Below are 144,179 nucleotides of genomic sequence, written 5' to 3'. Positions count from 1 at the left end.
CTCAGTACAGGGCCAAGAAACACCAAAGGTAAGCAAGTACGAGTACCTTGGAAGATGGGTAAATTAGGGATATAGATATATGGAAGTATAGAAAAAAACATGGGCAGCAAAGGCAAAGAGAAATATGCTGCAAAAATGAAGCGCAGAGCATTATGGGAAAACAATGGGTACGAAGAGCTTCGAGGTCTGTGAAAAGGAGTAATGGTTCCAGGGCATAAATTTGGGAAGTGAGTGGTGTGTATGAAGTCAAAGGTGCAATCAGGATTCGATGTAAATCAAGGGAGTGTGGGACACCTCGCATTGGTCACTCACAGGGAGACGATGAATGAGGCTGTAAAGAGGGATATAGGATGGACAGGCTTCGAAGTAAGGGAAGCTCAAAGCAAAACGAGATTTGAACAGAGGCTTAAGAAAATGAGCGCGAGTAGATGGACAGGGAAAGTCTTCAGGTATTTGTAAACGAAGAGCGTGGACACAAAGTAGAGAAAAAGAACTGTTGTATATAAGAAAGAAGATGAGGATTAGTGAGTGGAATCATGGAATTAAGAGGTTGATGTTAAGGCATCGGATGCAGCGTTCCTGTATGTTCTAAATACAACATATTGCCGACGAGATTTCAACCCGTGCAAGAACAACGTTCCTGCTGATTTCTGCTCATCATCACAATGAGCGTTCCGGGTATACAACCACCACCTCCTTTCCTGCATTCGACTGGTCATGCGGCTGTCCCATGGGGCCAGTGAAAGCAGGCCTTTCAGACGTACATGGTGGCTTCTGGAGCGTCAGATGTTTCAGCCGAACGCCGGAAAGTGATCCTGCTCACGTATCTTAGATTGAAGGGGTAGTGAATTTTCTTCACATTGAAGCCCGCGGACTTGCAGTATGGCTGTGTTACCGCTACTCTTCCCAGCTCTTCGGGTACAGGTGACGTCTGCTCGACAAACGATGCGTATGACTCTACATTTGCCGTGCTTTTGGACCAATTCGAGCGTTTAGCCAATGTCATCGTGGCTCGACAACACTTCAGTCGCCATGCTCAGCATGCGGGTGAGACAGTGGAAAAAAACGTCACATTGCGAATTCTCATCGCTGACTGCAATTTCACAAGTCTCGCTGATGACATGTTATGTGACCAGCCCTTCTCGAAGACTACAAATCATCAGTCACGTGAGCGTTTACTTTTTGAAGGCTCCTCATTGGCGCTTTCACGAGATTTCACAATCACTAAACAGTACGAACAAGCCGTTAGCCAAGCTAAAGAATTTCGCAACGACGCTTCAGTTCACCACGTTAAAAAGGCGAAAAGCTTTTCTCTGTCTCCAGAACGAAGAAATAAATGTATACGTTGGGCTGAGTGCAAAGCGAAGGGATACCCTGTACAGGGAACCGCAAACTTTCGAGCTTGTTATCGTTGTGGGGCGGCTGATCACATTGCAAATACTCTTGCATGTAAGGCTCGTCGCCGTAGATGTCGTCGCTGCAAGAAGATTAGGCGCTTAGACGTCATGTGCATGTCTTCTGAATACGCTGGGGAAGTTCGACAAGTTGATGACGATGACGACACTAGCTCACAATTTAGCGGCAAGACAGTTTGTGTTGTGAAGGGATACAAGCATGGCATTTACGTGTCCATCGCAGTTGAAGTTCACACTACCTTGTTTCTAGTTGATACGGGATCTCCTGTCACTATTTTGGCTGAAAAACTGTATTATCAGGTTTTTGCAAGCAATCGCCTTTTAAGACCGAGCTTAGTGCAGCTTTTCGACTACTCCAAGTTAAAGATAAGAGTTGGAGCATGCTTTGCCGCTTCAAGTGCATTTCAAGAGAAAACGGTTTGTATTCTTCTGTATGCTGTATGTGTAGGCACCACAGTATTGGAATTAGACGCCATTGCGGCACTACAGATGAATATTGAAGGTAAATCACTTCAGTACCTTGCATTGACCTCCAGCACTCTTACATTGCCAGCTGAGTTACGTTCAGAGTATGAACACCTCTTTGACAAACAGCTCGGATTTGCCAAAGGATTCAAACACAAAGTTAAAGTTCGTGAGTTCATTACACCCATTGCCAACAAATTACGACGGCTGCCGTTTACCCTACGTGAGCAGGTGTCGGCTGAGCTGCAGAAACTTGAAGCTCAAGACATGATCAAGCGCATTGGTGCCTCTCAGTGGGTTTCTCCTATAGTGATTGTGCGGAAAAACAATGGGTCAATACGAATGTGGGTTGATCTGCGAGAACCTAATAAATCTATAATTGTTGATAGATTTCCGATACTACAGAGAGACGAGCTTTTGCACAGCTTAGCTGACGCTAAGCGATTCTCGCAGCTGGATTTAGCGTCTGCTTACCATCAACTTGAAAGATCCTGAAAGTTGTGACCTGACTACTTTCATTACGCACGACGGGCTTTTTCGCTTCAAAAGAGTATGCTTCGGCTTGGCTTCAGCGCCGTCGGCGTTTTAGAAAATGATGCATCTAATACTGACAGGGTGCAAAGGTGTACTTTTTTACATAGACGACATTATCGTCTACGCACGTTTTCGAGAAGATCATCTTGCAAACCTTCGCAACGCAACGACTTTCTAAAGCAGGCCTGACACTAAATCAGAAGTGCATTTTCTACGTCATGAAACTGGCGTTCCTGACACACGTTGCAAAGGACTCTTTCCGTTCGCGTCATCTATCCAAGCAATGAAAGATGCTCCGGCGCCTTCAAACATATATGAACTTCGTTCCCTGATTAGCCTTTCGAAATTTTACGCCAAGTTCGTTCTCCATTTTTCGGATGTTGTGGAACATCTACGGGCATTGCTTCGAGGCAACGAACGAGTTGCTTGGACGTCAGCTGCCGAATAGAGTTTCGCCCGTTTAAAATCGCTGCCGACAACTTGCAAGGTTTTACATTTCTTTGACCCGAACCTTCCCGTCATCCACGCGACCGATGCCTCTGGATATGGTCTAGGCACTGTGCTACAGCAAGACAGCAAGGAAATTCCACAGACGGTTGCCTTTGCCTCCAGGAACTTGAACCCACAAGAACGGAAATATTCTGCAGGTGAACGCAAAGCCTAAGCAAGCGTTCTTGTGAACATTGGCCCATGTAACTTTGAGGTCCTCTTTTCGTTCTGCGAACTGAACTAGTGCCCTTGTTACCTTGTTGTCTACTAAAGGTGTTGTACATCGGCCATTGCGCATTTAACTTTGGTCAGCGTGAATGCTGTGCTATAACTACACTGTAGAGTACCGCAAAGGAAGTGATAATGTGGTGACTGATGCACTCTCTCGACTGCCTTCACCCTGAAAAACCGGTTTGGTCACTGACGATCAGTTTCTTTGCCTGTTTTCTACAATGTTAACCCTGGCAGAATCACAAACAGTGAGTGCATTGACAAGATAATCTCAAAAGTCATGGACCTCGTTTTGTCATCTTAGCTTGAAAAAAAAATCTTTGGAAGCGTAGCTAATGCCATATTTCTATGTGCGTGCAGAGCTATTCATTATGCACGACTTGCTTTACCGTGGTGAAAGCATAGTAGTTCCAGTAGCCTTATTCGTCGCTTGATGGAAGTTGCACATGAATGGCGTCCGGGGATCACTCATACGAAAATTGGACTGCGAGAGTTGTACTGGTGGCCTCGAATGAATGATGAATGACCATGTAGAAAAAAATGGTTAAAACTTGTCTTTTTTGCCAGTCATGTGACAAATCTGCATGGCCTACTGCAGCCTGTATGCAGGCAGTAACTTTCCCTGACAAGCCTTGCGAGAAAATTGTTATTGATATTATTGGCCCTTTTGAGCAAGCTCCCATCAATTGCCATTATGCGCTTGCGCTTACTGATTATCACAGCAAATGGCCAGAATTTTTTTTCGAGACAAGTTTCTAAAGCGATGGTCAAGAAATTTCTGTTACAAGTGTTTGCTCGTTATGGCTACCCGAATGAAATAGTGTCGGATCACGCACCACAGTTCAGCTTAGCTGAATTTGAGGAGTTCATTCAGGAACATGGCATACGCAATTGCTTTTTCTATTTACCACCCGCAAGCAAACGGCCTTGTAGAAAGGTTCAACAGAGTCCTCAAGTCTGTTTTCCAGATGGTTGTGTACGAGCGGTGTGATATCCATGCCACCGTGACGGACTATTTGGGCGTCTATACCGCTGCACACCTCACGCCACAACGGCTGCTGCACCCGCCGTTCTCCTGCACGTACAACTGCCACGAACTCACTTAAGCAATGTGGGATTACCGGATTCTTCCTCTCACGGAAATCCAACAGAGTCGATGAAACCGCTGCGTCGGCGTCTCTAACGAAAACAAGCTTCTTCCAAACTTTACACTGACCACCGTTGTGTAGCCCGGACCAGAAACTTTGCCGTCGGCGACTACCTCCGTGTGAGAAAGCCGTCTGTTCACGGGAAAATATCCTCGCACTTTTCGGAACCGGAGAAAATCACTGAGCAACGAGGGCATTTCTTTTGGAAGATGTTCGCGTATAGAACTCTTCCAAATTTCAAGCAGTACACCCAGAAGCCGCGGGGAAGCTGACAAGCAGTCGGCCTGCAATTCTAAATTGGAATCTGCACTCATCAGACGAGCCTTTTCAAGGTAGCACACTTGCGAGCGAATAATACGCGACTGTCCAACTGCGCCAGGGCAAGAGACAGCAGCCCAAACCAACGAACCACCTTCATTGCAGTCCGAGGCATCTTCACTGCAGTCGGAACCGTCTTTAATGCAGAACAAAATGCCCGGCCAGCCATCGCGGAAGAGCCGACGAGTGCAAAAAACTCCACGGAAGCTTAGAGACTATATGCTACGCAAGCGATAACTTTTTTATAGCAGCCAGGGAAATGTTGTATATAGGAAACTAGATGAGGATGAGTGCGTGCGATCATGAAATAAAGGGGATGACGTTAAGGCATTGGATGCATCGTTCCCTTATGTTCTAAATACAACAAGAACTGGGAGGCTCACCAGCAAATATACGACTGCCAATGTGGGCGATATGGCAATAAGGAGCATTAAGCGAAAAGTCAGACAGGCGGAGAGGAATTATTGAATGATAGTGACGGAAAAAAAGCCGGTTCTCAGTAGCTACCAAAAAGGCAAGAACGATGTAAAATGGTAGAAGTTTTAAAATAATTCAAGGGGAAGCGTTTTACTGTTCTAAGCGAGGTTGGGTTGCCTTAGAACGCATAGTCATAAAGTGAGATTCAGTGAAGAAAAAGAACAATGTATGCACATGCTGTGGCGGAGTTAAGGAAACGATAGAACATGTTCTGATTGAATGCGGCAATATCCACCCAGGTGTACGTGTGGGTTTAAGCCTACATGAGGCTTTGGGTTTTAGGGACAAACATGGGAATCTGAACACATCCGCGATAGAAGCAAGTAAGAGATGGTTAGAGTATGGGGGGCCGAAGAGTAGACATAAATTACAAAAATAGTGGGGAAATGAGGTCATTCTCCACAAAGAGGCAAAGAGAGGAATCATAAAGTTATTTTTTAAATGAGCATCAATTTAATTAAAGTAGATAGGGCATTGGGTCAACAATAAAAAAATCTTCTTTTCTTTTTTCTTCTTGTGAGCCATCTGCTACACATGTCACCACCTTGTTATAAAGGGGACGCTCATAAAAAGCATTCATTATGGCTGCATTTTTGATTGTGGCGAAAATGCTGTAGGCCCATGTGCTCACATTTGGGTGCACGTTAAATTACCCCAGGTGGTCTAAATTTCCGGAGCCCTCCACTATGGCGTCTCTCATAATCATATGGTGGTTTTGGAACGTTAAACTCCACATATCAATCAGAATGTATCCATTCATTGAAAGGCTGCCATGCTGCTGGCGAAGCTTGCATGTGGCGAGAAAACAAATTATTTGGTGCTTTTACAGAACTTCGCACTCATTTGGGAATGTCAGGCAAAATGTGTGCGAGAGGCAAAGTCTATGCTTGGTTGTATATGTTCTCAAATGTGCTTTCTTTCTTTTAGGGGCGAAGCTCTTTAATACCTCACGATATCCGGCGTCTCCTGTCTGTCCGTAACACGTCTTCATCTGTTTGACATTTCTGAATCATTTTCCATGTAACCTTTACTTATCAGCAACAGAGGGCGCTGTTGGTAACCGTTTTGCATGTAACCTTCAACTTATAAGCAACAGAGGGCGCTGTGGTTAATTGTAGATGTGATGGTGCTGCTGTCAGCGCTATATATATATATATATATATATATATATATATATATATATATATATATATATATATATATATATATATATTTATATAACAAACGTTTCTAGACCTAGTCTAGAAACGTTGTATATAACCACGTCCTATACGACACATTCTCTTCTCTCATATGGAAGAAAACGAACGCAGGAAAGCGCGACGTGCTAAGTATCAGCGTCGCCGTCGACGGGAAGCTACCGCGGAGACAAAAGAGAAGGAAGTGGATGCAAAGCGGCGACGGCGACAACGAAGTTCTACACCACAGACTAGGGCTAAGGAAGCAAAGGCTAAGCGGGAAAAACGCCAAGTTGACGCGCTGTTGAGACAACTTGAAGCGGATGCAAGGCGGCAATACCGAAAGGAAAATCTACACCAGAGACGATAGCTAATGAAGCTGTGATTATGAAGTCAAAACGTAACCCGGAACTTGGAACTTCATAGCAGCTATAAAGAAGAATCACCGCTATATCACAATCGGTCTCAGCACTAGCTCGTTGAATATATATATATATATATATATATATATATATATATATATATATATATATATATATATATATATATATATATATATATATATATATATATATATATATGTATCACAACCACAATCAGTCTAAGTACTATCTCAACTTTAATCACAATAATCACCCCCGAAAGCTTCGCCCCATAATTATCTTCAAGCAGCTTGAAATGCAGTGATTTTTTTTTTGCTGTAGATTTACGCCGAACTTATAAATGTGATGCCTCTGCAAGAGATTCGCATGTGCTGTGAACTTAGAATACCAAAAAAAATTCGGGCTGCATAGTGTAGGGGGAGCTGGTGAAGAGGAAAAAAAATGACTGCCCGATCCACAAGCGAAGTCAGAATACTGCCGTGCTCTACACCCATGGGTTACACTCGGTCGATTAAATGGCTTTATTTTTCTTTCCTTGCGTTAATTTAGCACTGCTTTTCATCGTAACTCTATATCAGGAAATCTCGCAGACGCGATAATGTAATAAAAATGGGGCAGTGGTCACAGTGTGAACGGTCATCCATTCGCGTTGTGAGTTAGTGGTGTTCTGTGGATATGTAGGGCGATGTAAAAAGGAACATCGAGATCTCTTGCTTGTTCAAGAACAACGCGGTACGTGTTCAGAGTTTGGTGTGACTGGTATAAAACACTGCGCGTCACTTAGCAGTGACAATTAACACTTTTTTTTCTTTCTTCACTAGCTTACCATAATGAGTACGTAGTTTCAGAATGACGCCGCTCTGCCGCATGTGCGATCCTTTGATTTGAATGCAGCCGAGAGTACAGTAATGGACCCGATACTGATAGTGGTGTTGTGCTACCAAAACAATCAAAATACCGACTAAGAAAAAAAGAGGCGATGACAACTCGGGCACTTTCTCTGCGAAAGACGCAGGCGTAAATGTAGGACGCATAATTAAAGCCTTCAACAGTACTGCAGCAAAATTACTTATACATATTGTTTCAATAATATGACCAGGGTACTCATTTATTAGAAGCATATCTGTGCTTCATTTGACTACCCTATAAATATCCGTATGCGATAAAATACGACAATGATGTGTCCCAATAGGTGGGCATCATGATTCATTGACGATAATTAGCCCAGTTTTCCCCAATGCACGTCTAAAGAAAGGAAGAATGCTAGAATGCCTCTATATTTCTCTACACGAGGTATTTACCACAGGGATAAAACGAACCGTAATTGAAACAAAGTAATACAGCCACAAGCAAGTTCATCGCTTCTTAAAATGATATATATCAGAACATTTTCGCCGTTGCTGCACTTTGGTTAGTATATTGAACCAAAATCCTGGCGGTGATTCCTGCTCGTACGCAAAAAAAAAAAAAAACACATGCACTCTGGAATCCCGTGCGCTCTGCTTTTGGCCATGGTCTCCTCCAACGCCGGAATTTGCGCCTTCTTGCGGTAGGTAGGTAGGTAGGTAGTGAACTTTATTCACTCAGTTGACAGGAGAGAGTTGGACACGGCTTTAAGGGCCGGCCCCTTACAAAATCTAGGAGGAGTCCCTAGTCCGGGACCCCTGTGGCTTCTGCTGCAGCACGCGCTCGGGCCACTAGGGCACGCTGGTCCTCTAGGGTCGAGCAACCGAGCAGGGCAGCCTCCCAGCTCTCTCGGGTAGGGAGGGAAGGGGAAGAAAGTGGCGGGACCGCCAGATTTGAGGGGCATGCCCACACCATATGGAAAGTATCCGCGAACGAATGGTCACAGTGCGGGCATTCCCCAGAGAATGCCGTATTGAAATGTTTGAGTATCGCCGGGCACAATATTGTATTGGTATAGAGACGGAGGAGCCAGCGCTCGTCCTTCTTGGGCAGGCCCGATGCTGGGGGTGGGAAGCGGAGCCTGTTCGATTTGTACATAGCGGTGATTTCTCTGAAAGAGGTAGCCGGATTGGGTTCTGGAACATCAGGCGATGTAGGGCGAGGCAGGTCCCGGTAATTAAGCGCGCGGGCCGAGGCATCTGCAGCCTCGTTTTCAACTAGCCCCGTATGAGCAGGAGTCCAGATGACGGTGCGTGGATTTGTGTGATCTAGATAATAGCATCGCTTAAGGATTTCGGCGGCGCGATCATTGATGCAACCCCGTGTGAGATTTTGGCACGCCCTCCGCGAATCGGTAATAATTATCCGAGATGCGGGGTCCGCTGCGGCGAGGGCTATGGCGACCTCCTCCGCGTGTGTGATGTCCGGTGCTCGAAAGGTGAGCCCTTGAATAGGTACGTTTTGGTGAACCACAGCGGCCGTGTACCACCCGCCGTGGTGGGGGCCGGATGCGTCCGTGTAGAAAACTCCCGGGCGTGAGCCATACCGTTGCTGTAGGGTTGTAGCCCGCGCTGTACGCCGCCCATCGTGAGTCCCATTTGTCATGTTTTGGGGCAGAGGCGGAATGATCAGTGCACCGCGCCAATCCTCGGGGATCGCGGTATGCTCTTCCACCTTGTGGGTGTTGGAAATGTGGAGGCGGTGTAGGAGGTTGTTCCCATCCTGAGACCTACTAAGGCGCAGGTACTGGTTATTGAGATGAGCCTCTTTAAGTTCCCCATACGTGTTTGTCATGCCCAGGTCTGCGAGACGTTGGTTCGACGTTGAGATGGGGAGGTCTACGGCACGTTTGTAAATTTTGCGGAGTATACAGTCTAGTGTATTCTCGTCGCATTTACGCAGACGCAGGTAAGGTGTCGAATAAAGGATCCGACTGGTCACGAAAGCGTTGGCGAGGCGCAGAGCAGCACGGCTCTTAAGACCTCCTCGCTTGTTCAAAACCCGGCGGATCATGCGGCCCACCCGATCCCCCACAGTGCGTAGTTTGCGCAGAGTCGTGTCAATTTTGCGGTGTTTGTGTATGAAGAGTCCCAGGACTCTGATTTCGTCGCGTTCCGGAATGGCCCTGTTACACAAGGTCAGTTCAATTTGTGTCGTGTTGTTCGGTTTGGGGCGAAGATGCACGTATTCCGATTTGGTGGGTGAGCATTCGAGACCGCATCCGCGGGCGTAGCTGTCAACTATCGACGCGGCATGTTGCAGGCATGTCTCGATGCTACCAAGGGAACCCTGAGTTGCCCATAGCGTGATGTCGTCGGCGTACAGAGCGTGCTGCACGCCTGGGACATCGTTTAGCAATGAGGGAAGGTGAGCCATGGCAAGATTGAACAGAAGAGGAGAGAGGACTGCTCCCTGTGGTGTTCCGCGCGTACCGAGGGTGTACGGTCCATGCTCCTTGTCTTGAATACGCAGGTATGTCTGCCGTTCTATGAGGAATTGGCGGACGTACCTAAAAGCATTATGCCCACAGTTTGTTTGTGATAGGTTGGTAAGGATGATGTCATGGGTAACGTTATCGAAAGCTCCCTTGAGATCTAAGGCGAGGACTACCTTGTCGTCACTGGGATGTTCGACCGGTTCGAGAACGTCACGATGGAGTTGCAGGAGGATGTCCTGAGCAGAGCGATGTGGGCGGAAGCCGTACATAGTGTCTGCAAAAGTGTGTCGGGCCTCTCAGTATTCAGAGAGCCTGTCCCGGACCATGGCTTCCATAAGTTTCCTTACGCATTAGGTTAGGGAAATTGGTCTGAGATTGTCGATGTTTACAGATTTGCCTGATTTAGGGATGAAAGTTACTAAGGCCGTTTTCCAATCGAGCGGTAGGGGTTCGCGCCCCTCCCAGATCTGATTGAAGTAGTCGAGGAGGTGAATGTACGCCGAGTCAGGGAGGTTGGCTAGGAGCCGAACCGTCACTCGATCCTGACCTGGCGCTGTGCCTCGTTTCATTTTGAACAGGGCCGCCTTCAGATGGTAGAGCTGAAAGCAACGATCCAACTCGGCGTTTTCCGTGCCTGCATATGAATACGCCGGTCCAATGGGGTCCTGTTGGCTACAGAGATATTTGTCTCTGAGAGCCTGTGCCAATTTTTCCGCGTCACCCGCATAGGCGTGAAGTGCGCGCTGAAGGTGTTTCTGTGTGTCTGTGCGTGTTTGGCTAGGCTCGATAAGAGCCCTAAAGAGACGCCAGGTGTTGTGGCTTGACATCTGTGTGGCGGCAGTGTTGCAGCGCTCTACCCAGTTTGAGTCGGCGAGCTGGGCCGCGTACTCGTCGGCCTCTAGAGTGAGAGCCGCTATGCGGATTTTGAGCTGTCGGTTGTGTTTCTGTCGGCGCCATCGGCGCACTAGGCTGTGCCGAGCCTCCCAGAGATGTAGGAGGTGGTTGTTTACTGCCGGCGTGGCCTCTGAAAGTTGAACCGTCTGCTCGATTTTGTGGAGTGAGTTTACGAGATGTTGGGACCAAGTGTAGCATCCTTGGTGAGCTATGGGGGTCGGATTGGAGTATACCAAGCGAAATTTGGTCCAGTCTGGAAGTTTCGCTTGGTGGTGGGGACGAGTAAGGGGGTGTGTCCGGATTGTGGTAATGACAATGCAGTGGTCACTACCGAGGGTTTCCTCGGTATTGAGCCAATCTGCGTGTTTGATGTTTTTGGTGAGTGTGAGATCGGGACATGTGTCTCGGGTAACAGAGTTTCCAATGCGGGTTGGGTGTGTGGGGTCCGTCAGGATGGTTAGGCCCATGGTGGAAATGAGTTCCGCCAATTTTCGACCACGTCGTTCCTTCCGACGATAACCCCAGTGAGGGCTGGGGGCATTGAAATCGCCTACCATGACTAGTGGTTCTTTGCCTGCCATCATGTGAGCTTTGCTAAAGATGTCGGCGTATGTTATGTTGGGCAGTTTGGGTGAACTGTAGATGTTAAGAATGTGTATGGATGGGTCCTACTTCCTAAGAGAGAGTAGAGTCACCATAGCATACGAGTAAGCCGGGTTGCATTCGAGATCCACCAAACTGGCGGTGTAATCTCGATGCACGCAAAGTGCCGTTTGCGCGTCCCTTTGATACACGGTATAGTTTGTAAGGGCGGCGTGTTCGCCCGGTTTCTGTAGGGCCACTACCGCGGGTAATTGGGGATAGGTTTCTAAGTGGAGCCGGAGAGCTGCCCGCTTAGTGCGAGCCCGAAATCCCCGGCAGTTCCATTGGAGGATTGTGAAAGGGTCTGAATTAACGCGGGCACGGCGCGATCTAGAGGCGTTGCCCGCCATCATGGGTATTAGAATTTTGGGTAGCCTCCAGGAGACCAGAGAGATCCAGAGGTGCTCCACCGCTCGGTCCGGGGCTTGCTGCTGATGTTACAGTCAATATGGTAGGCTGCCTGTCAGCCTCAGCCCTTTGGGGAAGTGGCCGGGGCGTCTGAGGTTGATTAACCCGCTTAAGTTTTGGGGTGGGACGACGGGTGCTGAAGCGAGTTGGGGCAGCTGGGCCACTATCATGCCCGGGATTCTGGCGAATACGGTTTGGAGGGTGGCAGCCAAGCGATCCTCGATAGTAGTTACTATGGAGGCCACCTGGCCCTCCAGGCTATTTAGACGCGCCTCAATCGGAGCGAGGAGTGCCGTGGTGTCCCTTTGTTCCGAGGGGGCACTATCCATCGCTTCCGGCGCCTGCCCGGAAGGTGTCGAGTTAGATGGAGGTGGGCGGTTTGCGAGTGCCTCCATTGCACGGGTCAACGAGGCCACTTGGGCCCGGAGCTGTTTAATTTCGAGTTGTTCCCGTGTGGGGGCGGAAGAGGTTTGAGGTTTGGGTGGGTTCGAGGGGGTTCCAGATGGGGAGGCTGCCCCACCCGAGTCGCTCACCTCGGGTCCTTGTCGGACGCGAGCGGCCCTTGGGCAGCAGGCTGGATTCTGGGTGACGGCGGGTGCGGTGTAGGGGAGGCAGGTGGGCCCTGGCTCGAGGTGGACCTCGCGGCGGGAGGTCCGGCTGGGGTGGGGTGGGGTCTCGCTTGGAGGGCCCGGGAGCCCCCGCGCCAGGATGCGGGGGTGGAGGAGAAGGTTTGGTGGCAGGAGGCTGGGCCCCCTGCGGTGAAGTCCCGGTGGTCGGCCTGCTTGGCTTCCGTGTTCGCCGGCGTTTGCCTTTCTTGGAGCCGGTTTGGTTCTTAGGTAGAAGAGTGGATGGTTTTGGTGGTGGTGCCCTGTAACGTTCCTTACAGCACCGGTCCCCGGTGACGTGGCGTCCGGCGCATAAAGCACACTTCGGCGTGCATTCGTGAGGTGCGCGAGCACCATCTATGAGTCGCACTGTGTTGCCACAGGTACCACAGAGGTCCGGTTTAGGGCCAGGGCAAGCGTCGGGTCGATGCCCAACTGAGCCGCACTGGTTGCAGGCTGGTACAGTTTTTCTGTATGGCTGCACCGGGATCAGCAGGGCGTCATAGGTGACGTACCTGGGCTTCACCTTTCCTGCAAAAGTGAGCCGCACCTTGTTGGAGGTGCCCAAACGCCAGATGTGCAGTATTTCGCCTTCCGGCCAGTAGAAGCATTGGCGAAGTTCGGCTTCAGAGTCAGAGCTGCGCACTGTCACCACTCCGTAGCAGGAGTCCTGGGTGTCCGCGCGGAGATACCCGAACAGGGGCACCGGTCCGACGGATGAAGGAACTGTCAGTTCACCAATGAGTTTGTCCGCAATAAGTGGATGTGGGGTGTAGGCCAGGATGAGGTTTTGGTCCTGCACCATCACGACTGTGACCAGCTGGTTCGCGTTCGCTCCGAAGTGGGCGATGAGCGCGCTGCCGGCTCCGTTCTCGGGGAAAACGGCGGTGAGGGAGAGTTGTGTCCGTGCTTTCAGAACAACAACAAAATCAGTTTCCTTCGGCTTCGGCAGGGGCCGAGGCTGCCACGAGGGCCGCCTCCTCCCCTGTTGCGGGCCCGCGGAGCGCGGCGCAGGCGGCGGAAGTGTGGAGGAGGAGCGGTCTGCCTCGTCGACAGCCGTGGTCGGGGAGGCCGCATTGACGGACGCCGCCACTGCCGCGTCGCTCGCTCGCTCGCGTCTTGCCACCGCGGCAGCAAGCGCGGTGCTCTTAAATGTTTGGGGCAGCTCCGGCCTGCTGTCCGAGGTAGAGATGATAGTCCACATCATGCTGTGGGGGTCGTATCCGGTGTAGGTGTCCGCCACGGTGACGGTCGTGGTGTGGGACCGATCGCCCATTTAGCCGGGGGGCGCCATAGCCAGTAGGCCGAGCGGGGCCGCCTCCGGCGTCCAGATGTAAGTCGCCCGTGAAAGTTGTGAGGTGGGTTCACTTGTCGAAATGGGGTGTCCAGATGAACCGGATCACGTTCCGGTGACGGTGGAGAGGTTTTCTTGAGGGTCCGAAGAGGTGGTCAGGGGTTCCGATCGAAAAACAATGGAGCCGAAACGCTGCAGGTCCTAATCAGTTGCGCGCTCGCAGCGCCCTCCTTCTTGCGGTAGCCGGGTGCGCGAGGCGATACTCGTTCGTTTTGCTGGGGAGCGCTCCAGTTAGGACAGTCGGAGGGAACACGCCACGCACTCGCCTTCTCGGAGGCCATGCCCCCTCCCCCCTCCCCGCTAACGACTAGTGGTGGCACCCGTTTAGTGCACTGCTGTGTGAGTGGGTGCGCCTGCGTTCAATTCGCGCACTCCGCCAGCGCGGGGAGCTGTCAGTAGGGAGTTTTAGTGCTGGGTACGCATTCTCTTGGGGCGATGCGGGCTTGGGAGCGCGCGGCATTGCGTGCCCAAACAATACCCAACCAGAATGCCTTTTAGTTGGCGCCATGGTGGCACGCACGCAAACGCAAGCCACACGAAGTTCAAACGTGCTCGCATAGCCATAGCGTCTTGTCGCGTAAATATTATTTAGGTCTTTTTATGATCTAAAATGTTAAATTAAACATACATAGTGAGCAGTACACTTTTTTATTGTGTACAGTGATCTGGTATACGCAAAAAAGTGAAATACAAGGTTACTGTAACGACAGTGTCAACATCTTGTGACACTTCGTGCAACCGCAGTCATGAACATGTTAGCTTACGCGCAATGTTTTTGAGGTGAAAGTGAACAAAAAGGTTACTCATTTGTAGTATTGTCGCTGCGCAGCTTTTGCACCAAATGTACAATGCACAATGTTTCTGCAATAACAAAGTTGTGGTTGTCTGTTTCACTATGGCCGCGCTAGATGGCGCCACCTATTAGGCTGGTCGGGGGCTGGCATATGTCTTTTAGTTTCTATGGTCCAGGCCATTCTAGCTTTGGAAATCTGGCTGAAACCGTGTAATCGCTATAAGTGCTCGCACTTTGGCTTATTTTAACTCGAGGGCTAGAGTATCCGCAGTGCGGAAACCGTGAGTTCTTGCGAAGGTGGACCGCGCGGACGCATGGCCCCATCGCCCCAGCGATCTTGCGACGCATCTGTTTGGGGTTTCGTGCATGCGCAATACTGCCGCCCCAACGTCCTGCGTACGCAAGCCGCTTGGGTACCCAGCACTAAAACTCCCTAGTAGGGAGTTTTTGTGCTGGGTACGCATTCTCTTGGGGCGATGCGGGCTTGGGAGCGCGCGGCGTTGCGTGCCCAACCCATACCCAACCGGAATGCCTTTTAGGTGGCGCCACGGTGGCACGCACGCAAACGCAAGCCGCACGAAGGTCACACTAAGGCCCCTGTATTTTTCAAAGGTAGCGCAAACCGTTGTACAAAAAGCGGAGGAGAATTTCCTCCCCGCCCTCTACGTCTCTCCTCACTCCGGCGCGCGTTTCTGCTACCCTATTGGACCAGGCGCGACATGTGACCAATGAACCCTGTTGACCCCTCGTCAGGTTCGGCTCCGCCGGGCACGACGCCATGAGTGAGCGCACTGCATCTCGCTCCCACGTGTGTTGCCTTTAGCAAGGCGGCCTCGGATGCAGCGCAATGCCGACCTGCTGTGCCGTTGGCTGCTCCAGCAGCATTGCAAAAGGCGACAAGCTTTTTGTGGTTCCACGAGGGAAAAATAATGAGGAGCAGAGAGCGGTATGGCTGCATCGCATCGGAAGGAGAAACTTCGATTGTCACCGAGGGAGGCTTCGCGAGGTAAGCACTCACTACAGAACTTCTTCGCGTAGACACGCCTCCGGAAGGCTTTCAGATAAAGCTCATCCTTGGTTCAGGTTCATGTTAAACAAAAGCAACTTGAAGTTTCTGTCGACGCTTTCTCGCACGATTTCAACCACGATGACAGCTCGATCGTTTTTAGCTTGCTCGAATATTCGAATACGGCCACAACATAATTACTGTTGAATGTTTGGCGTTCGCGATTTGCTTTCTAAATGAAACCATTTGCAGCGGAAGCAATTATGCTTCTCCAGAGATGAACCACGTCTTTGATCGTTTTTCCTTTTTTTTTCGCTCGAACTTTGATTGTATACCTGTAGGCAAAATTTCGGCGTTCATTGTTTTATTGTGGTTTATTGTGTTCTCAGTTTGTATTCTTTCATATTTATCTCACTTTTGCGCACTTCCATGACCGAATTTTGTGCATGCGTGTACAGCCAATATAAGAGAGTGTATGGTAAATATAATGTTGTATAGTTGTTTATTTGTGAAATGCATAGATACTTTCGTTCAAATTTCGAACATACTTGCGAAGTTGTACACTTTCGATTAACAAAGAGAAAGGCACCTACTAAATGCAAGAAAATCATCTGGCTTTTGTGGCTGTTTGCACTTTTAACGTAAGAAGCAAAATATTTTGCTTCGGCAATATCACATCAGCCAAACTGCAAAAATGCGATAGAGGATGTCGGTATTTTTCAGAAACACTTCACGATGGATCAGTATGAGCCAGCAATTCTGGCACAAACTGGGATCAAGAAACTCAAGCCAAATGCGGTTCCTTCTATATTTGCTCATCGGCCTTTTTCGAAAGAGCGCAAGGCATTCCGCAAAAGGGGGAATGAAACGGTTCCTGGTGAGGCCCCTTTGTAGTTTCTATTCCTGTCTTGTGTTGTGAATGGGATTATGTTTTGGGGTTTATATGACAATACAGTGTGTTTGGATCGCTGGCAAATAGCATAGTTGTTGCATTTATCTTTATGACCTTTGAACCTGATTAATTTGGCATCCAATTCTGTCTTACTGTGGCAGCAAACATCCCCACCCCTACACTGTACTTGCTCAACTCTTGCTTACAGCTGTATCCTTGGATGAGCCAGAAACGTCAGTGGGGAGGGCCCCGGACGCTGAACCAGTGGGCAGTTTATTTTGTGAGTTGACTGCGCTGTGATGACAAACGTTCGCGCCTTTAGACTGTGTACTTACGCAATTCATGCTTACAGCTGCCTCCTTGGACAACACAGCAACGTCAATAGACCGTGACCCTGAACCAGTGGGCAGCCCATTTTGTGAGTTAACTGCACTGTGATGGCAAATGTTCACACCTCTAGCCTCTGTATTTACAATTCATGTTTACAGCTGCCTCCTGGGACCAGCCAGGAACGTCCACAAGGATGACCCCTCAACCAGTGGGCGGCTCATTTTGTGAGTTGATACCACTACGATGATAACTGCTGTCACCTCTAGAGTCTCTACATACACTCTGTATTTACACAATTCATGCTTACACCTGCGTCCTGGGACCAGCCAGGAACGTCCACAAGGATGACCCCTCAACCAATGGGCGGCTCATTTTTTAAGTTGATACCGCTACGACGACAACTGTTGTCACCTCTAGAGTTTCTACTTACACTCTGTACTTACACAAACCATGTTTACAGCTGCCGCATCGGATGACACAAACAGAATGGAGGCAAGCCAACATTTAGAAGCACCCCTTGAGCCTTCAGTGGAAGAAGCACTAACCCCCGAATGCAGAGATGTTACTTGACTCGTACTTGACTCGTTCTTGACTCAAGACAGTCTTGCCGGTCACCATAAATCGTTCTCGAACTTGCGGATGACTTGAAGGCGACTTGGCTCGGTCGAAGTCAGGACAAGTTTCAAGTCAGCTGCGGGGCTAGCTTGAAACCGACTTCACGCGTTATTCCAACATGGCCACCTCTCGAATGGACGTCGCGTGAAAGGTGGCCGCTTTTGAGTTTGCTTGCCTCGCCATAAGCGTAGCATTTTTTGAGGCGCACTGCCTGCCGAAGATTCTTGGAACCGCTTTACGTGACCAAGGAAATCCGATGGAGTTGTACGACGAGCAACAATTGCGCGCTAGGTACAGATTCATGAAGAACGCCGTGGGGCAGCTGCTCGTTATGTTGCCGCTCCGTGAAAGTGGGGACAACCGAAGACAGCCCGTGCATCCAGTGTTTTTACAGCGCTGGCACATTCCAACCAGCCACCATTTCGTCCGCATTCTGTAGTCGACAGTGTGCTGTGCAATGGAAAAAGTTACGCTACTCATCGCAAAGCACCTGTACGCGATGCTGGTGCACTTTCCGCAGCCGGCGGACTGTTATGAAGTGGCTGAGTTCTCTGGCGTTACAGGTTGTGTCGACTACACACACGTGCGTATCAATAGCCCCGGTGTCGACAACGCCGAAGTGTTCCGTAACCGCAAAGGCTATTTCTGTTTTTCTATAACACGACGACATTTTCCGTCTCGGTAAAAAAAAAATGACTCGGTGCTGTGTCCGTGTGCCTCGTCTATTCTTTCGTCCCGTCTAGGGCACTGTTTCTCGCTCAGATAGCATCGCTTGTAGCACAATGCTACGTAAAATTACACACACATAAAAAAGAGGTGCCACTGTCACGGTTTTTTTTTATTCGCGTCACCATCATGCAGCAATACATTGCTGCACTCCGCGGGAAAGAATTCTGCTGAGGGCAATGTCCTGACCCCCGCTTTTTCTCTTGTTTACCAAGCTCAACAAAAGGATACGAAGCACATTTGTTCCCAGAACTTGTTTTTTTTTCATAATAACTGCAACCTAGCCCATTGCAGGCATGCACACCGGCGAACAGAAAGGCAAATACCGTGAAAATCGCGTCACCTCGTGAGCCAGGTCAGCAAAAATACATGCCATGGCGTTCGATTGAGAAAAAAAAAACGACGAAAGAACCCAACGCGATGCTTGTTTCGCCTCCAAACAAGCAACCGTGGAGAAACGCACCACATTTGGGTGGCCACTAAAACCAGCGGGCAACGAACGCTTTACAGAAGCAACACTGCGTATCGCTGTGGTGGCAGGCACCACGTGCCGCTCGTTAGCCGTAAAATGGCAAGAATATGCTTGTGGCCCTTCGTTTTTATAGTTATTTTAAAACGTACGGTCTTTTTTTGATGTAATGCATGCCTTACGCGAACAACTTCATTATTACCCTCGTTAGCATGTTTCTGCTTTGAAGCTCGTTCTTCACTTGACCAAGCAAGACAGCCTGAGCATCTATGAAACGCGAAGGCTGAGTTGGGCGTTTTGAAGTCCGCTGCTTGCTTCGCGCCGACTTGCTCAAGTTAAGTTGAAGTCGCGAGCCAAGTAACATCTCTGCATTCGGGGGTAAGGATGCGAATAAAAGAACTGGAGCTGCAGCTACAAGCTAAGGAGCAGCAGCTATCTTGTGAAGCAGGCCCCAGATTAAATCGACGATGAGTACTGCAAAGGCAGATTGCGATAGGGCGGCATTTGGTACATTTGGTTCCCCTCAAAACGCGAGATGATAGCTAAGGCACTGGCCGATCGCACACTGTTGTTCTTACACAGTATTCGCGAGCACCGTTGTGCATTTACGCCAAGAAGTGGCACGTTTTAAGCAAGCACTTCAACGTAAGGCCCCTAGGGGCCTTATTTCAATGCGCCGCGCGACAAAACGAAACCGTCCGGCGGCGCGCTCCGCGTGAGTCGCTCCTTCATGGCGGCTGAGAGTGGCGGGCGAGGAGGAAACGGCGCGGGGAAGGGAGCTTGCGCTCCCTTTGAAAAATACAGGGGCCTTAGGTCACACGTGCTCGCAGCGTCATAGCGTCTTGTCGAGTAACTATTATTTAATTATTTTCATGATTTAAAATGTAAAATTAAACATACATAGTGATCAGGACACTTTTTTTATTGTGTACAGTATCCTGGTATACGCAAAAAAGAGAAAAATACAAGGTTACTATAACGACAGTGTCGACATCTTGTGACACTTCGTGTAACCACAGTCATGAACTTGTTAGCTTACGCGTAATGTTTTTGAGATGAAAACAAATAAAAACGTTACTCATTTGTAATATTGTCCCTGCGCAGTTTTTGCATCAGATGTACAATGCACAATGTTTCTGCAATAACAATGTTGTGGTTGTCTGTTTCAATATGGCCGTGCTAGATGGCGCCACCTATTCAGCTGATTGGGGCTGGCATATATTTAGTTTCTACGTTCCAGGCCATTCTAGCTTTGGTAATTTGGCTGAAACCGTGTAGTCGCTATAAGTGCTCTCACTTTGGCTTATTTTAATTCGACGGCTAGAGTATCCGCAGTGCGGATACTGTGAGTTCTTGCGAAGGTGGACCTTACGAGGTGGCCGATCCATGCTGTCCGAAATTTCGCGCCTTTGTGTTATGCTAGTTGTATAGTGGCTAGCCACTATAATATTTGCGCTCAAAGCTTAAATGTCAAAGTGGTGGCTCTTGCCAGCATCGGCTTTGCTCGCCGTGAAGGTAACATGATGCGCCAGCATGTGCGCCGGGGCAGCTTATCTCCGCTAGGAGGCCAGTGGTGGCAGCGTTGTTTATGGGCGTACAGACGCATCGCCCTAGGGTGCCTGAATGGTTTCCCTCGCCCGCCGCTCCGTACAGGGTGGGGACAACCGCGTCGTCTGCTAGAGCGTCCGCCATTACATATCTCACCCCAACGAAACACACTGCCTGCGCGCGCGTATGAGGAGAGTTTGAGAAGAGTTTAGTGCGAGAAATGGTATTTCGCGCTATAAAAAAGCAGTCTGAATATGTGCGTCTGTCATTGGAGACTGTTTGCAGGATAAATCTACATTAATTCATGAAGCGCACGCCTTTTCCTGTTACCTAAACTCACCGCACTCCTCAGTGGCTGTGCAGCGTGCCAGCCACTCAGTAGTGCTCGCATTGTACGCGTTGAACTTACTTCATCCTGCTTTTTCCCCCGCCTTGCGTGCCCTCGCAGCTCTGAATAATCTTGCGGGAATGAGATTCAGATTTGTTACACAGCTATTTTTCTGTTATAGCTGGTTGAGATAGTGAAACAGCGTAAACATCAATTGAATCTCTCGTTTTTATGTGACCACTGAGAAAAAAATCTTACTAAGTTATTGGAAAATACAAGATGAAATGCAGTAATAACGATTTTGATGCCCTATACCTGTTCAGTTTTTCTACTTTCCATAGATATATGTAAGCGAGCAATCTAATTATCCGAGAAGTATCACTCTCGTATTCTGCCTCTGTGACGCTGTGTCGGTATTGCTTCGACCGCAATAATATTAACTTACCATAAACATTCTCCAAAGATCACAACCTTAGTCAGCTTAAAGATCACAACGCTGTTTTTATCTAAGAATGTGATATTGTATAACAAATAAGAAAAATGTCTATGAACTTAAGGAGGAGGATGAAGAAAGGACAGGGAGGTTAGCCAGTTCACAATGAACTCAAAATATTTTAATCAAACAATAAGTGTTCTGAAAGAAAAAATAATAAAATTTATAAGTGACTGGTCCAGTTCGGCTGGTCACGGAAGGCTTACCCCAGCGCACGTCTTGCTTCCGTGTTCATTGACGCCGTTTGAACTAACGTGGCGCAAATGCACGCGAAGCCTCAGTCTTGCATAATTCGCAATAAGGAGTTTTGCTACGGCGTCACTGTGCTCGGAGCAAGTCTTTACGCAAGGGCGCACCATCTCGTTCAAATAATCGGTCACGGCCTTCAACGGGGACCTTAAGCGCAGCAAGCCCTCACTCCAACTTATGATGCCCCTGAAATGCTCTTCACACGACTTGAGTGTCAGCAAAACATCCTTGCTGGGATATGTGAGGTTGCCACCTTCACTCCTGTACTCCTTCAGAATAGTCAGAGTTGCGTGCTCGCTTTCAGTTGAGCCTAACAAGGCAGAATTACAATGCCCGCATCCCGCTACAACACTCAGCATACCTTTTAAAAGGAAGCCGCCGATGTAGAAAAGGATGTTGCATTCGTTTTCTTGAAGTTCTTCAATGAACAAAATTTCCGAGTCATCAATGACATCAGCTTCCACCTCCCCGTGCTCTTGTTTGCCTTTTGCAAGCATGTCGGCGAGGTACTTAGCATCGTCGACTTCGTAGCTTGACGTTCCGGGTGCATGAAGGAACTGACTCACGCACACAAGCTTCAGGGCACACTTTAAGTCATATGCGTTAGGAACAGGCTTCCTGATGCGCACCACCGAAAACAAATTTTCGAGGCAGTCTTGCAAGATTCTGCTCGTGAGGAAGAATTCGTATCCTTCACTGCGCAAGAGAATGTCTTGGAGACGAAGAACGACTTTTGTTGTTATTAGTAAACCTGCTTGCGAAGGCTTCCACTGTGCCTTGCTTCCCATCTTCATTCCTTGAAAAACTTCGAGGGCCGAGTTCAGTAGCTCAATTGATTCGTGGTACCTCCGCATGTCTCGAAGGCTGAGAGCAACTGATGGGTGGCGGGAAGACATTAGCGTGTACCAGTTGAATACTAATTCTAGAAACCAAGCTGTTGTCTCTGCCTCCGGCTCTATCGCGTCCTCTTTAATTAGGTACCGAATCGCTGCAGGAGCTTCCCTGAAGAAGCGGACAGCAACTCCCACTTTCATTTTTGTGAAATGGCCTCGCGAAATGTGTAACTCTGAGAGCCTCGGGGCGACTTTCAGCTCTCGTTCAGCATCATACTTAATTACACTGCGCACATGGTCCACGTTCACTTCTTTTGATGGCAGATTGTGCTGGCATACTGTTGCATCACTCAGAAAGAATACTTCCGATGAAAGCAACTGTGACTTGACATTCTTCAGCACGTGTGCAGCATCTGCTGTGAAAAACAATTCTTTGTCTTCCAGACAGGGGTGAGGCACTGAACATACAGTAATGGAATTCCTGTGGCTGGAGAATCCGAGCTCGCGCCACATAGCCCGATTAGAAGCCCCCATGTCGCAAGTGACGACACGGATTCTTAAAGAGATTTCCGCGCAGAGCTGCACTATCTTCATGACGTAGTCCTTGAGGATACTACCCTCTACATGACTTCCGGTGAAGTGGTAGGCAATCACTTGCTTCCATCTCGTATTCAGGCCTCCTACCATGAACACTAGTGCGTGATGTGCAGGTTCGTCTGGATTTTCTGGCATAGTTTGCCCCCCCAACACCACATCCTCAGCGCGATCGAGCTCGTACCCGCGAGCAATCTCCATTTCATCCAAGAACAAAGCACAGTCTTTTTCAATGTCTTGCATGTTCTCTGCTTTGATTTTGAGAACATCGATGACTTCCGTCAAAATTCCGGGAAGAAACTTGAGGCCCTGAAGGCGACGTGCAAGGGTTTTTCCGGATGGCAAGGGGTAGCCCAGATTTCTTAGTGTCTGGTAACCAGTTTTTCCACAGGAAAACTTAATCTGAAGCGCCTGCTTGATTGTTTCTGCAGACCAAGTGCTTCCCTTATTACTCTGGCGCCCAAGAGCCTGCAGCTGGTCATCATTGAGGAATTTCAAACGCTGTCCGAATAATTCCATTTTGGTTTCCAATTTTTTCACCTGTTTTTTTAGTGCTTGAATGGTTGAGGTGGCTTTCCGATGGACTTGATGTAGCTGAGTGTATTTTCTGCCCATATCGGAGAGCTGCTTATTTAACTGCTTGTTTTCACGTGCCCCGTCAGGTGCATCGGCCGAGATCACAACTTCTTCCCTTTCCATAATGTGCGGTACTGAATCAGGCGTCTGAGAATTGCAGCTTTGCGGTTGCTGTGCGCCAAGACTGTCTGTGCGTGAATTTAAATTCGCCTGTGCACTTGTGAGTGGCGTACAATTAATGGCCGTAGAGTTGTCACCGCGTGTTTCTTGGCATGCATCAGGCAACACAGCAGGTCCTGCCCTGTCCTTTGGCGCCTTCCTTTGTGGAGGCAAGCCTGCAGTGCAAAAAAGGACAGTCACAAGCTGCAAGTATTACAAGGTAGCCAGCTCTAATCACAGGCCTGTACTGGATTTTAGCAGTATTATAGGTTGCAGACATATGCCTTTTCTCAGGTCGCAGGCACGTACCCCGACTTTCTTAATATCCTCAAACGAGGAATTCCACGGATCATCCTAATTTTTGAAACTAAATCATTTTAGCCTTGTACTGTTGCCACCTGTTAGGTTCATACAGAATCTTTGACGCACAGTGAAACAGTAACTTACCCCTGAAAGGGAACACCGTTGGCACAGCGTTCGGCTTCAGTTTTATCCACTGGTCAGCTCGGTGCTGCTCGAAATGGCTTGCTTCAAAATGTGCCTGTAAGTCCGTTATGAACCATGAATTTTAGCTTAGCTTAGCCTAGACAGAATTACTAGAAAGACACAGTATACCACACAACTTTTATTGAATTTCGTGATTTGCAATAAACGAATGAAAAACACTTTTCTGTAAATACGCAATTTAATAACAAGCAGCCTATTTTGTTTATACATATAGTGACTAAAAACTGGTACAAACTTCAAATACTGCGGCTGCGCCACACGTTTCCATAGCTGCACTTTTAGAGATCGCAAAAAAAGAGAGAAAAACTGCAACTTAGACGTGAAGCGTTTACAGCACCGACAAAGTGACCCACAGACACGTATACACATTTAAAAAAACAAGTTTCAAAGTTCTCGACGAGAAAAGAACACATGTCGGGATACTCACACTGCATACACACGAGGACTTCGTAGGCTGCCACTTGTCTCGCTTAATCTTCACCATCCATAGCAGCCTTCTTTTGGGCTCTGTCGGAAAATGGTAGAGTTTCCAACCATTTCTGGAGTTGTTCGTGCACATGGGCACGCAGCACCCAGTCATTTCCCTAAAAAAGTATATGACAGAGCGGCCACAGCTCCTTCTTTGCTCCCGTCGCTATGCGAAGTGAGATCTGCAATGGCGGCGGCCGTCAGGAAAAACCGGTCGCGGCGGCGAGCACCCCGTCAAACAATGTCCCCACCCTGCAAGGAGCGGCGGGCGAGGGAAACCATTCAGGCACCCTACATCGCCCCAGCGATCTTGCGACGCATCTGCTTGGGGCTTCGCGCATGCGTAATACCGCCGCCCCAACGTCCTGCGTACGCAAGCCGCTTGGGTACCCAGCACTAAAACTCCCTAGTAAGTAGGCCGAACAGCGTGGGGCCAACTTTTGTCTTTTCCATATTCCCGTACAGTTCTTTACAAAATGCTTTATTGTATAAGAACTACTCGACTGCTCTCAGAGTACTCGGATTTCACAATACAAAAAAAAACACTTTGTGACATACACCGCGCCATCTGCGACAACCCAAAAATATAATGGCAGATCCCACGTACCTTGGCAATTAATGGTACGTGAAGCGTGCAGATGAAAGACGACTGTGCTGTAATTTTGATTGCGATAGCAATTATACGAACACTCTCGGCTGCATTTGGACGCCGGCGTCGACGGGGGCGTAGGCGTCCATGTCATGCACCATACTTGTACACATATCTATGTATTTGAAAACGCAAGATAGAAAAAATCCAGAAAAACAGACTTCGGTGTGCGGAATCTAACGTGGGACCTCAGCATTGTGATTGCAAGGCGTTAGCCACTGAGCCACCGAGAAATAGTCCACTCAACGTTCAAACGGCAAGCTATTTAAAACTACCACTTACCGCTGTTGGCGGGTATCTTGGGGGGGGGGGGGGGGACTATCGTGTTTTCAGCATTATGAGCAAGATGGCGCAATGAGCGCGCGGCGGCTGTCATCTCTCACGCGCTGTTCAGACACAGCGAAGTAACAACTGAAACGCTTCTTCCGTGCGTGACCTTCCACTTTGTTGCTATAGCGTTCGTTGCTTTGCCTCTGCCGCAAAGCTGTGACTGTTTTTTTTATTTAGGGAAATAGAAGTCACGCTAAAGGTATGCACAAATGCACGCAAAGACATAAATGAAAGATACGCATATGTTTTATTTGACCAGTTGCTTATACAGTTGCGTAACGATACAAACAGTAACATTGATATTAGCAACACCAGAAGAGGTAACCAGGCACGAAGCACTGGTGAAAGCGAGAATGTTAGCATGTTATACTCGGCGACAGCTTTTCTTGACAGCACTGTGGAAGCTATAGAGCCAAACCGCCTGCATGCGCGCGCGCCAGGAAATAGTATCTATTTTATTTTCTGATTCTAATGGCTACTTGGCCCGAATAAATAAAACTTTCTTCATTATAAGGATAGAACAAGTATGGGACGCTGTTCATAGAAAAGAACTTATCGTGCGCCCTAGTTTTTTTCTTTTTTATTTCTTGGACGGCACCACGTTTTCTGCACGCCGGCTGCGTCTGCTGCTTGCTCTTGCAGCGGCGAGCACAGCATCGGCCGTGGAAAAGCTGCTCATCGTTGAGACGCGCCGTCTTTTATACATCACGCATCGAACTTTCCAGTCTTATCACTGGTGGCCGCGCGAGCTCTGAAATAAGCTCCACTGTTCGCGTCTTGCGCGCAATCTTAACAACAATCTACAACAATTGTGAGGCTTCTCGAACACTGAGGTGCAGTCTGCGCCGATCATTGCTGACAGCCTTTGAGGGCGTAAACTGAATACAGCAAAACTGAAACAAGACAGGCCCGTGGCCGGATCGTGCCGCAACCGGCCTTCCATTTCGCCTGTACCAGGGCTCAATACCGTTAACGTTAACATTCGATCACGTGTGGCGCGTACCCGTATATACTGGGCTGAACACGGAACCTAAAATTCACTGTTATAAAGGCTGAATAATGCTGGGAAAACGTTCTGAACAACGAAAACATTTTTATATGGTACCAGTACATAAACAGCACAGTAACTAGCTGCATGTATTTATTTATTTATTTTATTTATTTATAAATACTGCAATGCCTGATAGGGATTTTAGCAGGTGGGTTACAGTGCATATAGAAAGGATACATGGTTTACAACAACTGTACAATTCAACACAGATGAAAAGGCTCTTCTTCTCGGGTATAAAAAGTTGTTACAAATAATACAACAACAACAGAGGATTGGTATACAATGCTAATTAAGGTGGGACTCAAACAAACTTAGAGAAGGCTGTAGAACTTGTGAATTCTGAAGTTTATTACAATCGGAAATAGTTCTGGGAAAAAAGGAATACTTATAACAGTTAGTACGTGTGCGATGGGAGGTGACTGTTGGTGTCTTTGTCTGGTCGCGTACCCAGCTGAAAATGAAATCACATCTGAAAAATCTATTTTATAATGCCCCTTGATTATTTGACAGAAACACTTCAGTTGCGTTAAAAGGTTCCTGTGTGCAAATGACGGTAACACATGGACGACTGGTTTTGATGAGAGTATGCACTCTCATCAAACTTTAACTCTGACGTTCCCATTTTGCATGCATACATTTTGCTGCAATAAACACACTAGCGCAGCGATCAAGGGAAAACCAAAACTGGAACCGAAATCGGGTGCAAGCTGCCGGACTGCTGGCGTAATAACACAAATGTACGGAGGCCCCGCCTCCGTAGCCTTCGCTCCAATGTCAAGAAAAGCTGTCGCCGAGTATAGCCCTCGACACTGCCATATAAATCACCTTCAGCGCATTGCGTTTAACTACAAATAATATTAACCTAACGTGACAGCTTGATCGTACATATATATTGTTTATAAAACTTGGTAGCCACCATTGAATCCACAGTTCACGCTTCACGAACATTACGGTCTGTTTGAAAAGCAGTAGCCAGGTCTGGCGTGGCTCTGTGATATACTTGTTTACCATACAGAATGCCGAGGTCGGATTCCTGCAGGGACCCTGACATTTGTTCTTTGAATATGTCGGGTAAACGCTGCAAATGCCAGCTTTTCTTAAAGCTCACGCATTAAAATTCCCCAGGTCTGTTCTCGCCATTCCTGGGTAGATATAAACGTTGAAACACTTGTTGCCCATACCCGCCTAAATACTTCGAGTATGTGCCACAAGTCTGACAGGAATGGCTACATGGTGTACGTGACAGGATTGCAATAATATTTATGTCATGATCAGCAAGTCAACTTTGTCAAACCATCTTACCCCCTATACTAATTTTGGTTTGCTCCGACTTAAGGGGATCAACGCGGGAACTCCCAGGCGCAGGCGGCAAGACACTGTAAGTGCTTGCAGTGCGCATTGAAGTCCATATTAAAAACCATTGACAGTAACCACCAGAGCTATTTGAAACAATTGCTTTGTTATTGAGAGTAAGAAATATCACAGAAGACGCAAAACATTTACCTCATTACCCTTGGCCTGCATTTCACTAGGATTCGAGTGATGTGAGGTGTCAAACATAGACTGCCAAGAAGCCAATCAACAATTCGACACTAGAGAAGCGTGATACTGAATACCTTGTTGCGCTCGGAATCCGAAGCTGAAATTGTGAAAAAAAATATAAAACTGAGATTTGAAGCCACAGCATCAATTTCAATTATATAAACATTGATATTTAAATTGAATCGAAACGGCAATTTCTTTCACGACACCCTTTACGTAAACTGGAAATATCGTTCGATGCTGTCACTCTCAAAACGTCTTACACACACGTCAGTCTTCTGTCTGCTTTTTCAATCCTACTTTCACATTCGGTTAGCCGAGCTAGGTAAATCGGTGGGGCGAACAAAAACACCTTTTTCTCGTTCAACCGATAGCTGCTTCAACACAACGGCACAAAATACGTCCTTTCTTTGCATGGCCGCTTAACCCTTAAAGTCTCAAGGTATGGCTGCCTTGACGTCCAGACATGGGAGACCTGAGCCCGGGCCACTAATTTACCGCACAATAAAGATTTACCACCTCAACCACCAACACCACCACCACCACCGATAATAGCTGTCCCATACTGTCTTTTCACGTGGGGAGCTAAGGCAGCAACAGGAGCTTCACGCGTTCGTGCACGCACTCGACACGCACCACCGCTTGTGGTTTAGAGCCCTTAGGGCCTAAACGCGGTACGGCCGCACGCCCGGTTCCGCTCGGTTTTTTCTGTGCGGTGGTGGTAGTAGTGATTAGAAGGAAGAAAAAAAAGGCACCTAATTTCGGTCTGCCTTCAGGCGACACGGCGCAGTGCCTTATAGGGGTGGGGGGAAGGAGGGATAAAAAGAAAAGAAGGAAAATAGACGAAGAAGAAGACAGGCAAGCGATGGAAAAAGAAGGAGATAGGAAAGTGGGGATCCGGTCGAAGCAGTCCAAGGGCGGGGCGCCACAATGCGAGAGCTGCACGGCGTCAGGAGACCGCGGAGGGCGAACCAGTCGGCGGGAGCTACGCTGGCGTCGGAGATCGCGAGGGCACAACCGTCCAGCTTGAAATTCTGCGAGCGAATCTCTGTGCAGGCCTGGTTTTCAACCGGTTCAGAAGCGGCGACAGCTTTGGGAGAAGAGGAGCCCGCAAGCGCTCTAGGTTGCTGATTGGAAAAAAAAAAAAACGGTGGCCCATGACGTCATCACGCAAGTCGGAGCACGACCTCCTCTATAGATTGTCGTGAGCCGGAGCAACACCTCCTAAAAATTCTTTTAGGAGGTGTTGGTCGGAGACGGTCGTGAAACATGGCGCTAGGCTGAAGCGACGAAGAGAGTGGCAAGGCCTAGTCGGTAGCCGCAAGAAAGAAGCTTGCTTGGGCGTTATTGCAATTACCACTAGAGTTCATGAGCATCCGCGCATATTTTCATCGAAAGGCAGCACGCCGGCGCAACCTTCCTGCTCTCGTCACTGGCTGCGATCGCCGATGGAACCCGACGGAGAGTTGTGTTTACGCGAGGTTCGGAGACCGACAATTTCGTGTGTTTCGTGCCATCGTTCGCTTTGACTTGGAAACCAGAACGTCAACATCTGCAGGTGTCATCTTCGGATGACACATACTTGTCGTCAAAAGTGTTCAATCGCTGCAAGCAGCGTTTGTGATTTGTATGTGCGCCGTGTTCGTGGTTCGTTCGTGAGAAGTACTGGGTGATGACACAATATGCGGTGATAAACTTTATCGCCGTCATTCGACATGTTCTGCGGTATGTTCGCTGCTTTGCCGTGGGCAATATGATGTGGTGACCGCGTTGTGTCCGAAGTGCTCGATCGTGTTTCCAGTTGACAAATTTGCTCACGAGATACCGGTCGGGGTATGAGCTTGCGATATTCTGTCAATATTCTGTTCTTGTCGGTGCCTATATGTGTGGGTTTTTAGTACAGGCACTTGGGAGAGCAGATGACTAGTGAACCCATTTGGCGAGGACTGTAAAGTTGATTTTGATGTTTTACATATCTTTGTGTTCTGGTAGAAAGCTATGTGTGAGTAATAATCCAATCAAGTCACTCGAATAGCTGGGCTATTACCCTTATTTTGAGAACAGGATCAGGGGCGTTCGGATGATCACATTTATAGAGGAGCCCAATCTAGACAATCGTTTCATGGAAGCTTTATACTTTCATTAGGTTCTGATTGTCAAATAACACAGCATTCGAATTTGTACAGTATAATCGAAGCCTTTGTCGGACAAATCTGAGCTCAGTAAAGCAGCATGCATATCATCCTTGACATTATGAACAAAAGGCATAGCATGTTTATTACATACTCTAAAAGGATCTTGTGGATTATTCTCCTCGTGTTTTATAACACCAACGTGAAATAATATTATTATGAACACTATGGCCGGGAATACAGAAGTGCATGGCAAATAGCTTCGAACACGCTGTTGCTTGGTCATGGCAGCAGCTGATGGAAACACTGGAAAGGGTGTAAAATCGGAGACTTAGTTCGTCGATGAATGAGTTTTCTGGACGGATAGACCTGGAGCGATCGAGTAGCGAGTCTCAACACTGCCATTCATTCCAGTGAAAAGGCGCAAAGATCCTCGTGCCACGCTTCATCCCTCGTTTTTCTGTTTTTTAGCGTGCGCTACGTTCTCTGTTTTTAACAAAGAGCATCATCGTTCTACTAAGCCTTGCCACTGTCGCCTTGCTAGTGCTGATACGAAACAGAAGCTGATTGTATCACTAGCTGCTTGTGAATTTAATGTGATAATGAAGCATAGTGCGGCGACAGCCATTCCTATCCACTCGTGTTCTCTCTCACACTGCTCACAATAATACACTGGTGCTCTTGCTCTCAGCACCCACACCAATGCAGGCAGCATCGCAAGAATCAAAACTTTCCTCGTGCTTAGCAGCACAACACTTGGCCTGCTAAGCTACCCAGACACCCATGTTACAATAATGAGTAGAGTTGTCGAAGAGTCGGATACAGCAAACAATTATTTTAGATCTTTATTAATGAGTCACTGAACATTCCAGCACTACTTAGGTGTTTGGTTATTTACTGCGCTATTTACATCATGCTCGTAATTGGTATCACCCTTTTTCCAACGACACTTCTTGCCGGAAGTAATAAAAAAATACTGATTTATTTTATTTCCTAATTTGATTCCACGTGTCTTTATACAACAAGCAAATTTTTTTGTGAATGTGCAGAGGATTGATTACACTTCATTGCACCACAGAAAGTGCTTTAAAATCTCCAGCCATCAGTGCAGAAGATGTCAAACTAAAATTTTAAGAATAATGTGCAGGGACAAGCGAGCCAGTGAATAAAGCCTGTGGTGGTTTGTTTACATCTACCACCACCAACTACAATTTAAAGAATATTGTGTAGGGAAAAGCGAGCCAGTGAATAAAGCCTGTGGGGGTTTGTTTGCATCTACCAGCATTCACTGTTGGTAGACGTTAAAAAGCTGTGATAATTTTATACATAAAATTTAGAAAAAAAAGCTACTCTGTGAAGTTAGAGTCACACTCTCAGCAGAAGTGAAATTCCTCATTTCACAACGCTCAGGCAAGCATGCGTTTTGTTAATCCTATTTTTATAAACAGAGCTGTATCTTTTTTATTTCGAAGTTGCCATATTTCATTCCTATCCTTATCAAAATGCACACTTATAGTGTATTTCTGTTGCACGCTTTGAGCGTTTTCCCACGTACTATCTGCTTGAAAAGTTAATTAGTTACCTGTGTGGTTCAAGTGCATCTTTTGGTGACGCACTAAGGGGCTGAATTTGTGTGAGCTGACAGGTGTGTACACTACTTGTAGGAGTGTTTTAATTTGAATTTTGGGTACCTTCATTTTTGATATGTTGACGTCAGTTTGAACTGGACGATAAGCATGGGTATGGTTCTTGTGTTCAGAATAGAACATTTCGCACATTAAAGAATCATAAGTTCTTAGTTCTTGCTGGTACGTAATTGTGTGGGTTTACAGTACAGGCATTGGTGAGAGCAGATGACTAGTGAACAATTATTTGGCGAGAGCTGTGAAGTTGATATTAATGTTTTTATATGCTTGTGTTCCTTTAGAAAGCTATGCGTTTGTAAGAATTCAAATAGGTCATTCGAACAGCTGGACTGCTATTCTTATGTTGAATTGAATCAGGTGTGTTCGGATGATCAGTCATAAAGAGCCCAATCTAGACAGTCATTTAATGGAAATTTTGTACTTTTATTAGGTACTGTTTGTAAATAATTCAGTAGCCGAACTCGTAAAATATAATTGAAGCCTTTGTTGCACAACTGTGAGCCCCGTGAACTAACATATCATCTGGGACATTATGTACAAAAGCCATAGTACGTTTATAATGCACTGTAAAGGGATATTGTGGATTATTCTCCTTGTGCTCTTTAACATTAACCTAAACATTAACCCAAAATAAGTACTATAGTGAGCACTATGGCAGGGAATGCGGAATGCGTGGCAGATAGCCTCAAACACACTGTTGCGTGGTTCACTGCAGAAGCTGATGGAAACACTGAAAAAGGTGTAGAATACGAAGACTTCGTTCGTAGGTGAACGGGTTTTTGGCACAAATACGCCTAGAGAGATCGAGCAGTGCGTCTCAACGCTGCCATTTATTCCAGTGAAAAAGCGCCAAGATCCTTGTGCCACGCGCCATCTTAGTTTTTCTGTTCATCTAGCACGCGCTAAGTTCTCTGTTTTTAACAAAGGGCACCATGGTTCTATTAAGCGTTGCCACTGCCAACTTGCTAGTGTTGTTTGTATCACTAGCTGCGTGTGAATTTATTGTGATAATAAAGCATAGTGCAACAAAAGCCATTTCTCTGTTCATCCACTCGTGTTCTCTCATACTGCTCACAACAGTACACTGGTGCTCTTGCTCTCTGCCCCCGTTGAAATGCAGCCACCATCACCAGTTATCAAACCGGTTTCCTTATGCTTAGCAGCACAACAATTTGCCTCCTAAGCTACCATGACACCAACATTACAGTGATGAGTACAGTTGTCAAGAGTCAGATATAGCAAACAATTATTCTAGGTTTTCATTATTGAGTCACTGCACACTCCAGGACTACTTATGTGATTGGTTATGTACCGTGCTAATATTACCATGCTTGTAATCACTATCGCCCCTTTTCACCCACACTTTTTGCCAGAAGGGATACAAAAATACTGAATTTTTTCTTATTTCAATATTTGATTCCACATGTATTTATACAACAAGCAAAATGTTTTTTGTGAATATGCAGAAGATTGATTTCACTGCAGAACAGAAAGTGCCACGAAGGCTCCAGCCTTCAGTGCAGAACATGTCCAGCTGAAATTTTAAATAATAATGCGCAGGGACAAGCGAGCCAGTTAATAAAGCTTGGTGGGGGGAGGGGGTCGTTTACATCCAGTAGCATCCACTGCTAGTAAAGGTTAAAAAGCAATGATATTCTTAATCGTAAAGTTTAGAAAAAAACGGTATTCTATGTAGTTGGAGCCTCACTCTTAGCAAAAGTGAAATTCGTCATTGCACAAAGCTCTGGCAAACATGCATTTGCTTTTTCTAAACAGAGCTGCAGCTATATTGAATTTACAGTTGCCAGAATCTAGTCATATCTCTATCAAAATGTATGTTTTGAGCATATTTTAAAATTTTTAGTGCACTGTTTGTTCAAACCACGAAAAAACTGGGATAACTTAATTAGAGTACTTAAATGCGGCGTCCTAAGCACTTCTTTAGGTGTGAATGAGGCCTACTTGCTTTCCGTAGAAGAAGTATAACTGTGTCGATCAGCTCAGGTCGTCTTTGTTAGGGTGAGTGTTGAAATGATGGACACGATTTAAGAATGTTGCAATACATGAACGTGTGGCTTGCTACGAGGGAAAAAGTGCAACAGTAAGGTTATAACGGAAGACGATAACAGTAAAAACAGAGAATAAATACATGCGTTGCTATCTCTTTGAAAATATATTGCCCAAGTGCTACAAGCAATGTGACACTGTGAATGCATGCAATCATATGAATTAATAAAGCAGGTGGAAAGTGACGCCCCATAGTCCGTCAGCACACACGGTAATTTTTAAGCTGTAATACATGAAAGACTTCCAGCCATGTGCAGTGCCACTAGAATTGCATCATGCCATAAGGCTGAATTTCATAGCTTATTGCACCAAATTGTTGGAGTAAATTTAAGGGACCTAAAGTATCACTGCAGAAGCTTCTCTGTAAGCTCATGTCGGTGTTCCTGCGCTCACATAGTGCCCTGTTAATGACTGCTAAGTTCACTTGTGATCAAATTTCTCAATATTCTTTGTTCTGAAGACAGATTTTCATCACATTACTTTCTGTATAACAGGATGCAAATAAATTTGACTGAATTTGCTTCATGCCCACTCCCACTTGAGAGTACTCGCTCACATTCATACTCCTGTCTACTTACTCACTCTCCACGCACTCATACTGACCCGTGTCTTTCAAACGAGTGTAACTGAGCATACTGACCACTTAGTATACCAAGCTATGCTCTGAAAAAACAAGTTCTATTTTAGACAACAGCTCCAGCAGCCTGAAGTGCCAATATGATGCATAGTCATGTATTTTTTTTGTGAGACTCATTTTGAAGTTTCAGTGCAATCAAAAGAGGCCGATAACTTCATGCTCCCGGACTTGTATCTTTCTACTAGAGTTGTTAACTAAAAGAAAAAGTGATAGCTTTTGTTGCTGTTCGCCACGTTAAACCAAAAAACCCAGCTGACCAACGTTTAGCCAAATTTGTTGTGCTTTCATGCTGTGAATCAATAGAAAAACTGCTGATTGAAGTTGTGCAAGCTACATATCACTCATATTTTGTTTACCCTGAACTATCTGCAGTTAATGCCATGGAAGAATATGTTTGTATTTTGTGAGCATCCACTACCGTAATCAACAATGTGTCTGTGCATATTTTTTGTTTGTTAGCATTTGGAGGCTACATGTTTGTGCTTGTTTTGTTTTTTTCAAAATGGTCAAGTAACGTTCAGACCATTCATTATGTTACACAAGCAATATGTTTGTATTTGTAAGGCTGAGATTGTAGGCACTGCTACACTTTGTGCAGTCCATATGTTATTGTTGCTGGAACCCTCTTTCTTCAATACCCTCAGGCGAAATGCAGGCAATGAATTAAAGAATAAGTTAGTAAATACTACTGCGTCAGCAATGTGGCTTCATAACATGCACTTTATTGCATTTCTACTAATTCAGTAAAGTACTCGCAGATAGTTGTGCTAGTTTGGCTGACAAAGCAGGATTGAGTGCACTTAATGGGGGAGGGGGGAGAATGTAAGTGAGGTATAGCCAATGGAAACTGATCTCCAAAATGGATTCAGCACGATACTCAGTGAAACACCCCAGGGGCCCGCCATCTTAATGCGACTATGTTACTCTTCAATGCCTTAGGCATGATAAAGTAGAACCACACACAAGCCACCTGATCTAGGAGCAAGAATCTATGTGGATCTCATCCCATGTCACATGAACTCGTACGTTTACACAAAATAGCAACAAGCCTGAACAGTTCCCTGCGCAGAAGCCAGTACTATGCAAACACCTTCTTAACTGATACAGTTAGGGAGACAATAACTCCAACCACTAGTGCACGCAGTGTCTGGCCAGAGTCGTCTTGCGATCATTTAACAAGAGACCCAACATATGGCTATGGGAGACGTGGCTTTGGAATCTGTAATTGGAAACCAATTGGCAACCGTTAAGCTGCAATAGCCAACGGGGCCCTGCAAAAGGTGCCGATGCATGGCTAAACTCAATAACTTTTTTCGGGCAGTGTTTATGTGTTGAACGGCTAACTTTAGACACAGGTAGTTGATGTGAAGCCGTGTAAATACTTTAGTGCAACCCAGAAAGTTAAAGCATGAAGAAGCTGTGGAGAGTGTCAGAACCCGCACAACTCTTCCTTTGCCCTGGCTCCTTCCATAGTAACCGAGCAGTCTTTCTTTCAATAATGTTGTTTTTCATTTTCTTACATGTAGTCCCGAACCGCAGAGGATAAGTTATATTGACTGAATATTCATAGATGGATCTGAAGGAAAACTATATTTAATTGGTGACACAGCCAATCCTCATATCATTTTAAATTTCACGATTAGTGTGTCATATAGAGTTGCGAAATTTGTTTATCGACACCTAGTAAGTCAGTTGCTGTTTACTTTTCACTGAATCAAGTGCATTAATTAAAAACAGAAGATCAGGTAAAAGCTTGCACCAACCAATACAGGTGCAATACAGGGATATGTACAAGCAAAAGCAAATAACTATACTAGCAGAAGGCGAAGTATTTTGTGAGGTAACTATACAAGCAAAATATCAATCATCAATATGTACATTTGTACAAAAGATAGAATCACCAAATATAGTGTTGCTATGGTATGCATACAAACATCAAGGGAAGACATATTGACATCGTAGTTTTATGCTTGGTGAAAATGTGATACCAAAATAAAAATTGGAATAACATGTATAATTGTAAAAACCATCAAATAAAGAGGTATTTGTTGAATGTGTAGACTTCAATTCTTCATTGTTCATATGCATTCATAGTGGCTGGACTTGATGATTCAGTTGGATGTGATGACCGATAGATTATTTTATTCAGACACAGTTAGTGTTCAAGTGATGGTTCGTTGTGGCATTCAAGTATGCATTGCTCTTCATGAAATCATTCGGTTGCTGCTGCCTTCTTCTTGCAAAATTTCCCGTTTCACTAATGCAGGATTATAAAAACCAGCAAAATGTAAACTAAGGAAAGGTACAGGGGACCTATATTGTACCGTTGTAAATGTATAATTGTGATATGTATGTGCATAAAGCGAAGTGGATGGAAAGACAACTTGCCCCCAACAGTGATTGAACCTGCCACCTTTGGATAATGCGGGCAATGCTATACAACTGGAGTTACAGTAGAGCATGAAGTGCATCATTTGAAGGTTGCAGGTTTGGTGCTTGTCGGTGGAACTTGCCTTTCGTCCTTTGTTGTTATGTACATCTACATCACAATGGCTACGATACACTTAAAACAATACAGTTACCTATCCCCATACCTTTATCGGCTTACTTATCTTCTGGTTTCCATTAAGGTTCAGTTCAACAGAAAACGAGTCCTTTGAATTTCCTTCTTTTAATGATTACATAGTTGGCTTGTGTAAAAATCAATAAAATGGGCAATTCGTCATCTCCCTTGGTGTTTTCAGCTCACATTTAGTATCGCATCGATTGACATCTGTTACAATGAACACTTTGCGAAGAGCTATGTACATGTGGGTTGGTAATAAACATGAACAGTAAAGCGTGCTGTTTTCATCACACTTTAACCTTGGTGTCAAAGAATTGTTGCTAGTATGGCTCTTGATTGGATCATGGATGACTCTAACTGCTTTTCATTACCATTCAGGCTATAACTGCTTGAAAAATAAATGGGACACACTTGAGAATGTAGATGTTATGTTGTTCATTTTTATTTCCATATTCACTGTACACTGTAATACGATTGTTGTCTTTTCTTGTGTCATTTGGGGTGAATATTTCTAGGTAAAGGGAAGATTGAAACAATGTCTGTGTGCATTGTAGGAATATTTGCCTTTATGCTGCCTCACGCTGTGTACTTTTCGTTATGTTAAGTATAATGTCACGTGCGTCCTGCGAGAAAGACGAAGGCGACAGTGCATACGTGGTTTGCACGCTTTTATGTAGAACGCAACAACAAGAACGACGAGGAACTCTCTGGCGCGTGGTAAATAAAAAGACGGATCCGCTGCTGCTTTCTTAGCTTCTTAACATACGACCTCTGTCTTCACGTCGCGACAATATGAAATGTGTGCCTGCCGACTGGTCTGTGTATGAGTCGTAATATTGCACACTCTGCAATTATCTCCCTTCACATTCCCAGTTTGGTAGGATGAGGAATCCAGCACAGGTAATGAAAAAAAAACATTGACGAATTGAGAAAAATGTAAAAACTAGAATAGATCGATATATAGAAGTTCTGGGTATTTTTAGCACATATATAACAAAGCTGTAATTTACAAACACTGAAAACTTACAAGCGAAAATCTACTTCAGCACAAAACTGCTATGTTAGCTTTCAGATAAAATGTCACAAGGTACGAGAGAGGGGGTTTGAGTTTGGACGTCGTGTGGGGGCGCGCGCATGAGGCCCGGCCGCAGTAGGTTGCCGAGCCCTGGTTTGTGGCCCTGTCACATCGTGCCAGTGCTGCGCACTTCATTAGAGCGGCGCGCGGCGCTGGTCTATAGGAGTAGCGTTTCGGGGGGGGGGGGGGGGGGTTGAGATTTGTGTATGTCTGTCTCGACCCACATGGCTGTAAACTCGCGATCGATGGCTGATCGCCGTCAGCGTGCCCACTTGAATAATCAGGTTTGGAACGTGTGCGGGAACGTCGTGTTCCAACAAGCTGAAGCGCGGGCACGTTCAAGACGGAGATTTCACGCAGAACGCACCTAGTGCAGATGGGCTGATCGCATGCTAGATACGGCAGCCTAAGCGAATATCAACAATAACGCAGGCTAAGGCCCTTCTGTAGAGTTTCTAGCATCCACGACCGCAGCCATGCAACTCATTCCACTGCAGAACATAACGTAACAGTGCACGTACTTCGTTTTAATTGAACCCGCACAGGCGAAAGTATACGTTTTGTGTCGTCTGCTGATGATAGTCGCCATCGAACACCTCTGTTTCGCCGAATGGTTGTCAGCACTTCGTGAACATCACGTCGGCCAATCAGCGTGCTCATGCATTCCGCTCGTGCGGCCCCACCGTAGGGTGGCTAGAATGAGGCTACCCACAGTACTAGGGTGTAACCGTGAACAGCCTCCGATACAAAATTCTGGTTTTTAGCCGGTTTTTCAGCCGGTTTTTCAGGACCATTCAGACGGTTTTTCAGGACCATTCTGGTTTTCAGCCGGTCTGGAGCCTCCGTCTACAGACCGGCTGAAAACCAGAATGGTCCTGAAAAACGAAGCAGAACCGGGCGTGCGGCCGTACCGTGTTTAGGCCCTAAGCGCGCACAGATCACGTGAGGGGCCACCCTGTCTCGTACAGAATGGTCGCGCTGCGCACACTAGCCAGCACATTTCTAGGCACCATAAGCTACGTGAAACACGAGGACGTGCGTAGCACGAGCAACCAGGCGGTTCTCGTGACGATTTCCTCCGCCTCGGCGATCGCGCGTTTTCCAGTGACACCCTCCCTTTGTCTCCTCGGTTATTGGCCTCGGATGCCCCTCAGAAGTTTCAGAGCTAGCATAAAGAAAGGAATGATTGTGATAAGTTATTACTGTGGATAGAAACAATTACGCCAAGTTATAAAAGAATGAGACGTTGAATAAACGATTATTAGAATACAAGTGGCACAACGCAAGAACAAGCGTGATGCGGTTTGCCCGAACGGGCATCGTTGTGCGAGTTCTATATTTGACACCATTAGCCATGACGTCTCGCGTCATACATTGTAGTTTGTTCAGTTGTCCGAATGTATTGTGTTGATCGTGCATATGATCTGGTTCAAATAACGTGCTTATCATTGGATCTTGTCAGTGGCTACGGGTAGTGGCGCTGTGACGAATGCTCACAGAGGGCTCGTGCACACGCAAGAAAAAACCATGGCCAGACTGGAACGAACGCTTCACTAGGCGCACTACGAAGGCAGTTTTAGGGGCGAAGTACCACATAGCATCACCTGGTTGGTCTTCGCTTCAGCCGGCTACCATCCCTGTAAAGTCTCCCTTATCATTTATTACATGACACTGTCGCTTGGAGATGAACTCAAAATGCACTTTGATGAAGATATACTAAATGGCGCTGTAAGCATTCTATGTTGTCATCACCATTTCTTGTCGAATTTTTTAGAAGGCGCAATCCCACAGAGATACATGCATGCAATATGACGGCTTGGTGAATTTTCACTAGATTGCGTTGGAGGTGCAGCTGCTCTTAGATTGGCTGTTGCGCGGTGTGCGAGCGCCACAAAAGCACGCTTGCTCCCGTTACCTTTCTCCTGGATTGTCGCCCTACGTGAAGGAGTGCTGTTGCCGGATCATTCTTGGTGGACCATGGATGGCGACGAGCGATGTGCAAAAGGCCGCTGTGGCTCGATCTCGGACGGACGGATGAACAGACAGAGAGACAAACGGACAGACAGACGGACAGACAGACGGACGGATGGTCGCATGGACGGACATATGAACGAATGCACGCATGAACGAATGCATGGGTGGATAGACAGATAGATGCACGCACGGATGGATGGACGCTTGCACGAACGGATGGTCAGACGGACGAATGCATGCACAGACGAATGGATACAGGCATGGACAGACGGACGGATGCTTCGTCCCTCTCATCATCGTTTACTCCGGGGATATACTGCGATTTGTTCTCGACAAATACGCCCATTTTCGCAGTGGTCGTGGCAGATAATTGTGATCAATGGCTGCAACACTGCAATGCGAGTGGACGAGAGAGACAAAAACTTTCTTTTTATTCGCTAAAAGATTTCTGGGCAAGCGGGTGGGATAAATGGCTCCACTGGCCTTTGAGGCTAGCTAGGCTTGGTCGAGCAAAGCCAGCTCAGAACTTGACAAAACGTGAAAGCACTAACCGTCAGGTGTCAAGAAGTATCGCGTTTCAGCTCCCTTGTGTCGTGCTCAGCAAGTGGCTAGAAAAGGTCTAGCGTAAAAGTTTCCTGAAAGTACGCTCACTAAACTCTTCAGCTACATTCATCTCCGTGTGCGTACCACGTGGTGCATATCACTTGGTCCTTACGCACAAACTTTTGTAACAAAGGGCATGTTCTAGACGCATTTTAGACACACTCCTGTCGTTTTCAACAAGAACCAACGAATAAATTCACCTCGCAGAGACGCGTCGATGTGTGTCGACGGCGTACAGCCTCCGCGTGAAATGTTTCCTAGCCACAATTCATGGTATGCATCATTTCGGATGTTGACGAGAGTGAGACCGTTTCCGTTTATTTTACTCAGATGTCACATTGAACTTGCAGCTCGAAGTTATTTTGACCGGCTCGGCGTCAACTAGAACGCTCACGCTCCTGTTCTGTAGTGTGTATTGGCTACGATTTCATGTTTCGTCACGGCAAGTCCTTTAGTCACAGAATAAGCAGAGCCACGTGCGCATGCCTAGTCGTTTTGAATCTTTTGCGTAATATGAATTATAAACCCCAGCCCTTTACAACACGTGTAAAGAATGCGTAACAGATGCGGATGACGGAGAAAAGGAGAAGCAAGCGAGAGAGAGAGGGAAGTGGGTGCCGTCGAGAACGATGAGTGCCACTACCTTGAAAAATTGGCAGATCCCACGTACAGTGGGAAACGATGATATGCGAAGCATGAATGAGGAAGGTTGATATGTCACTTCAAGATCAGCGCAACGTTATGAGGCGGAGGTATATTTTGCCGTACATGAGTTCCATGACATGATTATCACGTTTGAACATTTTATTAATCTTCGTCATCTATTCACGTCATGTAATACCAAATTTGATATATATGGAACTAGCTGAACGGCCGCGAGCGTATCATGAGCGTGGCATGTAGTCATGTTGTCACATGACACGCACCCGATGATTATCATGTTTGTACCAGTCACATAGCTTCGTGATTCATTCACGTCTCGTAATGTCGAATTTGGTATATGTGAAGCTAGCGAAACGGCCGTGAGCGCATCATGAATGTGGCATATAGTCATGTTACGTGACACTCATGTAATCATTTTCATGTTAGGGTATGTCGCTTCAGTTCACCATGCAGTCATGTGATACCATACCAGTTTTGTACAATGCCATGTGAACGAAATCACTGCGAGAGGAGCAAGACCAAGGAATGTTAACCATGACATTCATGACATACACGTCATGAATGTTAAGACTAGTTAAGACTAGTCAATTCTGCCCGCCATGCTGTCAATTTATGCCATATTAATTTTCGTATCGATGCCATTATTGAAATGGTCAGAAGAGCTGAAAGTGGTAGGTGGCTAGATAGATAGATAGCCACAAACGCCGCTGTAGAAGTGTCATACTTTATACTCTTGGGTATCTACTTACCAAAAAAGCATATCGTACCTAACAAGCCCTAACTTTGCCGACATCGTTCCAAAGCTGCTATTTTTGCAGGACTGGTTTATTGTGCATACGCATATACCTTACTACACCCACGTGCGGAAATCGCCCCTGTACAACAATTTTCAGTTTTCCCTTAATCATTCGTATACTCTAAAAATTAGGAAGTTTGTTTCATCGCTGTCAGGAACAATGATTGTTGAAGAAAGTTAAGCGAGTGTTACCATAAGTTTTTATGAATTATCTGAAAATACTAGCTCAGTGGAATAGTTTGTTAAAATTCCTATTTCCACAGTGGACAACACCACTTATTCTTAAAGAAAAATTTGTTATAAAAGCCATGATATAAAATAAATTTATGAAAAAAGAGGAAGCCAATTACACGGTACTTCCTTAAAATTTCGCTGATGAAGCCGACTGCGTAATACAGGAAGTCGAGGAAGGAGGCTTAACTATTCAAAAAAGACATGAATGTGAAATCAACCGTGATATTACCTGTGGAATCGCATTATTACATATTTGATTAAACATTGTTGATTGTCGAAAGAAATGCATTGGGTAATATTATGTGACCAATTTGCAGGTGGTTCCTTGATCGGGCGTAGTGTAATTTTTCTCCAGGAATGCAGCCAGTTTCTTCAACATGAGCAGTCTGGAGTACTTGCCGTAGCCGCAAAAGTCGTCGATATCATCGAACTGAATATCATCGGCGACGATGTTATAGTGCAGATCAGTGACGTTCTTCTTGGTGTCGCACAGCTGCAGAAAATAATTATTTTACTGCTCATCAATCTCAACTAGTGCTCAAGTTTTATTTACACCAATGCATACACGCACGACCAATATAAATGGCAAGGTGACACTTCAGCATTACTACCTCACTCAGTTTTTTGCACCCGAACACACAAACAGCCTCCTTGTACACACAGCATATTTTTAGTTCTACTCAAGGTTAAATCCCTGTCAAGAGCATCACGCATTTGTGAGTGACATTATTCAGAAGTATAATTGTAAGATAGTAAAAGAGGCATTCGCAAACGAACCATGAGCAACCTTAAGACTAAATAGGAACAAAAGTTATGCAGAATACGCACTTCATGGTATCGCAATAGACGCAGTGAAATCAAGATGAAAGACTCTAAAGCTATATACGGAATTTCGAACTATCGTAGTCATCACAAAAGAAGGTAATCTTGCAAGCGTGGGCAGAGGAGAAGGGAGCGCTATAACAGAAATGCCGATTGTCAAATGAGACGGTGCCTTTTGGCAGAAAACAAGCTAGGCACAAGACATTTGTGCATGCAAAGGTATTGACAGCCACCTATCAATCATGCACAAGTGTAGAATTACGGAATAAATGACTGGTTAGGTATCTTGTTTCTTATGCATGCAAAATAACTAACAGCTGGCTTCAGCGTGAGCTTCCACTATTACTGATGCGCAATGTGTTGACCATTATAAACTTGTTTTTCCCTTTCTGCGTCTGTAAAAAAAAAAAAACGGAACGGTAGGTCGGGTTTGTTGGTGACTTGTAATTGGCACATTTGCACACCGCAACTTAAATGAAGACACAGAAAAAGACCGCGTCTGTATTGCGCGATTTCATGTGCGCTCGTTTATTTTGCACGGTGTAAATACGTTGCTGAAGAGAAAACAATTACTGAATTTTAGCGTGCTCTTAGAACATCGGCGGCGCAAACAGAGGATGTGAGGTGATCCGCTGGTAAACGACATTTGTTGCTACACTAATGTCTGATTAACAGAGCGTCCCTTCTGCACTACATATCAGATGCCAAAATAGGCACACCAGCATGACATTTTGTAAGTTTATTGCTGTCTTGGACAACCCAAAGACATATCTTATTTATTCCTTCACCTGCTCATTCCTTTCGTGCGCGCGGTACAAGTCTCACCATCATTGTAAGTAACGCAGCACTTTAATAAAGGTGGGTACAAAAGCGCGGAATCACGACCGCGCTGGTAGAAGAAACGGCGAGACTATAGGCAAGCCCGACGTGCCTAGCAAATACTTACTCAACCACTTGTAGCTGGGCTAGTTGTATATTCAAACTAAAACTCAACAGTGCAAAAATGCACCGCCACGGAAAGCATACAGGACAAGCGCTAGCTTTTAAGTCAATTTGGAGCGATATGAAAGCGTCATACAAGTACTTGCGGGAACAGTTATAGTATGAGGAATGGTTATTTATTTATTTTATTTATTTCTTTATTTATTTATTCATTTATTTATTATTACTGAAGGCCACAATCAGGCCCAAGCAGGAGTGGGGGTGTTACAGAGCCATTAGATCAATTATACAATCCTTAGCAAGGTAAAAACAATAAACCAGACAGTACAAAGTATTTTAAAAAACACTGTGAAATAATAATACAAAATTTACAAGTCAGACATTTGATCAATAAATTTCAGCACATTATCAGATGAAAGAATTTCATGCGGAAGGTTATTCCAGTCGGTTATAGTGCGAGGAAAAAAGGAATACTTAAAATTGTTAGTGCGCGCTGTGATAGACGTGAACTTTGCAGAATGGCAATTCCTGGTGGGACGCGATGATAACGGAGTCAGGAAGGCCGATTATGATTAGGATTGTGAATATAATTTACTGACATGAAAACAGCAGCAAAAAAGAAGAAAAATAACAATCACACTGGCCTGCTGCCCACACCCCTATATATTCCCCAAAACAAAACTCTTTGTCACATACTGGAAGCAGGGATTTCGTCTCAAATATTTGGAAGTCATTGCTTCTTCCGTGTGTTTTCTGTCCGTGGCCAAGCTTTTTTTGCGTTGTTTGAATTGAGTATTTGTATTGAACATAGTGAAAGAATACTTTCGGAGAGCGAACTCCGACACTATCCACTGCCCGATAATGTTCTGCTTCGTAAAGAGCCCGAGAGATGGCACTACAAGCTTTGCCCCGGCTCCCCCTCCCTCTTGATGTAGGAAGGCCCCACGACGTAGGAAAGTAGCGGCGCTTATTTATCGTCGCTGCAACACCCTCTCTGCAACTTTAAACTCATCCCTCATCAACCCCTCTTGTGGTGCCACTCTGTGCGTGTCGCGTGGTTGATATCGCACGATAACCCAATTTTCTCAAATTTGAAACCGTCGACCACGCACCGGATGTGCTTTGCGGAATAGGTGACCTGTAATATAGGCAATTGCAGGGAACTGTGGGGTAAGACGGCTTCCGGCTTGACGCACCATGTGGGTTAGCAGCGGCACGCGTACATTTTTGTGCCACTCCGTTGAACAAAGCATCTTTCAGTGCAATGTCAGTGCTTTAGAAGTTTTTTTTTGTTTCTGCTAATAACGACTGTGACGATGACAAGCTACGAAAGCTATGAACGATAAGAAAACTTTTTTACGGCAGTAAAATTATCTGCAATGCTCTTATGTGGCTCGGGTAAGTTTCGCTAGCAGATCACTCGATACAGAAGACAGTTTTTATTGTATGATACGTGTTACTACGGATAAAAACACCATTTTAAAGATATCAGGGCATGGGGATGACTGTAGCAGTGTGCTAAGAGTTAATTTCCGTATCGCTGCTTTCCGTATCGTATTTCCGTATCTGCCAACATCGTCGGTCTATTGGCATGAAACGCAGCACTTATTGCGCGCGTTGAGATATCCTTTTTTTTTTCTAGCCTCAGCGCACTGTAAGTTGAATTTTTTAGTCAATTGATTGATCGGTTGATATGTGGGGTTTAACGAACGAAAACCGCCATATGATTTTGAGAGACGCCGTAGTGGAGGGTTTCGGTAATTTCGACCACCTATTTCTTAGTCGAAGGCAGATTCTTATTGGAACGCTAATCTTGATCAAGCTGCGAGGCATGGTGGCACATAAACAATACAGTCAGACATAAACGGCGCTGAATAATCGAAACCCTGTGCTTGTTTAACGCAGTTCTTACTTTGTGTGCCGTCTTGGCGCACAGTTTAACCAAGATAAACGCAAATGAACTTATCCAGCACTTCGCGTAAACTTTTCTTGAGTGAACCTTTCGCGTTCTTTGTCATATGTTATATGGGTGCAATTGCCGGCGCTTATCTCGTATGACAGATAGATTTCGCCCACGCGTTTCCATAATATTTTTGCTATGTGCGCCTGCGCGGCAGTTTATTACTCCATATAATATTGCAGCAAATCCATGCGTACAAGCTTTTTATTAGTGCGTAATACATACGTACCTGTGATAAAATGGTCTTCGCATACTCTTAAACGTACGGTATCCAAAGTCTACTTATCGCAGTGGCTCTCTTCAAAGCCGCGGCCCACCTCATTTTGCTTTCTTCGTTTCATGGGAATCGATGTATGCATTTGCCTTTCACGCTCGAGTTGGAGCAGCCAAAGGCTGAACAACCAACCATGGTTTATGAGGACTAAGATAAACGGGCGACCGCGCGCGCGAATCCCGAATTATCTGAGGCTGGAGGCGAAGTGGTTCGCCGTCGTCTGCTCTTCTTGAACCGGAAGCTGGCAGCAGACGACGCATGCCACAATCCCTCACTCTTTTACTGGTCCCCTATTCGCCAGCAGCCCAACATGATCATCAGTTCGGCGAGCCACCTATCAGCACACCACAAACGAGAACATAATCGGTCCCTCCCCACCAAGCGCTTGCTACGCGGCGTTCACTCAATTAAAGTATTCTTACACCGTGGTATTGAGCAACCCAGCAAGATCGCGAATTTTCTCACAGGTCAAACAGATGGCGCGCGTACATATTGTTTCATTCTTGCTTAAATAAAAAAAAAAAGCTGTCGTTCTCACCACGTTTCATTTCAGTGGCCTCTAGACTTAAGTGAGTTAACAGGTTTGTTGCAAGAAACAATAATTTCTAGGCAAGTACAATCATTGCAGTGTAATGCCAAGGCACAATCGGTATTATTGTGCACCTTTTTATCATGTTTGCTATTCACCTCATTTACACTTTATTTTTTCTGCTTACCACAGCCGTCAGCTTATCGCAGCGATGTTCTCCTATCTACAGACCACAAACTCGAGACATACAGGGGGGGGGGGGGGGAGGGAAGGTGTCAAAAGTTCCAAGACCACTATCCCATGCATTATTATAAGAGAACGGTTTTGAAACTTTTGACTCCTTCCCCTGTTTTTCGCTTAGTTTTACCATCTGACGCCAGCCTTATTGCCTATAGCTTCTTGAGATCATGCGCTACGCCACAAGTAAAAAGAATAGCAGGAGCTTTTTGTGGATGCTTGGATTGTTAACAATTCCGGGACGGTTTATTTTCCTGTTGAAGTGACTAGGTGACAGCTGTGATGAATGCCCCTCAGGGAAATCAGCGGTTTCCAGCCATGAAACTTAACACAAAATTTACTGCACGAATTAAATAGGTACACAGGTGCTTCTGGCCTTTGAACTGTTTTTGTGGGAGAAAAAGAAAATGGTAACAGAAAATTCGCTTCTAGGCTCCCATAACCAGCAAAACTAGTTTTCCGAAAAGTGTAAGCTCCAGAAATTTCAAAGTGTCGTCAGTCAACATATTGTATGTCAGTTATTCAGGGTGGCATATCCCTCAAAACGTATTGCGAACCAAGTCTGTCCACTTTTGAAACGTGTTGCTCTCACATGTGAGAATGACATTGTAATTTTCAATGATGGCGAACATACGTAGTCTAAAACAAATGGACTATATGTGACTCGTTTTGGGTAGTCTCGACGTGCAACATATACGGCCCTCTTACGAAGGACAAGTTAACTCTCTTGTGGGCAAAGGTCGGTGAACTCACTGATGAGATGACTTAGTCGGACTCACTCAGTTTCAGATATAGCCATGAGCTAGAGTCTGAGTCAGTCCGGGTGAGTAATATTTTCGTGAGTCTGAGTCCGGGTGAGTCCAGCTGAAGAAAATTTTGGTGAGTGTGGGGCCGAGTGAGTGCGGCTCAAGACAATTTTGGCGAGTCTGAGTCCGAGTCAGTCAAAAGCGCAAAATATATTTCTTGAGTGAGTATGAGTGAGTTCCACTGGCGTTTGTTGATTTAAAGTTAAATCTTGTCATCTTCAGCATTGCTATCAGCCTTACCTAGATTCATATTTGTACTCACGTCTACTTAAAGGTATTCAATAGGAGTGTCGTGCATACAACGTTTCAATATTTATTATTAAGAGGCGTGAATTACGTAGGGGGTGCCTTGACCTCCCCCCCCCCTATTATTTCAGAGAATTTCATGATTATTATAGCTTAGGCTGTCACCTCTTTAAAAAATTGACCTTACTAGTTTGGAAGTTCTCAGAACTTGTTTTCGGAAGATACTATGTCAAACGGCACCAAGATCACCGATTACGTGAGATATTGGTGCTGAAGTGTGTTGACACCACAGTGGAAAAAGATAATTCTAGACTGACGGACTCATGAGTCGAATCACTCGTACTAACTCGGACTCAGATTTAGCCGTGAGCCTGACCGTGAGTGAGTCTGGCTGAAGAAAATTTTCGAGATTGTGTATCTGAGTGAGTCCACTTCAAGAAAAGTTTTGTGAGTCTGAGTTTGAGTGAGTCTAAGCCTGAAAATGTATTTCCTGAGTGAGTCCGAGTGAACTTTACAAGTTTTGCCGACTTAAGCTTGTGGGTCTTTAAGTTCTCCGAAATAGTCCACGTGCCTCTTCAAAGACTGTCGTATACGTGCCAATTCAAAACGGCCCAAAAGGAGTGAAAGGACTCCTTTTTTTCTGAATGTATAGGAAGCCACCGCTTTTGTCGAACACAAAAGAAAAATATTGGCGGGGACTGTGCAGATGACCCAACGCAGGCGTGTCATAGAGGTGATTGTGCGGGGAAGGCTGGTGAGTCATGATTGTGCGTCATGAATATGTCAACGCTGAAACCCAAGTGCCCCTTTGTGAGCACACATCACAATTTTTTTTAAAACCCGAGTAGGCTCTAAGTAGAACATCTAATTTACGAACACTTGTAAATAGGAAAAAGGCTTGTACGGACCACAACTCAAAATTTCCGACGTCTTCTGAACTGCTCAGAGCAGCAGGGTCTCCTCACCTTGAGTTGATATGAGAAAGCGCTGTCGTACGTAAACAACATGTGATCTGACTTATCATACGCAAACAGAGACTCGAAGGTGCTTTCGAAGCTAAACGTTTTGTTGTATCTGGGATCTTCACAGCCCTGTCGGAAAAGAAAGACGTAATTATTTGCTGAAACGTGAATGAAATGAACTCGTTGAGTTGACAACGAACGATTAAGCGATCTCTAAGATATTCCAAAAATGCCCTTATTGTATTAAATAAAAATAACCTCTTGGAACTCTTGGAAGGCCAGTTGCCATAACCACAATGCATGTCTGTCTTCGTTTTACGTACACTAGGTGCAGTGTTTGATTCAAGTTAGCCTCCGCTATGTTGTGGTTCGGGTTGCTGAACAACGGCAGCGACTACGGTAGCTTACGTCTCCACACGCTTCCCCACTAGGTAAGCTTCTCTAAAACGTGCTCATACTGCTCACTTCAGTTCTTCAGTAAGCAACTATGCCTTTGCTTGAGGTTTCACAGGCTGCTGTCTAGCTCTACCTAAGAAGTTACTCGGTTTGGCGTCTTGTTTGCGCTGGTATAGAATGCCCCACTTTAAGACTCACATTCTGAGACATTTCATTACAGCTGTTCGACGTTTACCGCCCTCCTGAATTATCTACGCAGTTCTTTAATGACCTACGTAGACACGTGGTCTTGTTGTCTCAGGTCAAAATGTTTCTTGTCGGGGCTTCCAATCTTCCAGAAATTCAGTGGGAGCATGTATTGTTTGATTAAGACCTAAATTCAAAAGGAGATTACTGAGGTGGTACTGTTTGGTAACAAAGTAGTAAACATTTAGGTAAAAAATTACCGTCAAAGATTTTTTTCACGTGGCAGAGACAGAACTGTTTTAAACGACTTAGACTTTTACATAATTACTTTTTATAATTAGTTTTGTATAATTAGAACAAATGCATGCATTGTCATATTAATATTCTTTCTAATAAAACAAAAAGCAACTGAAAAATCTTGGATATTGCGAGAACTATAGTGTCTCAAAAGAAAAATTTAGTGCACAACGTGACAGGGTGACTCTCGTAAATATATGAAAAAAAATTCGTTGGTGTCTGATGCAAGAAAAAGGTACTTTAAGCATACTCTACCAAACTTCATGCTGAATGCCCCGGTAATAGTTCGGGTTTGTTGAAGGAAAAAGCAAGACCTATTGAACAAAATGTATGTCAGGGTTGCCATGTAATCCACAAACAAAGGATTGCAGAAAATTTTAACAAGTACTTTTATACCGTTTTTTCTGTTAATATGTCGCGCCAGGTTTGAACCATTCACTTGCTGTTTTCCCATCAGATAAAATTTCAAACCCTCGCATTGTCACTATGTTATTCAACTTGAAAACTAAATCAACACCGGAATCGGGTTATATAAGATTTCCTTTACAGATATGTAGAAAATTTATCTGAAATTCTAGTCGTTATTTTTTAAGCATCGTGGTATTCTTCAATCCTTCTTAGTGACTGGATAAAGGCACGTGTTGTACCTATTGCAAAAAAGGGTGATGCTGCACTTTTGAGCAATTATCATCCGATTTATTTAACGTCGTCTTGTTGCAACCTACTAGAGCATGTTATATCAAATAAATTGAGGAATTCGTCACTTACAAGCGTCCTTTGTCTGATAACCCAAATGGCTTTTGTAAAGGTTCGCTACCCAAATAAGCACTATAATTCATGACCGCGGTGGTGTGCTTGATAAATCCGGATAAATTTCCGTAATTTTATAGACTTTAACAATGCATTTAATCTTGTTTTGCACCCTCTCTTAGTCGAAAAGCTCGAATCGATTCAGCGGCCATCGTAGCTATTTAATTTGATTACTGCGACGAAGGCAGGCCCACCTGCCGAAACGTTAGTCAAACTTGTGTTTTCGCACGTTTGTCGACCTCTTTTTCTACCGTGTATATATATATATATATATATATATATATATATATATATATATATATATATATATATATATATATATATATATATATATATATATATATATATCTAGTGATGTTGGTTGTCTTTGGCTTTTAAATTCACTTTCAGCGTTAAAAAACAGCAAAGCCTCACGTTTTCTAACAACTAAGTACATGAAAAATCCTCTGCATTGTAGAATCTCATAAATGTGATTTGACCATAATTCTGGAATTGCCCAAGACCCTTCCTGCTAGTTTCGGTGCCACACAAGGCGACCATCAATATGAACAGCTATTCGCCGCCACCGACAATATTGAGGTCCCAATTAGAAATCATTGAACCAATCAATAAAGCGACCAATACAGAGATTTGACATCATTTTAATAGAAATTGAAGGGGCTCTTTTGTTTGACATAGTCTCATATTTAACAGGTAGGACGAAAAACGAAGGCACAAGCCAAAAACACCGACACAAGGTTAGCAATAATTTGAAACTTGAGTTTTAACTTAGCGCTGGTCTTGTGCTTCCCTTCCTCGCTTGTGTCTTCGTTTTATGCCCCACCTGTTGAAGTACACAATCTTACAAACTTGTCCAGATTGCTGTTCTTGTAACATTGAACTCGTACGATAAGAGGCTGGTTATGCCAAGAGCCCACTTAAGTTGGCTTTTCCTTCAAGTTATCTCACCACCTTTTTACTTCTATTGATTTTTTGGAGCGATCGCGTAGCACGAGCTCCATGTGACACAGCAGCGTTCTCTGATTGATGCACTGTTTGCAATTATAATTTCTCAATTGGGAGTGTGCACTTGCTTGTGTAGCCAGAATTTTTCTCCCCTTTTTATTCCGCTCTTTCAAATGAGGCAGAAACAACACTCTAGTGCACGTAGTATACTAAACTTCTCCGGGTTTATAAGGCTTACTATGCTACGGGAAAACGGTCGTGTCCAAATTTGTTGTAGTTACAAAAACATGAACGCCTTATCTACAGATGTAGCCTAGTTTTTCCACGTTAATATTATCTATGCATACGTGTTGTTATGGACCTCTTTTAACAGTTATTATGATGATAATAATGAATAGCCTCTGGAGTATAACATTCTAAAACCACGATAGCATTATGAGAGACGCCGTATTGAGAGGTTCCGGAAAGTTAGACCTCCTGGGGTTCATTAACGTGCACCTAAATCTAGGCGCATGGGCTTCAAACATTTACGCTTCTATTGAAATTGCAGCTGTCGCAACCGAGATACGATACCATGACCTTTGGTCTAACAGTTATTCTACAAGTGCAAAAAGAGCGTTGGTACATTCTTTTACTGCCACGACCATGTCGGCAGGAACATGGGCTCAAATGGCTTTTATTAAACATTGCAGGGGCTTTTGTTATGGCAACTCTAGCTTTATGATATGCCTAAGCACAATAAGCTTAACTTCAAAAGTTTTTCAGTTATATCATGGTCAGGCTACGCCATAGTTCACAACACATCAGCGCGCATACTGCATGGCATATGATGTTCAGGCATTGCGTGCTGCTTCCTGCAGGAGTAGTCTAACAAGCTTGTATGACCTTTTGCAGGAAGTCATGTTGCAAAATATTGTGTATAGCAGCAAACAAATGTGCTTCCTTTGACAGCATCTTCACAGCGAAAGTTTGCGTGCTATCAGAGTTTCGTTTTTTGTTTGTAGCAATAATTTCGGCCACGATACATTCGCAGCGAAAAATTCCAACAAGTAAGATATAGCAAAACCAGCCCGTCATATAAAACGAGGAGGAGGGTCCACTTGCCTCGGCTATGCTCGATATCTGGTCTCGCGGAGGAGCGTCTCCTCGCGAGGCCGTCTTGCAGCGATGACCGAGAGAATAGTTGCCGGGTACGTCGGTATCTCTGTCTGGGAAGGCGGGTACATACCACCGGCCACCCATACCGAGTGACACGGCAAGCGCTGTGGTATTGCTCCAATCTTTCTTCAGATTCTTCAAGGCAGATATGACTCTCACCTGTTGAAGAAATCTATATGAGTATTGCAAGTTCAACAGTCGTCGCCTGACGTGGTAACATTATTTTGTGCTTCGAAAACCTCCACGTACTGAATATATCAGGTAAAGTTTTTTCCGGGCAAAATACGTGACTGCCAGCTTTTTCGTAGTCTTCCTGGTTCCGCAGAGTTACATAGATCTGAGAAACGATTGGAGCCTTAAGCCAATGCATGTACGGTGAAGCTCATACCACGAATGCATGGCAAGCTTGTCTTTAAGGGGCGTTTCGAATGGCCTAATTCACTGCTGAGGTGCTTTCAGTTAGCCACAGAGGTTGAATCGCAGTAGCCTTGAAGGTCAAACAAAGAGGATAAGGTGATAATTTCCCAAATATTTGGTGTGACGCAGACTCCTTAGAGCTCTGTAAAAACACCTTGAACTTTGCTTTATTGAGAAGCAACACGAATGAGCCAGATAGCTGTTCGAGCAGTACTGAGAAAAAATATTTGCCCCAGTGAGCATCTCGGTAAAAAGTGAGAGGGGGCTAACACTACCAGTCACGATTATTCCCGTTAAATGAGCAAAACATTTCTTAGGGGTACGACACCCAATGCGATGGGTACCCACTGCAGCATTCGTGTTTCCTCTGCACACGCCTGTAAGCTCGTTTCCCTGGAAAAAACTGACTGCAGATGCTGCCGTCATCACTCGGAACCACGGTCTTTTGACGTATCCTGTACATTTGAAGGGTCCCGTTTCTGCTGTCTCTACTAGCACTGCTGCGGTCAACGCCTCGCCACTTCGCCACGTGCTGCGCAAATATTGGCGTCTGCCATCTTCGGTTCCTAACGATGGTCAGCGCCCTAGCTCATAACGGCCAGTATACTGTCACGAAGCAAGCATCGCAATAGGCGTGCGTGAACACGCTCCATCAGCTGTGCTGTGTTGATTTCAACACTAGAGATGTTTTAGGTGGCGGTTAGACGGGGAGCTGCAGACAGAAAACCATCATCTTAATGAACCGGCACACGATGTCTTCGCAATCCTAATCATTGCCATAATTTCTTTCAACGTCTGTTTAGCTCAAGCAACACGTGAGCTAATTACTCCGGTGCCGCATGCGGTATTGCAGATGGGCGACTACAAAAAAAAAGACGAGAAGGAAAATAAAAGAAGTAAACGTTCAATAGTTTGGCATATTTCATGTAATCGGCATCAAAAGAAACCCGAACAGGGGAGCACGTGTTTAAAGCATCAGTAACAGTAGTGTTGGCCATCCAGTCATCACCATTGACAGGCGTGCACGTCCGATTCGGCAGCACTGCGCGATCCCCCTACAGTGCGTTATCTCCGGTTTTGCTCTAGTATTCATATGGTGATAATGGTGGCCATCGTGGGCCTGCCAAGCGCTTTTAATCGTATTACTACAGTGTCTAGAAATATACTGCCTAGTGTGCTGAGCGTTGGCCAGGAGACGGCCCCACAGCTGATGACTGGCGGCGGCACCTGCATGGTGCACTGCTGTGCGAGTGGGTGCATTTGCCTTCAATCCTTGCGCTCCGCAAGCGCTGCGAAGCTTTCAGAAGGCCGAGCCGTGCGAAGCCAACCAATATTTTCTTGAATTTTCGGAGTGTTCTAATGCTTTATAAGAACTACTGCATTGCTTTCACACTACTGGCGCTTTGCAATACCAAATTAGGATTATTTCGTGACATACATATCGCCATCCGCTACTGCCCGCAGAAAAAAAACAAAAAAACAGGCAGATTCCACGTAACTTGGCAAACAATGCCATTCAAGGTGACTCTTGTAATTTTTTATTAAGTGAAACATTATGAAGTGGTGCTAAATATATGCGAAAAATTGGATAGTCAACACTGGAACCAGCATTGAAGTTTCACAAACGTTTGGCTCTTTTTGCAAATCATTTCGAAGACCTGGCGTGGCTCTGTAGTAGAATACTTCGTTTTCACGCAGATTGCTTGGCTTCGATTTCTCTGCTAGGACACAAACGTTTATTATTTGCATTCGTAGGGTCAACGTTGCCAATGCCAGTTTAACGCTCACGCGTTCAAAAATGTGGCGAGAAAGGTTTGATGGCTTACGTGACGGGATTGTGAAATTATTCATGTCAGGACCAGCGAGTCATATTCATCAAACCATCTTTAGATTACCATAAGTTAAGGGGGTGTACGTGAGAGCACCCAGACGTAGGTGATTTGATAGATAGATAGACAGACAGACGGACATACAGACAGACGGACGGACGGACGGACAGACAGACTGACGGATGGATGGAAGGACGGACAGATCGACAGACGGACGGACAGATAGACAGATAGACGGATGGACAGACGGACGGACAGACAGATGGACAGATAGACAGACAGATGGACAGACAGACGGACAGACAGATGGATGGACAGACGAACGGACAGACGGACAGATAGACGAACGGACGGAAGGACAGATAGACAGATGGATGGACGGATGGACAGATAGACGGCGGACAGACAGATGGACGGACAGATAGACAGATAGACGAACGGACAGACGGACGGATGGATAGACAGACGGACAGATAGATCGACAGACGGACACATAGACAGATGGACAGATGGTCAGATAGACAGAGAGACAGGTAGACAGATAGACAGGCGTACAGATGGATAGAGAGATAGATAGATAGATCGAAAGACAGACAGACAGACAGATATATAGATAGATAGATTGACGCACAGACAGATAGATAGCTAGATAGATAGATAAACAGACAGGTAGATATATCGATTAGATAAATAGATAGATAGATAAATAGATAGATAGATAGATAGATAGATAGGTGCTCGAAGTGGTTGCAGTATGCAAAAAAATTAATTTTAAAAACCATTGACAGTATAACCACCAGAGTTATTTTTAAAAATGTGCTTTGTTCTTGAGAGCAAGAGTTATCACAGGAGACCCAAAACCTTTACCTTTTAGCCTGCAATCTTAAAGATTCAAGTGAAAACAAAAATGAAAACATGCCAATAAACAATCTGACACTCGCCGCATAAGATACTCAAAACGTTGTTGGAAAGGGAGTCTGACGTTGAAATGGGACAAAAAACTGCCTATTTTTCAGATAAATATTGATATTTGAAATTATGCCTAAACGGCGATTTCGTCCCCGATACAGCTCACCCTAATCCGAAAATATAGTTCAATGGAGTCACTCTCAGAATGCTTTTCTCACACGACCGCCTTCGGATTCAGCCTTCTGTCTGCCCTCTTGATCTTGCTTTTTCATTCAGGAAACCACGCTGGATCCTATAGTGCAGGCAACAAGACACCTTTTCCTTGTTCGACTGATAACTTTGACACAGCGGCACAATACACGTCCTGTAACGAGGGCAATGGACATGCAACTCGAGTATAGAAAAGGAAGAAGGCTTGCTGTGATCGCAGGCTTGCGTTCAGTTAGCCCTTGCGCTAAATGAAGCTCTCGTTCGCCGAGTCAACCCCTGCTTGTTCAACAACCCATTTCAAGTGGTGGAAGTGCTGAATACATCTGGTCCTCACCCTGGAACTTCGCAGCCGCACACTCCAACTACCTCCTACAATGACTGATCCGGGGCCATCTCATGCCGCTACTCCAGATCTCGAATCTGTGCCTGTCTTCTGCGCTGGCGCTCTCCGGCAGTGCGACCCCCCCATATTTGGTGGCACAGAGGACCCAGATATGGACAACTGGATTGCCGAGTATGAACTGGTGAGCGCATACAATAAGTGGAACGCAGCCGATTAGCTCAAAAATGTGAGTTTTTACCTGACCGACGTGGCAAAACTATGGTACAGAAATCATCGAAGTGATTTTAGTACCTGGTCGGAATTGGCAAAAACCCTCGCGGAAGTCTTTGGCCGTCCTGCCGTCCACCGCCTTCGTGCTGAACAGCGCTTGCGGGGCAGAGTACAGAGAGCAGATGAAACTTTCACGAGCTACATCGAAGATGTGCTATTTCTCTGCAAGCTCGTCGATTCGACTCTGGACGAGGCAGGCAAGATCAAGAACATCATGAAAGGAATCGACGACGGTGCATTCCAAATGCTGGCTGCGAAGAGTCCCCAGACGGTCGCCGAGGTGATTCAGCTCTGCCAAAGCTATGATGAGCTGCGTAGGCAGCGCGCTTCTACACGTTGCGCTGCTCAAGACACCGCGGACATCTCATCTCTCGACTATCGCCATGACACCGCCGACCACTCTGCGTTGATGCCAGTCATAAAGCAATTCACACGCGAGGAGGTCGCCCAGCAGCTATCTACAATCAAAAGAACTACCGAGCCGATGGCACCCTTGTCGCCTTCGCTTCGCCAAGTCATTCAATCGCAAGTTGCTGAAGCATTGCCGCCAGCTCAGGCTTCACCAACTGTTACCGCACCACTAACGTATACAGCCGCAGTTGCTCGACCACGTGCGCCAGCGCCTCCGGCCATCTACGAAGCTACTCGCCACGTTTATTCGTCGACGCCACCTTCCCGCTCGCTGACCGTCCAGTCTCCGGCTGTATATAAAACAGGTCAGAACGTTTATATGACGCCGCCGCCTGCACGACCATTTACGGTACCTTATTCAGCGAACAGTGCCCCTACCGTCAGCCAATGGCGCACTCCGGATAATCGGCTGATATGTTTTTCATGTGGCATCCCAGGCCACATAGCTCGTCACTGCCGTCGTCGCAGCTTTCCTTTTCACGACATTGCAGGAGCCTTACATTACATGTCCACCATGCCCACTCAGCCGCGATATCCCGTTCCTGCCGACCCACCTCTAGACGTACGTCCCGGTCGCCGACCATCCGGCGCAAGCCGTTCCCCTTCTCCTCGTCGTCGATCTATTTCTCCGATGTTACGTCGCAACAGCCTACCGTGAGGGGAAAACTGACGGGCGCAGTTCCGGAGGCAAGAACTGCGTTGGCAGCAAAAATTTCAAGACCTAACTGCTGTCCCCCGAACGAAATTGAACTCTATATTGATGGCATTAAGGTGCACGGACTTGTTGACACTGGAGCTGCCGTATCTGTAATTAGCGAGAAACTGTGCCGAAACTTGAAGAAAGTGACCACGCAACTTACCGACCTATCTTTGCAGACAGCTACGTCCCATCATATTCAGCCTTCAGCTTTGTGCACTGCACGAGTCGTCATTCAAGATGCGTTGTACGTCATCACATTTGTAGTTTTATTCTGTTCTTCGCATGACGTTATCCTTGGGTGGGACTTTCTTTCGTCAAATTCTGCTTTCGTCGACTGTGCTTGTTCTGAACTCGCGTTATCTGTGCCGTGCTATGACCCCGACGATGGTGCTTCGTGTAGAGTGTTTGCTGCCTCTGACGTTGACATTGCGCCTTTCTCCGCTGTTGTTGTCTCGGTGTCATGTGCCTCCCCTCCGAAATCGCCTGTGTTGCTTATGCCATCGGTCCCATCTGCATTCCGTCGAAATATCATGCTTCTGTTTGCCGTCATCATTTTTCGCAATGGTCACGCTGCCATTTATGTGTGCAATCCCTCGGACAGCCCGTCATCCCTACTGCGTGGAAAATGCCTGGGAAGCTACGAACCTTGCGAGTGCATTCTTCCGGCTACTATACCCAATTGAACGGTTTCGCTCCCAATTTGTGCTGTCACTCCTACCAGCGCGCCTAATGATGCTCTGGACGTATTCTTGGGTGCCATCGACTCTGAGCTCGCACCAACTCAGCGCCAAGAGATTATAAATCTTCTTCTCCGCTTTCGTTCTTCATTCGATCGTGACCAGTCAGGCTTAGGCCGAACCTCTGCGGTCGTTCACCGTATTGACACTGGTCAACAAGTCCCGCTAAGACAGCGTCCGTAGCGTGTGTCATCTGCTGAACGCCGTGTCATCGACGAACAAGCGGACGACATGTTGAAACGTGGCATCATCGAGCCCTCCAACAGTCCCTGGGCTTCACCGGTTGTTCTCGTCAAGAAAAAAGACGGATCCATCCGGTCCTGCGTTGACTACCACAGACTCAACAAGATAACGCGCAAAGACGTATACCCTCTGCCGCGCATCGATGATGCTTTGGACTGCCTACAAGGAGCAGAGTTCTTTTCTTCGTTAAATTTACGCTCCGGCTACTGGCAGGTGCCCATGGCAGAGGGTGACCGCCCGAAGACAGCCTTTGTAACACCGGATAGACTATATGAATTCACCGTTATGCCCTTTGGCCTCTGCAGTGCACCTGCCACTTTCGAAAGGGTGATGGATACCATTTTGCGAGGTCTGAAATGGAAAACGTGCCTCTGTTATTTGGATGACATTGGGGTATTTTTAAGCGACTTTGCGACCCACCTCAGCCGCCTCGAGCAAGTTCTTACGTGCCTTTCCACGGCGAGACTTCAACTTAACTTGAAGAAATGCCACTTCGGTGCTTGAAAGCTTGTAACTCTCGGCCATGTCGTTTCTAAGAACGGCATTCTCCTGGACCCTACAAAACTTAATGCAGTCGCGGCGTTCCCAAAGCCAACCACCATCAAAGAGCTTCGAAGCTTCATCGGCCTATGTTCTTACTTCCGGCGCTACGTCCGCAATTTCGCCTCCATTATCGCCCGCTTGACCAATCTTCTTGCCGGAAGTTCTGATTTGTCAGCGTGGTCACAGGCGTGTGATGATGCATTTCAGGAACCCCGACGGCTCCTCACCACGCCTCCCATACTCCGACATTTCGATCCGTCTGCTCCAACGGAGCTTCATACGGACGCTAGTGGTGTCGGGCTAGGGGCCATACTGGCCCAACGCAAGGAGGGCTTTGACGAGTACGTTGTTGCCTATGCCATCCGCACCCTCAGTAAAGCCGAGAAGAATTACAGTGTAACTGAAAAGGAGTGCCTCGCCATTATTTGGGCAATCGAAAAGTTTCGGCCTTATTTATATGGACGTCCATTTGATATTGTAACAGACCACCATGCGCTTTGCTGGTTATCTTCACTAAAATATCCTAATGGTCGGCTCGCTCGTTGGGCATTGTGGTTACAGGAGTTCGATGTCCGTGTTATCTGCCGTTCTAGCCGGAAGCATTCCGACGCCGATGCCCTGTCACGTTCGCCATTGCCTTCAGAGCCTGTCGGCTCGCCTATCTCCACTAGTGCTGCCTTGGCCATCAGCATTTCGGACATGCCTTCCGAGCAACGCAAAGATGCTTGGATTTCTTCTCTTTTGGACTTTCTCTCAGACCGGACGCCCGCTCCAGTTTCCAGGACGCTTCGCCGTCAAGCAGGACACTTCACTATTCGGTGTAACCTGCTTTACCGCCGAAACTACAGCTCGATCGGCCGTAAGTGGTCTCTCGTCATCCCCCGACATCTGCACTCTGACATCTGTGCCACGTTCCACGATGATCCGCAATATGGCCACGCTGGTGTGTTAAAAACATACACTCGCTTGCAGCTGCTGTACTACTGGCGCGGTATGTATTGTCTCGTTCGCCGTTACGTAAGGTCTTGCCTTACGTGCCAGCGACGCAAAATGCCCAATCAACATGCCACAGGTCCCTTGCAGACGTTGCCATGTCCAGCACGAGCTTTCGATATTGTCAGAATCGACTTTTACGGTCCGCTTCCCTATACTTCGAGTAGCAACCGCTGGGTCATTGTCGCTATCGACCACCTAACGCGGTACGCTGGAACAGCTGCGTTACCTTCTGCTACCGCAAAAGACGTTGCGTGTTTTAAAGTGCAAAACCTGGTTTTAAGGCACGGAGCACCTCGGGAGTTACTAAGCGACCGCGGGCGCGTTTTTCTCTCCGATGCCATCAAAGCGTTGTTGAGCGAGTGTCGCATCATACACTGCACTACCACAGCCTATCACCCGCAAACTAATAGGATGACAGAGCGTTTTAATCGTACACTTGGGGATATGCTGGCCAAGTACGCTTCATCCGACCAGTCAAATTGGGATAGCATACTCCCTTTTGTGACATATGCTTACAACACTGCATCGCAAAGCACCACTGGATTTTCGCCTTTCTTCCTTCTTTATGGACGCGAGCCATCATCAACAATGGATACCATTCTTCCTTATCGACCGGACCCTTCAGAGATGACTACTGTTTCTCGAGCAGCAGCACACGCTGAAGAATGTTGGAAGCTTGCTCGTGCGTTCACGTCACATGACCAGACGCGCCAAAAACATCGCCACGACGCGTCAACCACGCATATGAGCTTTGCTTCGAACTCACTGGTGTGGTTATGGATTCCTTCTACTTCTCCAGGACACTCCCACAAGCTTTCGTCCAGGTACCATGGCCCTTACCGAGTTGTGCGCCAAACATCCCCTGTCAACTACCTTGTCGAGCCGCTGGATGCACCTCCGGACAAGCGCCGTCGGGGACAAGAGATCGTACACATCTCTCGGCTCAAGCCATACCATGACCCTTCTGTGTACACCTGTCCTTAGGTCGCCAGGATGGCTCCCTCATCGGCCGGGAGTGATTGTAACGAGAGCAGTGGGAATGGAGCTCGAGTATAGAAAAGGAAGAAGGCTTGCTGTGATCGCAGGCTTGCGTTCAGTTAGCCCTTGCGCTAAATAAAGCTCTCGTTCGCCGAGTCAATTCCTGCTTGTTCAACAACCTGTTTCAGTCCCTTCTTTTGCATTGCCGCTTAGCTTTTAACATCTCTGAGTGTTGCAGTGTACATATGACGCCATCGAACTTCAGTAAATCATATGGTAAATCATATGGTAGCTGTAACACACTGATTTTGAACACGGCGACACGCCGGCAGCAACAGGACGCGATGAATTTCACGCGCTCGTGCTTTGGATGGATGGATGGATGGATGGATAGACAGATGGAAGGATGGACGGATGGACGGATGGATGGATGAATGGATGGATGGATGGATGGATGAATGGACGGACGGACGGACGGACGGATGGACGGATGGATGGATGAATGGATGGATGGATGGATGGATGGACGGACGGACGGACGGACGGACGGACGGATGGACGGATGGACGGACGGACGGACGGGCGGACGGATGGATAGATGGATGGATGTGGCTGTACGCTTTAGGCCGGGTGGCGGCTAACGCCACCTAGCCGTAATACCTAGTGAACTAACCACTAGATTTATGTTGTTTTTTTCCTTAATATAGAAAAGTTGAGAACTGGTACTTTGCAGTGAGGGGTTTAATTTTCCCTCGTGCCTTGACCTTAGCCACCACTCAGATAAACTTCTTCTAGTTAATTCTACCCGCTTAAAGTCTCTTTTGCCCTCCCTGTTCCTAAGCCCCAGTGCTTTGAAAAGCTCTGCGCTATCATCCTGAAATATAGGGTGAAGCCCTTTACAGAACATTATCAAGTGTTCGGCAGTTTCCTCCTCCTCTCCACATGCACTGCATACCGTGTCTACCCCTTCATATTGGGCCCGATATGTCTTGGTTCGCAGTACTCCCGTCCTTGCCACAAAAAGTAGAGAACTACCCCGAGTATTATCATAAATCCTTTCCTTGGCAATTTCCTGCTTAAAAGTTCGATACATCTCTAGTGCGGACTTCTTAATCAAGCCGATTCTCCACGTGTTAGTTTCCGTTTCCTTCACTTTCTTCTTAACCGATAGTTCTTTGTGGTTTGGTCAACTGCTGGTTTCTAAGTATTTACTAGTCCGTTTCCTAGCTCGTTTCCTCCATTTTGTATCGACATTCTTCATGTACAAGTAGCTGAAAACCTTCCTAGCCCAACGCTCCTCCCCCATTTCTCTCAATCGCTTCTCAAATTTTATTTTGCTGCTAGCTTCCCTACCCTCAAATGATATCCATCCCATATCACCTTGTACTCCCTGATTTGGTGTATTCCCTTGACCTCCTAAAGCAAGCCTACCTATTCCACGTTGCTTAATTTCTAATCTTGCTTGAACTTCTGATCTTATGCACAAGACCACATTGCCGAACGTCAGCCCAGGAACCATGACCCCTTTCCATATTCCTCTCACAACATCATACCTCTTGTAATTCCACAGTGTCCTATTTTTCATCACTGCTGCATTCCTGTTACCTTTAGTCGTCACGTATTTTCCATGTTCTTTTAGGTACTCGGTCTCATTGCTCATCCATACAACCAGATATTTGCACTCTCTCGACACGCAGCGCCGCTTGTGGCATATGAGTGCAGTCATCACATGCAGGGCCACCCTCTCTCGTACAGAATGCACCCGCTCAGCACACTAGGCAGTATATTTCTAGACACTGTAGTATTACTCGAAATTCTTTGCTTTTACTTCAGCGCCACAGTGCAATCAGTTTCTGGGCACGATATATAAAGATAAATATATGCGGTTCGTGGTTGATTTTCAAGCGATCGTCGTATCTCGTTCGTCAGCGCTGCTTCACCTGCACCCTTCTTTCAGAGAACTACCCGAAAAGGCTTCACTCAACAGCGGCTAAATTTCAAGGCCGAAGGGCTGCCGCAGTGACGTCTCAAGGTGGGGGCCTCGTTATCTTACTGAGCAGCTCAGTAAGATTTTTTCCCCACATCTCTTATTCGGCCCAATCTATAGCCGCAGCAGCTACGACAGCTGTAGCGTTGGTTCTCCTAAAACGTGAACAAAACACTGGCTTTTCGCGGCATTCGTGGTGTAACTGGGTCCCCACCCTCTGACATAACTGCGGCAGCCCTTCGGCCTTGAAATTTAGTTGGTGTTGCTTCACTTTGACTGGAAACGTCGAGCATTTCTTTGAAAGAGAAAGCGCAAATTGTTTTGCTTTACCGGCACGAAGTGAAGCAGTGTAAAAAATTGCCAGAATTAGACACGACCTTTGTAGACTATAAATAGAATTTGCCGGGCATTCTGTGATGATGGAAGCTTCTGGAAACTTTCACGTGGACACAGACAGCGGGTGACAGACAGTGAAAAGAACCCACGCATTATACAAGATGCAAGGAAAGCAACGTTCATCACAGCTCGACAGGTCAAGGAGAGCTTCGATTGATTTGATTGATATGTTGGGTTTAACGTCCCAAAACTACCATATGATTATGAGAGACGCCGTAGTGGAGGGCTCCTGAGATTTTGACCACTTGGTGTTTTTTAACGTGCACCCAAATCTGAGCCCACGGGCCTGCAAAATTTCCACCTCCATCGGAAATGCAGCTGCCGCAGCTGGGATTCGAACCCGCGACCTGCGGGTCAGCAGCCGAGCACCTTAGCCACTAGACCACCGCGGCGGGGCATCAAGGACAGCTTAAATTTTTCGGCCAGCATGTCAACCATCAGACGTCGTCTGCGTGAGAAAGGCCTGCGGAGCCATGTGCCACCTGAAAAGCCGGTACTTCAGAGGCCAATAAGCTTTCAAGACTTCCTCATGCTCAAGAACACGCAAAATGACTCTGGAAGAATGGCCGTGCGTGTTGTTTACCGACGAGTCCACGTTTTCCGTTCGCTGGGACAAGCCTAAGAGAATTTAAATACTTACAATGTCAAATCTGATCTTCACTATACCTACTATGTAGGCTGTCTTGTTTTTGAGTGATTGCTATAATTAAACAACACATTTTCTGCTGGTATTCGGACTCCTAACTAGTCTGCACTTAGGTAAAATCATTATGATTTTGTATATTTAGTACGGCACTGTTATTAAGCCAGCTATTTTCGCGATTTTCGATGATGACAAGAGAGGCAGAAAGGCTCTAAATGACGGTTTATGTTCCTTCTGCAGATTTGAGCCCCGGAACGTACAGCGCATAGCAAGCAGTGGCAGCTCCTCCGTCAGCGTGTGGGGCACGTTGTCAACAAGAATAAATATATTCATTTCCCAACTGTTTCGGGAGGGGTCCTTCCTTCATCAGGGGATGAGTTATACTAACATGAACTTCCAAACTTCGTTGCTGCCGCGTCCCTCTCGCCTTGAAAGATGTTTGAGAGAGTGAGAGAGAACTAAAAAAAGAAAGAAAAAAAGGAAAAAAGAGAAGTAAAAAGACGAAAAGAATAAAAGGGGAAAAAAGTAAAAAAAGAAAGTAGAAAAGAGGAAGAACCACTGTCAACACTGAGAACAAAACCAAATGCCCGTGTACGTCCACATCCGGTTCTGAGCTGAACCGGATATATATATATATATATATATATATATATACATATACAGCACTGGATGTGTATATATACCAACCGGATATACCAACCAAATGTATATATATAAATATATATAAATAAATAAATAAATAAATAAATATATATATATATATATATATATATATATATATATATATATATTTATATATATATATAATGCCGCGTGCATAGCTGCATTTAGCGGCGAGATAGCAACGGCAACGAACAATGCGGATAGGCTCGAGAGGCGCAGCGCAGGCGAGTGAAGAAGACGACAATCTTAGCGGCCTTCTCTGAGAGCGTCTATACAAGTTCCACTGTCTGTGTTTTTAAATAAACCCCCTGTAATTTATAACCCGTGACACTGGTGGAGGTGCGAGGTACTACCACCTCATGATCAGAGAAGCCCCGAGTCCAGCCCTACGACACAGCTACGCGTGGAGACGCCTGTGCACTGCTCAAATTCTGGTTCAAGACCTTGAAAGCCGTCGCTTTCAAGGTCTTGAACCAGAATTTGACCTTTTAAAGGGAGTAACACTTTCGACAGTCCCCTACTCAGGAAATGGCAAGGATTCCTGCACAGGGGACGGTCCAGAATATGCGCATTCCTGAACCATTTTATGGCCGGCCGAACGAAGATGCTCAAGACTGGCTTGAGCAGTTTGAACGGGCAGCTAAATCGAACTACTGGAGTCTCGATGGAAAGCTCTTCCACGTATACTTCGCCCTTGAAGATGGCGCAAAGACGTGGTTTATAAACCGGGAGGCAACATTGACGACATGGGAGGAGTTTTGTCGTCGGTTTCTTGACACCTTCGGTAACGCGGACCGACGCGAAAACGCACAACGCGTTCTTGAAGGACGCACCCAACAGCTGCATGAAAGCGTCGCCATGTTTGCTGAGGACCCCAACATGCCCGAGGCTTGAAAGCTAAGCCATATCATGAGGGGCGTCAAAGAGCAGCTATTTATTGGTCTTGTGCGCAATCCACCGACAACAGTGGACGAGTTCACCTAGAGCGTGCGCTACAGCAACGGTACCGACAGTCTGATCGCCCGGCCACCGGTGCAGCTGCAGGCGCCGCCGCACTTACCGCAAACGACGAGTTTGCTCTACGCCAACTGATTAGACAGATCGTGCGTGAGGAGATCGCGAAGGAGAACGCAAAATACACATTGCCGTCACAGGCGCCCCCGCAGCAGGAGTCCACGGTAGCCTCCGTCGCTGAAGTCGTTCGCCATGAACTTCGACAAGCGTGTGCCTCTCCTCAGCAATATTCCGCTCCATCGCACCGTCCAAACACGTGTAACTATGCAGACGCTGTGCGTCGTCCATTGGCCCCAGAAGTATCCTACCAGCCGAACGGATACAGCTATGCACGCGGCATTCGCGTGCGTAGATTTCCGCGTGCATATGCATGCGGAAAGTCAGGATGGAGTGGACTGGAACTTATATCCGAAATGCTGTAGGCCAGATAATGACTCCCACCAGAAAATGTACAGCAAGACTCACAATTGAGAATGTGGCTTTTGTAGCCACATTTCTGATCCTACCGGACGGCTGCAAACCTATGATACTGGGAATGAATTTCTTGAGAGAGTACGGTCCTGTGGTCAACATACGCGATGGTGTGATCACATTCGCCGCTGACAAGTCTGTGACCCAAGATCCCGACCAAGAACCCAGGGTGTTACGTGTGGTTGACGACGACGTCTGCGTGCCACACTGTCATGTAGTCTTGTTTGCGTGTGTTGCGACGTGCACTGTATTGAAGACGCCATAGCCGAATGCATCACTGCCCTTCTTTTTCGCCAAGGCATCGCCATCGTTTGCGGCAACGTCAGCTTAGTGGATGGGCGCGCAGAGGTGCTTCTGACCAACTTCACGAATGAGCGCCGGCACATCGGTAAAGGCACGGCTGTGGCGTACCTCGAAGAGCTCGACTACTCTCACGACTGTCTTCTAATGCAAGGAGAAGCCACAGCTCAATCACCTCCACATACACCACCAGTTGATATTGGTCTGAGTCTGACACTGACTGAAAGATGCCGTCTTATGGAGCTGCTCGACCAGTTCAAGGACTGCTTCTCATCGACATCACGAGTGGGTCGAACGCCTCTGACTAAGCATCGCATAATTACAGAAGACACAGCAAGACCGATCCGACAGAACCCATATCGCGTCGCTCAGAAAGAACGTGAGGTAATCCAGCAGCAAGTCAAGAAGGTGCTAGAGGATGATGTAATCCAACCATCAAAGAGTCTTTGGGCATCGCCAGTAGTACTCGTGAAAAAGAAATATGTCAGCTTGCGTTTCTGCATCAATTATCGTAAGCTGAACCATGTTACAAAAAAGACGTTTATCCATTACCACGGATCGATGACTCTTTGGACAGGCTACGGCATGCGTGCTGCTTCTCGTCAATGGACCTTAAAAGTGGATACTGGCAAATAGAAGTAGATGAGCGCGACCGAGAAAAGACCGCCTTCGTGACGCTGGACAGGCTTTATGAATTCAAAGTCCTCCCTTTCAGTCTATGCTCAGCCCTAGCCACGTTTCAGAGACTAATGGATACCATTCTGTCCGGCCTGAAATGAAAAACATGCCTTGTGTACCTCGACGACGTGATCGTTTTGTCGACCACGTTTGAAGAGCATCTAAAGCGGCTACTGTCTGTCGTTCAAGCCATACGGTCCGCTGGACTCACACTCAAACCGGAAAAATGCCACTTCGGCTTCGAAGAACTCCGATTCCTGGGACACGTGATCAGTCACGAAGGTGTGAAGCCTGACCCAGATAAAACAGCAGCCGTCGCAAAGTTCGCAAGGCCTGTTGATAAGAAAGTGGTTAGGCGTTTTCTGGGTCTCTGCGCCTACTACCGGCGAATTATAGCAGGCTTTGCACACATCGCCTTTCCACTCAACCGCCTTACAAGGGAAGACATTGAATTTGTATGGGGTGAAGAGCAAGAAGCTTCGTTCAACGAGCTGCGACAGCGTCTACAAACTCCACCTGTCCTCGCTCACTTCGACGAAAATGCACCAACAGCCTTCCATACAGACGCCAGCAATGTGGGCCTAGGTGCTGTTCTTGTCCAATGCCAAGATGGTGTGGAGAGAGTGGTCGCCTACGCTAGCAGAAAGTTGAGACGCACCGAGTTCAACTACTCAACAACAGAGAAGGAGTGTCTGGCCATCGTTTGGGCAATTGCGAAGTTCCGCCCGTACTTATATGGCCGCGCTTTCCAAGTCGTAAGCGACCATCACTCTCTTTGTTGGTTGACCAACATGAAAGACCCATCTGGACGTTTAGCACGATGAAGCTTACGGCTACAAGAGTACGACATGGCCGTAGTTTACAAGTTCGGAAGGCAACACTTAGACACCGACTGTTTGTCAACGTCACCGATTCAATCACCGGCTATAGAGGATGATGATTTCCCAGGTTTTTTAGGAGTTGTTGATGCAACTATCATTTCTCGGCAATAACAAGATGATCGGGAGCTCAACTCGCTTATAGAACTCTTGAACAGACGAGCCGCCAATGCACCAAGAGTGTTTCCGAAGAACTTGTCATTCTGTTTACGGGACGAAATTCTGTACAAAAAGAACTTTTCATCAACAGGTAGAAGCTATCTGGTGGTAGTTCCTGGAGCTCTCCGCAGCGAAATTTTGCAAGCCTGCCAAGACGACGCCACTGCGGGCCACCTCGATTTCACAAGAACACTGACACGCATTAAAGAAAAATATTACTGGCCAAGAATCGCAGCAGAGGTTAAACATTACGTTCGAACATGCATTGACTGTCAGTGGCGCAAGGTACCACCTGTCAGACCCGCTGGGCTATTGCATCCTGTGCCCATGCCAGAAACCCCGTTTTCTCAAATCGGAATGGATCTGCTGGGCCCATTCCAAAAGTCGGACAGCTGCAACAAATGGGTTATAGTGGCGACGGACTACCTCACCCGTTACGCGGAGACCAAGGCAATCGCGAGTGGCACTACAGCTGAAGCGGCCCAGTTCTTCATTGAGAACATTGTCCTGAGACATGGTGGTCCAGCTGTCGTCATAACAGACAAAGGCACCGCGTTTACAGCTGAGCTTTTGCGCACTGTGCTTACGCTCAGTGGCACAGCGCATAGGAAGATGACAGCTTACCACCCACAAACGAATGGGCTTACAGAACGACTTAACAAGACAATCGCTGACATGCTTTGCATGCACGTCGACGTGGAACACAAGAATCGGGACCGAATATTGCCGTACATCACATTCGCGTATAATATGGCGCGCCAGGAAACAACAAAAATGACGCCGTTCGCAAAAATTCATGGCAGAGAAGTGACGACAATGTTTGACGCCATGCTGCCTTACGATTGCGATGATTTAGAGACAGACGACGCAAACTTCACTGATCGCGCCGAGGAAGCAAGGCAGCTTGCCCGCTTCAGAATAACGAACCAGCAGCAACTTGACGCCCAACGTTACAACCTTCGCCATCGATTCGTCATTTATCAACCAGGAGATAGAGTCTGGGTTTGGTTTTCTGTAGGATGAAGAGGCATCTCAGAGGAACTCCTACGCCGATACTTCGGACCCTACAAGGTTTTGCGCCGTCTTAGCGAAGTGACGTACGAAGTCGTGCCCGACGCCTCCTCCTGTTCGAAACGTCGCCAGCATCTGCCTGAGACCGTGCACGTGGTCCGCATGAAACTTTACCACCCTCAGGGATGTAAACACATGCTGGCTGCATCTCTACCTGTTGAGCATCGGGACGACGCTCACTCTGGCGAGAGGGTAACGCCACGTGCATAGCTGCATTTAGCAGCGAGATAGCAACGACAACGAAGAATGCGGATTGGCTCGAGAGACGCAGCGCAGGCGATTGAAGAAGACGACAATCTTAGCGGCCTTCTCTGAGAGCGTCTCTACAAGTTCCACTGTCCGTGTTTTTAAATAAACCCCCTGTAATTTATAACCCGCGACAATATATATATATATATATATATATATATATATATATATATATATATATATATATATTGTAAGAAGTAGCGATGATTGGTAGAAGCTGAGAAGGAAGAAGTGAGAAAGGAATAAACATGACGTATGAGCCAGGCCACGTCTCCCATTCATCATAGCGTCACACGAGTCGACAGGATGAAGACATGCCGCCACTCATCAGCCTCACATCATTCACGAAGCCACCGGCAATACGCTTCAACTGAATATCGAACACAGAAGAGGTGATCTCAGGCACATGCAGTTACCGGCATCATGACAGAACCATCGACTGACCTTCGTATCCCCAAGTACACTGGAGCAGCGGACGATGGACCTGCACAGGAGTGGTTTGACCTGTTCGAGCTCCACGCTACCGCTGCATCATGGTCGGAACAGGAGATGGTTACAAACTTCAGTGACTACGTGACTGGTGAGGCATTCAAATTTACCTTATCCACATCTTCGACAACGACGAATCGTGTCAGAACATCCAAGAAGATATGATCGCCCGTTTTAACTAGTACAATAAGGATTACCTTATTACCGATCATGTGGAGAGAATCCCACTCAGCCGCCACAGTTACCGCTCTTACCCTAAAAAAACATAGCTTTCCATCAGGTTTCTATTCTGCACAAAAATTCACATTTTCGAAATCGTCACTCCAACATATGACATGAGACGTTGCTCACCCTACTGCTGCCCAGCATACTTCGTCTCGCATAAATGATTTACCACCTGACTTTCTACCATGCAGTTGTTCTAGGGCTCCTAATATGCGCTATTCGTGTCATAAGGATGCCTTGTTCCCGGTAGACCGGCTGACGCATGGGGAAAATACCAAACAACATCATGACGACTCGAAGAGTGAAAATTGATCTTCACGCATTGGAGCAGCTTACTCCCTATCTTGCACACTTGGCCCACCTCCTTGTTTTCCATCACTTGGTTCTTTCGTCGCTCACACGCCCACTACGGTCGGGATAGAGCTGCGGAACTCCGAATATACTCAGCCAAGCCCTGGGTCAATTGTCCACATTCATGCGTCAGAACAGTTTATCTCCAAAGTTGCGGACACAGAGAAACAGTCCCAAGTAGAATCTGACCAAACCAATCCTTTCGCAGTGTTGCCGTCAAGTTCCCAGCCACCTGAGAGCCCAACCAACACAGGAGGCTCGAAAGCATCAACTTTCAAGCCCTGCCCTGTGCCAGGAACGTCCATTAAGGATGTCGTTGCAAGGGCCTCAGCAGATTTTTCTGTCAATTCTGGCGCACTATCTTCATTTCCTGACACAAATCGCGGCACCCAAACTAGTGTCAACTATTTTCTGGTCACATCAGCCTACAAAGAAAAGCGGGCTCATATTTCTAAATGAAGTTCACCTAGTCAGATAGTGCAACATCACCAATGCCAACAAAAGCAGCAGGGAAATGCTCAACATCTAAAATGACCACACCAACAAGGACAACAAAGAACTAAACCCATATCGCAAGCACACTTGCGGCTTAGGAATGTCGCGAACAATGACCTCTACTGAAGAGACTGATTCCCCATTTGAGCCATTTTCGCAGAAAGAAAAGCTAAGGAATTTTTCTGCACCAGCGTTCAAGATTGCGTCTTCGGTCTGAACACCTGCGCCATCGCCATAGAAAACTCCGTAAACGCCACAAAACAACCGTTTGTACTCTGCAGAAACACGAGCAGTGCCTAATCAGCCCCGATCAACGGGCACGCAAACTGCATGCACGGCGTTTGTATCACTCACGACGAAAAATGTGACGCCAACAAAACGGTCGATCCTGCAAGGCGTTCCAACCACGTTTATTCCTCGCAAGAACGCCGGCGGGGTTTCCATCTGATTCAACGCTGAAAGCATTCTCATGTTATCCAGAGCGTGCCAGCCAGCCTTGCCCACCAGAGCCGTACTTGATAACCCCGGATTGCTGCCCTTTCCTGTGAAGTCTTTGTGCGACCTTACGGATCTTCAATGTAATGTGGAACTACAGCCTATGTGGATATTTTTTGTGCTCTAATATTGCTTGTTCATCATGTATTGTAATATGTAACGCGCGCATTCTTTTGGGGGGGGGGAGGGAAAACCCTGTAACGTAAGAAGGTAGCGATGATTGGTGGAAGCTGAGAAGGAAGTAGTGAGAAACGAATAAACATGGCGTATGAGCCAAGCCACATCTCCCATTCATCGCATCGTGTCTCTCTCTCTCTCACACACACACACACACACACACACACACACACACACACACACACACACACACACACACACACACACACACATATATATATATATATATATATATATATATATATATATATATATATATATTTATAATTATATATATATATATATATATATATATATATAGTAATTTTTCGTGCTCATCATACATGTCACGTGACGTTATTCTTCTGGGGACAGGCCAGCGTGTGGTGGTAATAAACATTATTTGGAAGTTAGCGCCTGTGTTGTGTGTCCTCTTCTTGTGTCCCCGTTTCTAGGCACAATTTTCAGGCGTTAGATCAAGAAAGAAAGTATTTCTGCATAGACTTGAAGCTTTGAAGTCAATCGAAAATAGGCAGGTTGCAAACGGAGGAGGCATGGCGAGGGAACCACCAGGTGCGTTCATCGGCACAGTAGAACATCTTGATGAGGGTGAAACGCAAGAGCACCTGCATACTTCATTTTTTATATATTTAAAAATGCTTCAGGCCCTGTTCGGGCCCAAGCAGAAGTGGGAACATAGATGTCAGCAAGAATAATAAAGAAATCAACAGAAGGTACTGAAGTTACAAAAAATTGTAACATGATTGAGGAATGATATATATATATATATATATATATATATATATATATATATATATATATAGTAATAGAAATTAAAAGATTTTGCAGCACCAATGAGCTTCAGGTGCAAGTTGATAACTATTGTTCAAAATTAAGGTCGAATATCCACAATAGTGTGCTTTATAATCATAAAACCACCAAATTCATGAAGTTTTTAACAGCAGAAAAGGAGGAAGTTTAACTGAATCGAATATTCAATGTGTTGACATTCATTCATGCCGATATTCAGTCATGCTGATGTTGATCATTTGCTTATTTGCTTTTTATTACAAAATGCCCACACCTCATGGGACCTGAAAGGCAAAGAGGTTCGAATTGCAGTGGAGATCGCCGCAGAGTTTGAAAACTTGTCAGTGGAGGTCATGGATGTCATTTGTGGTGTGACAGCCCTTTCGCAGATATATTATACATGTAATGTGCAACATGCACCGTAAAACCAAAACACATTCACTGCGCTGGAACACTTCTGCAGGCTAAGATGTGCATTCACATCGGCACAAATGAAGCGGTTGATCACAGCTATAGAAAAAAAAAAACAACCGGCCGAACGATTGAGGTGCCTGAAAGAGTCCCTTTTATTAATGCTTCATTGAAAATCTGTATTTTTGTTTTCACTGCCATGCTAAGCATTTAATACTTAATTGGTATGAAATGAATCGCAACTCATACTTTTTGTCCAACCTATATTTCTGTGACTTAAGCTGATACATGTTCTTTATATATACTAACATGCAGTTTTTTGTTTTATTATACGATTTGTCAATATTACTCAACTTCATGACCTATATAGTTCATGATTTTGAGTAATGGTTCCAAGTGTTGTCACTAGTTTGCATCGCTACTCGGCAAATAGTAAACATTGACTGTGAAAGCTTATTTACATATTCTACCTTCCTGCATGTATAGTAACAAACCTAGTAACCTTCTTTGTAGTAAACTTACAAGCTTGTATTTCTACCTTCTTGAGTGTAGTAACGAACTAGTTACCATCATGGTAGTAATATTACTAGCCTAGTTTACCACATTTTACTAAGTAGTAACAGGAATTATTAACCATCATAGTAGTACATTTATTAACTCAATGTCACTACCTTCTGGTAGGTAGTAACTGCCGCTAGTAAATGACATGATAGTAACTTTACTACCTTGCCATTTACTACCTGCAGTTACTACTTAGGTAGTGTATGTTGTGACAGCAATTTACTACCTCAAAGTTAGTAAGTAGCACTACCTTTTTTAAGAATGTATGCTCTCGACAGACCATTTCCTGACGTGTTGTACATCTTCTAATAGGACCACAGTTCCATCCACATGACCAAATCAACAACAAGCTTGCTGGAACAGCTGGGAGTGATGTAGTTGGAGTGAGCTCCTCAACGGCCGAAATGAATGTATGTGAGAATGTGTGGGGCGCAATGAAGAAGGCACTCTCACGGCAGCCAATTCAGTGCGGCTCCAAAGACGTGCTATAGGCTGCCATACAAGAAGTATGGAAGCGCCTACGTGTGATTGATATTGTGAGACAGCTCTTCGACAGTGTAGCAATTTTATGGCCACTACAGGAAAGTAGCTCAATATTATTTATTTCTTTGGTGGGACTGGTGTTTTTTAAGCGATTAATTTTGATGTCGATGTCCTTTCATGCTTTCCACATTTGGCGAATGCTCAGTGTAACTGTACTTCCACATTTTCAGAGAATGACATAGCGAAGATCAGTGGGCAGTATGAATGAAATAGAGTTATGCCTGGAGTCGACTCTAATCGTGCGGATAGAGTCGTGAATGGAATATTGACATGGCCAGTGAGAAAATACTGGCCAACTACAACATTACAGTTACGTAATATGGTTACGCATTTACGTATTTACTGCCGGAGTTAATCACGGAGGTCATAGTAATACTGACGAAAGAAGCTGCTTTAGCGACTTACCAAACGAACGGGGTATGCATTGTCCAAAAGAGCAGGCTCCAGTAGTTGAGTAGAATGAAGGATTGGTGGCACTATTCGACAGTCCTTCTTCCCATAGTCACTATAAGCTGTGTATCCAATCGCAACAAATAGGTCTACAGGATAAGCCCTGCAATGTCAAATGAAAGTACGGTGAAGGGCGAATCTTCATCCATGCAATGATATGATACCTGTTCTTGTCCTGATAACGTACAAAGCAACCCAGTTATGCACTCTCCTGTAGACCAGTTATTTTACTAGCGTTATAGCTTCAGAAATTCAAATAATAAATGCCCTAAATAGACGGCTCGAAAAAAAGGTTATAGCCCGGAGAAAGAGGAAAACTTATTAACCTAAGACGTGCTACAAGCCATGATTGAATTGAACGCCAAAATGAGGTCACTTAGGGCAGAGGCATAAGGCCGCTCTCTTCTGAGACTGACGGGGCAGTGGCAGTCCTTAAGATTGTTCCAGGCAAGCGCTTTACACGACCATTCGTGTACTCTTGGTCTGTGAGCCCGGTTAACGATACGATGGCATGTGAGAAGGCATGTAGCGTAGCACCGATTTTGGCAAGACCCTGATGTGTTGGCTCAGCTCTCTTCATCTATATACCAAGCACGCCCCCCCCCCCCTCTCCCAAACGCTGCAGCTGAGTGCCGTGGAGTCAAGTTTGTTGAGCGACAGCTCGGTTCCACTTGCTTTGGAATAGCAAAAGACCAGCGGTTTGCAGAGTTGTAACATAATTTTAAGTGTTGGTGGTTTTGGCAAGTTAAACGAGAAGTCTTTAAGCTTCGACTTCAAGCCGCGACAAGGAAGCCATCGTGCTGTACTGCAGTACGATGCACAGACGCTGCTTACAGTGATTCACACTCTCAGTGCGAAAGAAGTGCACCTAGATGCAACCAGTACCTCTGTCGGTGATGATACGAAAAACTGTCCATGAGGGGCAATTCACCTTCAAGAACGCGCAACACTAATGCTCACTAAAGCTCTATCAGCTGAGAGTTAAATTCAGACGCATGCACGGACACATTCTCTATTTGTACCAGGAAGATTAGAAGCGTAACTCATATGACAACGCTTGAAGTTGTGTAGAACATAGTAAACAATTAGGAAAGATATGCAACATACCAATAAATACTGTGGTGACCTGTGAAAGCTGCGAGTATGCGTCTGAGCTTCACAAAAACAAGCAGTGACAATTTATACTGAACTGCGACAATGCCACGATCTATGAAGTTGGCAGTGCATGATGGCGACATTGATAGGCAAGTCCATAAATGTATCGTCAAAATGTGTGCTCTATAACGTAGTCTTACGACTGCAAGCTACCCACGCACGCTTCCGGAAGCCAGATCCGTTTATTCCCTCTTGGAACTGGCAAGATTAGTATCTTCTTCGCAGCACAAAAATGTGATGGCCTCAGAATATCGTTATTAATATGTTAGCTCGGCGGTTTATAGACCAAAGCAGAACTCAAGACCTCAATCATGGTTTCAAATTGTCAAATTTTCTTGCTCATGCATACCATTTATTAATTTTAGTTGTTAAGATGTGGGCAATACTTGCCAGGTCAGGAGTCTCAAGCATGCGGCCTGTAGATACTTTGCTTGCGGCCCACGACTTCATATAAAAATAAAATGTTTGTGAGCCTGCTCAATCACACTTGCGTTATTTACTCACCAATTGAAATAGTAATGGTTAGTTAAGGTGATCTAAGGGGACAGAGAAGGGACTCGAGCAATTTTTTTCGTAAGTCTGAGGCAGCAGTCTTGGTAACGATGCGTATAAGCATAACCGCGGAACAAAAAATCGACATTTCGCACTCGGCAGTCATAGGTAGGTTTCTCTGAACATAATTATCGATATGATTCCCTACTCCTGACGCCAAAGGAAATCTTCCTCAGAATTGTAAGGTCCAGGAAACATCAAAAGTGCAAAAAGCTGTGCTAGTTGGTTGTATCCTCAAAATAAAAAAAAGTGCGAGAAACCACATGGCACACAAAAAGGGAGCGAACATATAAACTACTCGCAAAACTACTTTATTGTGAATTGCATTTCGTGTATCTTGTGGATTTCGCCCTGTTTTTAGCCTTGGAGAATGCGTTTTTTTTTCAAATGGCAGCGTTAGCTGACACGTACGCATCCCCCCCTCCCTCTCGCTGTTTTTCTCCAAACTGGACCCTAATGTGTTAATTTTGTCACGGCAGCCGGCTAACTGAGGTGAGTTTGAGGCCGATAGTCTAGGCGCACGTCTGCCGAGGTGGTGTGCTTGTTACGGTACTCAGCTGCTGGCCCGAAAGCCGCGATTTGGTCACACCCGCGGCGGCCGCATTTCGGTGAGTGAAATGCTTCAGTGCAGTGCAATGGGCAATGCCTTTGTGTATTGAAGAACACGAAATCGTCCAAGTTTCTGGAGCCCTAAACTGCGGCGTTCCTCATAATCATACGGTTAATCTGGGACGCGAATTCTCAGGCAGTATTGCTGTCTTTCTGCGGTAAAGCAGTATACAGAACTTAATATTCAGCAGCACGTCAAGGTGCTCCAGAGAGTCTGTAAGAAAAAATGCCCTGTCCATTATCTCATATCGCTCAGTATAAGCACCCTTGCTCAGAGCTACGCATGATATTCAGGTGTGGTTATCTTTTCAACTTGTCTATTCTATAGTGCCGTTATGTGTACATATATCGATAGTTCATGAAATGCAAGGTGTATAACCAAAACGATAATTTATTTCATGATCAGCACCACCTTAAAGTTATGCCCATCATTACTTAAAACGACAAAACTCTCTGATCAACTAGTGCGCAAAGAAAACTGCTACTTGATATGTCGTTACCTTTTGGTATGGTCCACAATGGTCAAAGTTGAAGTGAAAAAATTTGGCTGGTATTTTCCGGCCGTGTAGTCTATCTACGACGGTACGTTCAACAAAGAATATTTATTTAGAGTTATATGTGAAGCCTGTTATGCAGCTATTTGTAAATATGCAGCCTTAATTTTTTACGCTGCTTGTATTAACCGAAAAAGCACTGAATTCGCACTATGAATGATATATTGTTCTCGACGAAGCTTACCGACTGTAGTCTCTTGCTTTCTAAACTAGCATCTAAGGACTTGTGCCGTACTCTTGAATTCTTAGTATGTCTTAGCAAACCAGGCAGGAGTAAAAAAAGTGTTTTTATGTGGGTGAATCGAAGCTCTTGTTCGTTAGCAAGAGCTTCGATCTACAATGTTCATTAACACACATGCCATGCGCCTAATACATCTATGCTGCTGTCAGTGAAAGCGCTTAACTCTATTGCGCCTTGCTTACCCGACGTTTTTCGGGACTCCTCGCTAAATCATGTGGCAGGTTCGACAAAACAACCGCTTTGTTGCCTTGAAATTTAATGTAAACTGAAAGCATGTCTTAGTGGTAGCCTGCTGCCGAAACACCTTCACAGGTGAGATATAAGCATACTGCAGGTGGAATTAAACGGCGTTATGGACCGCACTGATGACGACAGTCCTGTAGTCATAAGTTTTTTGCGGGAGAACAGGGGGTTTGTTCAAACCTGGATGATTTTAGAAAGCATGTTCTCTCATTCTTCATTGTTGGTGAAACAACCCCTCCAATCTCGAAAATTCGGGTGGTGGGTGGCAGGCTAGGCCCAACCCCCTCGGCTACGGATCACGACGGTGAACGCTCAAAGTAATGTCTCTTTCCTGCTCCTTCTGCCACAGCCAGATAGCTGACTCATTGAAAGAAGTGTTGCCACGGCTCATGATTCATCAATAAATCTACTGATTCTTAGAATTTTTCGCTGAATGAATAATAAGGAGTTCGAATCTACTTAATTTCAATATTTTATACATAAACTATGATTCAAAAGCTGTAACTTTTTCAGCGTCGAGTTTGATTTGGCACGGAGCCATGTGGTGACGAACAAAAAAAAAAGGGAAAGCCGTAAGCTCGCTCAAATGACACAGCAAAATGACTGCTCGGAACACAAGAGCGAGGGTAATTTTCACATGAATAGTTTGTACATGTTGTTTGGACCTCCGGACGACTTTCCGCCCTTGGGAGGAATTCACGAGGCCGCGCCTGCCATGTATCCACGCCTGTTGGAAACAACTTGCGTGAACCTGTCCGAGCACATGAAACGCCCCCTAGAATATCACGAATGCGCAGCCGCAACGACAACGTCATCAAGTTTGGAAACGATATTACCAAGCATCCAGCCGTATCTCTTCTGTAGGTGCGGAGGCACGGTGGAGGAAACAACGAAAAGCTTACGCATCCGTCTTTTCACTCTGCATGTTGGTTGCTTTTCCAAATTACCCTCTGGTAGCTTCCGATCAGATGATCCTTTCCTTGTCGTGCTTCCGTGCCCTGAAGCATATCGTGAGTGTGCATTGCATCTTCGGCGCCTCCTGCTCCTGGGAGGTGACATCGAAACAAATCCTGGTCCTATGACTAAAACTTAGGAAGAGAAGCTTAATTCAGTTTTTGATAGCGTGCAACGTATTGAAGCTAACAATGTGAGCCTTCTCGAATCCTTGAATCAGGTTTTGCTCCTACATGCCACCTTAAAAAAATATTTCGAATCTCTGACGCAAAGAGTAGGTGAGTTCGAGCACAAACTTCAGTCAATGTCGACGCAGCACTCTTCCACGAATGCGGAAAACATTTCCACGATGCAAGTAACAATCGATGAATTACAGTCAAAGGTGACAGGGAGCAATTCCGGGCTTGGCCCCACGCATTAGAAAGAGCTTCCGAGAATTCAAGACTAAATAGATGACTTGGAAAGCCGCTCCCGCCGGTCTAACTTACTTTTTTACTGAGTCGCCGATACTGACGGTTCCGATACTTTCAGAGGCCTCGTGGGAGGCCTCTGAGAGAATCGTAAAAGAGCTTTGTTCAAGCCATTTTGGCATATCTGTTTCGTCTATTTTGAGACCTCACCGCCTGGGATGGGTTTCAGCAGATAAAAAGCGCCCAATCATTGCAAAAATTTTCTAACAAGAAAGAAGTCGAATCAATTTTGAGCAAGGGCTTCAAACTGAAAAACACAACACTAAGCGTAGCACATGACTATTCTGAGGCCGTGCACGACAAAAGGCGCAAACTACTGCCATTTTTAAAGAGCTTATAAAAGGATGGTGACCGTATTCGTCGCGCTTTCAATAAGTTGTTCGTTAACGATGACGTTGACACAGAATCGAACAGTGCTAAACAACTGTCAAGTCGCAACAACACTTGGCGCATCTCAAATGTTCATCCCCCTGTCTTCTCGTATCGCCAACCAGTACCTTTATATCAGCAATCTGAAGCAAACAAATCATCAACTAGTTCCCTTGATTACGTACAAGGCTTTCATTTTCCTAACGACCAAGCCAGAAGTACCCTCAGTAAGCGGAACGAAAAAAGTTCATCGCAAACCTTAGGAGTTAAGGCTTCGACAAATAAGGCATCACATGAAATAACTTTCACAAATGTGAATGCGCGCAGCATCATGAACAAATTAGATGCCTTAGAATTGTTGCTTATCGGCCTCACACCCGACTTCTTGGCCGTTACTGAAACATGGCTAATAAGAGATATCGAAGATGCTGAGCTAGCACCCCCAAACTACGCGATCATATGCAATGATAGACAAACACGAGGCGGTGGCGTAGCTTTCTTTATAAGTAAAAGAATTCTCTTCACATTACTTCCAGACGTAGAAGGCGTAGAGGCTGTATTTTGCAAGCCTAAATTCACAACCCACGTTATCGTTCTCGGGTGTGCATACCACGCCCCTTCATCAAACCTTGAGTGTATGGATGCCCTGTGCACGTATATGCGGCGTCACGCATCTAATGCCAGAGTTATTCTAGTGGGGGACTGTAATCTGCCTCACTTCAACTGGCAAATAATGCAGTACCACGGCGCCCGCTCAAAAATATTTTACGATTTAATTCTTTCTTTAAACCTTTTACAAATAGTGATGCATCCTACGCGTGTACAGGGACACAACTTGAGTGTGCTGGACTTAATTTTTCTCACTGATAACTTTCCGGTACATGAAGCAAAGATAGAACTATTAGACGGCATTTCGGAGCATAAAATAACCTATTGTAGGATACCTATAAAGGACAGTAAAACGCCTGCATACGCAGAAGAAACATTTCCAGACTTTTGTAATGCCAATGACGTAGCAATACATGACTTACTGTTCAACGAATTTCCATCATTTCAAGAATTAGCCTCTGACTCCACTGTGACTATGGAAATGTTGTGGCATCAATTCAAAAAAATTGTTCTTTATTGCTTACAAAACCACGTTCCATCGAAGAAAGTCAAGACCAGAAAGATGAATCCGTGGGTCACGCGTGTCGTTATACATGCTAAAAGAAAGGTGAAGCGTTTGAGGAAAAATCTAAAAGAGAAACGGAATATTTATAGCCGACAAAATCTGAGGGCAGGTATAACTGACATGAAAAATAAAATGAAGGCTGCCAAGTCTACTTATTTTGAAAAAACTCTACCTCGGTTGATAAAAAGTTCCCGAACAAAATTTTGGCAATACATGAATCCTAATGTCCGTAAAATGAACCACGAAACGCCTGAAGAAAATGCCTATTGCGCAAACGTATTAAATAGCTATTTCCAATCAATTTTTACAGTTGATGACGAAAAACGGCCTCACGTAGAAATTAGAGACGAAAAATTTATTAAGCGATTATTCGTGTCAGAAGAGGGAGTTTTCAACTCACTATTGAAGCTGGATGGCAAAAAAAAAAAGTTCCGGGCCAGACAACATACCTAACGCGTTTTTAAAAAGATATGCCGAGTGGATAACCAAGTACCTGTGCCTGCTTTTGAACCGATCATTGTCGTTGCGTACCCTACCAAAGGATTGGAAAATAGCAAAACTCATTCCTATACATAAGTCCGGAAATAAAAACGAACCTTCGAATTATCGATCCATCTCATTAACATGTACGGTTGGTAAACGGCTCGAACACATAATCTTAAAGCACATAACGAAAAACCTTGAAGAACACAAGATACTGTCCCCTTTTCAACACGACTGCCGCCAGGGCATGTTTACTAAAACACAACTCATTGAAATGGTCCATGACGCCTCATTAAGCATCGATCGCCAAAAACAAATTGGTCTTAATCGGCTAGATTTTTCAAAAGCATTTGATCGGGTGCCGCACAGCAAACTCATCTTGAAACTCAAACCTTTTCTAGGCAAAGGCCAAATTCTTGACTGGATTACTAACTTCCAAACAGACAGGTCGCAGTTCGTGGAATTAAACCATGTCCAATCTTCAATCGTACCGGTGACCTCTAGCGTACCGCAAAGCAGGGATTTGGCCCCGGTATTATTCTTACTTTTCGTGAACGATCTTCCTCATCTGTTATTGTTGGATGCAGACTATTTGCCGATGACTGCCTCCTGTACAAAGAAATCTACTCACATGATTACCGTATCGCCCTAAATACACCGCTAGACGCAGTTTCAGCCTGGTGCAGTGATTGGCAAATGAACATCAACGAAAAAAAAGTCCGCGCTCTTATCCATAACTAGAAAAAAGCATCCATCCAATTTCAATTACATCATCAATTCAGCTACGCTTTCTAAAGTCACGAAACATAAGCATCTAGCGGTCGTTCTGTCACATGACCTACGGTGGGACGCTCATATTCATTACATGACATCATCTGCGCTGAAAAGACTGTTATTTATAAAAAAGGTGATTACAGCAAGCACCACCACACACAAATTTACTGGCCTACACTACACTTATACGAGCCATTTTGGAGTACGCAAACACTGCCTGGTTTCCGTACACAAAAACAAAACTAACTAGCAAGCTCGAAGGTGTTCGACGAAAAGCGCTTAGGGTCATCTTTAGCAAATATAACCGAACAGATTCTCATACGAAGTTGCTTAAGAAGGCTGGACGACTAACCATGAAAAACCGGGCGATATTGGCACGCTTAAAGCTGAGGTACCAACTGTTACATGGTCACCTAAACATAGACAAGTCCCGCAACATAAAGCTATCCGCAGCTAGAACTACCCGCCACAAATACTCTCATACCCTTGTCCCTTACAGATTTCACACAGATGCCTTGAAATTCTCGTTCTTCCCGCTTGCGATCAGAGAATGGAATAACCTGTACCCCTCCATTACCAGTAGCACATCTTTAGCCACTTTCTCAAAACTAGTGGAAAGCGACTTGATAGCCTCGCAAACATAATATGGTGCTATGTGATCTTTCTTGTTATTTAAGTAAAGTGCCAATATGATTGTACTTTGACGAATGTGCTTATATGTCTTTTTTGTTGTTGTTGCTTTCTAAATTTTTTCTTCTTACTTTTTTCCTTTCTATTGGCTGCACTTAATCACTGCCTTGGATTGTCCACCCGTTATAATCCCTCTGGGATTGACAGTATGTATAAATATATAATATAAACAATAGCAGCAAAAACACTTCTTCCTTTTAACATGTGTCTCTGGCTTTCCTTTTTGTGGTTTCTCTCTTTCGCTCTTTACGCCTTACAGTTGAGTATGGGGCGTGATTATCCCGCAGTGCACAACCGTTGGAACGTGCACGTGTGAATAAGCACAAAACAAGCTTCGAGCGCTCCACGAGCCTCTTAGCCAGCGTTTGTGAGTGTCAAGTATTCTGGCAAGAGAGCCATTCGCAGATGTTCGGAACCAAATTTACGTTTCACACGAATTTTGTTGCACATGAGTGAGCAAATGAAGTTGGCAAACGAGCAGCCTTCGATCACTGCTAAACTATGGCTTTGCTGTACAATTGGTTCTGGCACAGCAGAACAAAATACTTTTTCCATGCAACACTGACCTACGTCTTCTCTAAGCCATTTTCTCTTCTTCTAAGTATACGAAATCAACAGAACTTGCTCACAGGTGTGATAAAATACGCACTGTTTTTTTTTTTTTGAAAAATCACCATGGCTCTGAGGTACCCTCTCTGTATTGTGGAAAGAGGAATGCACGTAGATGGAGAAAGCAATTCTAGGCACGGATGTTATCAAGGACAAAACATTGCAACACAAAGGGAAGATTGACTACGTGGTGAAGCGAAATAGCGCGGAAAGACATTAGACGAAGATAAGGTGAAAATTCTTCTCATTCAACGTCCCGAAACCAGGACATGCCTATCAGAGACACCGTACGGGAGGACTCCAGAAATTTTGACCAACTAGGATTCTATAACGTGCAACAAATCTTAAGCACCAGCGTGTAAGACGCTCCTGCGCATGGTGCAGATCCAGAGAGCGCTGAAAGCGGATAAAAATGCAAAGAACCACATCGTCTCCACTCAACTTCATTGCGTACTTCCAAAAAGAGGATCTCTTAAGGCCTCCCATTGCTCTTCAAACTCTTCGCATGAACTGATCCCGACTCGAAAAATCTTGTGGCCATCCCAACTTGCAAATGACACTTCGAAACTCTCAATGCGTCCGTCTTCTTCAGAAGAATGCTGATCGTGTCGGCTTCGAATTTTGAAGCACTAAAGCTTCAATGTGCGGAGTGCCATCAGAAACCTTTGTGGTATAATAAGATTCTGGAATACAGCTAGTTTGACATCGTTAGGACCCCAGTACTCTCAGATTTATTATATTTACTGCTTTATGAAAGCTAGAGTACTTTAGGATGGACTACTAATGCGAGCGCAGAATTTCTGATACAAAAACTGAGCTCAAAGACAAAAATTTAAAACCTATTGGTTTCTACTGATATTTCATGAAGAAGTCCGCCTCGTATTTTTGCTTATCGTTTTAAAACAGTCTGAGAGCCAGGGTAATTTCATTGTGTGTTAGACCCTCAAAAGTCTTCATTATTCGGTTTTACTTCTCTACCTTGATTGCATCGTCATCTCTTGAAACCCGAGTCACAAGAACTTATACCAGTTGCAACATTTGTCATCACAAATTGAAGACTTACCCCCAGGAATTGGCCACATTTGTATATGCTAAATATATTTACTTACATTAAAGCCTTAGCAATGTCAGTGGCCATTGAATCATATATCAGAGGGTAGTGCAGCACACTGTAGCTGGAATGATGCTCCAAGTCCGCCTTGTTTTTCATAAGCTGGGAAATCATCTGCGAAGGGGAAAAAGTTGGCAGATACCACGTAAAGGGTGGAATCGATTGTATGCAAAGCACGAATGAGAAATGTTGATATGCCCTTTCAAAATCAGAGAACGTTACGAGGTGGAGGTAAATGATGCCGTACATGACTTCCGTGTCATGATTATCATGTTTTGATGTGTCGTTTACCTTCGTTATCTATTGACATCACGTGACACCAAGTTTAGTACATGTGGGGCAAGAGAAACATTCACGAGTTCACTATGAGTGTGGTATGTTGTCATGTTCTTACATGACACATGTCATGTTCTTACAGGATTATCATGTTTGCACCAGTCATATATTTCGTCGTCCATTGACAACACGGAACACCAAAATTGGTATATGCGGAGCTAGCAAAACTGCCACGAGCGCATAATGAAGAAGAAGAAGAAGAAGAAGAAGAAGAAGAAGAAGAAGAAGAAGAAGAAGAAGAAGAAGAAGAAGAAGAAGAAGAAGAAGAAGAAGAAGAAGAAGAAGAAGAAGAAGAAGAAGGAGAAGAAGAATTGATTAATTGATTCGTGGGGTTTAACGTCCCAAAACCATCATTTGATTATGAGAGACGCCGTAGTGGAGGGCTCCGGAAATTTTGACCACCTGGGGTTCTTTAACGTGCACCCAAATCTGAGTACACGGGCGTACAACATTTCCGCGTCCATCGGAGATGCAGCCGCCGCAGCCAGGAATCGAACCCGCGACCTGCGGGTCAGCAGCCGAGTACCTTAGCCACTAGACCACCGCAGTGGGGCGAAGAAGAAGAAGAAGAAGAAGAAGAAGAAGAAGAAGAAGAAGAAGAAGAAGAAGAAGAAGAAGAAGAAGAAGAAGAAGAAGAAGAAGAAGAAGAAGAAGAAGAAGAAGAAGAAGAAGAAGAAGAAGAAGAAGAAGAAGAAGAAGGTGTTTATTGAGAAGCAGGAGGAGAGGTTGTCCTTGAAAGCGGGTTTCTGGCCTGCTACTTCACACGGGGGTAAGGGGAAAAGGGAAAGAAAAAGGAGAGTATTATGAGGGGTGATTGTCGTATAGCACAATGAGTCACTGCACACAATGTCTCGTTCGGTGTAGTACCCGCACAAAAGTCTCTACATTATCAGATTCTCTAAAGACGGGAATGTAAACCTGTCTTGCTTAGAAATGCGAGCAGGCCCTTTACACTGCGTTGAGCGTGATCTACACGTTCCCGAGCACCCAAAAGTTTCTCCTCCGAAAAGCGTCGGCTGTCTAGGTCATCTGTGAGACACTTTCAACTGCGTCTTTGTCTTTCAACTGCGTATAAAGGGCACACACACAGGATGTGATTAATAGTTTCTGGCGTGTTACACAAGTTGCAGTTAGGACTTTGCTCTTGTCCTATCATGCACAAGTATCGTCGCGTGTATGCAACACCCAGCCACAGTCTACGTAGTATCATTTTTTTGGTCTCTCCTTTAGCGGAACGGAAGGCAAAAAAAAAAAAACGACAAGAGTCAAGCCTGTAAATGCGCTTGTGGCGATAATCCGGATCATTCCACAGTTTTGAACAGATGTCTTCATACCTTTAGACAGGAAGGCGTTGATGTCGTGTCGGTAAAAGTGAATTTATATCACTTCGCCACTAGTGTGTGCCATTTTCGCTTCTGCATCAACTTGTTCATTCCTAGCTATGTCAAAATGACTGAGAATCCAGTGCAACGCAATGGTGTGTCCGCATTGAAATGTCTCATTCAACATATTCATTATGTCATACACCAGAGGACTGTATGCAGTGTCTTGTTTCATGTAGTTTCTAATTAGCTGAAGAGCCAGCTTGGAGTCGCAAAATAATGTCAATTTTGCTGGACACTGCTATATAATGAAGGGCCCAATATACTCCAAAGCAGCGTTGACGCGTGCGCACGCTGGGCACAGCGACGTTACGTCGGCGACACGCGAGCACTCTGCAGTCAAACGCCAAGCGTGACCAGCGTCCGTCGGCGTGGCCCGACGGCAACCGGTGCGAAAAGCGACTTGCTGCATTTCACGCCCATGCGTTACCCAGACAACACTGCGTCTCCCTCTTTTCGTGACGGAGGTACGCTGGACGCGCTAAAACGCGCACGCGTCTAAGCAATGCAGCGTTTCCCGCACCTACGAGTATACGGCAGGCCCGGCGCCTGGCGTGGCAACGCCGGCGTGGCGCAACGAAATGAACGCCGGCGAGCACGCGCACTGCGTCACGTCAAAATATATTGGCGTCTTGACTGTGGTATGTAATACTGTTCTCACATGACACGCATCTCATGATTGTCATGTTACTGATTAACATGTTAAACACGAAGGTATGTCACTGGTGCAAACATTAAAATGTTTGCACCAATGACATACCTTCGTCATCCATTTGCGTCACGTAATACCAAATTTGGCATATGGGAAGCTCGCTAAACGGCTGCGAGCGCATCTTCAGTGTGGCACGTGGTCATGTTTTTACATCACACGCATGTCGTGATTATCATGTTTGGATATGTCACTTACCTATGTCATCCGTTCGCGTCGCGTAATATCAAGTTTGGTAGATGTGAAGCTAGCGAAAGGGCCACGAGCGCATCATCAGCGTAGCGTGCAGTCATGTTGTTACATGACATGCATCTCGCGTTTATCGTGTTCGCACCATTATCCTACTTTTGTCATCCATTCATCATCATCATCATCATCATCATCATCATCATCATCATCATCATCAGCCTGAATACATCCACTGCAGGACAAAGGCCTCTCCCATGTTCCGCCGGTTAACCCGGTCCTGAGCTTGCTGCTACCAATATATACCCGCAAACTTCTTAATCTCATCTGCCCACCTAACCTGTTTCCCCCTAACCCGCTTCCCTTCTCTGGGAATCCAGTTTGTTCCCCTAATGAACAGCGGTTTTCCTGTCTACGCACTACATGCCCGGTCTATGTCCATTTCTTCTTCTCTATTTCAACTATGATATCCGTTTGTCCCCTAACCCACTCTGCTCTCCTCTTGTCTCTTAAGGTTAAACCTACCATTTTTCTTGCCATTGCTCGCTGCGTCGTCCTCAATTTAAGCTGAACCCTCTTTGTAAGTCTCCAGGTTTCTGCTCCATAGCTAAGTGCCGGCAAGATACAGCTGTTATATACCTTCCTCTTGAGGGATAGTGGCAATGTACCTGTCATATTTTGAGAGTGCTTGCCAAATATGCTCCACCCCATTCTTATTCTTCTAGTTACTTCAATCTCGTGGTTCGGCTCCGCGGTTATTACCTGCCCTAAATAGACATAGTCTTTTACAACTTGAAGTGCACAATTACCTATCTCAAAGCGCTGCTCTTTTCCGAGCTTGTTGTACGTTACTTTCGTTTTCTGCAGATTAATTTTAAGACCCACCTTTCTGCTCTCCTTGTCTAACTCCGTAATTATGTGTTGCATTTTGTCCCCTGAGTTACTCAGCAATGCAATATCATCGGCGAAGCGCAGGTTACTAAGGTACTCTTCATTAACTCTTATCTCTAACTGTTGCCATTCTAGGTTTTTGAAAACCTCCTGTAATCATGCGGTAAATAGCATTGGGTAGATCGTGTCCCCCTGCTTTACACCTCCCTCATGCATACGTCAAATAACTCACGGCCCTCAGTCCCCAGCAGCTGCAAAGCAACTGACCACGGCGGCGGTCAGATGTGTAACGCAGCAGAGGGTGCTAAGAATATCTGGATCCGGACAGGCCACCATTGTCATCCATTCACATACCGTAATACCAAGTGTGGTATAAGTGAAGCTAGCGAAACGGCCGCCAGCGCATCATGAGCGTGGCATGTAGTCTTGTTGTTACATGACACGCATGTCATGATTTTCTTGTTAGGGTCTGTCGCTCCTGTTCGCAATGCAGTCATGTCATACCATACCAGTTTTGCAACATTCCATGTGAATGAAACCACCGCAAGAGCAGCAGAACCACGAAATATGAATGATGACATTCATGACATACATTTGATGATTTTCATCTTATTACTAGTCAAATATGTTCTCCAGACAGTCATGTTATGCCATATCAAGACTGGTATCGATACCATTATCGAAATGGCCAGGAGAGCTGAAAGTCATAGGTGGCTAGATAGATAGATAGATAGATAGATAGATAGATAGATAGATAGATAGATAGATAGATAGATAGATAGATAGATAGATAGATTGATTGATTGATTGATTTGTGGGGTTTAACGCCCCAAAACTACCATTTGATTATGAGAGACGCCGTAGTGGAGGACTCCGGAAATTTTGACCACCTGGGGTTCTTTAACGTGCACCCAAATCTGAGTACACGGGCCTACAACATTTCCGCCTCCATCGGAAATGCAGCCGCCGCAGCAGGGAATCGAACCCGCGACCTGCGGGTCAGCAGCCGAGTGCCTTAGCCACTAGACCACCGCGGCGGGGCACATAGATAGATAGATAAATAGATAGATAGATAGATAGATAGAAAAATTGGTAGATAGATAGATAGATACACTCAAAGTCTGGGAAGTTCGCTGAAAAATGCTTCGCATTTAAAAGTAACGATTATTACTACGTCAAACCACATTAAAGAAGGCATGCAACAATTTTTGAAGTAATCAATAAATAGACTCATTCGAAAAGCTTGTTGTCTCGCTTGTGAAACGCCGAACAAAAATTCGCAGTTTCATCGCAAGGATGAAGCAATGAATTGGATAACAAGACATAAGGATTTGAAGCGAACAACGACAGGCAGATAAAATTGGAGTGCGTTTTTCAAGCATGAAGGGAGCACACACTGAACTGCATGTACCAACAGCGTTCGAATCACCACACTGGAGGTGCTGTTTAAACACAAAAACCACACATATATGTGCCTCGGTATACACAGCACGAACGTCAACAAGTGGCACCGTTGTTACTTCACTGTGTTTTAACAGCAAGTTTTTTTTGCTAATGGCTAATGGGGCCTCTGTAGTAATATAGGTGACCTTTGCGTGCTCTGTAACGTAAACGCAAACTTCTGGTGAAGCTGACGGCGTACAAATTGCCCCCGCAAAGGTATGAGCGCGCGTGCAAGCGGAACAGTGACAACGCCCCGCAGGGCAAAGTGCGCGTTATAAGTCAACGCAACGCAACTATTGGGGTGCAGTGGGCGCATTTCACGCCATTTCCGTAGTTCACAAACAAAATACACCACAGAGATTGGCATATCACTAAAGGTAACTGGTGTGAACAAACAGTTCGGCGTCAGTGTGCCGAAGGACGTGCGCTGCTCTGCGTTGATATTACACATACTTGAGCTAGCTGGTGCTTTGTAATCAATATATTTGCACAGCGCAAGACAACGAGTACATACGGCGTAACTGTGGAAGAAAAGAACATGGTCAAAAAGAGCACTGACTTTAACTAATTTTTTTTTTACACATCAAACGAGATTTCGAGTGTCTGGTTGTGACGCAATAGGTAGCGCGGCTGTGCTGTGGTAAGCGTCTTGCTGTCATCTGTATATATTTAAAGCGTATTCACTAGTAAAACTTGAAGTCAGCGCTCTTTCCTCTCAATGTGCTTCCTTATGTTGTTACGCAGCAACTACTCGTTATCTATGGCAGTGCAAACATAACATGTCGGCAGCTGTGCCCCCAGACGAAGCGAGAGGTTGCCCGTTCCATTGCACTCGTTAAACAGCACTTTCCAGCGTTCTTTGCTTCGCTAGTGATATATATATATATATATATATATATATATATATATATATATATATATATATATATATATATATATATATATATATATATATTCATATATTTACAACGGCAAGCGGATGATGGTGATTATGACCCTGTAGGGATGAGAAAGATGTAAGTAAGAAACGCCATATATATATATATATATATATATATATATATATATATATATATATATATATATATATAATCTTTGAAGAACGCGTTCGACGCTCTGACCACTGAGCTATCATGGCGGCTTTACCCCCAGCCACTTTATTGCGTTTATATGTCATATTAAACGAGGAAGTGTCAGTCAGCGCCATCTGGTGCCATAGAGACGAGTGTCGAACAAACCTTTATGAGCCTGTGTGGCATCACGTAGCACGTGAACTTATTACGAGTGTGCAGCTGACCATTAGTCCCTCGTATCCAACCTAATGGCACCAAGTCTGCCAGTACGAGACCCTCGTTAATGAATCAGGGAAAAAAGTGTATACCTAAGGGCTCGTTTTTTACGTGTTTCTGAGACAATATTATCAACATCTAACAGACAATAATGCCAAGGAATGTATAGGGGATGTTATTAGAAGCAATATAATGCAAATAAGAAGAAACAAAAATGGGTGAAAAAGTAAGTTGCCGTGAGCAGAAATTGAACACACACACACACACACACACACACACACACACATATATATATATATATATATATATATATATATATATATATATATATATATATATATATATATATATATATATATATATATATATATATATATATATATATATATATATATATATATATATATATATATTTAGTGGGCGTTTGTTATTCGGGCAAAATCGGCGGCCTGAACGAAGCTCCAGGGGGTAGAGCGGTCTGCGGGAGGTCACAGGACCGAAAATCTACCTTCACCACGTATGAAGTCTTGGTAGTCTTGGTTGCGACAGCGTTTATTTGAGGAAAGACCTCGCAAAATGATTGGGCAGAGTCAGACCACAGACGACGACGATGATGATCGCACAGAGTGGCTATGAGGAAGAGGCAAGCGGATGATGGTGATTATGATCATGTAGGGATGAGAACGATGTGAGTAAGAAACGCCAATATATATATATATATATATATATATATATATATATATATATATATATATATATATATATATATATATATATATATATATATATATATATATATATATATATGTTACAAGTGCATAACACTTAGTCGCATTTCAGCTGTATGATTAGGGCGTGCTCCTTACACATGAATCCCCTTCGCAGAATATGTTCTTCCCTTAGTAGATCTGTTTTGAATGCTTGCCCAAAAACCAAGTTGGCTGACAGTTCAATTCGCGCGCACAGAAAGATATGCTCCCATGCCATTCCACTCACTCTAAGCTTATTAGGAAAGGAATCGCCACCAACTCTCTTGAGCTTGCCTTCATTAAATCGTGCCCTCACACTGTGCAGATTTGTTGATATAACCAATCGGCAAGGCTTTATTCAGCTGGCTTTCCGAGCTCGATCATAGTGGCTGTCTCATGAACTATCCTTCATAAGGTGAAGAAAACTGAAAAGAAAAGTCTATTTTCGTTCAAAAAGAAGGCAAACTTGCAGTGGTCCCGTATGTTGATTAGCTTTACCACAACCTCAAGAAGGTTGCCAGTAAGATGGATGGATCGATGGATGGACGTACGAATGGATGGACGCATGGACAGACGGATGGACAGATGGATGGGCAGACGCAAAAGCAGACCGGCGGATGGACGCATGTAAGCACGGGTAGATTGATGAGTACTACACCTCAGTCATCATTATTCACTCAGTGGTTATGCTGTGACACCGTTTTTATTGGCATGCAATGCAAGTGGCTACTACGATGACTGCGACAAGAGACATACTGCACACGGCGTAAGGAGCTTAGCCTCTAAAAGCTCGGTTACCATATAAATATATATAGAAGCACACCAGCACGTTTGTCAAATGGGCGACCAGTGTCATATACGAAATAATGCTGTGGTGTAGAAAGACGTACGTTGGTCGAACTTGGTACTGTTTCAACGACCGAGAGTTGGAGCCTGACTTATTGATTTGATATGTGAGGTTCAACGCCCAAAAACCACCATATTATTATGAGAGACGCCGTAGTGTAGGGCTTCGAAAATTTTGACCACCTGGGGTCGAAACGTGCACCCAAATCTGAGCACACGAGCCTACAACATTTGCGCCTTCATGAGAAATACAGCCGCTGCAGCCGACATTCGGTCCCACGACCTGCGGGTCAGCAGCCGAGTACCGTAGCCCCTAGACTACCACGGCGGGGCGAGCGTGACATACTAAAAACATTAAGGACATGTGCACCTACCTGCCCATTGGGTTGCGTGTAGATGTGAGCCAGAGCTTCGTGAGACTAAAAATTTCCGGAGCCCTCCACTACGGCGTCTCTCATAATCATATAGTGGTTTTGGGACGTTAAACCCCACATACCAACCAACCAACCGTGAGACTAAGGTAAAAGGATCGAGCAATGACACATTATATAGCACCAGAAGAAGAGATGCACGTGTTGGATGTATTTTACGCTTTCAAAATTAGATGCAGTTGTTAGATGAGCGAGTGTGAACAATGCTTGCCGTTAATGATGTACTCAAGCGCAGGCAGTTGTGATCTGGTGGCTCGTTGTTTCAAATAAACAATCGAACTTTAGCAGTGACCTTTCTGCTCACTCCTATGCTTTTCTCGAATATTTCAAGTTAGCGCTATTATGTACAACTCTCAGTTTTAAGTAAGGGATATGACTTAGGGCGCGGTGTTCGTGCAGCATGCCTCTGTTAGATTCTCATTCAAACAGAATATTTTTGTTTATTTGATTTGCATCTTAATTTGTTTTTCCACTCGAAGAAAACACTTTTTCTCGCAAAACTAATGACACCGATGACGTCATCATTGGTACTTTTCTGAAACGTGGTTCTCAAAACTATCGCGTTAAAATGCAATGAGTGCGTGCATATGCCGGTAATTTCTCAGATACTGTCATTCCTACAGACATACTCTTGCTTCAGGGTATGAAACACTAGAATGTACTTTACTTTCCTTGAATGCTTTGAGAGCTCAGTGTGACACCTCCGGCAGCTTGGTGTGACAAATCCGTGAATGCACCTTCATGTAGGTTGCTCGACCATTTTACGCGAATGACGTATGCCCGAGTGAAACACAAACCTGCAGGCCTTTTGCCGATTGCGTGACGTACTGGAAAGTATCGAAGCCTGTAAGTATCGGCGGCGTGTTCACTTGTCCGTAGTGGTACACGCGGTGGGACCACATCTCATCCAAGGACGTCTTTGTCGCTCGTTCCGCGACGAGAGAACTTATTAGAGTCTCGTTTCTGCAAAATCTTCAAACATGGCACATAGTCGGCAAATGACTGAGGCAAAGCTGCTCGTTCTGGTCGTTTTAGGCTCATTTAAATATGTGATCGAAACATTGAATCACTGTTCATATCAGGCAGCCTAAAAATATTACAATAATTCAAGTTTTAAACAAAATGCTGCCATGAAAATGAAATTATTAGTACCAACAAAGAGAGAGAGAATGAACCGAAGCACGTCAGTATCTTACAAGTCAGCCAGTTAGCTTTAGATTATTCGACCATGCCTTTCTCTAAATCACAGCTTAAAGAGACAATAAAAAGTAACAAAGACTTCGTTCCGATGTATAAGCTGCACAGTGAGACCTGTAACGCAAGATATTGACCATCATGATTTCATTATTTGCGAAGAAAGTCAAGGTCATAGTTTAACTTTTAAATTTCATACTAAAATCTTTTTGCGCGACGTAGAAATTTCAAACTGTATTTGTTATATTTTTGTGACATCAGCCTATTAAACTTATCCTAAACTTTGTAATACAGGTCTGGCACTCCAAAGAAAAACAGCGTACTTCATTTTCATCAAGTAGAGGCTATGTAGGGCCCAGTACGTGCCTCAAAAATTTACTATGTCATGGTGTTTGGGGCGGGATTCTGATTGTGGCATCTCTACTCGCATTTTTTTGCGTGTTTACTGACTTTCATTGTGACATGTCACGGTAACAGTAGTGCTTTAAGGATTTCAAAACTGTACTTTAATTATGCGCAAAAATCATTTCGCTCTTAATGTCCCCTTAAGCTCGATGCATTATTTTATATGTTGTGCCTGTAATTGAGAGGTATTATTTGCTCTCCTTAACGTTTACCATTCAAAAATTGATAGTATTCTAATGCGCTTCCTCAGAATTGCGCAGGGAACGATAAGATGTCGTAATCGCATGTTTATGTGCTAATCGGGGGCAGCGCAGTTATCTAGCTATGGATACAGTTATGAATAGTTATGCGGTGATGTGCTGTTGCGTGCCAATTGGTTGCAGTGCAGTCGCCAGAGCACCCATTGTCTGTTGTGGTATACCGAGAGGTCATGGGTGCGACTATCAGGTCATTTAAATTAACCAAACTTCATATTTTGACTTTTCTTTGTCATCTATTCATGTGTGTTTTACAGACATGCCATGCGGGACGCGAACCATCAACAGTGCAGGTTTGGTGACCTGCAGCACATAACTAACTTTTTTGTTATTAAAATTACATTTCTCTTCAAGTAAAGTTCGGCACATGTTTCTTGAATGTGTCGAAACATTACGAGGAAGCATATCTTGAGTAGAGAATTTTGCCTCAGCGCAGCGGAATGCGTTAAAAAAAAGTGCGCCGAAAGGGTGCACAGAGAGGCAGTTTTCCACACAGTCTTTCTTGTGATCATTACACCGTCCGGTGAAGTAGCGCACTTTTTTTAGACGAAGAGTAGGAATAAGAAGGACATGGCACTTACTCGTAGGTGTAAAAAAGTGCACTACTTAACCTTATGGTATTTTAATCAGTCACCAACTAGCCCTGCTCTCTACCTTATTGAACTTTATCATTTGTGAACATGTATTTTACTGTATCTTTTTATACTTTGGATTATGCCGAACACACTAGGTTAATAGAGAGTTCTAGAGAAGAATTTTTTATGTACCGTAGATGTTTTACCACTCGCATTTTTACGGGTCATTAGATTAGTATTCTTCATGCACAGTGCTGGCAGCAACACCTCATGATGCAGAACTTAAGCAAGTACTCACTGGTGAGAATTCGGAAACACACATGCTTCACTTGAATGCGGATACAAACCAGAATCAGTTATTATTACCTGGCAACATTTTCCCTACTTTTTTAACGAGAAAACTGACCTCACTAAAGATATTTGCAGATGTTGTGGAGCTGGGAAAAACTCAACATGGTATCGCAACAAGTACTGTCATTACCGTCAACAGTTATGGCAAACCTAAAAACTTTAAAATATCTATACGAAATAGCCAAGCACCAATCTCCGCTAGTAAAACGTAACTGTGGGCGCATTTTGTTGCCGTGGTGTTCCTACGTACGTGAATACACGTGCGCCTCACCAGTTAACGTACACACTGGCGAAAAACGAAACGATTAGAAAACTCTCATGTTGCGTATTCTGGCAAATAGATTCTGTGCTACTGAGTGAATATACCCCAATGGTACACTGACCTATGATCGATTCCGAAGCCATACTCTGTTTTGCTGTGGTGACTCGCAGCGTCCATGAAATGCGCGAAGTCACTCTTGTAAGGGGGAGCCAGCGTGCTGCCTTCGGGGATGAAGAGCGAGTTGAACATGATGATGGCACACACACCGTCGTCGGGATAGACGTATGGCCTAATGGACAGACTGGCACGCAGGGTGCACAGCAACACGCCGGCCAGCACCAGTTTTCCTGATGAGGGATGACAAACAGAAACGTGGAGTAGGTAATTAGGTGAAAGATGCTTCTTCTTTTGAGATAACGCTATAAACTGATGAGCCTAATTTGGGTGTGCAGGTAAGTTAGGTCCACCCGACTAGAACAGAAGGCATATGATTTATTTATTTATTTATAAATACTTTATTTCTTTATTTATTTGCAGTGCCTACAGATTACGCATGAGGCGTAAATGTAGCGAGAAAGAATGAACTTCAAAATACATATACATAAACGGAATGCATTGCAGAAAAATGTATGCAGAAACAAGCCATTAACGCTGAAGTTACCAAAAAAGAAGTAAATCTATATAATTGTTATATAGGTACAGAAACAAAACTGAAACTGCGCGGTCACCGTATATTAGGACGACAAAGAGCACGCACAAATGGCGAGAAAGCGCGTGCCAGCATTCGAGGAAGAGCAGCGATCGAGGCAGTTCTCGGCTGGACGTTTGATCCGTAGAGCTCGTGGACGTCCTCGGCATTTCTGTTCTGTTCCTGGAATTCGGCTGTGTGAAGTTGGTTCGCTGCTCATCCGGCTGCCATCCCTGACAGCTGGACAACTGACGGACGAGGCCTGCAGTCCGACTGAGGGACTGGCCCAGAGTTCTGGCAAGGTGCCGTGGTTTCCGCCACCGTCCGGATTGACGGCGAGTTCCTATCTGCTCTAGGCCACTGCTTCGGCTGCCGTTCCAGGTGGCTGGTACGACTCTGGTGTGCTGCCGGGACAAAGTGGTGTGGCTTCTGAGCTAGCACTACCATGATGCTCAGGTGCAGAAGACGGTCGTGTGAAGGTGTAGGCCAACTCTTGTTGAGGACATCAGCGCCTCCAGGAGCACCCTCCAGAGTGATCATTGACCAACAAGTCACAAGCTAAAGATGGCGGGAGACTGTTTATTTGCACATGTAAAATAGGACTGCACAGGACAGCCTAACTTTTGCTAAGCGTTATTATCATTTCCATATTGTACTGTGAATACGTTTTTGGTCGGGTGTGCACGCTCTCGGATTGAAGTATTTCCTTGGTTGATGGTTCTGGGCCCTACGAAAACCCCATATTTGATCATAATCTGGCGAGCCTGCCAAAATACCGCTGCTAAAAGCCTTGAAAGAAAACATCGTACCTTGACTGCACCCTCAGAGTAGTAGGTCAGATTATGCATACCGATAAGTTAGGCGCTGTTGGCATACAGCTAGGTCTCTCAACGTAGAGCTGAAAATGTGTGCTGAGAGCGAGCAGGCAAGGCTAAGGCAGGAACGTGCTGCAGAAAGAGAAGCAAGCAAAGAAGCAGATCGAATAGCTCAGGAAATTCTCGAGCTGAAGCTAAAGCTTTAAGAAGGCGCAATTACTGGTGCAGCGAAAAATTCTGAGCCTATGCCTCTTTGAATTATGCCGCTTTAGCTCTACCCGCAAAAACTGGGGTCGTTGTTTGATGAGTGACGCGATCACCTGCATGCATACTTGCAATGATTCGAGAGTGTGGCAACAGGGCAGGAATGGCCAAAAAGTAAATGAGCCCTTGAAGTTAGCATGTACTTGACGGGTGAAGCATTAACAGTGATCAGCCGCATGACTTCCGCTGATTAGATAGAGCATGACAAAGAGAAAAAGGAATTGCTGCAAAAGTGCTGGTTCACCGTGCAATGCTATCGTGAGAAATTCTGAGAAGTACGAGCGGAAGACGAAGAAACGCGAAGGCAGTTGGCTGCAATGCTAGCAGGGTACTTTGACCACTGGACAGAAATGACCAATGTCCCGAAAACCTTTGGGATTTTCGAGATCACATTATCGCTGAGCAATTTCTTCAGTGTTTCAATATGAAGCTGACTGTTTTAATAAAAAATCGGAATGCAAGTCACTTCAGGAACTCACTGAAGTTACTGACGGATTCCTCGAACCGCAGAACTCCTGTGTAATCTTGTGAAATTACCAGGCCTAGACAAAGGGGCTAGCATGAATATGTCAGAAGCTCCAAAGAAACAAAACCGCATGGGCGATCAAGCTCATGAATGTCGCCGCCCGGCAAAAGAAGTCACCAAGTGTAACGTGTGTGCTAAAAGGGGACACAAGAGTGAGGATTGTTGGAGTGCAAACGAGCAGGGTGCAGAGACTTCTGCATGTAATCAAAAGGATCGAGCAACCCAGCGTTGCCAACATCAGACCAGCAATCGACGTGGGGTGGCGTGTGGAAAGCATGTTTTCCTGCTAAAGTACATGCCAGTCGTCAAAGGACAAGTCTTCAGCCAGACAGTGAAGGTGCTCAGAGACAGCGGTCACAGTATTGTAATTATACAATAAGACTTAACTTCAGACCACTGTCAAGCAGTGGTCTGAAGCCAAGTGGCCACACTTCTAAGGAACACAAAGTCCCATTGTACTCGCTGATGGGTCCGGTAAAAATATACTAAAAGCTAGGCTATCTACACATACACTGCACTTTAGGGGAGAGGTAAAAGCCTTGTGTATGGGTCAGCCCCTCTATAAAGATGTTTATGCAACCTTCAGGTATTAGGGAACCCCACAAACCAGACACCAATTTGAGATAGACTGCGGTCGATGATGGCGACGCTACAACAACAAACTCTGAAATACAAGTTCCCACTTGCTGCGTTTCCGCCATGAAGAAAACCCCCCAAAAATATAACTCCCCCGAGTAGATCGACCATCCAGCTGGGAAATGCAAAGAAAAAAACCTGCAGACATACAAAAGAATGACAAGACGCTCAAGTCTGTGTTTGCTAAAGTGGGCCATAACTTCAAGGCACAGAAACGTCAAAAGTACTCATTCTTGCAAAAAAAACTGGACTTCTGTGTTGCTAATAGCACCTTTATTCAGGCAGGACCTTCAACCAACTCGTCGTACCGACAGCTTTTCGAAAATCAGTTCTGGTAGGGGCACATGAGAGTCATATGGCTGCACATCACGGCATACGACAAACAAGACATCACGTCTTCACAGACTTTTATTGCCTAGATATGCATGGTGATGTCAAACGCTACGCCAAATCTTGCTATCTCTGTCGACGAACAACACCAAGAGCTAAAGTTCGTGTTGCGCCATTACGTAATATGCCTTCATTGCGCACACCCTTTGAGCTTATGGCGGTTCACCTGATCAGACCACTACCACCGAAATCAAAACGGCCACCGGTTTTTACAAAGCAAGTCTCGGTCGTCACCGAGGTCCAAAAAAGTCGTGTGCCACTGAAGGAGCAGTCATACAAGGACGATCTTCGTCATGGCATTCGTTCCTCGAATCTTTTCGGTAAACAGACGGCCACGGACGTGAAGTTGTCTGAGGAGCTGACAGATGAACAGTGTTCAGAAGTGTGGGCATTGCTAAATACTTATGTTGAAAAAACTTTTGAAAGAAACTGTGACCCTGTCATAGATGAATATATCAGCCGTGTGTAACACATTTAGCATGCAGTGTCAAGTAAACTTTAGATGTGCTGTTATACGTGGACATTCATTTGGGCACCGTATTGTGCGCTGGTTGTTCTAACAGAAGAATGGACCCGGAGTGACTTTCGCTTATCTCTTTCCGACACTGCGTTTTGTTTTGCCAACGCAGCAAAGAAGTTACGAACAACTTTCTGAAAACAGAAGTTATTGGGATATAGGTACTGAAACAAAATCAAAAGTGTGTGATCACAGTAGAAGAGGACGAGAAAGGGCACGCACTAACTGCGAAATGGCACGTGCCAGCGATTGAGGCAGTTCTCGACTGGACGTTGGATCAAGAAAACTTGTGGACGTCCTCGGCGTGCTGTTCTGTTCCTGGAATCCAGCTGGGTGACTGGCCCAGGGACCAGGGGGTGCGCTGCTGATCCGGCTACCATCCCTGACAGCTGTGCAACTGACGGTATAGGACTGCAGTCCGGCTCAGTGACTGGCCCAGGGTTCAGGCAAGGTGCCGTGGTTTCCGCTATCATCCAGAGTGGCGGCGAGTTCCGGCTGTCTTCGGCTGCCATACCAGGTGGCTGGCACGGCCCTGTTATGCTGCCGGGATGAGCGTGGTGGCTTTTGAGCTAGCGCTATCGTGCTGCTCAGGTACAGAAGACAGCCATGTCAAGGTGTGGGTCGACTCACGCTGAGGATACCAGTGTGTCGGAAGAGCACCCACCAGAGTGATCGTCGACCAACAACCCACGGCGAGAGACTGAACACGGCGAGAGACTTTGTTTATTTGCACATGTAGCAAAGGACTGCACAGGACAGCCTTACTTTAGCTAAGCGTTATTAGCATTTCCATATTTTACTCTAAATACATTTTTGTTTGTGTGCGTACTCTTGGATTGATTGAATTTTTTGGCTGGCGGTCCCGGGCCCTACAGAACCCCGCAATATTACATCACAATACTACAGCAGCAAAGCGAAACCCGTAATTAACAATGACGTGTATGAAATTACAACATGAAAATATCTGTAAATTTAATAGACACATGCACACACATATTCACTGACATATTCCTATGAAGCTCAGTCGGAGATGAAAAGGGAGGCAGCAAAGATGAAGAAGATGCTCCATATTATCTGCAAGGATTTGGCTCTGCTTTGTGCACGTGGCGTTACGCGTCTGTAAATGTGTTCTGCCACAGCTTTTCTTCCAGTAACGTTTTGGTGGAAGTGCTGGATGATGAGACCATACATATCAAAACATTTATTTGAAAATACACAAGGAAAAAAAGGTACAGGGAGCATGTGGGTGGCGCCCCTATTGCAGGGCTCCACTGGTTTTAGCGGCCCGCTGCGCCTGGTCGAGGAGCGCTAGTTGCACCCCCATGTACTCGCTGGCGAGTAACGTCTCCCACTGCTCCCTTCCGAAAGTTTTGCCGGCTATTTGCGGCGAGTTAAATTCGATTGGAATGTTCTGACAATCCCATGTTATGTGGGCGACAGTGGGCCTGCTTCCGCACCACGGACAACTATCGCTGTGCATCGCAGGGTGAATGCATGCTTCAACAAAAGATTTGGACATGTGTTTGTTTGTATACGGCGCCAGTCATAAGAGTTCCGTCCGGGTATAGCTGTGTGTGGTACACTGTACTTTTATCGCTCTAGCCGTTCGTTTTCAAGGATATCTCGCAGTAAAAAGAGCCTATCGTCGGAGTGGTAGGCCGCTCGGTTGGTTAAAGCACGAGCTGCGCCATCCGCTTTCTCATTGCCATCGAGTCCTGCGTGACCCGGGCACCAGATGATAGCACGGTCCTTCGTTAGGTCCGGTCCTAATAGACGAATGGTGTTCTGTGGTAGTCTTCCGGTGAGAAAGAGTCTACATGCGACCATGGAATCGGTGGGAATAAGGGACGACCGTCCCAGAAGATCCTTAGCTTTATTAGCAAGCGCGATAGTTAAAGACTAAGAGTTATTCGCGATTCGCGGACGCGGCTTGTGCCATGGCGCAAGTCAGAAGCCTTGTCCCGGGGCCGCTCCTGCGACTACGAGTGCGTACTTGTTCGTGCCGAATAGGGCGACATCTGTGTACATTGTGTTCGGATTGTTCCCGAATGGCCGCTGTAACTTGCGAGCTAGCGCACTCCTACGACCTTTGTGATATCGGGGGCTCATGTTTTTCGGGAAAGGGGATACTCGAAACTTCTTATGTAGCTGCTTAGCCATGGACTCCAGTTCATATGCCGCATACTAAAGACGAGCTGGGTAACCTATACGGCATAGCGATTTTCTCTCAGTAGTGGTTAAGGTAAGCCTATATTGTTGAGAAATGAGCAACGCTGCGCGTTACTCCTCATAATTATTGTGTATACCGAGGGCTTCGAGACGTTCTGGGGACGTTAAGTGGTAGGCCGAGAGCCGCCTTGTACGATGTTCGTATCAAAGCATGTAGGACCTTCAAATCAGTTTCATTGATCTCCTGGAAAGGAAGACTAGAAACGAGACAAGCAATCAGCGTCCACGAGTTGGTGACCCGTTGTACAGACGACGCTGAATGAATACTTTGCTAGCCGCAAGGTCTACCGTACCAGCCGTCTGCTAGGATCTTTCGATGATGACAGCAAGCATAAGGCGTAGTCGTCCGTGATAATGGTGAACGGCCGTTCATACAATTATGGTCGAAGTTTGCCCATGACTCAAACAAGCGTGAAGCATTCGCGCTCGACGATGGAACGTTTTCGCCCCACTGGTGATAAAAAACCGCTAGCTTATGCAATCAGACGGTCGCTGCCATGCTGTTGTTGAGCCAAAACAGCGCTAATTCAACGGCCGCTGGCATCGGTGCGCACTTCTTTTGGAGCAGATATATCGAAGCAGCCAGGAAATGTTGGTGACGTGAGGCGCGTGGTTAGTTCAGAGAATTCACTGACTTCTTGAGAACCCCAGAAAAAAAAACCACTTCATTCTTCAGTAGATCTGTGAGAGGGCACGCAATGCCAGCGCACTTGCGCACAAATCGTCGAAAGTAGGAGCAGAGGCCTACTGTTACAAAACGAGCGCTCAAAAAAGGGTGCGCCACCAAATTCTCGTGACGAAGCGCCGAGAGGTCAAGGATAAAAAAAGAAAACAAGCATCCAAAGACTCCCTGGGCGCACGTCCCTCACCCCTTGGAAGCGTAGTTTCGCCAACGAACCTCCTCGCATCAGTGGCCGAGCAAGCCCTAGAGAGTTCTCGATGGAAAGGGGCGTGGTGATGCAGAGTTGCGTAATCTTTCGCGGACAGCCCTCGTACCGTCTCGCCCTTTCCCCAGCCTTCGCTGCGTATCGCGCCGACAAAACGATGAGAATTTTCTGGAATCTCGCGCGGAAGGCATTTAACCGAGCAGCAGAGATGGGAGATCAGGAGAAGAAGGAAGTTAGCGCCAGTGTGCGTGGGGTTATTCCGCCGCGTCTGTCGGTGAAGGTTTTGTCCTTAGTGACAAAGAAGGAGAAAGTATGCGCCAGAGTGCGTAGGGTTTTCCGCCTTGTGGGCGAAGCCTTTTGTCTTCCGTGACAAAGGAGGAGAAGAAGAGGATTTCCACCTGAGGGGTGAAGACTCGAGCTACAGGCAAGAGTGTGTGTCTACCGCCAGCGAGCGAAGACGCGTGGCAACAGCTGCGTGTGGGAAGCCGACGTGTTTCCGGCGAAGAAGTTTGGAGCCTGGAGAGCGGCCAATTGAAGACGCGAGGTTTCCTGGAAGAGAAACTTCGGGGGCAGCGGAACGACAAAAATGCTGGTCTTTGAGTGAGTGATTCTTGGAAGAGTATCATCCAGACTTTTGTTCCAAGAACTTTGGACTGAATAAGTTTTGTAACTCTTTAGTCTTTAAGTGTCTTGGTTGTTCGATGCATGCGACTGCATTGTAGAGCGTATTGTTGTCCGTGTCCCTTGTTTCAAGTGTGGCTGATTGTACTGTGTAGTGCGTTGTTTGATTGATGACGTATTGTATTCAACTATTGTCGAGTGTGCATACTAGTGTATAGTTTTGATCTGCCATAATTGAGAATATAATTTTGTTTTGTTTATCAACTCTCGGCTCGGACTTGTTCTTTGGGCCACAGCCGGCGTCCACTGGCGCGCCAAATAGCACCACTTCTAAATTGTCTACGCTTTTGTGGTGCGGTTCGGGGGGCCGATACTTCGGCCCTTGGAATTAGCCCGGCGATCGCCTCCCGAAGTAACGGGACCTGGGACACCTACAAAGCTTAGAACATTATTTGCGAAGGTTGGCATAAGAAATACTTCATTGCGCGCACTTTGTCGTGATCAGGATTAGCATTAGAAGAATCGACAAGGCGACCAAGGGCAGTAAGCTGCCTATAGCCAAAATTAAATTTCGACGAGTTGAGCTGAAGCCCCGCCTTTAGGAAAACAAAAATAATTTTCGAGAGGCACTCGAGGTGTGTCTCGAGCATCTCTCGACAAAATGATTATGCTACGTTGTGAAGGTAGCCTAAGCATATTTACCACTTGAAACCGTACAATAGAGCATCCATCGTTCGTACGAATGTAGCTGGTACGTTGCAAAACCCGAATGGCATAACTTTACGCTGATAAAGAAGGTGAGGTGTAATAAATGCGGTTTTCCACAGTTCATGTCATCAACTGCAATCTGCCAGTACCCCGTACGAAGGTCTATGAAATAGAAATACGGCCACCACTGAAACGGTGAAGAGCGTCATCTGTGTGTTGTAGAGGGTACACGTTTTGTTGTGCCTTGTTGGGATTTCGGTAATAAACGAAAAAGCTCCATATGTTGTTCTTCTTTGCGACAAGCACGACAAGGCAAGCCTAGGGCTTCAAGGAGGTTCAATGATGTTCTGCGCCAGCGTTTTCGTTGACTTTGTTTAGATGCGAAGAGGCTTTTAGACTAACCTATGTAATGCTGTCCATCCGTGTCTCCATGGCAACTCGCCGCACCGTGTTCCCCCACCATAGTTGTTGGAACGATGCTAAGTAGGTGAAGTCGCAGCTGCGCGTTTACGTCACCCTGTCCCTTATCTGCTCTCGCTTTAGTCTTTCCACCGCCTGTAATGCTCGACGGCACGTCGAGGAAAAATGCTCTTTCAGCACGTTTATCTGCGGTGAAACCTACACGAAGTCCAGCTAGCCTCTCGTGCCTGCGTTTCAAAAAAAAAAAACGCTTACTCGAGTAAAGGCAACAACAAGTTTCGCTTCGAATTCCAGCACCCACGTCGACACCTGCTTCAGCCACGTCAATGGCGTGTGCACCGCTGTTGCTTCGCGTTCCATCAACGTTCCCTTGAAGGAGGTGGCCCATACTTATTGTACGACTTGATGCTCCGTCGAAGAAACTCGTTAGGGTCATCAGTGTATCAGGTAAGCATCACCGGTTCTGTTTCGATGCTTCACAATGGTGCTCTGACCCAGTGGCCAGTCATCAAGGTCGAATACGTTTTAGTATGAAGCGAAAAGGTCACAAAAAGCGCGCACATGTTCAGCCGTGACGTCTGATGCGGTCATTTTTGCCATGCTTTTGAAAGTAGTTTGGCCCGAAATCAGGACTTGTGGGCGATGGTTTATCCACTGTTAAGGCGGATATATGGCTGTCGCAAGCGGGGGCAAGGGGCGCAAGGGAGATACCTTAGAGCAGAACTTGGGAGCGTAGTCCAAAATTGACGAGAGGGAGGCATCCAGTATTGTCCATAATACTGATGACGGTGTGCAAGAACGTGATGTTTTTTGAGCAGATGATGGCAGGGTTGGGTGACACGACGTAATAACCATCAGGCACAGGTGGATCAGGAGAGACCACAATATACATAATGGCTTGAGAGGGTACGCGGACGTATTCAGCAGAGGCTAGCGTGTTCGGTTGAGAATCAATAGGCTCAAAGACAAATGGTAACAAAACTTGCTGTTGGGCTAGTTGGTGCATGTCTTGATTAAATATTCAACGTCACACCGAAAGAACAACCACGCAAAGAAAGAAACAAATATAGACAGCACGGGTGTCCGTGGTATCTATATTTGTTTCTTTCCGTGTATGGGTGTTCTTTCGGCGTGACGTTGAATACTTAATCAAGACAAATGGTAGGGCGACTTCGACGACACCCGTACCACAGTCGATGAGAGCCGAATGGGAGAACAGAAAATCAAGTCTAGAGATGAGTTCATGCAGAAAATGCTCCAATGCATAAAACAAAACAGAAGTATGGCATCCCTGTAGCATTATATACACACACACCCACACAAATATTTAGAGGCAGATGTCGCCATAACAATAAAAAAATAATTCTAGCAGAGATTGCTACAAGACACAAACAAAAGTACACTGAGACTACGGTGATGTATGACTTTAAAGCACCATGGCGGTTATTTCTTAAGACTTGTGGCTACAGTTTTTCGGAGTAGCTTCTTCTATTACTGAATAGATTGCGTCGAAAATAATTGTTCAGGAAGGTTGATCTCGCACTGAACTCGCGCACATTTAGTGCGCGAGTTCACTGAGAGATCCATAAAATATTTTGTGAAACAGAAATAAGCGTGAAAATGTGGATCTGTCTTCATGAAGAGACTATTTGAAATATTCCAGGTTTCAAAAAAGGTCTTTTACAAAAGTCTTATTAACGTCTGACGAAACGGGCCGCTCTCCGCTGCACACGTATAGTGCATCAATGTTCACTTGAGTAAAAGGTTCCCAAGTGCCACACGCGTACTCCAAAAGTAGGCGTACTTTCGATATCTACAAAGTTTCTTTCAGGCTGGCCGGGGCTTTTTTCAATTTTGCGTTTAAAGAAGTTTATGTACGGCCGGCATTCCTTACGATGTATGCATTCAAAGTCAATTAGCTGGAAAAAATAACTCCTGCGTACTTCTTATATGTCACAAGAGATAACTGGCTCATGACAGATCTTGCCGGCAGCAGGCACTCTTTGTTCGTTGTTTTCTAAAACAAAAACTTTCCTTTCGAGCGTTTGACTGTCATATTCAAAGTTAAACAACAACTAAAAATTGGTCAAGATCATGTTGTAGCTGTTCACTGTCTGACTAACGTAAAATTGCGCCTTAAATACAGCAATATAATGCTCATAGCCTCACACGAAACAATTGTGTTCAGTTAGAGCATTGATAACTATTAGAAAAAGCAAAGGCCCTAAGATGGACCCTTGTTGCACACCTTTTATTATTGGGACATCAACAGAGTGAACACCTCCAAGTATCACGCGTCGGTTTCTAGCTAACGGTTACGCTTCTAACCACTTCCACCTAGATGTTTTTCAGACAAGCAAGGGTAAGAAACTATTTAAAAATAAAAAAAGTTATAGTTTCACCGCAAAGCAATAGCAACAAAATGGAATTTCATGCGAAAAATGCCAAGCTACTTTAAGCGAACAGGGCACGCTCTATACCCACCATGTATGTTAGGCGTAGTAGTTCTTGTACCTCATTTTCTACACCAAGAGCGATAGTAATTATTGAAGTACTATTGTGATCATGATACGCACCTCTTTTTACTGAAGCAGATTTAGCACTGAAATTTGTAATGCTAATTTTAGTACTTTTTACTTTAGGTATCTAATTATCACTCCATAATAGCTATTACACTCTAAAAACTGCGGAGGGTATCGCAGGACTAAAAAGGCCAAGTTACTCTTGAGAATGTTCGTCTACCCTCGCAAAGCATCAGATAGAGTGAAATTCATTTCTACTCTCTATCAACCGAGAGAGTGAAATGGCTTTCTACTCTGCCTGTTTTCGAGAGAGTGAAATGCCGATATACTCTACAGGCATGAGAGAGTAAAACGTGGTTGTACTCTTGCTGTTGAGAACTTTTAGAAGCGTCTGCCCACCGCGAGTGAATAGCACTACCTACTAGCAACACATATATGCAATAAAACGCACTGCATTTCTTTGTTGAGACATTATTGATAATTAATAAAGAGAACAGTGTTTCTAGCACGCGCCAGCGAATTTCAGTGCACAGGAAGGCACTTGGAACTCTTAATATCCACGTTTTTAGCCTTGGATGTGAGTAGTGAAATAAGTTACTACTATCTGGTTTTAATCGGTCACAATAAAAACACAACGCAAACGGGTCTGAAATTCTCTCTACTTTAATATTCATGTTTTTCGCTACGACCATCACACATATGGGTGATGGTGCCGTAAGCCTATAGCGTACGGTACGGCTACAGTGAAGTATGGTGGCTTTAGTCGTGGAATGTGAACAATAATGACTGAAAATATGTCCAAGGGGGTGAAAAAAATTAAATTGTATTGTGCACATTTGAGATTCGCGATGTTTCTTAGGGTGATGGAGTGCGTGAAATAGAAAGTGTTAGGAGCGCGCGGAATTTGAAACGGATAGAGTGAGCAGATTTAAAGTGCCCGCCGTGAGCCAAAATTAAGTTGAAACTCGGCAACGAGGAAGAAGCTGGCACAGTTGTGAACACCAACAAACGATGAATGACTGAAGCACCAGTTCAACGCAGCGATTCTTTGAAGCACGCGTGAGGCAGAGGAGAAAAAAAGAGTCGCAGCGGTGGCCGGAGGAAGGTGAGCCACACATCAGGGCGGTCGAGTTTCGGACCCGAGTAAAGGCTGCTACCTCCATCGTCCGGTGACCTGAGAGGCTCCAGGACTACCAGGCTACGCTGGCGTTCCCGTGCCCGTGGACAGGTCTGAGCTGTCGATCTTCGGGCTCGAGCTCCGGCAAGGCTGTCCGGCCGGGACTCTCCCTCGAGGCCAGTGCATAAAATGCAGATTCAGCTGGTGCAGCGTCCACCGGCAGTCTAGGAAGGCTGCTTTTCGACGGTTCGTGTAGCTGCCCAACGCCGGTGCCAACTACGACGACAACTGAATCGACCTCGTGCTTCGCGCCGAAGCTCCTATAGGCAATGACGTCGGTCAGATGCCACCTTTGACATTGCGCGACACACTCTGTGTATAGGAACTGAGTGCTCAGGACTTTTTGTTTAGGGACTGAGTGGTGATAATTGATCATGAGTGACTAACCCATAGCACGAAGATTTGTTTGTAACTGTATCCGAGAGATAGGACTCGTTTGATTTGGGGTTAAGTGCTCTCGACCTATTGTCATTATAGCGTCAAACGAACTCGTCCTTCGGGAAGTGTTCTGAGGTGGCACCTCAGACCTCCCAAATTGAACCTGCGTGTTGTACGAAAAAAGAACCACGACGTTACACTTAGGTAGAAATGACTAACCACTCAGCGAGTCAGGGAAAATGACGTTCATAAAATTGGTTGTGCTAATCTTCCTTCTTCCACTGTAAAAAAACATGTCGGATAGACGTTCTGATCTCATGAAACGCAAAACAAACACAGTAAACACGGTAGCTACAGTGTGGTGGGTTTTTAAAAACGCGGAGACACTCAAATCTACGCGTCTAAACAAGAAAATGCAGACATTCACCAACATTGCTTATGATAAAAATAAATGCTGGCTTCTCGTTATTCAGTGTGGTGTAGTGCCTATAGCGTGTTCGCCTTGCAATCCGCGTAGCATCTGGAGGTGAAAGGTTCAAGTCCTACACAGTGAAGTTTTTTTTCACATTTTATTTCCTTTTTTGTTTTAGCACTCGTATTTAGCCATCTTTAGGATCTGCGCATGAGGAAACACGTCAGAAACGATTAAAAATTCTGATTTCGGCCCAAGTTCTGTTATTTTTGTGAGGTGTACCGCTACTCTCTTCGGTGGGGCATGTTGCACTGCTTCGGTTAGCGTTATGTTACTCTGTTGAGGGGGAGTGCTTTGACCCGTTCAGGGGGAATCCCTGAACGTTTCCTCAACAAGAGGTGATTTACTTTGGGAAAGAGTGAAATATGGGACAAGAAAGTACTCTCCCAAAGAGAGTGCCCATCATTCTCTTAGTTTTTAGAGTGTGGTTATTGTAGATAGATAGATAAATACATAGATATGTGAGCATTATTGTCGCAAAACCACCATATGTGTATGAGGGACGCCGTAGTGAAGGGCTACGGAAATTTCGACACTCTGGGGTTGTTTAACTTGCACCCAACTGTGAGCACATGTGCCTACAGCATTTCCGCGTCCATCAAAAATGGAGCCGCAGCAGCCGGGATTTGAACCTACGACCTGTGGGTCAGCAGCGGAGTACCTTAGCCACTAGACCACCGCAGCGAGCTATTAGATATTGTGTTTGACATAAGTAAGTGGAGACGTGGCACGTACCAGGCACTGGAACGCGGCATCCGAGAGTTAGACACCAGAAGTCACGCGTATGCGCCACGTTCACGTACGAGATTGGGGAAGAAGGCTCGTGGCACGCGACCCGAGCTTTAATGGGAAATCCCGGTGAATGAGCTGTCACTGATGTAAATGTTTATGTATGAATTAACAGTAATTTTTTTGTGTCATCATGTGTGCGGTCGCTGCTGCATCGTAGAGGTGCGCAGCCCACACGACAATCCAGCTACTCGTTATGGTGTGGAGTTTTCCCATGAAGGCGTTTAGAAAATTATTCTGGATTAGCCACTTTTTTGATAAATGACTTAACAGCCTCTATTACCGATGCTTGAAGGTGTTCTTTATGAACAAATAATTCACAGTTCCACTGTGCATTGTTTACTTACACGAAGTTTCGGCGACCCTCGAGCAAAGGCCGTGGGATCGGTTGGTATCACTTGATGCCATGTCAAAATATGTGGACGTAGTTTGGGCGCACGTTACGTGACGAGACCACTGCCACTTTAGGTTTGCCCTGCCGCCATCTTGGGGCACTTTGCTATACTAGGCTAACTTGGCTGCCTCGTTTCTGCCACTGACGCGCTCGTACTTTGCAGTGGTTTACTTAGTTTCGCTGCCATGCCCATTTGCATGACGCTCGGCTGTTTTTCGAATTTCCTTCATAAACAGGTGAGTTGAGAGAATTGCTGTTTTCGTTGCTCTAACTCGATGGAAAAAGCTATTATTTTTTACCAGTGACATGCATGACTCTTAGGACATTTGAAATCCTATGTTCTTTTTTATTTTTTTGCAAAAGCAGTTGTGCTAACCAATTTATGCTTGGATCTCATGAAAGGCGTGACCGCCGACTGTGCACTTCGTTCAAATACTTCTTGAAGTCAGCCAAGAGCCTGCTGCAGAGCTGCAGGCTGAGAAAAGCAAGAAGCTTGAATTTAGAGGAGACGCACTCCCAGCTGACTACAGAAAATTCAGCTCCTATACACTACTGCTTAGGTTTTTGGTCCTGAATGGAGTGTATCAGCTGGTCGAGCCTTATGTGAATCCTGCTTTAGGGAGTGGCCTGGAGAATTTCGAAGAATTCTTAACCTTTCGGGGGAAGTGGAACTCTCCTCTGAAAGACTTTGCATTAAATTTTCATGTGTCCTGCTCAACTGTAAGCAGAACCTTCGACAAGTAGCTGCATGCTGATTTTCCGATACTGAAGCCATTTATTGTGTGGTGTTCACCTAATCAGATCAAACAAACAATGCCTCAGGCTTTCTTCAACTCCAATAACCTTTCTTATTTCTCCTTTTGTCTGCTTCTTTTCTTTCGGAGAGAAGTTAGCAGTAGGTATTGACTGATTTGAGATAAAATCGAAAGATCACCATTCATGGTGTCTAGATGCGAGAACTGGTCTGAATATAAAGACAACCATGCAGCCAAATATCTCACAGGCCTCTGCCCTCGAGCAGTGCTCTCTTTTGCGTCGGAGAGATGGGCTTGGGGAACAAGAATGACTAATCTATTACATAGTATTTTGGTATTCTTGATTATATGACTCAGTGAGACGTGGTATGACTGACAGAGGATTTGACATCGCTGAAGCCTTAGGTTTTTGACGGGCTAGGCTGCACATCCTAGCGTTTACGATAGGGAAAAAGCAACTTCAGGAACTGGAAGTGGAGACCACAACAAGACTAGCAAACGGGTGCATTAAGATTGAAAGAGTTATAAGACTTGATGGTAACAAGTGCGCTGTGTTGAATTTAAGCTGCCAATCGACTTTGCGAGAAAACATGATGACACTATACCACTAGAAAGGACTTTAACTACAAAGCTGCGCGAAAGAGCGACAAGAAACGGAGAAGACGCACACACAAGCGCAGACTAGCAACTGAAAGTTTATCGAAGGATACACATTTATAAATAGCAAGAAATATGGCGAAAAAATTTGATGTTGGCAGTGAGATAATTTTTCTCTATATGATGTAAAGTGACCGAAGGCCTCGCAATACACGTGCCGCCATACTTGTGTATATAAAACGCCTCAGAAACTTTTCTCGCTGTCGTATCTCTGTGCCTGGACAACACTCTTGATTCGCGAAGTAATAGGTAACACTTGCAATCCCTGCAATGTAGGCACATATTTGACAAAAAGTGGGCCTTGCGATGCTCTGTGATTCATAAGTCGGTTATTCAAGCACCGTCCGGTTTGCCCCATCCAGCAATCACCACATGACAAGGTGATGAAATACACCACACCCACTCCACATTCAACAAATGTTTCCTGGTGATTGACCTCACAGTGACACCACAATTTTTTTCGCCTTCAGTTTTCCTATCCACCACTGCGCTGATTCGGCCCAACTTATTCCTGGACGAAAAAACCACGTTCATAGCAAATCTGGTTGTCACATTTTTCATGCAATGAGAGAAAGCATGAAAATATGAAATGCACGTGAAAGACAAACTCTTATCGATGTCCACCATGTTATTATCGCACTGTTTGATTTTCTTCATTAATCTTTCACAGAGAAGACCAAGCTTTTCTTCTGCAAAGTTCGATAACCTAACCCGATTAAGCTGTTAAGCTGGCCATCAAAAGCGTTCATCGTTTGATACGGGCACGACTTGCGCAAAGCAGACTCAATATATGAAGTGGCTACACCATTTTTGACTAACCTAATGATCTTTCACTTCTGGTTTTGTGATAATGAAGGTTTGTTCCCCAAGCGAAAACAGCAACAAATTTGAAGGAAGAAACTGGGGCAACTTCTAACGAATTGCCAAAATTTATTTACAGCTTAGTAAGGTAGGGTCGACACGTATATGGTAAAGAAAGTACGTTGCAAAAAAAAGTCAGAGCTTTGGCGCGAAGACGAAGCAATAAACACGATAGCAACACACTGGAAGGACACGCGCAGAATGGCAAGCAGATCGAAACAAGCCCGGTGTTTCTCACGCACAAATGACGCACTAAACGTAGTCGCTGGTACAGATAAATGCGAATAAGCGTCTCAGTTGTTACTTTGCTGTGTCTGAAAAGAACCCTTTTCGTAAACGGAGGCTGTACAACAATTGCAGTGACGTTTGTGCGCCCCGTAAATACAACAGAATCGTTCCAGTGCAAGCCCAACGCCAACCAAGACGTATGATCCTCCCCACTGGGAGATAAGGGCCCGCGAAAGATCGTCCACTCCCCTCCTCTACGCGGGGCAAGGTATGCGTAAAAGATGAGAGCCACCGCGCACTCATTGCGCCTTTTTGCTGATAATGTTATAAACACGGTAGGTCTGCAACGAGATGCCCGCCAATAGCCGTAGTGGTAGATATAATTAGCTTGTCGTTTGATTGTTGAAAGTAATGTCTTTGGTGGTTAATGCCTCGCATTCACGCCGCGAAGGTTCGACATTCGATTCTGCACATCGGAGTCTTTTGTCTGAGCTTTTGTTTTTCCTTGCGTTTTCCCTTTTATAAAAATGCGTATATGGTAAGTGACGGTGACGCCAACGTCGATGCCGGCAGCAAAAGCCAGTTGAGAGTGTTCATAAAATTGCTATCGCAATAAAAAAAACCTAACCCAGGGGCGTTCGAGCTTACCACTTACGTATGACCAGGTGGATACTGTACCACTACGCCACGTCATGCCATACTATTTGCATTGTAAAAAAAAAAAAAAACTAGTGCAAAAACATGCCGTTCTGCTTCACGGGTTGCTGTTTGAGCAAAGACATGGTTTTCTTTTCTAACTAAGCCTCGCGTCTTCACAACATGAAAACTACTGGCATCCACGCATGACATGCCGGTAATGCCATGACGCCAAGTTCCCCTCAGAATTTACAAAATAAAAAACAACATATACAAAAATTACGAGTACCTGAGCCAGCTCATCAGCTTTCACTGCTGAGTGCATTAACCTTTTCTCGTTTTTATTCTGGTTGACGTGCACAGAAGCTTTACATCGACTGTGATGCTCGTTAAGTACGCGTTTGCTTGGTTGAATAGGGTTGCGAAAGCTACGATATGCTATCCATTTCGTGCGCCGGTATGGTGGTGCCACCGCTTGGCTTGCGGCTACACTATGCGGAGAAAGCAGTTGCAGCCTGTCACAGTCCCCTATAAAATTCCATCCAAAAAAACCTAACTCAGTGGAGTTCGAACTTAACACCTACGTATGACCAGGTGGATTCTGTACCACTACGCCACGTAGCACCATATTCATCGCGTTGTAAAAAAAGCTAGTGAAAAAAAAAACATGCCGTTCTGCTTCACGGGTTGCTGTTTGAGCACAGGCATGGTTTTCTTTCCTAACTAAGCCTCGCGTCTTCATAATATGGAAACTACGGGCATCCAAGCACGACATGCCGCTAATGCCATGACGCCGAGTTCCCTTCAGAATTCACGAAATAAAAAATTATATACAAAAATTACGTGCACCCGAGGCAGCTCATCAGGTTTCACTGCTGAGAGCAATAACATTTTCTCGTTTTTATTCTGGTTGACGTGCACAGAAGCTTTACATCGACTGTGATGCTCGTAAGTACGCGCTTAATTGGTTGAATATGGTTGCGAAAGCTACGATATGCTATCCATTTCGTGCGCTGGTATGGTGGTGCCACCTTTTGACTTGAGGTTACACTGTGCGTAGAAAGCAGTTGCAGCCTGCCACAGTACCCTATAAAATTCCATCCAAAAAAACCTAACACAGTGGGGTTCCAACTTACCACCTACGTATTACCAGGTGGATACTGTACCACTACGCCACGTAGCACCATATTCATTGCATTGTAAAAAAAGCTAGTGAAAAAAAACATGCCGTTCTGCTTCACGGGTTGCTGTTTGAGCACAGACATGGTTTTCTTTCCTAACTAAGCCTCGCGTCTTCATAATATGGAAACTACTGGCATCCAAGCATGACATGCCGCTAATGCCATGACGCCGAGTTCCCTTCAGAATTTACGAAATAAAAAAATTATATACAAAAATTACGTGTACCTGAGGCAGCTCATCAGCTTTCACTGCTGAGTGCAATAACATTTTCTCATTTTTATTCTGGTTGACGTGCACAGAAGCTTTACATCGACTGTGATGCTCGTTAAGTACGCGCTTACTGGGTTGAATAGGGTTGCGAAAGCTACGATATGCTATCCATTTCGTGCGCCGGTATGGTGGTGCCACCGCTTGGCTTGCGGCTACACTATGCGGAGAAAGCAGTTGCAGCCTGCCACAGTCCCCTATAAAATTCCATCTAAAAAAACCTAACTCAGTGGAGTTCGAACTTACCACCTACGTATGACCAGGTGGATACTGTACCACTATGCCACGTCGCGCCATATTCATTGCGTTGTTAAAAAAGCTAGTGAAAAAACATGCCGTACTGCTTCACGGGTTGCTGTTTGAGCACAGACATGGTTTTCTTTCCTAACTAAGCCTCGCGTCCTCATAATATGGAAACTACTGGCATCCAAGCATGACATGCCGCTAATGCCATGACGCCGAGTTCCCTTCAGAATTTACGAAATAAAAAAAGTATATACAAAAATTACGAGTACCTGAGGCAGCTCATCAGCTTTTACTGCTGAGTGCAATAACCTTTTTTCGCTTTTATTCTGGTTCACGTTAAGTACGCGCTTACTTGGTTAAATAAGGTTGTGAAAGCTACAATATGCTATCCATTTCGTGCGCCGGTATGGTGGTGCCACCGCTTCGCTTGCGGCTACACAATGCGGAGAAAGCGGTTGTAGCCTGCCGCCGTCCCCCATAAAACTCCATCCAAAAAAAAACCTAACTCAGTGGAGTTCGAACTTACCCCCTACGTATGACCAGGTGGATACTGTACCACTACGTCACGTCACGCCATATTATTTGGATTGTAAAAAAAACTAGTGAAAAAAAGATGCCGTTCTGCTTCACGGGTTGCTGTTTGAGCAAAGACATGGTTTTCTTTTCTAACTAAGCTTCGCGTCTTCACAATATGGAAACTACTGGCATCCACGCATGACATGCCGGTAATGCCATGACGCCAAGTTCCCTTCAGAATTTACAAAATAAAAAGAAGATATACAAAAATTAATGGTACCTGAGGCAGCTCATCAGTTTTCACTGCTGAGTGCAATAACATTTTCTCGCTTTTATTCTGGTTGACGTGCACAGAAGCTTTACATCGACTGTGATGCTCATTAAGTACGCGCTTACTTGGATAAATAAGGTTGCGAAAGCTACAATATGCTATCCATTTCGTGCGCCGGTATGGTGGTGCCTCCGCTTCGTTTGCGGCTACACTATGCGGAGAAAGCGGTTGCAGCCTGACGGAATCTCCCATAAAATCTCATGAATTTTGATTTTATGAAAAATAATTTTCGGGGACAGACATCGCGTCACGATATCGATGATTCTAGTATCTTTGACTTGCCACGTACTGAGCATACTGATCGCTCTGCTCGTCCGCTGGTCTACAGTCAGCAGTTAACCCGTGATGTCACTACCCTGCGCTGTAGGGTTGCGCGAGGGGCATTGGTTCAGCGCCTACTACCGCAAATTCTGTCTCTTTTCTTTTTACAAATACTACAAATTTATTACCAAAGCGCGATGAACTTGACTCTATAATCGATTCCTGTGATGCTGATGTTTTGTTGACTGAAACATGGCTTTCTTCTAAGGTAACAAGTATGGAATTGTTTGATTGCAAAAAGAAGTTCAACGTATTCTACTTAGACAGAGGCTAAAGATGTGGCGGTGTTGTTTTGGAAGCTGTTGCAGATAATTTTGTTGCGTTGCCCATTAATTCCCCAAGTAACCTGGAACTAGTCTGGGTTGACCTTTTCATATGTTTTAACAAGTTGATCTTGGGCATATGTTGCCGTCCATCGTCGTCGTGTCCCACTTTCGTTGATGAATTTCATGACGCGCTTAACATGATCACTGTACGTTTTCCCAAACACTCCTATCCTTTTGGCTGGGGATTTAGACTACCCCTCGATTGTGTGAAATAATGCATCGCCTTATCTTAGCCCTTTCTCGACTGAGTGTAACAAGTTTTTGATGACTTGTCTGGACTTCAACCTGTCGCAACTTGTCTTTGAACATACTCGAACTACCTCAGCCACATCCAGCATTTTAGATCTCGTTCTAACTAACGTACCACATCTTATCTTTTCATTCGTATATTTACCTGGTCTCAGTGATCATTTGTTACTCCATTCGTTCTCGAAACTCCTGTCTGTAACCACATCAATCAGACAAATTATATTACAGACTATAAACGTGCTGACTATAACACGATGAATCGTCAGCTAGCTTTTTTCTCGATGATTACTTGCAGAAGTTTACAGTGCCTTCTGTGGACACTAATCGGGAATTGTTTAAGGGCATTGTTGAGCGTCTTGTTGACGCTTTTGTGCCGCTCAAATCCTTGAGGTGTGAGAAGGAATCACCTTGGTTTAATAAGTATTTGAAGAGACTGTCCAATAAAAAGAAACGTTTGTTCCACTCTGCAAAGGTGATGAATACCGAAATGCGATGAAAATCCTATTTTTTCGTGGCTGCTGAGTACAAAGCCGCATCAAAGAGCGCCAAGGACACGTTCAACAACTACACTTTGCCTGCTATACTGATTAACAGTACTAAACAATTTTGGAATGTAATGAAAAAGAAATACACCACCACATTGTTACTTACATCTACTGATGGTGTTGCAGTCCTGTCACATGAATGTGCTTCTGTACTCAACATTGTTTTTGTGGCGGCTTTTTCTAACAATGTTTCTTGCGATAATTTTAACTACCCTGTTTTGAAGTTCCTCCTATGGACTCAGTTATATTTGACGGATCCGGCATTCAGAAGATTATAGAAAATCTTAAAATTTCTTCTTCTTGTGGCATTGACAACATTAATTCCAAATTCTTGATTATACACAGTTGTATTGTTCCATAATTCTTAATGAACTGTTTGCAAAATCTCTTGAAACAGGTTGTATTCCCAATGATAGGAAAGTTGGGAGGGTGATTCCTCTGCACAAGTCTGCAAATAAACATTGCCCTGACAACTTTTGTCCCATTTCTCTCACTAGTATACCTTGTAAAATCATGGAGCACGTCATATACTCTCATCTCGTCTCTTTCTTAGAATCGAATTATTTTTTTCACTATAGCCCAGAGCAGATTCCGTAAGTCATTTTCATGCGAAACACAACTCATAAGTTTCACGCATGAACTTCATTGCATCCTTGATCACGAATCTCATGCAGACTGTTTATATTTGGATTTTTCGAAAGCCTCTGACAAAGTCTCGCAGGAACTTCTATTTCTTAAACTGCGTAATCTTATCATTGACCCTAATATACTTGCATGGTTGATCTGTTCTCTTTCAAACCGCTCACAATTCGTAACAGCAAACAAATTTGTCTCACATCCTTTACCTGTCCGTTCTGGTGTACCTCAGGGGTCCGTTCTCGGGCCCCTCCTGTTTCTGATCTATATAAAAGACTTACCGACTAATATTTCTTCTTCAATTAATCTTTTTGCATATTATTGTGTTATTTATCGTGAAATTAACGACAATAATGATGTCTCTTGCCTTCAATCTGACATTAACAGGGTCATGGACTGGTGCAACACTTGGAACATGAAACTAAACATTAATAAGTGTAAGCACATGCACATTTCTGGAAATTCTAGCCCAGCTTCCACTTACCACATTAACAATGTCTTTCCTGAAAGTGTGCTCTCTTATAGGTACCTAGGTTTTGACATTTCTTCTAAGTTGTCTTGGAAAACTCATATTCATTATATCATAAATAACGCCGACCGCATGCTTGGGTATATTTGCAGGAACTTCTCTCATTCATCCAGTTCAATAAAACTATTACTTTATAAAACACTGGTTCGCTCAAAACTGGAGTATTCTGCATCTATCTGGAGCCCTGGCATTGAATCACTCATTCCCAATTTGGAAGCTGTGCGGAACCATGCCTGCCGTTTCATACTTTCCAACTATCACCGAACAAGCAGCGTAACCACCATGAAATTAAGTTTGCCCCTCCCTCCTCTTTCTCATCGCAGTTCAGTAGCATCATTATGTCTTTTTCCCAAAATTTATTACAACAGCTATTTGAAACAGAAATCATTGACAAAGCCATCATACATATCAGCTTGCATTGATCCCCGCAATAAAGTAGGAGTTCAATCATGTCGCACCAAATGTTTTCATGACTCATTCATACCCAGAACTTATGTCAGTTGGAATGATATTCCCCATGATGTCGCTTACATAACTGATAATATTATGTTTCGTAAAACTGTTATTGTTCTCTAAATGTTTGTATATATATATATATATATATATATATATGTTTGTATATATGTTATACATATATGTGTGTATATATAAGTATAATATTGTTAGTATACCTTTTTCTTTATCGAATTGGTGTCATTTATGCCTACTTTATTTCACTTACTTATCTGCTGTGAGTTTTTTCCTTGCTGTTTTATATTGCTGCCGTTATGTATATCTCCACTCCCCTCTGTATTGCCCTCGGGCCCTGAGGGTACAATAAATAAATAAATAAATAAATAAATAAATAAATAAATAAATAAATAAATAAATAAATAAATAAATAAATATATAAATAAATAACTTTTAAATGAATGAATAAAAATTAAATAAAAAATTAAATATCCTGTGCCATTGTGAAAAAAAATATAAACCAGCGTCATTTCTTGAAAGTGTTTCACACCAACAACAATACTTTTCACCTCATTAACACCACCTTAACACACTCCAAGTGAACCTCTCTTGCATTTTTTTTATTTCTTCCAGTAACCGTGTGAACGAGCTGTCTGAAGTCAGCAGCAAAACCAACAAGACCGACTGCACTCGTCTTTTTTACGCGGTTGCGTCTTCCTTGGACGTTTAAACGTTAAAATTAAGTACAGGTTATGGCCACAAGTCGAATGATCAGCCCCGAGTTTACTGAGCTGCCATCGCATCAACGACAACGCTTCAGATGCTCAGACGTGCACTTCTGTTCGTTGGTCACTGAACAAGATGGTTTTCTACAAGACCATGGTTTTCCTTGACAGTCAGCTGCGTGTGTAGCTCTCAGAGTCGCGGCAGTTTGTGGACGCGATGAGAAAAAACAAGTGGTACATCGTGGTACAGCTGGCTCGGTGACAACGTTTTTGACCTTACTGTGCGTGCACCATTGGGCTACAGTTAAAATACGACGCTTGGGCTTGTGTGTGTACTTGACACCAGTGTGCAGTAACCAGTGTGTTGCTATTTTTGTTGCGTTGGCTGATAATGAACTGCAATGAAAATACTGTTTTTACAAACATGAGTGAGGCTCGAAGTCACCTTTCTGTGTTCTCGCTACTCCACAAACATTACTTCTAGAAATCACGCGTCTTTTGGATTTTCACGTACCAGAGAAAAATCTGGCATTCGATGTATACATGCTGCACGCGTGCGCATTTTCTATTTAAATCGGAGTAACGCCACGCTGCAAACTTCCCGTGTAAACCCGACCTTTTATTCCCTAATATAAAATGAAAATGATAGAGAATTATGGCTTCATTCGGGTTAATGATTAGATTTCAAAAATACGTCATTGTAATGAAGTTTTAATTTGCTCATATTTGTTTGTGGTCTGTGAAAGAAAAAAATGGCAGCATATCCACGAAGTGAATCATGGAAAGTAAGGCGAAGCATCCATCCGCCAATTCATTCTTGCTTCCGTCCGTCCATGCGTCTGTCTGTGTGACCGTCCGTGCACCCATCCGCCCGTCCGTGCGTGCATCTGTTCGTGCGTCCGCACGTCCATCCCTGCGTTCGTCCCTGCGTTCGTCCATGCATCCGCCCCTGCATCCATCTATGCGTCCTTCCATCCGTGCTGCCATGCATGCGTCCGTTCATGCATTTGTCTGTGTCCGTTCGTCCATCTAGTCAACAATCCAAGTACCCCCATCTCCCATCTTTTCATCATATATTCCGCATATAGAGGCACCGCCATCCAGCGGACATTCAAAGGACTAAACGAGAGGTGGCACACGCACACTCGCTTACGGCTTGCGCTTCGTGTCTACTTCTCATCTTTAACACCTCGAGTTCATGGTATATACTAATTCACTGTATTCATGACACTGCGGCCCAACGCTCGCTAAACCTTTCTGAAACCAAGGAGGTTACGCCCAGCAAGTATAACGTAGCAGCCCTTTCTTGCCAGATAGTGCTCAATGCACATGGCAATGGCTGCTAATGCGGAATGAGAGACTGGAGAATGCGGCTTTCAGTTAACGGGCACACTGCGAATTTGTTATTGTTCAACAACGCACAGGAGAAATATCCCAGCAGCACCACCTTGCAGGTCAAAGCGTAAGACATGTTACGTACTACAATGAGGGACGAGCGGGAACCGCTTTAAGAAGCTTCGCCCCTAAAAACAACTGTGAGTGTTTGTGGGTCATTTGTTAGGGCGAGTTCACACATTATTATGCACCTGGGTGACGCCTGTAACAACGTTAATTAGCCCCGCCGCGGATGTCTAGTGGCTAAGGTACTCGGCGGCTGACCCGCAGGTGGCCGTATCGATTACCGGTTGTGGTGGCTGCATTTCCGATGCAGGCGGAAATGTGGTAGGCCCGTGTGCTCAGATTTGGGTGCACGTTATAGAATCCCAAGTGGTCGAAATTTCCGGAGCCCTCCACTACGGCGTCTCTCATAGTCATGTCGTGGTTTTGGGACGTTAAACCCCACAAATCAATCAATTCAATTAAGAACGTTAGTTAGATTTTCGTTTGTTCTTTTCAGCCATGATTAGTTGGATGATTCAAAGTTGAAAAAATTTGTCTATTAGTTTTCTAAGCATGCATACAACAACCATCTGCGTTGATTTTGTACACTTGAGGGTGTTCAATGAAGCAAGACCTTTCTACGCTGCAACAGTTTTTGTTTTCTTGGTGTTGGCTGGTCACGCAAACAAACAAAAGGCATGCATTATACCGTGCTTGCGCGTAAATTTGAAAGAAATTGATCTGAACAATCGACGTAACAAACACCACGGCTGTCTATTGGAGCCGCATTGTCGATGAAAAATCGTAGCCTATTATAAACTGAAATGAAAAAAAAAAACGATTAGTAGCACGGACATTCCACGGTTAGTAGCGTGCACATCTGCCTTTTGCCACCATTCACCGTTGGTGGCACCACCGGTACTGTTCAAGGCAGCAGTGCGTGAGGCGGATAGTGCAGCGGCCGTGTAGTAGTGTACTGATTTGCATCTGTAAACCGATAGCTGGAACTACATAGCCGATTGCTAAAAACGGAATTGCATGTGCATGAACGTGTCTCATCATGCTACTTTACGAACGCACAATGTAGGACAAGCCTGTATTTCCACGCATGAGTCAGCGAAAGGCCGACGAGTGCGCCCAGCGGTTTGGGCTAGTTTTATGACGCTTTCAGCGGCGGCCCACGTGCACCGCATCGCAGGCAGAGAGCGCGTCGCATCGATGCTCATCGCTCCTTGTGCGGACCCTGTACGCAAGAAACAATTGTTCATTCCAGTTAACCGATGCCAAGGCTCTACTGTAGAGTCATTCTTACTCCTTGAAATTGCATATTATTAGCCCGAGAGGTGCCGATGACATACATGATGGACTCAGCCGATAAGCTAGGCGTACATTAGTTGGGAGTCGTACTCGGACAGGTCACATTTACTTAGACCAATTTGGGCGCAAGAGGCTCGTGAAAGGGGAAGAAAGTTTGTGTGTTCCGCGAGCCTCTCACGGTCGCAATAAAGTGTAGATGAGGTAAGGAAAACTATAAAGATCGTCAGATGCGTTTGAGTTGTGGTGTTGCCGACCGACGTTGTTTTGCTGGTGTACTGGCACACAACGGCATCACAAGTCAGGTCAGACGCCGGATCGTAACGTTCCAGGCCCGCTCTGCTGAAAGATCGTCCCAGCTGTGTTTGTAAGCGTCTATGTCTAGGTACAACTCCCAGGCTTGGGCATTAGTGGCTTCACCGCATTGAGTCAATATGACAGAATGCCGGCTCATAATTGGAATCAAGTAATGAAAATGGCGTTGAATGTCCCGCAGTTTTACAATAAAAGGTCGCCGGGCCTACAGAGTACCGAACCATCACCAGATACTTACGCATGCTTGATTTATATTCGCTATTCAAATTTGCGTAAAAGAGATGTTGCGCCACCCGCACAAAAGAGGGGCGAGACAACTTGAAATAAAAAAGAAACTAGCTGGAGTAGGGAAGTGTTGCCAACCTTAAGGTTTGATTCCCAGATCTAGATATCTTCTACTTCTTCGAGGGATTTAGGGTATTTCTCGTTCAATCTAGGGATTCTTGTGAGGCTCCACAAATGCACTTTACTCGACCTGATTAAAGGCATTACTTTAGTAATCAAGACCTTTCTACTAAAAACCCTGTAAGTAACGATAATTTTGACTGTTTTGTGTTCTGTCTAACAGTTTTGGTGTTCTGCCTGGCTGAGTCAGGTGATAGACGTCCTGTAACGCGAGATTACTATATGCTGAGCACTGTGGGAAATGAAACACTATTGTCATGGGAGTTGAGCATGCACGCACATATCATCAGTGCATTGAGAGATCGCTGGCTTATGAAACAAATTAAACTCTGTGTTTCAGTCTGCAAAACAACGTCAAGTTTACGCGCATTGCGTGCTTTCGGTGAACGATTCGTCCGTATAAAGTAACTTAACCAGGAGGCTTAGAGAGCAACACAGCGAAAGTAGAACTGATGTGTGGGTAAGGTGGTGCGGATTCAATATTGCAGATATGGCTTGATGGAAAGAGACAAAAAGGCTTGTTCGGGTGTTTTCGGTCTTCCCGTCGTGCCTTTTACGTTAAAGCACAAAAGTAACGAAAATATTTTGCAAAACGGGGGAAATGATTGAAAGTGCATATTAATCAGCCAGCAAATGAGGGACCACGGAGATCAACTGAAAATACTGGAACAGTAATTACACATATGTAAAATTATGAGTAAACTACTGCGTCAGAAGCTGCAGGTACGAGAAATATGCTACAGACTTGCAGTACCTTGATGATCACACCGATGTATTCAATGCAAGTGCAAAGTGAAATTGACAGACAAAACTGTCTCTGGGGCAACTGGTGCCATCTGCGAGCACTTTGCACATAGTCTTCACCTGACGTCACAGACAGCTTCTCTGCGCTGAGTACCCTATGATGGTGGCAACCATGACTATTATCTCATTAAAGAGTGTCAGGGCAGGGGAGGACACGGAGTCATTCGGTCCCCACTATTTTTTGTGCCCTCCCTGCTTCTTTCCGTTCGCCATCCGTGTTGCAAGAGAAAACAAATGAATGTGAGGGGGCACCGTCACTAACTTGATGTCAGCGTTTCTCGCTTCGCACGTTCTACACAGCATCTCAGTGAGATGGTATCCTAACATGTAGGCCTCTGTAACGACAATGCAAACTATGTTACACAACAGATCATGTAGCAAAATACCTCAGAGTGTTGCTAATATGGTTTATTTTGCTGTTAACGAGATTCAGATGAACTTAGCCAAAGAGCGCCAATCATGTATCCTGAATGATGACATCAAAACAATAATCTAGAATTTTTCGTTGCAATATAGGAAATTTAGTGGGGCCATTATAGGAATGAAACGTTGTCTTAGGTTGACATCACTGATAAATGGCTACCTGCATCGCGAGAGGTATATGTTCAGTGTTGCTGTGTTTTGTACGATTATAATGTGTGCGGCGATGTACTTTATGTATATTTGGCCTAAGCTTCAAGCAATTGTTCGTGCACGTTCAGTGTTGCATTGAAAGAAAAAACTCCAAGTTTTTAAATGTTGCTCTAGCGGCAGGAGTGATTCTACTCTTGGAGGGAGTTGCACTCTGGCCCGACTAGAACGTAAATCTCCGTCGGAGAGTAGCGCAACTCCCGCAGAGAGCATATGAGCAGTATTTTAGAAGCGTGACTCTACCCTGGTGAGGGAGCTTGTTCATTCTCGTTCAGTCAGAGTACCGGCACTCTGTAGTGAGAAAGTGCCTACTCTGTGCTGCAAAAAGCTCCCAGCACTCCCGATTTGAGAGCGAAATATGGGACATGTCTTTACACCCGCAAAGAGAGTTGCCAGTGCTCTTTTGAGGCTGTGAGTGCATGGAGGGGCGCATTCCCGAGGAACATGCACAAAACCTATTTTAATGTTGTGCCCAGTATCATGTGAAAGCAATACGCTTCACCGGCAGCTCTGCCTGTTTTATGCATACATCAACTACCAACTGAAAAAGCACCTGTCTTCTTTTTCTTGTTGCCTGTCGAAATATATAACAATATACCTAATTTTAGAGTTTTGTTCGCCAAGAGTGATAAACAGACCAACCAAGGTAACTTTAGTCAGAGTTTAAAAATAGGCTGACGCACGCTGACAACGCGACCAACTTGATGTTGCTGGCTATTGCGTGTATTCACTCTGCATTCGTGTTGTTTTTACATGGCTCCGTATGTAACATTGCGTTTTCACCTGGAAATGACGCGCCATGTTTTCAAAGTTAAGAACCACAACACAAACAACTCCCATTATAATGATTTCTCACATATCCTGCGTTTGAGAGAAGCACCAGTTTACAATTGGGGTGGAAAGGTGCAGTTGCTAAGTCCTAAGTATAATTTTGGGGGCTAAATTGATAAGCAGAAGACGTGCAACATGAACAGAAACAAAGATAACGGTAAATTTGCACTCTGGAGTTTACGCTTTGTTAATGGACACAAAATTCCAAAATGAACTGCGTGACTAATCAGCTCTAAATTTATGGCGTAACTTTCAGCTACACTCAACAGTGCCAGAACATATGTGTTAATGTGGAAACAAGTCAAATTAGTTTTTTTAGAATGGCTTGAACATTTTAACTCATAAAAAGGCAGGTTTCCTGAGGACACAGCGGCGAGGGTGTTGGTGAGCACACGCAGCGTAAACAAAATGTAATGATATACCTAATTTTACAGTTTTGTGCGCCAAGAGGTATAAACAGAACAATCCAGGTAACTCTATCCGGAGTTTAAAGATAGGCTGACGCACGCTGACAACGCGACCAAATTGATGTTGCTGGCTATTGCATGTATTCACTCTGCATTCGTGTTGCTTGACCGTTTAATTAAAATAACTGACCAGCTTTTGAAATAACTAGTCCGGGCGAAATTTTATCAAAAACAGCAGACCGGCTTACCAAACACGTTATAAGGTCAATTCTCATTTTCATCTATTAACTAGCAGATTGAACTATACAAATTACATATTTCTGCGAAGTAGCGAAAAACAAAATACCGCGTGATATGCCCGCCTGTGTGTCCATGTGCACCGCGATTGCAGTGCTGCTTGACGCTCCGTGTGCAAACGACCACAGCATAAGGGTGAGTAAATAAAATGCTATGAAAAGGCATGATTGCAGTTTGAGAATCGCTTAGACTGAGCTTACGAGGGACTTCGGTAGATGTAGTCATGCTTGCAGCTGTACTTGAAGTCGGGCTTATAGTCGTGCTTGTTTTTGCGGTTGCAGTCGCGAGCGTCGGGCTTATAGTCGTGCTTGTTTTTGCGGTTGCAGTCGCAAGCGTAACCGTCGTCGTGGTTGATGGCGCGGTACTCAGCGTTGTCGAAGAGCTTGTCAAAACTGCTGCAAAAAAAGAAAGGCAAATTGACGCCTGAGCAAACGATCGTTGATTGAAAGATATACTCTGACTTAAATAAATATATTGAAGGACGTAAAAAGATTTGACCGAAAAAAATTCAGCAGCATCGTTTATCACACAGTGTCTGCCTATTCTCATAGCACAAACAAGAAAGAATAAAATATATGATGATGGCTATGTACAACTGAGAACGACGAAGTGTGATAAATGTGCTAATAGTTAATGTGTTAGGTCCAAAAGTCCATAATACGTATATCAGAAGTTGTTAAGGGCTACTAAAATTTTGACCCACTGGGGTTCTCTTACGTGCACGGAAATATAGGTACACAGCCTGAATCATTTGCGCCTTCCTCTTTTATGAGTCATGGCTCACAGCCGATGGCGATGCGTTGTCTATAAGAAGCACACCGAGATTGCGTTTCCACGACTCGAGTAAGTTCTTCCTATCCCCGAAAAAGTACACCACACTCCCACTAAAGGGAAGCATGAGTAGCCTGCGAAGCAGCGCATGGGTCGGCTTAAAGTTCCGTTCATCATGGGCACTTCGTGCGATGTTAACGCATCCTTAGGACACCATGAATTCACTGTAGTCCCGACCTCTTGTTGGAGCACGCCACGTGGATTCACCACCACGCCACGCGGGACAACGTTGGTTGACCACGGGTCCGCAGAATTCGAGTCCCCGACGCCATCACATGGTTGCTGAGAGGGCCTAAGGTGGACGTGGCACAGCTTCTTAAACAGCCACTTACACTGGACCGAGCGAACCAGCGCTTTCTTACTAAGATATTATGCTTGGTTCATCGAGCATCTGCAGAATCTCGTTATCTCACGCTATAACATGATTCGTGACAGAGTGTACAGAGTGTAAGTGAGAAAGACCCTGCTTCGTACACAGGCCGAAACAGGCTAGCGCGCGCGTGCGCGTTCTAGCACTGCTTGGGCCAGCTGTGCACATGCGGAGAGTGTAAGGGGAGAGACCGAGCGTCTTGCCCAAGCCCTTACACAAGTCGGAGCACGATAGCGTGTGAGTGCATTGCGGCAGTGCTTGGGCCAGCTCTTACGCATGCGGAGTAAGGGTGGTCATGCCGTACAGGGCATTGAACTCCGCCATAAGCTGCTTGGCATCTAAAACCAGCTCCCTAGCAGTAAGCGCCACAGAAGGAATATAATGTGGCGAGCTTCGATAGTCGGCGAGGCAACGCCCATGCTGGTGTCTCCTCCATAATGAACAGCTTGTTTGGGCAGGCTACACGGCCGACCGGTCTCGTAGGTAATAGCAAGAGCGAGTAAGTCATGGTAAACTTTGTTCTGTCTTTCTGGTTCTGGGGAGATACGGCAAACCAACTCGTCTGCCAACTTGCCTCGGTGGTTGAACTCTCCGCCTTTAGCGTCAATGGCAACAAAAACTTTGCGTCAGCGAGGAAAGTGACCCTTCGGGACGAGGTGTCATTGGCCGGTTTCATAGTGGGCGGCGGCCTGCGTGTGACTGGGATTTATTTTGAAGAAGAGTGGTCTCTATTGTGATAAAGTCGTGCAGTAAGTGGGTGCTCATACCCACTAGCCATGCAGCTTGTGGCCGAGCCCCTGACATATGCAGCGCAGCCTGTGGCCGCTCCTGTCGTCTATCCGCGAACCATGTAACCTGTGGCGGCGGCCCTCACATATACGGACAATGTGTGTAGGCTAGCGCAATCACCTTACGCCATGCACTCTGAGGCCATGAAACCACCTACTTATAGTGCACCTTAGGCAGCACCAACAGTCGCCTATCCTTGGAGGACGGCTGATGACCAACCGATTTGTTACGCCCGCATCGCGCCTGGACACGTCGCCCGCCATTGCCGCCATGTTTGGCGACTATAGTGATCCCGTTGCTTAACTTGTGGTCAGCAACATCAACATTCTTGCGCTTTCGGTAATACTGAATGACAATGCTTTAAATTTGTGGCTGAAGACTGACCCGCACGCTTCCCGTCCCTAGTGAGACTGAAACTAAAATAAGATTCTAATATGGTTGCTGTTAGGTCATTGAAAGAATGTCCTGTCGCGTTAAGGTGCGAAATGAGCGTAGGTTAGGAAAAATTGTGGCATGCGCCTTGTGATTATTAAACCACAATCTGAAGAATGTCGCGGTCTGGCCCAGGTACTGAAGCTTACAGGCTGTGAACACAAGTAGGTACACAAAATTACTTGTATCGCAATCGTAATCACCTTTAACTTCAATTCTGAAAGTCGATGCCGAACTCTGGGCTGGAATGGAGGTGATCATGTGTACGCACACCTTGCAACGTGGTTCGCCACAAGGGTGGCAAGCTGAATATGCCGGAGGAGTTAGCATAGATGAAGTCAGTATAGTGTGCAAGTTCGTGGTGACCCCATATATATATATATATATATATATATATATATATATATATATATATATATATATATATATATATATATAGTGGGAGTAATAATTCAATGGGCCAGTTAGTCTTCGTGAAGGTATGAGATATGGCACAACAGGAGCGTTGTCAACAAGGATGAATATATTTATTTCCCAACAGTTTCGGGAGGGGTCCTCCCTTTATCAGGGGATGAGTTATACTGACATGAGCTTCCAAACTTCGTTGCTGCCGCGTCCCTCTCGCCTTGAAAAATGTTTGCGAGAGTGAGAGGGAACTGGAAAAAGGAAAAAAAGGAGGGGGGGAGAAAAAAGACGAAAAAGAAAAAGAAAGAAAAGAAAAAAAGTAAAAAAGAGGAAGAACCACTGTCAACACTGAGAACGAAGCCAACTGTCCGTCTACATCCACATATGGTTCATATCACGTGCTTGTTCAGTTCTTGACGTTTGTCGGGCCACCCAAGATTGTCGCCGCGGTGCCGGGAGGGTCCGTGACAGCGTGCATAAAGAAAGGGGTTTCCCCGTAATGAGTCGGTCGGCGGGCGGCGTGCGTAAAGGAAGGAATTCCCGTTAATGGGTCGGTCGGCTATTTACCTTTAATCTTCGTCCGTTTCCCTCAATGGTCATCAAGTGGTAGGCGAAGGTAAGCACTTGATATGTGCATGTGAAAAAAAAGAAAAAAAAAGTGAAAGGACAGTGTACACGTACGAGTCAGTCAGAAAAAAAGATGGTCTCCAGCTATCAATCTTTGTCACCAATTTTCTCCTGGCTTACTTCTCGGAGGCAGTTGAGTTTTCCGGGGTCCTCGTTGATGCCGGCTACTACTGTACGAAATTTGAAAATAAAATATGCCTCACGCTGTTCGCCTCACGCTGCCTCACGCTGTTTTCAAAACTGTGGTTTGGCAGGCGCAGATGTCTAGATAAAGGTAGCTTCGGCAGTGAAGTGGCGTGGTACCGGTGATTATTGAACCGCAGCCGAAATGGCGTGTCTGTTTGGCCGATATATTCTTGTCCACAGATGTTGCAATGTAGCATGTATATTACGTTACTGGAGTCACAATTAAGGCTTTCAGTTATGCAGAATTTGAAATCTGAGAAGTTCGCTTTGGATTCACGTGAACTTACTCCTCATAAGCGCCACGAATCAACAACATACTTTCCCGCCATTTCAACATAATCAGGCGAAGCAAACGACTAATTTCTATTTTCGCGAAGCCACCTCACGTGGTGTACAGCCGGGATAAAAATCTGAAGGACATTCTTGTCAGAGCAAAAACAAACAACCCCAAATTTCAATCAGGGTGCCATCCCTGCGGAAAAGCTCGATGCAAAGTATGCCCACAGATGGTCATAACACGTGAATCCAAAGCGAACTTCTCGGATTTCATATTCTGCATAACTGAAAGCCTTAATTGTGACTCCAGTAACGTAATATACATGCTACATTGCAACATCTGTGGACAAGAATATATCAGCCAAACAGACACGCCATTTCGGCTGCGGTTCAATAATCACCGGTACCACGCCACTTCACTGCCGAAGCTACCGTTATCTAGACATCTGCGCCTGCCAAACCACAGTTTTGAAAATATTAGCGTAACTCTTTTGCAGTCCGGTTTCTCAAACAGACGCGAGCGCGAACAGCGTGAGGCATAATTTATTTTCAAATTTCGTACAGTAGTAGCCGGCATCAAAGAGGAACCCGGAAAACTCAACTGCCTCCGAGAAGTAAGCCAGGAGAAAATTGGTGACAAAGCTTGATAGCTGGAGACCACGTTTTTTTCTGACTGACTCGTACGTGTACACTGTCCTTTCTCTTTTTTTTTACATGCACATACAAAGTGCTTACCTTCGCCTACCACTTGATGACCATTGAAGGGAAACCGACGAAGATTAAAGGTAAATAGCCGACCGACCCATTAACGAGAATTCCTTCCTTTACGCACGCCGCCCGCCTACCGACCCATTACGGGGAAACCCCTTTCTTTATGCACGCCGTCACGGACCCTCCCGGCACTGCGGCGACAATCTTGGGTGGCCCGACACACGTCAAGAACTGAACAGCACGTGATATGAACCGTATGTGGATGTAGACGGACACTTGGCTTCGTTCTCAGTGTTGACAGTGGTTCTTCCTCTTTTTTACTTTTTTTCTTTTCTTTCTTTTTCTTTTTCGTCTTTTTTCTCCCCCCCTCCTTTTTTCCTTTTTCCAGTTCTCTCTCACTCTCGCAAACATTTTGCAAGGCGAGAGGGACGCGGCAGCAACGAAGTTTGGAAGCTCATGTCAGTATAACTCATCCCCTGATGAAGGGAGGACCCCTCCCGAAACTGTTGGGAAATAAATATATTTATCCTTGTTGACAACGTTCCCTTTGTGCCATATCTCATATATATATATATATATATATATATATATATATATATATATATATGTGTGTGTGTGTGTGTGTGTGTGTGTGTGTGTGTGTGTGTGGATGTGTGACGCCTATGATAAATGGGTGACGTGGCCTGGCTCATACGCCATGTTTATTCCAAAGCACTTCTTCCTTCTCGGCTTCTACTTCTAACTACTAACCATCGCTACCTTCTTACGTTACAGGATTCCCCCTCCCCCCGGAAGAAGTCGCGTCAGACACTTAACAAAACAACAAAAACAGGTGTTAAAGCGAGCGAAAAAATGTCGAAACGCATCATAGTTCCAATTCAGAGGGGAGTTCCTTAACTCACACAAAAATCTACTGCAGAAAGAAGCAGTACGGCCATATCTAACAGAACTCGCGTGGACGAGGCTGGCTGTGGCGTTCTGGAGAAGATAACCGCGTCCTGCACAACTGCACTGACTATGACACGGCTTCAGCAGGTGCGAAGAACCAACGAGGCTGGACGTCCTTGTAGAATTTGAAGGTCGGACGTTGTAGGCGCCGAGTTTTTAGTCGTGGGTGTTGTATTCTTTGTCGTGGCTGAGACAGAAGCATTGCTTTAAGCTTGCGTTCATAAAAACCGAAGTTGATGCTACGAGGTTTGTGTACCTGCAATTTGAAAATGATAAATTTCAGTATCTTTCGTGGTTTTCTGTGGTGGTATCTCCATCGGTAGGATAGTACATGAAGCATTGATATCTCGTACAGAAGACTTCCTTGACGTTTCCTTCTATGAATATGGCTCAGATGTTGACTTGGTCTTTCGTTTAGTTGATGTCGTTTCTGACGACCATCCTTAAGCCACAAATCTGGTTGTGATCTCATTTTAGTTCGTCGTTGTGCTTGATGTAACTGCCGTAGTCTCCGGAGTTCTTTGAGTTCTTGATGGCACTGCTGATGTTGCGGAATCTTACCAGGTGATACTTCTTTAGTAACACGAGCCTGCTTTTTCTTCATTGTTGATGTGACTAGTAGATAGTTGGTAGTCGTTGGGTTGTCGTGATTCTCGAAGGAAAATGAAGGTGGTGCACTAAAACCGACAGGGAGGTCTTTGGAGGCTCTTGCAACGCTGTTCTTAAAAGACGCTTCTGGTACAGGGCAGTGCTTGAGAGCTGACTCTTCCGAGCCTACTGTGTTTGTTGGACTCTTAGGTGGCTGGGAACTCGACGGCGACCGTGACAAACGCTTGATTTGGTCGCATTTTGCTTGGGATTGTTTCTCTGTCTGCGCAACTTTGGAGGTCGACTGGTCTGATGCATGAATATGGACGGTGGACCCTGGGCTTGGCTGAGTATGCTCGGAGCTTCTCCGCTCTATTCCGACCATAGTGAACGCGTGAGACGCGAGGTGGGCGTTGTGAGCGACCGAAGGGCCAAGCGACGGAAAAGTAGGAGGTGGTCGAAGTGCGCGAGACGGAAAGTACTGTGCAAAGGCTGGCTCCCTAATGTGAGTGCTACGGTGCAGTGATGACGAAAAGGTTGGTTTTCGATCGGGAACTTGCAAAACACGGTGCGGTGGAGTGTACATACTCCCTGCAAACAGATCTGGCTGCCTTTCATTGAGAGGGTGCTTTAATTGCTCTTGTTTCAAAGGCTAATTTATTTTTGGTGTCCCAATGCGTGAGCAGCGCTTTTGACTGTGGCGACCGAGCGTGGTTGTCTCTGGATGGTCGGTTATAAGCGAATCTTCATTGTAGTCGTCATTGTCTTCTTTAAATCAAATGATCATTTCTTGTTTTATCTTTTTCCATGACTCATTGTTTTGAAATATGTGGGTGAGGTAGAATTTGAAGGCCTCCCCGGAGACGTAGTCGGTAAAGTTGATGATCATATCCCGTTCTGACCATGATGCAGCAGTTGCGTGGAGCTCAAACAGGTCAAACCAGTCCTGTACAGGTCCATCGTCTGCTGCTCCGGTGTACTTGGGGATGGGAAGGGCAGTCGATGATTCTGGCATGGTGCAGGTCGCTGTGTGCGGCCAGTAGATGATTCCGTAGTCGATGTATGGTCAGGGCGTTTTGTGCAGAGCTGCGTCGATGATGAGACAGTGATGAAGTGGCTGGGAGGTCTTCATCCTGCCGACTCGTGTGACGCTATGATGAATGGAGGACGTGGCCTGGCTCATGCGCCATGTTTATTGCAAAGCACTTCTTCCTTCTCGGCTTCTACTTCTAACTTCTAACCATCGCTATCTTCTTACGTTATATATATATCTTGTTACAATGAGATGCCTTTATTTACAGGAACTGATAAATGCGAGAGTCCAGAGATTCGGCCGATTACCGCTGGTGCCAACCTCGTTCTCCTCTTCTTCCACGTGTCCCCTCAGTATAGTAGCAATTCCCCCTTTGCAGACGATGCCCACCGGGCGAGTTAGGCTTCGTTGCGATGATGATAGTGTTTTAAACGGGCAACATGAATGACGTTGGTCTCACTTGAGCGGCTGCCAGTAGACAACAGCCGAGTTATAACGTACGTGACATCGCTAAGACGTTCCAGGACAACAAACGGACCGGTGTAGTTGGCCAGAAACTTCTGGCAGAGGCCGCGCTTGCGAATCGGCGTCCAAAGACACACCAAAACCCTTTTTTCAAACAAAACGTGCCGGTGACTTCTGTTGTAACGGTTCTTGGAGCGTTTCTGGGAGACAAAAGTTCGAAGACAGGCGATGCGCCAGGCCTGTTCTGCGCGGCAAATGGTTTCGGCGAGAGTAAGTTGATCAGTCTCGGAAAAAGGAAGGATAGTGTCAAGAGCTGTGTGGGTTTGGCGTGCGTAGAGCAGATAAAATGTACTGTATCTCGTTTTTTCGTGCTTTGCAGTGTTGTAGGCGAAAGTTATAAATGACAAAATTGTGTCCCATGTTTTGTGTCCAGAATCAACATGCATGAAAATCATGTGGAAGAGAGTCCTATTAGTTCGTTCCTTCAAACCATTAGCCTGCGGGTGATATGGGGTAGTGTGACGAAAATGGCACGAAGCAAGACGAAGGAGGTTTTCAACTACATCGGCAACAAATTGCCACCCGCGATCACTGATGATGACACGGGCGGATCCATGGCGTAATATAACATGTGACCGCATTAACTGTTAAACTTTAGTGGCCGTTGCCGCAGGAATCGCCGCAGTTTGGGCGTAACGAGTGAGGTGTTCAACACCCACAATAATTCATAGGTTGCCGTTCGTTGATCGCGGAAAAGGGTCGAGCAGGTCAACACCTACGACGTCAAATGGAGAACTCGGGGATGCTATGGGATGAAGTAGTCCGGCTGGCGGAGTGGTAGGATGCTTGTGGCGTTGACATTGCTCACAGCTCGCAACGGATGCAGTCCCACTTTTACGCATCTTCGGCCAGAAGCGTTCTTGCGTGCGATAAAATGTCCTAGAAAAACCCATATGACCAGATGTTGGGTCGTCGTACATTGCTCGAAGTACGTGTTGTCGTGGACTTGTAGGCACAACTAGAACTAGGCGAGAGCCTACGCCGGAATAATTCTTTTTGTAAAGAATGCTGTCCTTTACGACGAAACCACGTTGACCATTCGTTCTGGAGATAAAAAAAACGCGAGACTGTTGTCATTGCGTTTCTCTGGTCAAAAAGTTGTTAGGTCAGGAAACTGAGTATTCACTACAGCCAAATATTCATCAAAATTGTCAGCGTCACACTCGGTTGTCGGAAGGGGAAGTCGTGAAAGACAATCGGCGTCGGCATGACGACGACCGCTTTTGTAACAGACTTCAAAGTCGTGTTCTTGCAATCGCAACGCCCAACGAGCAAGGCGACCAGATGGGTCCCGTAGTCCAGTGAGCTAACATAAAGAATGGTGGTCCGTGACAATCGAGAAACGACGTCCATAGATATAAAGGCGAAACTTGTGCACGGCGAATATGACCACGAGACATTCCTGCTCTGTGACAGTATAGTTTCGCTCCGGTTTACTAAAACAGCGACTGCCATAGGCAACGACGTGTTCAGCAGGTCCTTGGCGTTGGACCAAGACGGTGCCGATACCTACACCACTGGCGTCGGTATGAACTTTTGTGGCAGCAGATGGGTCATAGTGGCGAAGTACGGGCCCTGACGTAAGAACAAACTTGAGTTGCGAAAAAGACGACTCGCATTCTGCTGACCACCAAAAAGGTGCGTTCTTGTTGAGTAGGGACATCAAAGGGTAAGCGAGGTCGGCGAACTTGGGCACGAAGCGACGGAAGTAGGAGCATAGGCCCAAAAAGCTTCGCAACTCTCGCACCGACTGAGGTTGTTTGAAGCTGCTGACTGCAGCGACTTTCTCGGGGTCGGGTCGAACGCCATACTTGTCCACCAGGTTACAGAGAACGAGAGTCTCACGGCTGCCAAAGTGACACTTCTTAGAGTTCGGGGTGAACTTAGCTCTCTCAAGGCAGGTGAGAACAATGTCTAGACGATGGTTGTGTTCATCGAATGTACGGCCAAAAATTATAATGTCATCCAGGTAGCAAAGACAAACTTCCCACTTTAGTTCACGTAACACAGAGTCCATGAAGCGCTCAAACGTGGCTGGAGCGTTGCCTAGCCCAAACGACATTACATTGAATTCAAATAGACCATGTGGGGTTATGAAGGCCGTTTTCTCTTTGTCATTCGGGTGCATGGGAATTAGCCAATAACCAGATCTCAAATCCACGGAGGAGAAGTACGATGCCGAATGTAAACAATCGATGACATCATCAATCCCGGGAAGCGGGTAGACATCCTTTTTAGTAACAGAATTGAGCCGTCTGTAATTGACGCAGAATCGCCATGTACCATCCTTCTTTCGGACAAGAATCACAGGGACAACCCAAGGGCTACACGACCCTTGGAGGACCCTTTTCTCTAACATCTCTTCTACCTGTTGAACAACGACCTTGCGTTCCACAGATGAGACACGGTATGGTTTCTGCCAGATAGGGTGAGCGGATCCTGTGTCAATCCCATGGCGAGTACGCGACTCGGGAACACTTAATTGCTCTTCATTCTGCGCAAAGTCAAATATAGTAGCGGGCTTCGCAAGGACTTCTACGAAAGCTTGACGTTTTTCTGATGATAGCGACTTGTTTACCATACTCAGAAACTTGGCTTCTGTATGGTACATTTCACGAATAGGATCTACACTCTCGTTGCTTAAAGATGCAATAAAACTGGTCGCGTTTTTTTTTTGAAGAGGGTGAGTCGCAATCCACAGGGTAGCATGACAGGTTCATTTGAATAGTTCGACACCCATAAGGCCAATCGCCTATCACTGATCGACAAAACACAATGTGGAACGAGCACATTTTTCTTGGCGCAATTGAGAGGAATGGGCAACACAAGAACATCAAACTTTCCGGCGTCTGAGGCAGAGGCGTAAATGCGTACGGTCTTCACACACACACGCACACACAGATATTATATATATATATATATATATATATATATATATATATAGGATTATCGCCTGGTAAGTCATATTATATTGTGTCAAAAACACGGAAAAACAAGCCCTCTTCAGGTATACACTTCTTTCCCTTATTCATTAACGAGGGTATCGTAGTGGCAGACTTGGTGCCGTTGCGTTGTATACGAGGGCCCTATTGGTCAGCTGCCAGCTCGTAATAAGTTCCCGTGCTACGTGACGCCACACAGGCTCATAAAAGAATGTTCCACACTCTCCGCCATTGCTACAGATGGCGCTGACTGACACTTCCACGTTTAAATTCACATATAAACCCAATGAAGTGGCTGGGGATAGCCACTGGGATAGCTCAGTGATTAGAACATCGAACGCGTTATTCGAAAGTCGTAGGTTCGATTCCTGCTCACGGAATTTATTTCGTCAACCACTTTTATTTCTTGCTATTTACATTACATTGGTTGTAATAACTTCCCCTATACATTCCTTGGCATTGTTGTCTGTTAGATCTCATTATTATTGTGTCAAAAACACGGAAAAACGAGCCCTTAGGTATATGCTCCTTTCCATTATTCATTAACGAGAGTCTCGTACTGGCAGACTTGGTGCCGTTACGTTGTATACGAAGGCCTTATTGGTCAGCTGCCAGCTCGTAATAAGTTCACTAGCTACATGACCCCTTACAGGCTCATAAAAGAATGTTCCGAATTCGCTACCATGGCTACAGATGGAGCTGACTGGCCGTCTCTCGTTTAAATTATAAATCCAATAACGTGGCTGGGGGATAGCCACCGTGATAGCTCAGTGATAGAGCAGAAAACGCGTTATTCGAAGGTCGTATGTTCTATTCCTGGTCACGGCAAGTTACTTCTTCACCTACCTTTCTTTCTTGCTATTAACATTACATTGGTTCTAATAACTTTCTCTATACCTTCCTTGGCGTGATTGTCTGTTAGATATCATTATTATTGTGTCAGAAACACGGAAAAACGAGCTCTTAGGTATACACTTCTTTCCCTTATTCATTAACGAGGGTCTCGTACTTAGTTCAGTGTCTAGAAATATACTGCCTAGTGTGCTGAGCGCGGGCAATAAAAGGCCTCGCAGCTGATGACTGCCGGCGGTGCCCGCATGGTGCGCTTCTGTGTGAGTGGGTACATTTGCGTTCAATCCTTGCACTTCGCAAGCGCTGCGAAGCTTTCAGGAGGTCGAGCCGCGCGAGGCCAACTATTATTTTTACTGCATTTTTTGAGTGTTTTTTTTTACATAATGCTTTATCATATAAGGACTACTCGATTGCTTTCACTGTACTGGCGCTTTGCAATACCAAATGAAGATCATTATGTGGCACACATTTTGCCATCCACTACTGCCTACAAAAAAGAGAGAGGCAGATCCCACATAACTTGGAAATCAATGCTATGCAAGGTGACTGTTGTAATTTTTTTATTAAGTGAAACAGTATGAAGTGGCGCTAAATATATGCGAGAAATTGGATAGTCAGCACTGGAACCAGCATTGGCGTTTCACGAACATTGGGCTCTTCTTGCAAAGTATTTCGAAGGCCTGGCGTGGCTCTGTATTACAATACTTGGTTTCCACTCAGACTGCTTGGCTTCGGTTCCTCTGCTAAAACACAAACTTTTATTATTTGTACTCGTAGGGTCCACATTGTCAATGCCAGCTTAACGCTCACGCGTTAAAAAGCAGATGTGGCGAGAAGGCTTTGATGGCGTACGTGACGGGATTATGAAATTATTCATGTCAGGACCAGCGAGTCATATACATAAAACCATCTTACCCGCGCACACTAATTTTGGTTTACCCTAAGTTAAGGGGGTGATCGTGAGGGCACCCAAACGTAGGCGATTCGATAGATAGATACAGAGACAGACAGACAGACAGACAGACAGACAGACAGACAGACAGACAGACAGACAGACAGACAGACAGACAGACAGACAGACGGACAGACAGACCGATGGACGGAGAGACGGGCGGACAGTCAGGCGGAAGGACAGATGGATGTACAGACGGACGGACAAACGTATGGACAGACGGACGGACGGACGAACAGACAGACGGACAGATAGATGGATGGACAGATGGACGGGCAGATGGACAGACGGACGGACAGACAGATGGACGGACGGATGGACAGACAGACGGACAGGCGGATGGACGGACAGACATACAGATGGACAGATAAATAGATAGATAGATAGGTGCTCAATGTGGTTGCAGTACGCAAATAAATTATTTAAAAAAAACTATTGACAGTATAACCACCTGAGTTATTTTTTAAAATGTGCTTTGTTCTTGAGAGCAAGAATTATCACAGAAGACCCAAAACCTTTACCTCTTAGCCTGCATTCCATTAGGATTCGAGTGAAAACAAAGAATGATGACATGCCAATAATTAATCTGACAATCGCCGCATATGATACTCAAAACGTTATTGCAAAGGGAGTCCGACGTTGAAATGGGAGAAAAACCGTGTGAATGAAAGTCGAAAGGGTATTTTCAATTTTTTAGATAAATATTGATATCTGAAGTTGTGCTTAAACGGTGACTCCGTTCCCGACACCGTTCACCCTAACCCGAAAAGATAGTTCGATGCAGTCACGCTCAAAATGCTTTTCTCACATGACAGCCTTCAGATTCAGCCTTCTGTCTGCCCTCTTGATCCTACTTTAGCATTCAGGAAACCATGCTGGATCCTTTTCCTTATTCGACCTATAACTTCTTTGACACAGCGGCACAATATTAATACACGCCCTTTCTTTGCATTACCGCTTAGCTTTTAACATCTCAGAGTGTTGCAGTGTACATATGGCGCCGTGAAACTTCACAGTAAATCAGATGGCAGCTGTCACACATCGATTTTAAACGTGGCGAGGCTCCGGCAGCAACAGAACGAGATGAATCTACCTTTGACGTTCGTGCACCCTCTCGACACACAGCGCCGCTTGTGGCATCTGAGTGCAGTCACCACATGCGTAGCCACCCTCTCCCGTATGCAATACGCGCCCTCAGCCCACTAGCCAGTATATTTCTAGACACTGTAGACTTGGTGCCGGTAAATTGTATACGAGGCTCTATTGGTCAGCTGCCAGCTCGTAATAAGTTCACATGCTACGCGACGCCACGCAGGCTCATAAAAGTATGTTTCACACTCGCCGCCATGGCGATAGATGGCGCCGACTGAAACTCTCACGTTTATATTCACATATGAACCCAATGAAGTGGCTGGGGGGGATAGCCAGTGGTAGCTCAGTGATAGCTCAGTGGTAGAGCATCGAACGCGTTATTCGAAGGTCTCAGGTTTGATTCCTTTCTTCACCCACTTTTCTTTCTTGCTATTTACAATATATTGGTTCTAATACCTGCCTTATGCATTCCTTGCCATTACTGTCTCTTAGATCTCAATATTATTGTGTCAAAAAGACGAAAAAACGAGCTATAGGTACGCACTACTTTCACATATATATATATATATATATATATATATGAACAAAACGAAAACTTTCTATTTTTCCCACGTGTCAGCCAGGGACTGCCCTGACTGTCTTGATAAAGGCCGGTCCCCGGCTGAAACGTAAGGAAAATAAAAAGTTTTCGTTTTGCCCGTCCTCCCCTTCTTGGTATATATATATATATATATATATATATATATATATATATATATATATATATATATATCGTAAGATGGCGTCCACTACCCTCAAGACTCTTCTTTATTGTCTCGAGTATGTGCCCCACAACCTAAACTAGAGTGGTGATGATGAGTATGTACAGATGAAAAGATGGAACGAGTAAAGGTGCTCACACTTATTTTCCCCGCGCACTTGATCGGCCGACCCTGCCGAGACTTAGGCGGGAAAGGTACGGCAAACAGACGGTTTAAGGCGTGAAACGTGAACTATCTCGGATGCACGGTAACGACGGTCCGAGGAAACCTCGACGGGAGTGACAAGGTAATTGACAGGATGTGTTCGTTCACTAACAACGTAAGGTCCGAGAAACCGTGACTGAAACTTTTCACACAATCCGGGTTTACGAACAGGCGTCCAAAGTAGTACTTCACCTCCAGGACGGAAGGTGACATCTGGACGAAAGCTGTCATATCGTTGCTTGCGGTGTAGTTGACTGGCCTCCGTGTTGAGTTGAGCACGTTGCCGTGCGTCAGCGAGCCTGGAGACGAATTTTTCTGGCGTAGTCGTGGACATCTTTGACGTTACATTGAAGAAAGAGGCGTCAATAGTGAATGTCGGCGCACGACCATAGACGAGGAAGAAAGATGAATACGCGGTGGTTCGTTGAACAGCGGTGTTGTGTGGAAACGTTACGAACGGCAAGATTTTGTCCCAGTTATTGTGGTTCAGTCCGATGTACATGGATATCATGTCGATTAGAGTCCGATGGAATCGCTCTGTCAGGCCATTTGTCTGTGGGTGGTAAGCGGATGTGGTCTTATGAACTGTGCCACAAGTTTTTAGAATTTCGTCCAGAATTGTCGACATGAAGGCCTTGCCCCGGTCACTCAACAACGTGCGAGGTGCATCATGACGCAACGCAATGGCTTCTGAAAAGAAGGCGGCAACATCAGAGGTGGAGCTAGTGCGTGGAAGAGCGGTCTCCGCGTATCGTGGGAGGTGGTCGACGGCTGTGACGATCCAGCGGTGGCCCGCTGGCGTTACGGGAAGTGGTCCGACGAGGTCTATTCCGACAACGACAAAAAGTGTATCGGGACATGGAATGGGTTGTCATAATCCAGCAGGAGCAAAAGTTGGTCGTTTCCGGCGTTGACACAGTGCACAAGAAGCGACATAATTAGCCGCAAAGGTAGAAACACCAGGCCAGAAGAAACGGCTCCTAACGCGGTTGTAGGTCTTCTGAAATCCCAAGTGTCCAGCTGATGGATCGTCGTGGAGTGCTTCGAGAACTTGTTCTCGCAGTGAACGGGAAAGTACTGGCACCCACCGATGCCCATCCGCATTGTAAGTATAGCGCTGCATTGTATTGTTGTCTAGCTTGAACTGCCGTAGCTGACGACGTAGTCTGGCATTAGGTGGAGAAGGCGAGTCATTCAAGTACCCGATGATGTGGTTACAGTATGGGTCGTCACGTTGGCACGCGGAAAACTGAGCGCTGTTGTTTAAAGATAGTGGCCCAGCAACTGCCAGTGGTGATAACGTGAGTGCAGAGGAAGCCGCTTGATCACCTGAGGGGCATCGAGGATGAGTGGTTGGAGATGAAAGTGGCAAAGGACAGCGAGAGAGAGCGTCGGCATCCTGATGCTGTTCGCCAGACCTGTACACGACGTCAAAAGTGTACTCTTGACAACGGAGTATCCAGCGACCGAGTCACACAGACAAATTCTTCAGCGAGGACAACCAGCATAGGGCATGGTGGTCGGTTGTGACAGTGAAGTGGCGTCCACACAGATAAGGTCGAAACTTCTGGATGACCCAAACGACAGCAAAACATTCCTGCTCTGTCATCGAAAAGTTCTGCTCTGCAGGTGTTAGTGCGCGGCTGACATACGCAACTACTCGCTCACGTGAAGTGTCGTAGTGCTGGAGAAGGACGGCACCGATTCCGTGGCCGCTGGCATCTGTGTGCAGGAAAGTGGGTGCGCTCTCATCGAAGTGACGGAGGACGGGGTCTGATGTCGAAGCACGTTTAAGGGCTTGGAAAGCACACTCGCACTCGTCAGTCCAAGTGAAGGCCGTTCCTGACGTCAGAAGCTTGTGTAACAGCCCCATAATGGCAGCAAAGTGACTGATAAAGCAGCAGAAGTAAGACGCCAGGCCCACGAAACTTCGCAATTGTTTTTGATTGCCCGCACGTGGAAAATTAATTACAGCAGCAACCTTGTCGGGGTCGGGTCGAACGCCATCTTTGATCACAAGGTGACCCAATACTTTGATGCTCCTGCTGGCGAAGTGGCACTTCTTTGTATTGAGCTGAAGCCCAGCGTTCGAAATGCACGTAAGAACTTCGTTCAAACGCTTAAGGTGCTGAGGAAAAGTAGAAGAATAAATTACGATGTCGTCCAAATAGCATAAGCAGGTTTTCCACTTTAAACCACGAAAGACAGTATCTATCATGCGCTCGAATGTTGCTGGAGCGTTGCATAAGCCAAAAGGCATGACGTTGAACTCGTAAAGCCCATCAGGCGTTGCAAACGCTGTTTTCTCCTTGTCTGCTTCGCGCATAGGTATTTGCCAATACCCGGATCGAAGGTCAAGGCTGGAGAAATATTCTGCGCCTTGTAAAGAGTCCAGGGCATCATCTATGCGTGGAAACGCATATACATCTTTTTCGTTATCTTATTTAGCGCTCTGTAATCAACACAAAAGTGGACAGAGCCATTTTTTTTCGGACCAACACCACAGCAGACGACCAAGAGCTAGATGAAGGTCGAATAATATCCCGTTAGAACATGGCGGCGACGTTTTCCTTAATCATTTGCTTTTCCGCCGAAGACAGACGGTATGGGCGGCGGCGCACATTGGAGCTGCCTTCGGTTTCGATGCTGTGCTCTGCAACAGATGTGCGACGCAAAACTTTGGAATGTACGTCGAACGAAAAGCTGTGCTTTTGGAAAAGGTCTAAGAGGTCTCTCTTTTGCTCAGCAGTGAGGTGAGGACTTATGGTAGCATTTAAAGCACTTGGTATCGGTTGTAGCAGACGAAGGCGGTGATTCTGTGTGAAGAGGAACCATCGAAAAAGGCTCGCTGTCAGCGAAGCAGCTCACAGCAGTGCCCTGGGGCAGCATCACTGGCGATGAAGTTGGGTTCAAGGCGGTGACCAATGCCTTGCCGTCGTTAAACCGCACAAGGCCGGATGCAATGGTAAGCCCAGCAGGTTTGGAGGGAACTGATGAAA

The 144,179-nt window shown here is 45.4% G+C and overlaps 3 protein-coding genes and 1 pseudogene across 3 annotated transcripts; 1 reads left to right on the top strand and 3 right to left on the bottom strand.

Annotated features, from left to right (window-relative positions):
• The first annotated feature begins 16,324 nt into the window (after positions 1 to 16,324).
• On the top strand, positions 16,325 to 17,475 carry LOC142789530 (uncharacterized). Its single transcript, XM_075884997.1, has 4 exons — positions 16,325 to 16,560; positions 16,784 to 16,855; positions 17,064 to 17,129; positions 17,366 to 17,475. The coding sequence occupies exons 1-4, from the start codon at positions 16,419 to 16,421 to the stop codon at positions 17,473 to 17,475; spliced, it is 390 nt and encodes a 129-aa protein (XP_075741112.1). The 5' UTR covers positions 16,325 to 16,418.
• A 3,708-nt stretch (positions 17,476 to 21,183) lies between these two features.
• LOC142796272 (uncharacterized) lies at positions 21,184 to 24,724 on the bottom strand. Its single transcript, XM_075886514.1, has 3 exons — positions 24,430 to 24,724; positions 23,943 to 24,036; positions 21,184 to 23,671 (listed from the first exon to the last, which is right to left on the bottom strand). Exons 1-3 carry the CDS (start codon positions 24,580 to 24,582, stop codon positions 21,276 to 21,278), a joined length of 2,643 nt encoding a protein of 880 aa, XP_075742629.1. The 5' UTR covers positions 24,583 to 24,724; the 3' UTR covers positions 21,184 to 21,275.
• Positions 24,725 to 42,733: 18,009 nt separating this feature from the next.
• On the bottom strand, positions 42,734 to 127,173 carry LOC142789514 (uncharacterized). Its single transcript, XM_075884996.1, has 7 exons — positions 126,857 to 127,173; positions 96,502 to 96,727; positions 94,134 to 94,308; positions 85,073 to 85,188; positions 75,042 to 75,189; positions 52,952 to 53,164; positions 42,734 to 42,928 (listed from the first exon to the last, which is right to left on the bottom strand). Exons 1-7 carry the CDS (start codon positions 126,879 to 126,881, stop codon positions 42,734 to 42,736), a joined length of 1,098 nt encoding a protein of 365 aa, XP_075741111.1. The 5' UTR covers positions 126,882 to 127,173.
• On the bottom strand, positions 56,294 to 63,317 carry LOC142783999 (uncharacterized; annotated as a pseudogene).
• Positions 127,174 to 144,179: the final 17,006 nt, after the last annotated feature.

The sequence above is a fragment of the Rhipicephalus microplus genome, chromosome 2, assembly GCF_043290135.1.
Source record: "Rhipicephalus microplus isolate Deutch F79 chromosome 2, USDA_Rmic, whole genome shotgun sequence".
NCBI classification, from domain to species: domain Eukaryota; kingdom Metazoa; phylum Arthropoda; class Arachnida; order Ixodida; family Ixodidae; genus Rhipicephalus; species Rhipicephalus microplus.
This window is presented reverse-complemented; position numbering and strand designations above follow the sequence as displayed.

Coding starts and splice junctions, on each gene's coding strand:
- LOC142789514 (XM_075884996.1), bottom strand. CDS start 126,881: ATGACTACATCTACCGAAGTCCCTC. Junction 96,728..126,856: donor TACATCTACCGAAGTCCCTC/GTAAGCTCAGTC, acceptor ATCCCTCATCAG/GAAAACTGGTGCTGGCCGGC. Junction 53,165..75,041: donor ATGCATACCCCGTTCGTTTG/GTAAGTCGCTAA, acceptor TTTCTTCAACAG/GTGAGAGTCATATCTGCCTT.
- LOC142796272 (XM_075886514.1), bottom strand. CDS start 24,582: ATGACTGGGTGCTGCGTGCCCATGTGCACGAACAACTCCAGAAATGGT. Junction 24,037..24,429: donor AGTCCTCGTGTGTATGCAGT/GTGAGTATCCCG, acceptor ACGGACTTACAG/GCACATTTTGAAGCAAGCCA. Junction 23,672..23,942: donor AACGGTGTTCCCTTTCAGGG/GTAAGTTACTGT, acceptor TTTGCACTGCAG/GCTTGCCTCCACAAAGGAAG.
- LOC142789530 (XM_075884997.1), top strand. CDS start 16,419: ATGGATCAGTATGAGCCAGCAATTCTGGCACAAACTGGGATCAAGAAA. Junction 16,561..16,783: donor GGGGAATGAAACGGTTCCTG/GTGAGGCCCCTT, acceptor TCTTGCTTACAG/CTGTATCCTTGGATGAGCCA. Junction 16,856..17,063: donor ACCAGTGGGCAGTTTATTTT/GTGAGTTGACTG, acceptor TCATGTTTACAG/CTGCCTCCTGGGACCAGCCA.